General features: G+C 31.8%; 6 protein-coding genes and 1 pseudogene across 6 annotated transcripts; 5 read left to right on the top strand and 2 right to left on the bottom strand.

Moving 5' to 3' along the window:
- The first annotated feature begins 1456 nt into the window (after positions 1-1456).
- Positions 1457-1575, top strand: LOC136987480 (5S ribosomal RNA; annotated as a pseudogene).
- Positions 1576-7149: 5574 nt separating this feature from the next.
- On the top strand, positions 7150-26128 carry ATPsynbeta (ATP synthase, beta subunit). Its single transcript, XM_067285190.1, has 9 exons — positions 7150-7307; positions 16130-16309; positions 20870-21166; positions 21247-21431; positions 23394-23552; positions 23653-23775; positions 25186-25398; positions 25480-25681; positions 25760-26128. Exons 1-9 carry the CDS (start codon positions 7190-7192, stop codon positions 25852-25854), a joined length of 1572 nt encoding a protein of 523 aa, XP_067141291.1. The 5' UTR covers positions 7150-7189; the 3' UTR covers positions 25855-26128.
- Positions 26129-26713: 585 nt separating this feature from the next.
- Positions 26714-68089, top strand: Atg9 (autophagy-related protein 9). Its single transcript, XM_067285175.1, has 22 exons — positions 26714-26824; positions 43411-43559; positions 43639-43682; positions 44104-44168; positions 47111-47263; positions 47349-47484; positions 47570-47672; positions 47748-47847; positions 47931-47980; positions 48053-48137; positions 51647-51850; positions 51994-52068; positions 61948-62098; positions 62175-62309; positions 62723-62902; positions 63006-63089; positions 63155-63221; positions 63296-63384; positions 66526-66719; positions 66829-66958; positions 67195-67376; positions 67460-68089. The coding sequence occupies exons 2-22, from the start codon at positions 43448-43450 to the stop codon at positions 67467-67469; spliced, it is 2349 nt and encodes a 782-aa protein (XP_067141276.1). The 5' UTR covers positions 26714-26824; positions 43411-43447; the 3' UTR covers positions 67470-68089.
- LOC136987460 (uncharacterized) lies at positions 54390-55190 on the top strand. The gene has a single exon (XM_067285195.1). The coding sequence runs from the start codon at positions 54390-54392 to the stop codon at positions 55188-55190; it is 801 nt and encodes a 266-aa protein (XP_067141296.1).
- Positions 68090-80703: 12614 nt separating the features above from the next.
- On the top strand, positions 80704-85256 carry LOC136987435 (patched domain-containing protein 3-like). Its single transcript, XM_067285174.1, has 5 exons — positions 80704-80720; positions 81704-82222; positions 82972-83453; positions 83532-83861; positions 83927-85256. The coding sequence occupies exons 2-5, from the start codon at positions 81711-81713 to the stop codon at positions 85168-85170; spliced, it is 2568 nt and encodes an 855-aa protein (XP_067141275.1). The 5' UTR covers positions 80704-80720; positions 81704-81710; the 3' UTR covers positions 85171-85256.
- A 31082-nt stretch (positions 85257-116338) lies between these two features.
- On the bottom strand, positions 116339-117788 carry LOC136987473 (patched domain-containing protein 3-like). Its single transcript, XM_067285208.1, has 2 exons — positions 117722-117788; positions 116339-117645 (listed from the first exon to the last, which is right to left on the bottom strand). The coding sequence occupies exons 1-2, from the start codon at positions 117786-117788 to the stop codon at positions 116339-116341; spliced, it is 1374 nt and encodes a 457-aa protein (XP_067141309.1).
- On the bottom strand, positions 117480-118881 carry LOC136987450 (patched domain-containing protein 3-like). The gene is made up of 4 exons (XM_067285187.1): positions 118649-118881; positions 118101-118582; positions 117722-118041; positions 117480-117645 (listed from the first exon to the last, which is right to left on the bottom strand). Exons 1-3 carry the CDS (start codon positions 118843-118845, stop codon positions 117881-117883), a joined length of 840 nt encoding a protein of 279 aa, XP_067141288.1. The 5' UTR covers positions 118846-118881; the 3' UTR covers positions 117480-117645; positions 117722-117880.
- Positions 118882-121896: the final 3015 nt, after the last annotated feature.

Below are 121896 nucleotides of genomic sequence, written 5' to 3'. Positions count from 1 at the left end.
GAACTTACCAATACAATAACTGCAAATGATGCAAAACTCAGAAAAACGCTCGAAATCAATTACTTTAAATCTCGCTCACTGAAAATTCGGCCGCTCTCAACAATAAACAACCGCTCGCAACAAATCGTCGCAGTTTTATTGTTTCATCGCCTCGAAATTTATTGTAAAACGTTTGAATTTTTGACCGAATTTCGTGATTTTTCTGCCTCTCTGTGGCTGAAGAGACGGATTATCGCGGATCATTTTTAGCATATACATTCATGTTAACAGTAATATGTATTCGAAAATGTAATATTCTCGTGTTTCGCGTCTATATTTAGACGAATAAAAATTTCGATTTTATGATGATCATTCGAATCAAAAAAAAAAACTTCAAGTCTAGTAACCCCCTTTTATCTATCATATTGTGATTTACTTGAGTGGTTCTCTATATATTCTATTAATAAGATTGAACCTTTGTTAAATTGAAGTGTCTGAATATTACAGACCAAAGCTTATACGTGATAAGGACTACGGAGCGAGTTACCCGTTCTGAAATATACGAAAGATCAAGACATCTATTAAGTGACTAAACATCCCTCTTGAGAACGATTTACTTTTGCATTTATGACGAATTAGAAACTTCATTCTAGATGTGTTAAACTATGCGTTAGACTCTGTTTTCTGTTAAGACTGATTGTAAAATTGGAAAAAAAGTTCGTCAAATGATTATTGCACAAAGCAAATATATACATAATTTCAATACCGTTTATTTTTTCTATAAGTTCAGTACCGTTTTTAGGGGAATTTTGTGATAAGTTTACTGTTTGAGTTTACTGACACCCTCTACTTTACTGTTAAGCTACGTAATTATAATAGGACAAGCAAACTAGACGCTCATTGAGTTGCAATCAGAAAATTCCGCCTGTCTTTTTCTTATCTCGAGAACGGAGTTAGATAGATAAAAGACGAGATCAGATACGGAAATTTAGGGGCAGCAGGAGTCCCGACTATGTACCAAGTATCTACGAACTTCCGATGCAAACCAAAAGTCGCGTTATTTCAATTGAAAAGTTTTTCCCTTAAAGCAGTTAGATAGATGACTCTATTCTTAAAGGTAAAGTATGACGTACAGGGGCAAGCCACTACTGATTTGGTTTGGATATTTTAAATTAAATAAATGAAAAAGTTAACATTCCGACGTTGTGACGAATAAAAGAATTGCTAGTGGGATTTTTAGATTGTTTATTATTTATAATATTACACATATAATGTCTTATTAAGTTAGTAAAATTGACTGATATTGTCAATTTTTAATAAACTTTTTCCCCCATCGATCCTGTCGATGTAATATCGAACGCTTTAAGAAAACCTGGTTTAAAGTGGAATGTGATGGGAAGAAGGACAAAAAGCGATATTCGAGGCGCGAATTGGGTACAAATATGCATAAGTGATGCTGTTCAGGCGGTTTTTTTCGGGCAACGGCCATACCACGCTGAAAATACCGGTTCTCGTCCGATCACCGAAGTTAAGGAGCGTCGGGCCCGCTCAGTACTTGGGGCGGAGACGACCTGGGAGTACCGTGTGCTGCTGTCACTATTCGTTTACTTTCATTCTTCAACCTATCTCTTTTTCTTTCGTCTAATAAAATTTATCACTTGGCGTAGCAATTTTTCTTTAAAGATGCGGGACACAAAGAGCCTGTTTCGTTTTTCGTTGGCATCTCTTGCTTTCGTTTGAGCGGGCTTCAAATATGCAGGGCATAAAAAGTTAGTTTGAGTAAAAATGCCTACGGGAGATTCCATCTCTTTACTCGAGCGGGCCTAAGAGAACGGCGACGCAAAGAGCTTTTTTTGCCTCTCGTACATTACTGAAGTTCACTTAATCGCAATTTTTTTTCGCGAAATCTTATCAAAGAAACGCGGAACTTTCGAACAAGTTTACGTTTAACAATAACCACTCACAGTAGAAAAAGCCAACAATACATTTTAACAATTCGTCGAGTATTGTTAGAATATATTGTTAAGACCGCGTGACGAATTACGATCCGGTCATATTTTTACGTCACGTGTTACATAAAAACATTAATCGGTTTGAAATATGTCAGAAATGATCATTTTATTAAAACAATGTTTATTAGAAACAGGATTACCTACAGTTTTCTAAGTTAAAATAATGCTTTTTTTTTAATACTGTAAATAAAATTATAGAAATGTCGATCATTCATTTATTTTAAAGTAATGTTATCTGTATTTTTGAAAATCCAAAGAGGAATTTGTAATGATTGTAGCATGTTGCATGCCAGGTAATGCTACCAAAATGTCTTAATACACAAATCAGAGAACAATTTTTCGAAGGGCCGATTTAGTAGGATCGTTGCAATTTTTATTATGTGGAAACGTCGGCTTCGACTAAAATTGCTACCAATTGCTACCAAGAAAATCGTGCAGTATTCACTCTCCTTAAGAGTTAACTTAATCTGTTAGAATTACGTGATTTTGTAAATTTCAATTTCTAGTAACTTGTACATTAAACTTTTATTTTTAATTCAAACTCTGGTTTTAGAATACAACCGTCAGTCTGCAGGATAAAAAAGCTAAAATTAAATAATAATAATAATAATAATAATAACAATAATAACAATAACAACTCTCCCGTGGTCACCACCTGGTCGTGGGAGAGCCCAGTAATTTTATTGATCCATAGAGCAATGCAGACTGGAGCACAAGCTCCTAGTAGGGACACCCATGCCAGTAAGGTCTATGGGGAGAAATGAAGCTAAGAGTGACCACACCCACATTCAGTGGAGATATTTATTATGGTGATAACTAGATCAAAGTGTGATACCGGCTCGGACGTCGCCCGGGTTAACAAGGTCCGCGTTCGTGAGTTAGGCAGAGGCTCACGTTCGAAAAATATGCCACAGTCTCCCCTGGTTACCGGTGGCGAAAGCAGCACCGGCCCAAGCATGGCTACTGCAATGCCCTCAACAGATGTGAGGAACCAACCCAGCCTTGGTGTTTCTGTGGCAATGCATCCACAGACCACAAAGGCTAAAAAACCACGCCAACGGATGAAATGGACAGTAGAAATGAACGAGTTTATCATCCGTACTTATTACACGATCACAAAACTCGAAACAAACATGACAGCATACAGACAACAACTACACCATAAATTCACACAACAATATCCTCACCTCACTGTCACTGAACAAAGGGTTGTTGATCAAAAAAGAACAATTATACACAACAACCTTATTCAACAAACAACACTTGAACTTATCAAACAACAGGTTGCTGATCAAATACATCAACAGACAGAAACATCTAACATTAATGAAGATCATGTAACCTGTCAGGATAATCCAGCAACAAGCATTGATAATAACACACATACAACAATTACCACTAATGATACTACAGACACTTCCTCGTCCCTCACTGATAACATAGACATGGATTTAGTAAATACGCTCTCACTTATATTTCAGGAAACACTCACTAAATATACAGGCACAGATCCCACACAACGACCACGAATACCAAAAATCAACACGTCAAAGAAAGTAGGAAAAACACTAAATTATGTAAACACTCACTTAATACCACACTACATTCATTCAATTTCTACACTCGCAGACATTCATACATTAGTTTATGCTGGGGCAGTCACAGTAGTGACACACCATGGACTGAAAGTACAGTCACAGACAAATACACAGAAAACACAATACTATCACAAGCCTGCCTGGCAGAGAAGAATAGAAATACAAATAAATGACATTAGACAGCAATTAGGCAGGCTGACACAATACACTAAAAGCAACATAACACCCAAATTAAGGAAACAGCTCAAAAACATTTTCAAGAAAATAAAAACACATACAAAACATGAACATCACAACACACACATTACAGAATACATTGATACACTAAAACAAAAACTTGCTGCCAAAGCACGTAGACTCAAATGATACAAAACATGTACACTACGAAAACAACAAAATAAATTATTTACAAACAATGAAAAACTCTTTTACAGACAAATTAATAACAAAGCAAACACTGATACACAGCACAGTGGCACACCAACAGAAGAAGAACTCACAACATATTGGTCTTCTCTTTGGTCCAGTGCTGTCACGCACAATGCTGATGCAGGCTGGATCGAGGAGGAGAACAGAAACTTGCACAACATACCAACTATGCCCTGTGCTGAGATAAACATACATGATTTCCAATACACTATTAACAGAACACACAACTGGAAGACACCTGGTGTAGACAACATTCACAATTTCTGGTACAAAAAGTTCACATCACTGCACCAGGAACTAGCTAAACACCTAACACACATCATCATCAATCCACAAGACATGCCAAATTTTCTTACTCAGGGCATCACCTACATGAAACCTAAAAACAACAATACCACAGACCCCACACAATACAGACCAATTACATGTCTTCCAACACTGTACAAATTATTGACATCCTGTATCGCAAACAAAATATACAAACATATTGAAGAACACGACATTCTAACAGAACAACAAAAAGGTTGCCGTAGAAATCACAAGGGATGCAAAGAACAGTTACTCATAGATTCAGTCATTCTACGGCAAGCACACAAACAACACAGAAACATACACATGGCATATATAGACTACAGAAAAGCATTCGACAGCATTCCACACAGTTGGCTGCTACATATTCTACACATGTACAAAATACATCCATCACTCATTGCATTCTTTCAAAACACTATGCAGCACTGGAGAACAACACTACATCTCAGGGTTAGTAACACTTCCATACAAACAAACCAAATTTTTATTAGGCGAGGAATTTTTCAAGGAGATTCCTTGAGTCCTCTCTGGTTCTGCTTAGCTCTGAACCCATTATCCAACATGTTAAACAACACGCAATATGGTTACAATATCAGACATGAAAAAACAACACAGTTTACACTGTCACATCTCATGTACATGGATGACATAAAACTTTATGCATCCACACAAAAACAACTTCATCAACTCCTACAAATCACACATTCATACACCAAGGACATACAAATGGAATTTGGCCTAGATAAATGCAAAACACTTCACATAGAAAAAGGAATCCTGAAGAAAGAAGATTTTGCACTTGGAAATGGAGACGTTATTGAATCCATGGAAGAGGGCGAGTTCTACAAGTATTTAGAATTCCAACAGGCCAAACTAACAGAACATACACAAATAAAGCAAAGATTAATTAAAGAATACCAAAGTAGGTTAAATGCTATTCTCAGAACACAGTTAAATGCAAAACACACAGTCAAAGCAATAAACACATATGTCATTCCAGTACTTACATATTCTTTTGGAGTTATACATTGGACTCACACAGATCTCGAGCAACTCCAAAGGAAAACAAGAACTACACTTACTAAGCATAAACAACACCATCCTAAATCCGCCACAGAAAGACTAACCCTTCTACGTAAAGATGGCGGACGTGGCCTGATTGATATAGTTAACCTTCACTACAAACAAATACAGTCACTGCGAGAGTTTTTCTACATTAAACAAGAAACATCACAATTACATAAAGCAGTAACTCTAGCAGACTCAAATAACACACCATTAAACTTACACTCACATCATATGGACACAACACAACATATAAAAAGCATAGACACCATTAAGCAATCGTGGGCTCGAAAGGCACTCCATGGCAGACATCCTTACGACCTGGCCCAGGATTTTGTTGACAAAACTGCGTCAAACAGCTGGTTAGCTCGGGATGCCTCTTTGGGGAGACGGAAGGATTCATGATCGCCATACAGGATCAGGTCATAAATACTAAAAACTACAGAAAACACATACTCAAAGATGCAACACTCACAAATGACACATGCAGAAAATGTCACGTCATGCCAGAAACTATACAACACATCACCTCTGATTGCAAGCTCTTGGCACAGACAGATTATTTACACAGACATAATCAAGTAGCAAATACAATACACCAAGAGCTTGCAAAGAAACACAAATTAGTAGACATCCACGAACCATACTACAAATACATTCCACAGACAGTATTGGAAAACAACACGCACAAAATGTACTACGAAAGAGCCATAATCACAGATAAAACAATTTACCACAACAGACCAGACATCGCACTCATTGACAAACACAATAAAATCACATACATTATAGACATATCCATTCCAAACACTCACAATATACAAAACGCATGCACTGAAAAAATTAGCAAGTACACAGAACTCGCCCAGGAAATAAGGCATCTGTGGAGGATGGATAGGGTGCTTATTGTACCTGTTGTTCTCTCCTCTACAGGTGTCATACCACACACACTACACAAAAGCCTGGGCACATTAGAATTGAATAGAAACACATACATCACACTACAGAAGGCCACTATATTGAATACATGTCATATTGTGAGAAAATTCCTGAATACAGACACACACACTGATACACTTCTTTAATTTTTGTTTTGGTTACTATGCCTTGACTTTGGTCCGGCATAGTACACAGCCACCGGTGTTAACCGAGTATATCTCACTTAACCCAACATAACTTGGAGTATAATAACGTAAAAACCTTTCTTTTGTACATTTTATTATTGCATGTGAAAATACTAACACTTAACTGATAACGAAAAAAGCTAAAATTAGTTTTTTAATTGAAAAACATGCTTAAAATACTTAATTGATCAATTCAACCTTAGATGGCGCTTACTTGTCCGGTGCTAAAAATAAGTCACCGGAATTACAATTACGTGCACGAAGAACAATCTTGTAGCAGACAATAATAAAATATTAAATAAAAATTTATTAAAATATAAATATATATAAATATAATATTAATCATATAAATCTATCAAAACATAAGAATAGCACGAAGACAATCGTATAAATTAATTTTTTAATTTTTGCATTAAAAATGAATGAGATATACAATTGTTAAAATTATTTTCTATTAAAGATATATAGCAATTTTCAAACGTTTTAATCATCTGCAGTAAAAATTTAAAATAAATAAAACAAATAAAATTAATTCCTTAAAATATATTACAAAAATAAAATAAAATAATAATTTGAAGACTGTAGAGCGCACGCTCAGAAGCGTTACCGTATTTATGGTAAATTACCGGAGCCTGACCTCTCGTCAGGACGACGAGATACGCCGGCAACCATGTTGGGTGTTTTTGGTCGAGTCTGTTCTTCGGTTCTTAAATCCAGTAAACCCGGTTTAAATTTAATAAAATTACAAGATTCATCGTCGAAACTCGTCCCCTGTCTGTATGCCATACGTAAGTTGTGTTGGTAAAGAGCTCAATCTTGCATTTTCTATAAAAGTTTCCGGTTTATCCATAAGGTATTGGCGGCCGCCATTTTGTATTTGGATGAAGGGGAATTTTATTCAAGGATTTAAATCGAAGTATCGATCGAATGCGATTAATAAGTATAAAAATGCTGTTTATGAATCGTGTATATATGTTTGTATTAATTCAAGCTGTAAAATATCTACATGAAAGATTTATGAGTTTTTATATATGTGAATTACGGTATATATCAAGAGCATTTAAGTATTGTAACTAAAATATCATTTGCGGGGAAGTTTTTCCATTATTTTTATAATATGAAAAAACCTTCCATGCTGTTGCTATAATTGTTGTTATATAAATCTATTTTGCATATTTATTGCATTTCTGTGCATATTTTAAAGTTTCTATAGACTTTTTTTTTTAGCACTACTACACTCAAAATAGTTAAAGGAGTATGAAAAATGAAAACAGGTGTACTGTGAGGTGTTTTGAAAATGAACTTCCAGGTCATCTGGTTTAGTTTGTGAAATGATTTTTCTCTGCTAATTTGAGTTAAAACTGGGTTTAAAAAGATTGGTAAAAGTTTTTTTTTAGATTGCTTATTTATATATGTATATACCAGGCATGTTCCAAAATGATTTGTGCTAGGCTTGTGTGAGCATGTTATTTGGTATGTGAATTAATGCACTTGAGATCGTTTGGCGTACTCCCCTGCAAGTTTGGTATGTTACCATTTGTCTGGCAACTTTGTGGTTATGTCGTGGAATAATTCATTTTGGATGTTGCTCTACTACTCATGGAAGCCAATCTAATTTGTTGAGCATTAGGAGTCTATTTCCATTGCAGAACTCCTAAAGCCAGTTATAAACACCCCTGTATGCAGCTGCTTCCTTCCTACAAACTGTTCTTGGATGTTGAATTTCTATAGGTGAGACCTTTTCCTACCACAGGAACCAAATGGTTCACCTTAGTCTGATAATCTCTTTCCATTTATTTTCTTTTGTGTTACTGCATCTGATTATAATCTGACATATCTTGCTCCTGGTACATACTGATTCTACTTGCCCTCTAGAGTTTATATCAGGGATGAGCATACTTTTTTAGCATGTTCCACTATAGTGGTGAAGTGCTTATGTTAGGACTTTTGTGTGTTTATTAGATGTGCATGCACATGCTACGTTCAGCCCATTTATTGCACATGTCCACATGCATTCACAAAAGGAACTGAACATTTTCGTTTATGGTCACTGTAAGCTATAGTAAAAACTACCCAGTTCCTCTGGAATCTAAACCATGTCCATTACTTTATTCGGTGAAAAATTCTTCTGAACAACTACATGATTCCAAGAATTTAAAATTTGTTTTAAAATTAATATTTGATTTGCTTTTGTGGAGTGTGCTATCAGATTGGCTTGACCAAGCTTGTTGGATATTGGCCACAAGTGAACTTTATAGACTTCCAGTGGGTAGCATGCATTTTTTCTTAAGAGTTATAGGCTTTTAACTCTGCTGAGTACAAAACATATTTGATGACTTCATGTACACTAGCTACTCAAATATATGCTGACTTGTAATATATAGTTTATTCTGAGCCTTTTTAATGGTTAAATTTATGAATGTTTTTTGTCATGAATATCAACTTAATTAGGATTGCATAATTGCACAAGACAGAAAACAGGAAAGTAAAACTATGTTGAAGTCATGGAGCTTTAAATTAGAACCTCAAGGGTTCAAGTTGTTCACAATTTGTCTATATAATACTGAGTAATGACTGTGCAAGTAGTTAAACATGCAGGTGGTGCCGTTTTTGCACATGACTACAATGACAACAATAATTTCGGCAATGTCTTCTATATAGAAATGTCTAAAGTTTACTAAACAATTGATATATTACTGTAACTTTGTCTAATCAAACTAAAGTATTTTTGAATGAGAACTTGTTTATTTTAGGAATAATTAGTAAGATAGATTATTTGCTGATTATTTAAATAGTATAAGTGTTTTAAGAAATTTAGATGTATATATGACTATTAAAGTCAATTTGTGGAAATAGTTTTTGAGGGTCAATTATATTCAGGGTTCCTACGCACCTGGAAAGTCAGGGATTTTCATTAGTTTTGGAAAAAGTCATGGAAAGTCAGGGAATTTGTCAAAAATTGTCAAAAAGTCAGGGAATTTGTCTCCTTAACTGCCTTGTTGATTTCGTTTGCTGAATATGGCTGACTAAGCGTAGCCATCTGCAGGCGGAAGAAGTAATGCTGCAATCTTTAATAAGAAAATATACTAGAATACGTTTTGAATCTGAAATGGCTCTTTTCATCGTTCTAAAGCCATATAATTTTACAGTTGTGGATTAATAACAGGATAAACTACTATTATGTAATAGTGTTTAATTTTTAATTTTAATAATTCAGCGATTATAAAAAGATGAATTTGTTAATTAGAATAAAAAATAACTAATTAAAAATTAGTTTACAAATGTTTAAAACTTGAAATCGTAATTTATTAGATTGTTCACTTCAAAATAGTTAAACAGATCAGTAAAAATCCGTGATTTAGTTGTTTTTCACGTTTAAAACATTACTATACAACATAAAAAATTATAAATAGCTATCTGACATTTACAGTAAAATGCTGGTGCCGACTAGTAGTTTTTTACATGTATTGTTACAACTTTCCTTGAAAAGAACTGTACTGCAAGCGTATTTTTCCCCCTCTCCCGTTAATTTCTGCAACTTCGATACATAGTTTAATAATTAGTTTAACAGAAATAATGTTGGGTAACAAATATCCACTGATTTGGCAAATTTAGGCATCATACTTGTAATAGATATACTGTAGTTATCGTTTTGAAAATCATCTAGGTAATCCGATAGTTTAACCAATGTTAACTTGCTTATAATTAATTATAAATTTAAAAAGCTCAATCTTCCTTACACACCGGTGATTCAATCAAAAAATACACTTACGTAAAACCATTCGTATTCGAATTTATTACTACTAAGCCTGAAGAAGAGCCTAGAAGAGGCTACGAAAACGTTTGCGACCCGAATACTAATCACTCCGGTTATCTGGTTTTACGTAAGTGCATTTTTTAATTTAAAAAGCTGGTAAATTTTTAAAAAATTAATTAAATTACTAAAAAATTAAAATAAATTTTATTATCTTTTGTGCGAAACAACAACAAAACAATTTTTATAGTTACCTTGCAAAAGAAAAAGATTTGTAGTTACCATTCTACTGAACTTTTATATTTTATTACCATATAATTGTAAATTCGTTTGATGTTTATTTCTGTACACTCAAACCTGTTTTTGTGCGGTATATGAAAATTTCAATCAAATTGGAACATAATTGACTTCTGTAAAATTTTTTAAAACTCTATTGGATGTTTTCTATGACATCAAGTTTTTTCATTTTTTATTAAGTAAAATTTTTTTCTCTTACCTTTTTTTCTGTCCCCTGGTATTTTAATAGCATCAGAAATATTGTGTTAAATGTAGACTGCAGGTGTGAAATTTCATGCCTTGTTAAATGAAAGAATAACACTTCCTGCAGCTATATTTATCAAATAAAAGTATTTTTTAACTATTTAAACTTTTTATATAGTTTTTCTGTAAAACCACTTTTTGCGGGAATTATTTCTCGGCAAATTTTTTTAATGTTAGATTCGTATTTAAGTGGAAATAATTAATATAAAAAATAAACTTCTTAGAGGAATTTTTCCCCCATCAGAGATTGCAGAAAAAGGCCCAAGGAGTTAAAGAAGCAATTCCTAGTTATTTCGTACGATTTTGAATTATTTTTTAAGTGAGACTTTTTTTATGCGATCCCTATTCACCGCATAAAAAAAAATACTTTTTGTGTTGCGAAAACTATTTTTTATAGCTACTCGTGCGTTTTTTAATGCGTTTTCTTTTATGTGGTCCTTATCCACCACACAAAAACAGGTTTGAGTGCATTTATTTTATTTAAATTCTATACATTTTAAGAATCCTAATTTTCGTAATACTATGACGTCATAGAAATACAAGTCTCACTAAAATAGAAAAACGTAAAAAAATTAAATTATTAGATGAAAAAAAAGGAATGAGTAAAAATTTTTTTATAGAAACTTGAGAAATAGTCAAGACAGTGCAGCTCTCAAGATTGATCATTTGGATTGGAGTTGGATTTTCCATTGTTTGAAAAGACAATGTATACTTCTGTGAACTCGGATTCTTCGATTGACGTAACTAAATCGGAGAATCCATTAGATCCCCCATCATAAAGTGTGGGTGATGGTCCGAAACCAATCCAGGAAACGATTGAGGGCTACCTTTTCCTTCCACAAATTAACAGTTGCCTTTCAAAAGGAGGACTTTTCTAACTCAGGAAAAACACAAGTGATATATGTTAGTGCTAGACATCAAACAGAAATCAAATGAACTTTCCTTTCCGGATTGTTCACTGAACATTGCTCCGGATTCCACTACCACCACTATGAACTTAAGACGAGAAACGAAGACAACTTTAGCTATATTGTAAGCATATTTTTACAATAAACGGGTTAAATGGTAAAGAGGTGTCTTCGTCCGTCTGTACCATGTTTCCCACAACTTATTAGTCCCTCGACTTTCCTGACGTTGCGAGAATTAACTTGATCCCTTTTATTTTCGCAAAGGAAAAGAGTATCATATCTCACAAGTGAAATGTGAAGTTTCAAATCTTATGTTCTAATTGACGTTTGAAATTATGTTAAACCTGAGGAAGGCTATTTAAGATTGCTGAAAACATTAGTTCATTTATTAAAATTTGCTATAAAAGTGAGAAAGATGGTTTGTGATATGATTTGCAATAATTATAAGATTTGTAATTAAGGGTTAAAATAGATAAATTTTGTCTGCATTCTTAAGAAAATTTTATGCAAAGACAAAATTTAATGCGAAATTAAATAATAAATAAAAATTATTAAAAATAATTATTAAAACTCTGGCCTTTACACCAAAACCAAAATCAAAATGGCGGCAACAAAACATTTTTTTTCTTTTAATGAGTTGCCAATTCAGCTAATTTTTTGCTAGATTTAGTGGATTTGTTAGAGAAGCTATAGTAAAAACTTACACCTATCCCTCTTTATATACAATCTATTTTTACACCATTTTGAAATAATGTGGTTGACAAAAGAAAACTATTTCTTTTTTTACATAATCGATTTTTTTATGAGGGAACAAATGCTTTATTTGAAAATTTTTAAATTTAACTTTTTGTTAAAATTATGTTGCTGTTTAAAAAAAGTTACTCTTTTTGTTGAAAGATTTTAAAATTATGTGTTTCTAAGTCAAGAGTTCATTTTAAGTACAGTACAGTACTATTTGTATATCAAAGCATAAAATCAACAAACAGTATTCTATCTTGTATTTACTAGATTTACATACAAATAATATATGATAAAATAAAAAGCTCATGTTTCATTTGTAAATTGCTTATTTTTTCATTACATTGAAGTTGTGGATTCTATCATACATTTTTCTACAGGATGTATGCATACTGTATTTTTTTAATGTGGCAGTCTTTGAAACATACAACTAGGCAAAAAGAGGGATAGATATACTCAATGTTCGCAGTACATAAAATGCTGTTTTATTATGTCGATATTCCATACCGTAAGAAATGTGAGGGTCAGGGAATTTGGACAAAGTTGGTCAGGGAAAGTCGGAATTCAAAACAAAAATTTGAGTAGGAACCCTGTATATTTTAATCTGTACAGATTAGCATTTGAATAATTGCCATTCAGAAATGAAATGCTGAATAACAATTGACTTTCTTGAAGATTGGAAAAATTTGTATCGTCTTTTTCCCTTAAATAATGGAATAACTTTCCAGCATTTTCTCATAACAATAATGAATTTTGAACAATGAACAATAATGAAATAATGAATTTTTGTAGTGTAATGTTTAAATCGTTAGACATCATAATATAGTGTCATGACAATTTCATATATAATGTGAATTCAGGTTTAAGTATACTGTAATTTAATGTTAAAATGTTTTTATTAAATTTATTTTGTCAAATTCAATTGCTATTCAAACAAAATTAATTACAAAAATATTTGAATAAATGATTTTACCATTTTTATGGTTGGGGAAATGTAAACTTTCAAGTAGTATAAATTTACTTATATCGTACTTGAAAGGTCAAAAATGTTTTTTTTTCTTGTATTTAATTTTCAATTTTACTTCAAAGTACAATTTTTTTCCTCTTTCAATTACTAAATTTTCACTCTGTTAATTGTTTTAAAGACTTCTTGTGCCAATGGAGATGTTCTTTGACATCACCATTCATTCAGACTTGTATTCAGTTCTGGATGCCTAGAAGAAGGCTTGGTAACCTAAACTATTAGCATGTTTTTTTTATATTTACAATTTGATTTAAGCATTTGGTTCTCATTTATATTTATTGTGAACTGTTTTGGTTCTTATGTCAATTATTTAAACATTCACTAAAGAATTTTTATTCTTTTGTTGATTAAAAGTTCAGTAAAACATATTTTCAATGAAAAGTTTAACAATCAATAAAATTTGTTCTGAAATTATTTCAAAATGAATAAGGTTGATGAAATATGACTATATCTGGTCATTGATATTTACATAAAGCAAAATTTGTTGCATAAGTTTATATTAAAATTTACATGCTAGCAAATTTGAATATCATGCAAATTCATGCTTTTCTATATTCAAATTGAAAATTGATTTTAAATGAATATTTCTAAGAGTGGTATTACACTATATGATTTTTATGAAAGTTTTTTCTGTACAATAAAATTTCACACAAAACACTCAATTGGAATCTGTTTGGAATTCTATTGTATGATAACTGATGGCTGTTCAATGTCATACAGACACATTTTCTTCTGAACACTAACCAAATACATCATGATTGCTCTCATGTGTTATACAATCAGAAATAACTGTGTGTGTCATGTGATGTAAATTCATGTTAGCAATAGCCTAGAAACTAGTTAGTTTTTCAGTTTGACCTGAACTGTCTTGATAATATATAGAGAAACTGCATTAGTAATGTAACACCATACAGAACCAAATAAAACAACAAAATTAGACTCAATAATCAAGAAATAACATTTTTGGTCATCTTTAATGATCGTCATCAGATTAACATTTAATATTGAATGTTTTAAAAATATATATATTATGGAAATAGAACAAATATGTAAAAGTTGTACAAGATTTAAATTAAAATGTTTAAAGAATATCACTTAAGATTGGTTCAAAATAACTGGCACATAAATACATTGTGATACTTACACTCAAACCTGTTTTTGTGTGACTTTTTATATGTGCAATGTGTTTTGTGCAATTATTTTTGTTCAGTATACCAATTTGATTGAAATTCATATACTGCACACAAAAATTCACACAAAACAAACTGCACAAATAAAAAATCACACAAAAATCGACTGCACAAAAACAGGTTTGAGTGTAATTGGGATCTCAAACCAGAAATGCTATGCCTTTGATGTAGTTTAGTAATTTTTGCTTTATCTCAATTGACCTTGATAAAGGGCTATGCGGCTAAGGTTCAGTCATAATGTAATGATCTTTAAAATTTTAATTTAAATTTTGTTTGATTTTGACATATTTGTTTTATTTCCATTACATATTCTAAAAATGTTCAATGTTAGAATGTTAACTTGAATCATTAAAGATGAATGAAAATGTTAGTTTGTTTTATTAAATTCACTTTTAATGCATTATATGGTTTTGTATGATGTATTGTCTTTTAATGTTAAGCAAGGCTAAGACACCATTTACTATATCCCTCAATTTCTCATTAAATTATAACAGCCATGAGCTTTTTTTGTTTAATTTCTATTTTTTAGTCTAAATACGTCTTTGTTCATTCATAAGTTCATCTGCAGCCAGCATCAAAATGATTTCTTTCTCCATGTTTTGCTTTTCTGTGAATGGCAGTGTTTATTATTATTACCTAATATCTTATTGACCTTGTGTAGGAAAATTTGCATTGTATAATTGGTTTTAATCGAACCAATGTTGCATCAGTTCCAGGTTGCTTATGATAAAATCGTTCAAGACTCATACAGTGTAATATTATCCTAAATGCATTTTCTCTTTACCTGAGAAGAATTTTCATATGGATGTTATAAATATTAAATTAGAACCATTTCTATAACTAAGTATAAATGAAAGCTGTAGCACTATTAGTAAATAATAGTGTTACTGCTAATGCATAACAGATCCTTAGTGCTATAAGAAACTGAGAAGTCAGTGATAATATTAGAAACTCTACTAGTTACAATGCTGCTATAATAAGTAATTTGACTAGAATTTAATTTCAGAAATATAGATCTTATACCATTTTCAATTTGATCTAACACTTTTAATGTTTCCCCATCAGTTAAAAACCTGAGTTATGTACAGAGTTTGAAAAATATTAAAATAAGTTTACAGATAAACTATTAAAAATTATTTTCCAGAAGTTTTTGTGAGATGATTTTATTCTGATATAACAAATTCAGTTTTATTTTAAGAAATGCACATGTGCATTTTTAAAATAGAAAATGGCAATATACTAAGAATGAACTGGAAACCACATTTGAGCAAAAACAAAATAAAATTTATGCATTTTAGTTCTAACACACTTCTGAATTACATATCTATTTGAATTATTTATCATCAGAAAAATTAAATATTTTTCAAGTAATTATAATGCATGAGTTATATAAAAAATAGTTTTTCAAGATCATTAAAATATAAATCATTAATTTGTGGATTGTTATAAATTACAGAAAATAAAAGGTATGCGGCACAGTCTGCTGCAGCCACCAAAGCAAAAAATGGGAAGATAGTAGCTGTAATTGGTGCAGTTGTAGATGTTCAGTTTGAAGATAATTTACCTCCAATTCTAAATGCCTTGGAGGTACAAGGTCGGAAGTCTCGACTCATTTTGGAAGTCGCTCAGCATTTAGGTATTGTTTTTGATTTTATAATTTTTTAAGATAGTTTTTAACTTGCATTAATGTATGTTTTAAACTTTATAGTGTTGAAATTGAGAATTTAAGCATTTTTTAATTATCATTACTAAAATTTTATTTGTAGAGAGTATTTTAAAATACAGGTATCCCTTGTATAACACTGTAGTTACGTTTCGAAAAAGTGTCATGTTATGTAAATCTGTGCTATACAAAACAAAGGACTAATGCAAAATATGGGATTAGGTTTTCTTTTTACAGAGTATTGTCATCATCTGAGCCTCTTTGCTGATCAGAAATATCAGCAGAAATATTCATTTTTTATTTTTATCATAAGTTTTTATGGATGACAAAATAAAAATAGGTTGTTAATTTAAAATTTGTTATAGAGGGTTGTTTGTTCAATCAAGTTTAGACTGAATTATTATTATTTTTTTAGAATTTGTGTTGTAATATTAAATTTTTCAAGTACCAAGATACTGTATTTTGTCATTTTTTTGAATGATTACTTACCTACAGTTAAAAACAGTTTAATAACACTTACCTAAAAATGTTTAAATAAACTTTATTAAATGCAAAGATTAATCTATAAAAACAAAATGTAGTGACGGTCTTAAGGGCTAAAGTCAAAGCAATGATGACGATGTTACCTGGTTGATAGGAAAGCTTGGATGAAGAAGAAAAACATTGTACAATTAGTTTTCATTAAAGTAAACCTGACGAAATGCACAGAACGAATTGAAAATTTCAATATTCTAAAATTTGTTGGCAAATTTGAGAGAACATGCATTTTTACTTGAATAAAAAAAAAAAATATTGAATAGGAGGAAATGTTAATAATCAAATGAAAAAGTCACATTAACATTTCCTTTTTTTCATGATTTGTGCATGCTAGGATTTTAAATTAGAGTTAAAATGCTTTTGTAAGTGTACTCTTGGGGGTCTGGACTGGATCTAATTTACATGATTCTTTATGGAAAAAATTTATCTGTTATTTGAACAGACTTCTGGAATGACTTCTTGAACTTTTTGATTGTATTGAATTTGAATTGAATTTTCAAATTTGTCTCACTGTATTGAATTTGTCAGATATTTGATCAAAGAGTTGATCTTTTTCTTTAGAAACTATTTAGAAAATTAGAATAATGAAAAGAAATTACATCCATTTTGCAATAAAAAGAATTATTTGTGGAATGCTCAAGTTCTAGGGTTTTTGTGTGAGGTGGTATTAAAGTATTTTGTACTTCCTCCCTGCCTTCTTGAATCAAATTGTCCTGTATGCAATATATGATGTGCTTATTTTATGGCATAGAAAGCCTAATATTGGGTGTTTTTGTATTCCATTAATAACAATCTAATGTATAATTACTCAAGTTGGAACAGAAGAGCCACAACAAGGTGCATTTTCTTGGATTTGTGCATTATCCCTAGAGAAGGCTGTATTACTTTTACCATCTGTTTGTTTAGAAAGCTTTAATACTGTTGCATCTGTATTCTGGAAGTCTTGGTTTAATCTGTCTTCTTCATCATCTATCTTCATATCATGTGTCTTTTTTCACTGTTGCAACCTCAGATTCCTACAAAGTTGTAGTGCATTAAAAGAAATTACAAACCAGCAGTATACTCTACACTGCATTGAGCAGTCATTAACAAATACAGGACAAAGGACTAGACATAAGTACAGTCTATGTGCTGACTATATAAAGGTGGTTAAATTAAAATGTCCTTTGTATGCCTCTCAAATTCATCTGCTTTAGAAGGAACTTTCACTGAGTAGAGGCTGTTAATCTTTTCATTGGCAGGTATTGGTTTGTGCTGGTAAAATCTAGATAGGTTAATCATGTTGCAAGGGTTTATCAAGGTTATCAAGCAAAAGAAATTCTTGAGAGTCAATTATACGAAAAACAGCAGGTATGAAAAATTATTATTTGTGCCAGTAAGGCCGAGGCTCCACTAGCGTAAAAACAGGCGTAAAACCCCTCAGCGTAAAAACTTTTAATTATGTGACCTGTTTGTGCTTGGATTGCGGTGGAAGTCCGGCTATTGAAGTTTTTATGGCGACGGTGCTGTTGAAGTTATACCTGTAAGGTTATATACATGATATATCAATATAAAGACAATGATTATATTCTACAAGTTTTTTTTGTATTATAATTACAAATGTAGTAAAAATAATATTTTTACTTTCGTATATTAACTTTTATTACCGTGTTAGTAAGATAATATACAGCACTTATAAGCTTAGCTTTTTTATTATATACTCCTCTAAATTGAAGACTTTTCCTTTGGCCATCCATATTGTGTGTTTTAGGCATCCATTATTATAATCAGGATACCTCTTGTCGTATATACATGAATACTTTCAGATGTTTTCAATAAATCTTTCCAGATCTATTCTAGAGTAGCCACAAGAGAACATACACAAAGCTCATTTTCCGCCATTTTTGCACTGTATCACAATGACCTAGATTTCACTGACTTCTAATTGGTGGATGGTACCGTTTTACGTATTTGTGTCGAAAGTTGAACACTGCTCAACTCGCTTTTATGCTGGTTTTACGACCTGCTCAGGTGTAAAATATCATGGTCATGTGATTGAAAGCTTTTACAGCGAGGGGTTTTATGCCCGTTTTTATGCTAGTGGAGTCTCAGCCTAAGAGTTAAGAAATATAAAGATCAATGAAGACATGCCCTGGATCTCCAGAATCTGCAAAGTGCCACTCTTAATTACTGTTTTGAGATGATTTTAAAATAGATGCCATGTTGCACTCACAAGATTAAAGGGACATGAGTGGATAAAAAAAAAGCATTCTTTAAAACTTCTGTGACAATTTACACCTTTATCAGTGTTTTAATTTGATTTTACAGGTGTCTAAATTGCTTTGTCTTATGTAACCTTTCAGAAATTAAAAGGTCTGGAGCAGTTTGAAATTTACTATTCTAAAATGATTTAATGCATCAATGTTAAGAAAGCACACAGCATTTCCATTGCATGGAAAACTCTATACAAGCTATCCTGATTGGAATGGGCTGTGTTATGGTACACGGTACTATGTAGTATTTATTATTTAAAATGGCTGATGTACTCATTTGGCTCCTTTTTTATAATCATATGTTACATCAGTGTTTTTGAATTTAAATTTGCTTTTATAAATCTGTAATTCTTTACTTTAAGTATTAATAAGTACAAGAATTTGAACAAACATATTTTAAACATTGTTTTTCAAAATTGTGTAAGTTGTACTTCCATTTGCATTGTTTTGCAGTTGTTGTTTGTTTTTGCTGTAATGTAAGGAAGGCCTTTTAATCAAACATTTGCTGTAAAGAAATGTGCTGAAATTTATGGCATTTCATTTGATTTGAAACTCGTTTTTCTCAGGTGTTTATTTTGGATGGAATGTCAATCAGTAGACATTGATTTTTGATTTTAAACAACATGTATTTTGTACTTTGTAAGAATTAATTTTTAATTTAACAATTTAAGAAGGAAAAAATAGAGCTTAAATGCATTTATTATAGATTGATTTTGGAAGGAACTTCTAAATATTGCTTGAGTCTTTTAAATTAGTTTGCATTTTTTTTTCATTATCCAAACCAAAGTTATTTCTCTTAGCAAAGTCAAAGGTTTAATTATCCAGTGTAACCACATTGTGTTGTCCCTGTTACTTTCATTTTCTTATATATATTGCCTGACTTAGTCTCAGAACTAGTTCTATCAATATATGAATAACACTAATTTTTCCTACTTTTGTTGGTTCTTGAACTATTGTTTCTTGTTGATTATTGAAATATCAGTGCTAATTGGTAACATCTCTGGAGATGATGTCACTGACTATATGATAATTCATAGTGCCATCCCATGGATTTTTGTACCAGCCCATCAGAATACTTAATGTTTTTTGTATGCATTAATGTTATGTGTAAATTGTAATTTTTATATTGAATGTGATTACAGTAATAACAATTTAAAATAAATTGCACATGTGATTTTGGTGTATGGACTAATACATGAATGCACAGATCAAAGTGTAGTGTCATCATTTCTTATAGATTTAATCTTTATAAGCTTGAGAAATTGTTATTTAAGTTTTACATGCAATTTTTAGATTTGAATTATAATTCTAATTGAAGGAAAGTAAATAGAATTCCTTTAAAGTATCATTCAAGAAGTAATAAGTAAATTATTTTCTTCTTTAGATTTATTCATTTTGGTTAATTTTGAGAAATTTTGACTTTGGTGTTTTTCAATATTATGCTTTATTGTAACAATATTATGAAAAATACTTTAATATTTTAGAAAAATTTCTTTGGTCACTTTCAAATACACTGATTTGAATTTTTGAATAGCATGTTTTTTCAAATCTGACTCAAACCAACCAGATTATTGCCATAATACTTCTTTTTACTGCAAATTTCTTTAGGACCATTTTAATTCCTCCCAAACTTTGTTTATGCAATTGGACATATTTTTCATGCCTATTTTTTTCCATAAAGTTAATTAAAAACTATTACAACATGGAGCCAAGACAGTTTTCATAATTTTTTTTTAAATTACAGGTGAGAGTACAGTAAGGACCATTGCTATGGATGGAACAGAAGGTTTAGTGCGAGGTCAGGAAGTAGTAGACACAAACTCTCCTATAAAAATACCCGTAGGTCCTGAGACGTTAGGTCGAATCATTAATGTGATTGGTGAACCTATTGATGAGAGAGGTCCAGTTGTTACAGATAAATATTCTGCCATTCATCAGGAAGCCCCTGAATTTATAGAAATGAACGTTGAACAAGAAATTTTGGTAACAGGGATTAAAGTTGTAGATTTACTGGCACCTTATTCCAAAGGTGGAAAAATTGGTAACTATCTCTAATCAATTTTTTTCTGAATAAAAGATACATGCAACAGAGTTAAACAATATCTTATATTTAAATTCCAGGACTTTTTGGAGGTGCTGGTGTAGGTAAAACTGTACTTATCATGGAACTGATTAACAATGTAGCTAAGGCTCATGGAGGTTATTCTGTATTTGCTGGTGTGGGTGAAAGAACAAGAGAAGGTAATGACTTATATCATGAAATGATTGAGTCTGGAGTTATTAGTTTGAAAGACAAAACCTCAAAGGTAACTTTTTGAATTTGATATTTGTTATAAATGATCTTATAGTTAATCTAAATCAACTTAAAAATTAACTACAAAAATGTTTTTAAAAAGTTCTCATAATTGTTGTCCAGCATAGCTTTAATAATGGACAATAAGGCTGTAATGTTGGGCAATATACAGAAGTGCTCATAACACAGTGTAACAACAAAAAAATTTTAATGTTCCTTTTACAAATTTGATGTGCTAACTTCAATGGAGGTTTGGTTTTTTATGTATCATCAAAACTTTTAGTTATTTTAATGTTTTGGTTTTTATTAATTTCCTAAAGAGTTCCTTTATTTTGGAGAAAACATGGTCATTTTGGTTGTGTAATCTATCCCCAGACTTCTGTTATGTTTGTGAATAGTATATTGATCCTAAATGGATCAAAGCACAAAACTACCACAAGGACTAATTTTTTCACTTCATATCAAGCTTGCTTAAATAATGCCTATGGGAAATCAAGGCAAACTGGTCATTGCATTTTTGCTGTGGTAATTGCAGGCCATTTGGGAAGGTTGGCTTTGGGGAAACAAGAAGATCAATGCCATTTGCCATTCCTCAAATTTGAAGGAAACCAAAGTCATTATGATGATTGGTTTTGTATGGTGGATACTTGAGTACAAGAAGTGAACAGACTGAAATGCCATTATATATCACACAATACTGTTATCTATTGACTAATTCCATAATTGAGCACTGAGCTTTATTCCACAACCATTAAAATGTATGGCTAGAGTGGAGGAAGATATCCAACCCAGTGGTAAGTGTTATGAGGAAAAACATGGACTTCCAAGGATCAAAATACAGCAAGCAGCCACATTTTCAAAATCAACAGGAAATAGATGATTTAATGAGACTTGAGGCTAAAGACAAGCAGCTTGTTGAGAATTTAGTAGTCTAATCTGAAAAAGTGGGTACTGTAAGACAAACTTTATTACTTACATTCATGTTTTGATTTTTTTTCAAATAAAATTTGGAAGCAATGCGTGTAGAACACTGAGGTTTCACCAACACATTGTATAAATATAGAAGAAAGATATCAAGGAAGATGGGATGAAGCCATAAAGGGAGACTACTACACCTGAAATTGATGTGCCACAATAGTAGTACTCATAAGAAGCAATGTTAACTTTTAGGATATACGGTAGAGCGTCATTTATCCGAAAGCCGATCAATCGAAATGTCGGTTAACCAAAAGCGTTCCAGTCGGATTATGTCATGCTGAATCGAACATTTTTGATAGATTAACTTCCAAAATATAATTTTTTTGTTTTTATATTTTTCAATATATTTATTTTGTTTGTGCAAAATAAAGAAATAACTTTTAACAATACAATAGCCACTATTATTATTATTATTATTAAAAAATGTACGTTAGGCTTAACATCAATGAAAATTCAACACGTAGCGACATGCAACAGTGAAAAATTTCAACATGGGGATAGGTTAATATATTTTTTCGTACATAATCAGTTATTCCAACAACCCCAGTCCCCATTTGATTCGGATAAACGACGCTCTACTGTATTAATATTTACTTGCTTTTAAGTATTGTCAGTTAATGCTGTCCAAATTTATTTGTATTTGTACTGTTACATTTCCTGTCATTTTGTCCAATGCTTTGTGATAATTAATTGTATATTGCACAAATGTTTAGATTTTGAAGTATTATAGATTGTGGCTACAATATTGGTGTTGTGCAAGAAATAACATTTTTGACATGCTCACATTAAAATTGTTAAATGTTAGAATATTTAAAAACAATTTTATCTAAATATTTGAAACTCTCTGCTACCATGATAACAATAAAAAATTTCATATATATATTTGTATATGGTTTTTCTTTATATTGTAATAACATTTGACAAGCTTTTATAAAACATGTAAATTTAAAATGTGCATTAAGAAAATCTATGGTTAAGTATAAAACATCTTTCACAGGTATCTCTTGTATATGGACAAATGAATGAACCACCCGGTGCCCGTGCTCGTGTAGCACTTACAGGATTGACGGTTGCAGAATACTTCAGAGATCAAGAGGGTCAAGATGTATTGTTGTTTATTGACAATATTTTCCGTTTCACACAAGCTGGTTCTGAAGTAAGTTAATCAGTCTGTTTTTAATATATAAAATATTTTATTCATTTTTTTTATTTAATTATCATTACTATGAGTCTAACAATGCATATAAAAACTACAGGTATCAGCTTTGTTAGGACGTATTCCTTCTGCTGTAGGTTATCAACCTACTTTAGCAACTGATATGGGTACCATGCAGGAAAGGATTACAACAACTAGAAAAGGTTCTATCACATCTGTGCAGGTAGGAATTTATTTCTTATGCAGGGACACTAAAAAACATTTGCTGTCAATGCAAATATTGCAGTTTCAGGGGTGTGTTGTAGCTTCATGAGGTGCTGGCAAATTTGAATTAGGAGGCCTAATGTTGAGTGTTTTCAGACACTTTTAAGGTAATTTTTTGGGGGAAATATTTTCTTATAAAAGATTGGTTGGGAGTCCTCTGTTGGTAGAGGGTCTCAGACAATTGTCCCTTTTTGCCCATACAATAATGTATCACTGAGCAATTTCTAAGATCTATTCTATTTTTAGTATTGTATTCAATCCTAATTTTTTAAGTTTAATTCTTAACTTTTTTGCTTACTAATTATCTCTAGAAAATCATGCACTAACTTGAATTTAACACTTAAAATTTAATAAGAAACACAATTATATTTATAATATTACTATTGTCTTAATCAAATTTGTCATATATTACTAAAATGAATGTATACAATTGGCTTGCTGTATGGTAGATTTCACTGTAAATCTGTCTCTGTAATCCAAAAAATACTTTGGTAGATGTATCTCACAGCAATTTCTGGTTAGCAAATTGGTTTTTATTTACAATTGAACTACATATGCATTTTGGGTTGGTATAATGTACTCCAACCCCTCCTCAGTGATTTCACCATTATGTAAATTACAAAATTTTTCTTAAAATAGGGAGTGGGAGGGCAAACCTTCCTCATCCGTAACAATCATTTAAAATTTTTTACATGGGTATATAACTGTAAAAGTGTTTTATAATAAATATTGACATATGTATGTGGAGGTTTGATACAATATTATTAAAAATATAACAGTAAGTGTATCAGGATTACTAGGCCAAAATTTTTTGTAAATTGTAAATAAAAACCAATTTGCTAACCAGAAATTGCTAAGATACGTCTACCAAAGTGTTTTTTTGGATTACAGAGACTGATTTACATTAAAATGAATGTGTTAGACTTAAATCATTTTGGAAATAATTTGCCATGTATTACAGTATCAATATAAATGAGCCAACTTTACCAAAACATATTTTAGCTACAGCACAAAACTGATTTAAAGAAACTGAACAATAATTATCTGTCATTTTCTTGTCGTTATTTCCATGATTTTCTTCTGTATTTTTTTTGGAGTTACAGTACTTGGATTAAGAGGATGGATGGTGTTTTGTGGGTGCAAAAATTAAGGCAACATTGAGTGACAACTGCTGTCACCAACTGCTTCTTTTGATCTTGACACTTAAAATAGGTGATTCATTGGTTTGAATCTGTTGTTTTAATGTTGCCTTAATTTTACCACTTGTGTGCATTTGCCTGAAATTTTTTAACTACATATAGTTAAGGACATTTTCAATGTTTTTTTTGTAACTGATTTCTGTATTTATGCAATATTTAAAATTATTTAGGCTATTTACGTACCAGCCGACGACTTGACTGATCCCGCACCAGCCACAACATTTGCCCATTTAGACGCAACCACGGTATTATCTCGTGGTATTGCCGAGTTGGGCATCTATCCAGCCGTAGATCCGTTGGATTCCACATCACGTATTATGGATCCTAACGTTGTGGGTAGAGAACATTATGACATTGCTCGTGGTGTGCAGAAGATTTTACAGGTGAATATATATCACTTATTGGAGTAAAAATGTTTTATTGACAGATGATTAAAAAAATATCAATGTGTTTTTGTTTTTTAGGATTATAAATCTTTGCAAGATATCATTGCTATTTTGGGTATGGATGAATTGTCTGAAGAAGACAAACTTACCGTATCTAGAGCTCGTAAGATCCAGAGATTTTTGTCACAACCATTCCAGGTGGCAGAAGTTTTCACAGGGCAATCTGGCAAATTCGTTCCTTTAGCTGAAACAATTAAAGGCTTTCAAATGATTTTAAATGGTGAAGCCTCATTTTTTTAAAAATATAGTTGAAAAAAATGAGAATTAAGTTGTTAAATTATTTGTCTTGTTTTCCCAGGCGAACTGGATCATCTACCTGAAGTTGCTTTTTACATGGTCGGACCCATCGAAGAAGTGGTTGCCAAATCAGAAAAACTTGCAGAAGAATCATAATTTATGCAATCATTTCCAGTTAGTTAAATAAAAATTATTCATTTTTTTTGTTAAGGAAAAGTAGCAGTGCCGATTTGAGCAAATCATTGAACAATCTTGTAAATTTTGTTTGTAGTAAGGACCATAGCTGTGTCTTATGTCAGAGTTCTGGGTATGGGATCAAAAAGTTATATAAGTGACCCATGGAAATAAGATTGAACTATTGTTTTCAGTTTGAAACCAGTTGAAGCTGGAAATGTAGGAACAATTGTTAATAAAGTATTCTTAAGGAAAACTTGTCCTGCCATTTTTTTCATTAAATGGTTATTTTATTTGGATTAACGTGTTCTAATATGACATGATATTAAACTGTTCATGAAGTTAAATGACTCATTTCAACCTTATTAATTATAAAGCCATGAATTTAACGCTTTATTCAGTTACCTGGATGAGATTTTTTAGTTTTTGAACCATGTTCTCTAGATATTTATGGAGTAATGCAAACCGTGGAAGATGCCATTTGAAATCCCTTATTTAATTATAAAAATAAAAATTACAATAATCAGTTGCTCTGCCCGATATTACATACACTTAAAGCACCATTTTCACCTTTAAAGAGCAGAATTTATATATAAAACACTTGGAGCATTCAATATTTCGATACGCACGACTGAAAACTATTGAAAATTGGTTCCGTTACGAATTATAAAAGCGCCAATCGCACGTGCCACTCGCTAATCACTTACCGTGATATACTACTAACTAATAATATAAAATTGGAAGCTACAGACGTAGAAAATTCGATAAATCGGGGTTTTTTCTCCCCTTAAATACGCCGGTCGGGTGGTTAAAAAAAATTTGTTTGATAAGTGGCGATAGGGGCGACACCAAACGCCGAAGCTCGTAATATATCTCAATAACAAGATGGAGGTAGATTGAATGGTCATTGGTATTATTTATGAAAACAACAAGTAATAAAATAGCGAAAGAGGTAAGTTTTTAGTAAGAAACGATTAAAAACGCGACAGATTTTCGTATTAATGCCATATCGGATAAATATAATTCGCCAGGGAGAGATTCCACGTCGTTTTTTGTTACTACGTTACGTCCAAACGATCAGCTGTTTTGAAACAGACGAATCTCTTCGGAAAATTATTGCATAAACTCTTCTTATTTACGTTTTTTACGCATTTTATAAGCCTACGTGGAGTATAAACCATTAAAAAACTCCAATTTATTGTATATACGAGTTATATAAGCCATAAATTGGAGTTTCGGTTTTGGTTTATTTGGAAAAGTTGAAACGAGTCCAAATATGCTTTTTGTTTGTGTTCTCGCTGTTTACGTCGCTTCCCTCGAGATGATGAAGCTTATGAAAGTGATCAGAATCTCGTTTACAGAGAAATTGACATTCTATCATTTATCTACCCGATTTTGGGTTAATTAATGGTAATTTATACATATTAATTTATTAATTTAAAGTAATCATTTAAAAAAATATATATTTATGAAAATTACATAGATTTGAGTTTAAATTTTTTGTTTTATTTTTAATAAAATGAAATGGCCAGGATTTCTGTACACTGTTTTATTCCCAAGGTGTTGAAGAAGGATGAGATAAGAAGACTTCTTTATTTTTATTCCGTATAAGATATAGTCTCGATATATTTATCTAAGAAAGAATTGTTTGTAGTTAGTGGACAAATCACGTCACTAAAACCGATACATTACAAAAATATGAGCCGACTGATGCTGTATGTCGTCGGGCTCGATAACGGCTGTAATACTAATAAATTATGAAACAGTTTAGTACTAGAGGGAGGGGTTAGGTGCCATCTCTTAATAAATTTAATAATTATATTAAATTGTTGTTTGTAGTAAGGACCGAGTAATGGAGCGTTCTGCTCTGTGCCTGCACTATGCTGGAAATCTAAGGTTTCCGGATGTGGCATGGAATTTTAATTTTGATCTTAATATGGTGACGAGTTTATAAAAGATTGATTCAGACCCCTGTTGTTGGGGATGCCAGACAATTGCTGTTTTTACCTGTATGGTAATTTGCCACTGTTTGTAATCTTGTTTTAATAATATATTTTCCACTTAAAAATTCTAAATAACTTAGATATATACGGAATATATACAGGGTGCCCCCTGAATAACTTTTGTTATACAATATACATGTGCAAACCCACATTGACTTTATTACTGATGTGGTTTCCATGGGAGGTCTTTGCATGTTATGCTTGTCACCACATTCAATTTCAGCTATAGTTTGGCATCAATGGACTTCTAATCTTGTGGAAAGAGTAATATACCAATAACTGCAGAAGTTATTCTAGGATACCCTATATATATACAGTTAAACCTCTAATCTCAAATTCTCCTTAAGTTGAACTGGATTGTTTGTCCCTGTAAACACCATATATAATATGTATTTTCTACCCCTTCGGTTGAACAAAATTTTACGTATAATGTTGTCTTTCCTAAGTCAACCTTCACGGGTACTGACCTTCCCAAGTTTATTAAGTTTCATAAATCCTTTTGTTGCATTTCTTGATAAAGTAACTTTGATACAGCCAGACAAGCAAACCAATGATGTCAGAGCTGTCGATTTAGCAGAAAATTTGCAGTCTAGCTTTTGTGTAGCATTGTTAAGTGACTTAAAAGTTATGTTGTCTGTCTGGTATTTTTTTGTCACAGTGGGCTAAAGTTTATTTAGTGTTTTGTTTTATAATTTCCATTGAGGAATACTGATATTTTCATAATTAAAATTTCTATTTTGAGTGGTGTTCTTTGTTTATGGCAGCCATCTTGAATTTTGTCTTCACTTTATGAATTTGCAAAATCTTTTACATTAATAAAGATATATTTGCTAACCATCTAAATTTTCATGTAAATAATTTATGTAATATATTATACAACATTTGATTTTTGAATAAATTCAGTGTAGTGTAGAGAGGTAATTTTGTGATATATCTAAATTCATTATTATAGTTCTAATAATTATTCAAATAAATATCATGGATTTAAATATATTAAAAAATTGCCTCTCTTTCTCTACCACTTTGTACTTTGTGTCTGAAATAACATGACTTTTGGTTTGCATTGGAAGTTTGTATATAGTTAATTGAGTCTCCTGCCCCTAAGGTTTCCATATCTGGTCTCAACCTTCATCTATCTAACTCCATTCTTGAGATTAAGGAAAGACGGACAGACAATAATGGGAATTTATAGGTCTACAATTTTTTCAAACTGCAGCCCAATAAGTAAAATAAATTGACTTCAGTGTTAAAGATGACTTAAAGACACACTTTTTGTTTTACATAAGAGTTTATTCACCAGAAAAAAAAATTAGCATATCTTTTAAGTCATCTTTAACACTGAAGACAGTTTATTTTACTTATTAATATTTTTTTAATTAATTTTTTAAAATTTGATAAATGTAAATTGATAATGATGATAAAGAGGATATCTAGATATAATATTTGTGAAATAAACAGATAATCTAACCATATTAGAAAAAAACTTTATGAAAAAAATACTCTTACACAAAATAACCATATTTATGCTGATTCATACTCATGAATTTTTTTCTGGAATTATGTGTTATGTAAATCTATGAATATAAGTACTATACATTAATAGAATTAAATAGATTATATTAAAACTGTAGCATGTTTATGGGAAATTGAAGATATGTGTAATGAAAAATCATATCCTTTACCAGGAAAACTTTTTAATCTCATTTATCTTAATTAAGAATGATGGCAATGAGTAGTGAAGCCTGCTTGCAAAATGGATGCTGTTAAGCACTTATTATCCATTAGCTGAATAAAAAATATTAGATATAAAATTAATTATTTTAAAGTGCAAAGTTCATGCTATTATCAAATAAGTTTGTATGTAAAGAAATTATAATACTTAATTTTATATAAAATAATGATATGCTATTTACCAAGGTATTTTATTAATGTTCAAATAAGTAAATATTTACTGAACATATTACTTCTCATAGAATAAATTCTGTGTAAAAGAACTGGTGTTGCATGTTTTTTATAAACAGATTTAAATGCTGTATGATTTGAAAACCCACTAGAAACATATTGTACACTTCTGTCACTTATTAGAATTAATTAATACTAAAATTATTTAAAATAGGAAAAAGTATACAGGGAGTTTTCAAATTATGCATCTTTGAAACTTTGATTTTATAATAATGTGATGGAAAAATCAGTATACACTGTTCAAAATATGCTTGTGATTCAGCACAGTTAAGTTCTTTGGCTGTTAATCGTAATGTGTATACATGACACATCATTTGGGTGATACTACATTTTCAACTGTAGAGAGTTAGAGAATTTGTTGCAATGAACACCTTGAAGAACAGTTAAAATCTAAAACTATTTTCTTGATATATTGGCTTCAGAGAAGATCCACATGGATGCTGACAAGTTCACATAGTTTTGTTCAATTAACTTTTATTTGTTATTTACAGTAAGATTTCTAATAACAAATTAAAACTTTTAAATATAGAATTGTTGAAATAAAGCTAAATTAAATGTAAAGATTGTCTCTTTTTGTTTGTTTGAATCATTTCAAACTATTAATTCTTCCACATTTCCAGTTTATACTTTTTCCATCATCTCATATTTCTTGAGAATGTATCAAAAATTAATTATTGTTTGGAATAGCTTTTGTTATTTTCTCCTAATTTCAGCATATCAAAACTATTTTCATTGTATCCATATTAAATGTTATGTATTAAAACTTAAAGTAGAGCAAATAAGTGAATATCTTTATAAAAACAACACAGACAAAAATAAAAAATCCAGCAGAATAATACTATTTCTTGATAAAAACAAACATTTTTGACAATTTTCAGGGGTCATCATCAAGTTGGAACAGAATTATTTTGGAACAGGAATTTGAATATAAATTTCAAAAGGTTGGAACATGTGTTTGGATATGGTAGTAACCTTCATTGCTGCTGTTTATAAATCAAATAATAATTTCAAGTGACTTCAAGAAACTAACTTCATGCTTCTGATAGGGTGTCATTGTTGTCATAGTTTATAGCTGTGTTTTTTCTGATGGCTTTATATATTTCCAGTTTCTCTGAATTTTTAAGATTAACCTTGTCTCTGGCATGGTGTATGTGTGTCTTGTTAAGAGAAACTTGAACTTGTTTGTCAGTTGCAAAGGCTGCTAGTGCCATAGTGGTGAGACCCTATGGCACTAGCATTTATTAGTATAGAACATCCCACCATTCATATCTATAGTGTGTTAGTGGGGTTAAATTCATGCAAGTACTATGCAACCATAGCATTTAAATTAAAATACCATGATATACAGTAAGACCCCACTTAACATGGGGTCTTACTGTATATCATGGTATTTTATATGCGTTCCTAGATTGAAATTTATTCATTTAAAACATTAAATGAATAAATCTCTCTATGTACTAATTAAAAAAATAAAAAGAACCATCGGATGAAGAAATTACTAATTAGTAGTTTTTTAAGCATTGTTAATATAACGAGCAGAATAAAATTAAAGTCTTAAAGCAGCATTATTTTAAAATGACATTCAAAATTATTATTTGAATACTTTAAAAAGTTTAAAAATATAAATTTTAAAGATCGTTTAGATGCTATAAAATTACTGTACTAAAAGTAGACATTGAAGCTGTAACATGGTAAACAAGTAGTAAATTTTACTAGTAAAAATTAATTATAGTTTAATAAGTAAAAACCTCATTAAGAAAATACCAGAGTTTATTGATTGGTATAATTCATACATTTATTTTTTTTATTTGAGTATCAAAATTAGTTTTTTCAGCAATTAATAATAGAATATGTTCATAAACGAGCAGTTATTAATTATTTCAAAAAATTTTCTTTACTGTTTGTTTATAAGGTTGGTTTGATTTTATTTATAAGAAGAAAACTCATATTTATAATAATGAAAAGTTGTTGTTACTGACTATAAATTAATAATTACAATTTTGAGAAATAGTTTATAAGTTAAATTAATAATTTATTTATGTAATAATAATATAAATATTACACTTATTTAATGTAATATAATGTCAGTTTTATTAATATTATTATTATTATTATTTTTTTAATCTTCAGTCTATGATTTCACTATTATGAATCATAAAAATTTTCCATTGTATAGATTAAAATATTTTGTATTTTTGTGTTGTAATTTTAGGTTTATAGTTTGATTGGGAAGTTCTTTGGCATTTTTTAAAATTATTCCTCCTGTTTTTTGTTATTTATGATTTTTAATAAAATTTATTCATTTTTAATAATCAGTGCAGTAGATTAAAGATGACAGCAGTGTTAATTGTGTTGATATGAAAAAATTTACAAAGCTCTGTTAAAATAACAGTTGCTAATGTTGATAATGAAGGATGAGGCATGTAGGGAATCAAAATATTAATTAGAGAAGCAAGTTTATAAAAAGTGATAAATAGAAATAGGTCACACCGTCAAGATTTGTTTATCATTAATAATTCATTATTGTTTTATTAAGCATTATAAACAGGAAGTTTAACCATGGAACATGCTTTTCATAAGTAATTTAATTTAAAAATTTATTATTAGAAGTGATTAATGTTACTTTTAACTATTAATTTTGTTTATGCTGTATCATTTTATTTTTTAGAGGATATGACCTATTTTGTGTTACTGTATTGCTAAAAAAAGTATTGAATTTTTAGCCTTGAATTATATAATATAATCATGTAAATAAATGCTAATAAATTATAAAAAAGATCTGAATTAGTGTGAAGAAAATTGCATTATATAAAATGCAATTTTTTTCACACTAAACTATTTAAAAAGTAATCAGTTTATTCCATAATACAGAGTAAAAGAATAAAACGATTTGTAATTTGATTGTATTTTTCTGTTTTTGTTTTGAAATTTACATGTTTTTACCATTTTAAAAGTAAAAGTATCTGAATTAATTATAATTATGAAATATATAATAATCTAAGCTGCCATAAATTACTTATAAGTACCATACTTGTTCTTTCTCTTCAAGGCAGTCTTTCTCCTTCACTGGAGCAGTTAATATTTTGATTGTTCTCATTGAAATCAATCATAGAATGATCAATTTATAATCATTCTATAATTGTTTTAGTTATAATTATGATCTTGGTTTCTTTATTTTCCTTCTTATTGATGTTGTTACAATAAGATTTATGAAATTGTATATTTTGTGTTGATATTATTGTGCATTTATACATGCTCAATAAGTTTTCCATAGCGTTTGGTTCATTAGTCGCATCTAAATGTGAATGGTTTATATATGGTAACCTATAGATCATCATTTATACAAGATTACATAAAGCTCAAAATTATGTTCAACAGAAAAAATTGATTACTATACTTTCATGTTTAAGAGTACCCTCATCATATACTCATTTGATGTAGCCTTTTAAATGGTTGGAGCAAATTTTAACAAAATTTTGTTCTAAAAAATAACAGCTCACCATTTAGGGTAAATGTCTCATTTATTAGAGTGAGATTTCCAGTACTCTATATAAAGAGAGACCAAGATTAGTGAGAAAAAGTATATAAAAATACTGTTTGAGTTAAAAGTGGTAAATTAAAATATATATATGATTTTGCTTAATTATTCATTATTAGAATGAATTATTAAATAAATGGAGGATGTAAGGGTGTGGATGAATTCCTTTCAAATTAATTGTTAAAGTATTTTTTTAAGATGGTAATTGCAGCTTATTTTACAAAATTCTGATGTAAAATTACAGATGAAATAGCAAAAGTAACACTTGTAATAATTACAACTGCTAAAAAATATCAATTTTGAACAGTTCACCATTTATCTCTCAGAATTTTTCTTTCAAACAGATCAATAAAAATTTGTCATAAAAATGAAGGGTTTTATTGCAGAATCCACATGAATGACTATTTAATTTTAATAGATTTTTATATATTTACATAATATTTTTGCTTGTGTAAAAAAACATTAAGTTCTCCATCTAATAAAAATTGAATGTTATATATAATATTGTAATCATTTGACAAATAAGACTTTTAAGATAGGCATGCTATATCAATTTAATATATATTTATGACAAAATGATTTAATTAGTATTATTAAAGTTATAAGTCTGAATCATAGTGAAACTAGGTACAGTACATAAAAATAGGTATAATAATACATATATATTGTAAATAAATAAAATTTGTTTTATTTCTTGTTTATTAGTTTTGTTGAAACCATGTCTTCTATTTCTTGTTTTGTTTGATGTCATAACTTGGTGAATTTAAAGACACTTGGCAAAATTCATTGATATTTATTTCATAAACTTTACAGAAACGCGTTTTGGGCTTTTGCCCTTCGTCAGTCTGTTACGTTTAATTATGAGAAACTTTAATTATGACTACTCTATGTTTTAGAATAATTATACTTTTTAATCTCAAATTATTTACTGTGTATTTTTTTAATGTAAGCTATAATAGAGCAAATCAATTATCATGTTTACTAATGCATTGAGTAACTGAATTTAAAAATGACTAGATATTCAATATACAGTAGAGCGTCGATAAGTGGAACCAATTGGGGACTGGGGTCCTTCCAGTTAATGATTTGTTCCAGTTTCCGACTTTGTACGAAAAAATACATTAACCTGTCCGATGTTCAAATTTTTCTCCGTTGCGTATCGCTTCGTGTTGAATTTTCGTCGATTTTAAGCCTAACGAAAATTTTTATAATAATCATCGAGGCTATCGTATCGTTAAAAATTATTTCTGCATTTTGTACAAACAAAATAAATATATTAAAGAATATAAAAAACATGAAAATTATACTTTAGAAGTAAATTTAGTATCAAAAACATTCGATTCAGCACGACACAGTCCGACTGAAAATCGTTCCACTTTCCGGCCATTCCACTTACCGACGTTCCACTTATCGACGCTCTACTGTATTCAATTTTATATAAATTGTGTGTTTTGATAACTTTTTTCATGTTGAGATCTTAATTTTTATTCATAACAAAAGAAAAATTGTATGTAAATATTTTATCATTTAAATTATTCAGATATCTTATTGGAATACAACTACCTCTCTAGAAACTGATTTGATATGGATATCATTTATAATGTTCATTGAAACTTTATCTAATGATAACATATTTTATCATTTAGATTCACTATGATATAAAAAAAAATGTTATTGCTATGTATTTCAAGACAGTTACATCAATGTAATTGTATTCAAGTACATATCAACAGCTAGTTTGAGAAACTTATCTAGTTACTTAAAGTTATATATGAACTAGTTGATCTTTTATATAAATGAAAAATTTATAAAATTATTTTTTGTGTTTGTATTGACATAATTCAGTAAACTGATTTTTCAACTTAACTGGCTTTTTTTAGAGTCCTAGGCTTTTAACTCAACCTTTATTGAATGTATATCAAACAGTTTATATGCATTTTGAGCCAAATTTGAGATTTTTTTGGCTTCTCCTCATTGAATACAGTATATTGTTAAAATATAATTTACATTAAAGTTATTTTTACATGTTAAAAGCTGGAATAAAACACAAATAACCATACTTACATTATCATAAAACAATTGTATACATTATAAAAGATAGACTGTTTTGGATCTCACTTTTATGTATTACAAATGGCAACACCATTTGCTCAAATTACTCAAAACCAGTGCTTTTTTTCTAAAAACTTACAGCCAGTATGCATGTCTGGTGACTAAAATAAAGTTCTGTTTTAGGAAAAATGTAACAATAACTAAAGGCTACTACTACAATGCTATAGTATAAATGTGTTTTATAAAGAAAAAACAAATAATTGACTCAATCTCAGCATTTATAGCAAAATATACTAGATACATCCAATACACCTAATTGCTGAGAACATATATTTATTACGTATAACTAACGTTTTCGGCCCACTTTATGGGCCATCCTCAGGTTACAGTTGTTCGATTCTAATACAAAATCGAACACGTTCAAAATTAAACTAAATTAGAACATACATTTTAAAATTAAACAAATAGAACAAGTATAACACCAAATAATAAATAAGAAAATCCAAATAAAACACAAATGTAAATGCAAATAAAATACGGTGACTGGCCGTAAACATTAAGGAAAAATTCCTTATCCTTTAGCCCAGATATCTACTGAGCCTCTGTAGAAGCATTATTATGTGTGTTACTTTTTACCATGTACTTCCATGATGACGGTAACCCCGTCGCATCTTTATAATTTAAACATCTGCCAGACAAACCCGCTCTGTAAATTTCGCATTTCTCCGTTATGGATGACAACGTTGGCGAGTGTACTTTTGCAAGAATTTTGGCATCCTCCCATTGCACAACAGAACCATCGGCTTGCGCAATCCTGGATAACGCTGTTGAACACTTGTTTTTTGCGACATCATACTGGTGCTCTTTAATCCTCACTCTAAGGTTTCTATTGGTGACCCCTACGTAGTCCTTATCAATTCCCAATTGCTCATTTTTGTAGGGAATCGCATAAACTCCTGCCTGCTCTCTATCGCCAATTCTTTCTTTGTCATTTCTAATCAACCTATATACTGTGGGGGCTCTTTTGCATAATATACTGGCGTTTTTGTGTCTCGATATTTGCTTCATAATAGGGAAGAGACATTTATTATACGTAAACTTTGTGAAGTTACCCCCAGCTTCAGGTTTCTTCTTAGAGTTGCTCTTAGGCTTTACGTATGCTGTTATTAAACGCTCTATAGACCTTGTTCCAAACCCTAACTCCTTTGCCACCATTTTTATTCTACCCAGCTCATCCATCGTGTCCATTATATTCGAGCAATACAAAAATGCTCTTCTGATTAGGGCCCTAAATGCGGATAATTTATAAACGGTTGGGTCATTAGAATTTGCCGGAATATACATCGGATCATGTGATCCGATGTATATTCCGGCAAATTCTAATGACCCAACCGTTTATAAATTATCCGCATTTAGGGCCCTAATCAGAAGAGCATTTTTGTATTGCTCGAATATAATGGACACGATGGATGAGCTGGGTAGAATAAAAATGGTGGCAAAGGAGTTAGGGTTTGGAACAAGGTCTATAGAGCGTTTAATAACAGCATACGTAAAGCCTAAGAGCAACTCTAAGAAGAAACCTGAAGCTGGGGGTAACTTCACAAAGTTTACGTATAATAAATGTCTCTTCCCTATTATGAAGCAAATATCGAGACACAAAAACGCCAGTATATTATGCAAAAGAGCCCCCACAGTATATAGGTTGATTAGAAATGACAAAGAAAGAATTGGCGATAGAGAGCAGGCAGGAGTTTATGCGATTCCCTACAAAAATGAGCAATTGGGAATTGATAAGGACTACGTAGGGGTCACCAATAGAAACCTTAGAGTGAGGATTAAAGAGCACCAGTATGATGTCGCAAAAAACAAGTGTTCAACAGCGTTATCCAGGATTGCGCAAGCCGATGGTTCTGTTGTGCAATGGGAGGATGCCAAAATTCTTGCAAAAGTACACTCGCCAACGTTGTCATCCATAACGGAGAAATGCGAAATTTACAGAGCGGGTTTGTCTGGCAGATGTTTAAATTATAAAGATGCGACGGGGTTACCGTCATCATGGAAGTACATGGTAAAAAGTAACACACATAATAATGCTTCTACAGAGGCTCAGTAGATATCTGGGCTAAAGGATAAGGAATTTTTCCTTAATGTTTACGGCCAGTCACCGTATTTTATTTGCATTTACATTTGTGTTTTATTTGGATTTTCTTATTTATTATTTGGTGTTATACTTGTTCTATTTGTTTAATTTTAAAATGTATGTTCTAATTTAGTTTAATTTTGAACGTGTTCGATTTTGTATTAGAATCGAACAACTGTAACCTGAGGATGGCCCATAAAGTGGGCCGAAAACGTTAGTTATACGTAATAAATAACTACAATAGTGTACTATCTACAAGTATAGTGTAAATGTGATTTATTAGGAAAAAACAAATAATTGATTTATTTTATGCTGCAGCATTTATAGCATCAATATTGATATTTTCTAAATTTGTATATCTCCATCTGCACTTTCTACCCTATTTCTTGTTTTGGATTTAGTTTAGTTGCTAAATGGTGCTCTTTTAGCAAGCCTTTCAAACAGACCACATTCTTAGCCTAGAATCTTGGGAAATTTATAAAGCCAACTTGAAAGGAAACTGTATTAACTTTAAAGATTGTGAGATGGTGGCGCATGTGTGGAAGTACCTATATGAGAAATTTGAACAAAGTCAATCAACCGCAGGAATTTGATACATTCAAAGTTTAAAGTCGAGCATCATCATTCTAATGTTCCAATTTTTTGAAGTCAGTTTACTTAAACACCTGAGGCAGGCCTTGATGAAGGCCGAAAACATTCAGAAACTACTTGTGAAAAAGGTTTTGTGATTGTTTATTTACTCATTCCAGTAAGTTTGAGAAGAAGACTGTTATTAGTGCTCTTTTAGTAACAATGTTTTTACCTTTCCATTTGAAAACATCATTAGCACTTCTCTGTACCTTATTTCTTGACAAGAAAGTAGCATGGACAGACAATTAGCAGATAGTATAGTGTGTTCATTGAAAGATGGCCAGTCAACCCACAACATTCACTGTTGCTGATAGAGTGGCCCAGTTCATTTCATTTGAGTCACCAGACTCCTCACCTGAATATATAGAATTTTTCGTACTGAGTGACTGTTAGTACTATGTACTGACTTGATATTCTATGTTATCTGCCAGTGTGGTGTACCTGCACATTCTGGCTGAAAAATAGCCTTGATTAAAACCATTATGATTATCAGTTTATATCAGATGAAACTGATGATTTGTTATTGAAAATTTTAAACAAAACATGTAGCAATCAGCTTACATTTACAAATTAGATAAGGAAAGTTATATCAAAATTCATAAATAAATAGTATATAATTGAAATTGATTATCAAATAAAATTTTTTGTAACTTACAAACAATAATGAACTTTTGAATGTTTTGTTAACCAAATAGCAACAACATTAACAAATTTACTATGACATATTTTAAAATTTATTAAAAGCAAAGTATAGAGGATGATTTTTAAATCAAAGTATATCTATTCAAAGCAATAAGCATAATTTGTAAAAGTTGTATAACAGTATATTTACTGTATATTTATACTTGGCATATATGCTTTTCAGATTATAGGGAAGATATTTTTACTGTAAAAGAGATAGTTCAAGTACTTACAAATAGAAGAAATATGGTTTTGTGTAGCAGGAAAAATTGGTGAAATTTGCTTAGTGTATAAAAAAGATATCAATTTGGTATAACATTGCACTTGTTTATGCATGATGACTTCTTGAAACCTCTGTGATTTATCTCTTTTACGTACAGTACTGTACCACATTAAATATGGAATGAACACAATAAATACATTGATTAACCTTTATATGCTCTTGAGTATGGTTCATTTCCTAATCACATACACATGTACACTTTTCCAGTCACTTTGCTATAATATTTTCTCTTGCATTGTTATGTTTCCTATAATGGTGAATAATTGAATTATTTTTTAAAATCCAAATCACATTTTCATAGTCTTGAAACTATACATATCAAATATGACAATATTTTGCCAACTAGTTTTTCCTGCAGATTGCTCTGAATAGAAATAATTTTATTTGAAATAACTTCCATATAAGCATACTAGCAGGTAGGCCCGGTGTTGCTCGGGCAAAAGTAATGCTAGTGAAGATTAAGATTATTATGTTATAGTTAATCTTATCCGTTTTCACAGAATGCAAGAATTGGGTCCCCCTGTTTCTAGACTAATTAGAGAATTGTTAGATGGGTCTAAAAATATGTTTAATTTCCCACAAAAACGAAAAAATCTGCATCTGCGTCTTGCACGTCGCTTTCTCTTAACAATTTCATTGTTATGTAACACTTCCATTGTTGACACTTCCATTGTTACTTAACACTTCCATTGTTGATGGAAGTGTTAAGACTTAGTTCTGTCCCTCTCCCCAGTGGGGAGGAATTTCGAAAAATCTTTTTTTAGTGTCCATCCTCGTGACGTACCCTAACTGTGTACCAAATTTCAACTTTCAACTCCTTACCGTTTGGGCTCTGCACTGATTATTATTATTATTATTATCATTATTATTATTGCTAAGCAACAGGAGATCACGGTACACTGGGATAGTGCTTCCATCATAAAAGCCACTAGATCTAAACAGGCCGTTAGACACTTGGAGAAATTAGAAATATATAGGGCACAATTAACATCCCATTGCATCAACCACAGGGACGCAGATGGGCTATCGTCTGCTTGGAAATCGTTCATTGGATAACGTAGGATTGTGATATTATATATAGTTTGTCAAGAATCTGCATTTTTTACCGTTTTTTCGGTACATCGTTTTTGCATAGTCTGCGCAATCACGAGAATTCTTTCCATTCTCGTGATTTTGTAAATTTGAATTTGGTTCGTTCTTTTTGTTTTTTTGTTCGAGTAACTGAAGAAGACTGATGAAATCAGTTGAAAACGTTTTTATATAGTTAAACTTTTGCTGGAATTTAAGAAAGGTGTTGTTTTCTTTTTATTATTATTATTATAAACTTGTCTCGATTATATATATAGATATGCATGTATAAGCATATATGCAATATGAACAAATGCCTGGAGTTTCTAAATATATAAATAATTTGTTAAAAGTATGAATTACTTTAATAATTTAATTAAAAGCAGCAAAATTAAGCCAAAAAATCTGCTGTAGTTCCATTTATAAGAAGTTTATTGATATATTTAAAAAAAAAATTTATTACATTATATAAACTATTATCATCATGTTAATATGATTGGTTTAAACAACATAGTTTTAAATTACTAGTAGTTTATACATAGTGTAATTAAAATATAAATTTTGAAACCCAATATATTCTGTATATAGAACTGAAAAAGAATTATATTTTTTGGCATAGTACATTATTTTTAAAATTTAAAATATCAAGTATCATAATTTTAGAGACTATAAAAAGTAACAGATGCATTTGTTTTATTTTATTATTATTTCTACTAAACCATAAAATAATTATATATTTTTGAAATAAATAATTAAACATATACAATTATTTCAAGTACGTTTCAAAATAGATATGATATCTTTAAAATGAAATTAATTATAACCTGATGCAATAAATCTTAAATTTTACATCACTAAGCTGTCTGTTTACTTTGTATTATTTTATAATATTCTAGGAAAGAATAACAACTTAATATACATTCTATATTTATATGAGGCATTGCAAGATAGTTTATAACCAACTGGGTTTTTTCTAGTTTAATTTTTAGCTTTAAAAACGATAGATTTAAGACATAATTATAAAAATGAACTAAATGCAATGATTATGATTATAATATTTAACTGAGATAATTTTAGTTAAACTGCCTTTTCCAATAAGAAATTTATTTGTTATGAAGATGAACTAGCCACTGTGATTACTCAGCTGAATTAGTCAATGTACCTTTAATGGTGGTTGAGGTTTACAGAATGTTAATGACAGCTGAAAGTGGAATCCACTTGCAACTGTCCACACTTGAAGACGGTCCATTAACCGGGTCAAAAACATTAGTGTTTTTTACACTTTTCCCACTGTTAAAGGTGCATTGATTAATTCAGTTATTTCTTATTAAAGGTTTAATGCAAAAACAGAAAGTATTGTTTAATGAAATTTAAAAGAATTAATAATGTATTACTTTTGCTTCATACTTAATCTGCAAATTACTTAGTAATTGCTCATCATGGACCATCCTGGTTCTCAAACTTATTTCGACCACCGCCCACTTTGAGATTAAAAAAATTCCTAGTGCCCCCATATTTTTTAACTTGCCTTTTTACATTACCATCTGTTGCGTATCTTAAAAACAGTTGCAAATATAATGTTTAAACATGCATTATTATATGGATAGGATAGATAGGGTGTGATCTATATCCTATTTCTGAGATCAAAGAATGTTTCAATGAGAGGAAATAAAACTCATACTTAATCATATTTAGAAGTATTTTTATTAACATTAAAAGAAGGCTTTGAATTTAAAACTTATCTAATATGAAGGATGAATCTGATGTATTTCGACCAGTTTGTTAATATCAGGGTCAAATTCACTTAAAATCAGCCGTAAGTCGCCGCGTTCAGTAACTTGCAGCCGATTTCTGTTTTTAGTTAGCAATGTTGCTACAGCACTAAATCCACGTTCACACAAATACGACGATGGGAATGCTATCAGAAATCGTTGAACAACTGACCATAACTCAGGGTATAGTTGAGAGATTTGCTTCTGCAGCCAAAATTCTTGGTAGCCATTCTTGAACTTTCATTTTTAGCATATTTATGCAATAATGTTACTATAATAAGTTCATTCATGCTATAATATAAGTCAACGTGTTAGAAATATTCAGGTTGTGATCTTTAATAAAAATTTAAAAAATATATAGATTGTCAGCATTATATATATATTATAGTCAGATTTTTATAGATAGAATTTGTCTGCCATCGCCCCTCTAGATTTTCTTAATGCCCCCTAATTTCCTTTGAGCCTTCTACTGCCCCCCTGAAAGCCTCCAGTACCCACAAGGGGGCGTTATCGCCCACTTTGAGAAACGCTGTCCTAGACAGATTAATAATTGTCTTTATTTTGTCATGAATTCATTTTGCTTATGTCAATAATTTTAACATAATGTTATAAATTAGCATAATTCTTAATATTTTATTTAATCTATTTTTAAATTATGTTGTAAATCAATAGTTTTCAAATGAATGGATAATTCATTTGAATATTATGGGAGATAATACTTAATTTTTTGTAACATCCTATACATTCTGTTATATCAATTGTATTTGAAGCTTAATTCACAAACAACTTAATATACTTATGTATCATTGAATCAGTTGTAGAAATAAGCTTTGGAATAATATGCAGTTAAATCTGTCTCTGAAGAACAATTAGTAATGTTCAGTTGCTTGCTTAGGGTGAGATTAACTAAGAGCAGTGGTTGATCTAACCTCTGCCTTAGGCTTGACTTGTTTTTGCAATTAGCCTGTTGCCTAATGGTTATTGGAAGTTTGTGTGAAGTAGTATAGTTAGGTATCAAACTTCTACACATGATTTTTTGTAAGTAGGAATTTCTGTCACTATCAAAAGTATATTTAGATGTTATTTAAATTTATGATCTGTTCTGTTTTATACTAATATGATGGAAAATTTGGTCTGTTCATTGTATATATAATAGCTTAATTTTTTTTGTTTAGAAATAGATTAAAAATAAAAAAACTATTACTATTATGTGCTGTAATTAAAATATTTATATTAAATTATTCACAATAATGTTATCTTAAAATAAAGTTCTGAAATTGAGTTTTTAATGGAAGGTATTTTTATTTTTTGATTTCAATTTAAACTACAAAATTAATATTATTGCTCAATAATTGTAATAATCAAAAACAATGTTATTCAATTGTTATTTTCATTATTGAATTTCTTAGTTTGGTCAGGAAGAAATGAGTTGATAGAGCAGTTAATATGACTACATTACAAACTGGATATCAAGCCCTTTTGGCTTATAATGATAATGAGGCAGAAACTCCTCAAGACAGCGGTGTTATGATACATGTGGTGCCTGAAAGTGGAAAATGTAATTATGATTTTCAATTTCAATATTTTTTAAATATTTTGAAAAGTGTATTAAATGTTATTGTGTATTATTTTTCTAGCACGATGGAATCATATAGAAGATCTTGATTCATTTTTTACAAGAATATCCTTTCATGTTACTTATCAATATTTAAAGTTAAATATAAATAAACAATAACATTAATACCTGATTTACATTCTAACCTACACGCCATCAATGCCATAAGATATAGGCTAGATAAAGGCTATAATATTATTTTAATTATAATTAAAATAATATTATAGCCTTTATCTAGCTTAATATCATATGGCATTGATGGCGTGTAGGTTAAAGTTAAATATTTTAGAATGCATTGCCTCGCAGATGTTCTATTATGCATTTAGTTTAAATGAATTTGTATATAATATTAAAAATATAATTTTAATATTAAAGATAATAGATTAATATAGTAGAACTGTTTTAAATTTTGGAACTTATTATGAATAATTTTAATTATTTAATAATTTTATCATGAATAATAAATATTTTTCTGAATTTTTTCCAAGTATATTTATATCATCAAAAAAATGGCTTTGGGAGTATGGTTCTTGATGAAATTTTAATGCTTATGTAAGTATAATAATAACAGTATTGGTTTAAGCAATATATATTTTCCAAGATATTTTTGTAAATGTATTTTCAAACAGAAAAATGCTTTTTGAAAAGATATTTACAAGAAACAGTATTTGTAGAAAACCTCTGTTGTGGCACTCACATTGATATACAAATTATCATCTTGCACTTTTGGACATACAAGTCATCAGGAGTTTTGTTTGAGATTATTAAGCATTTGAAAATTTAAATATTTGACAATGAAGCATTCAGTTTATACTTTTAAGATTTTATTGAGATTATTACGGTTCTTATTCAATTGACTATTAAATTTTTTTGAATAAGCATCATTAAAATTTGTTCTCAAAAATTGTACTGGAATAATTTCTTTGTTATGAAGAAAATTGTAGTTCTAAATTATGCTTAATGAAATTTAAAAAAAGTAGTGCTCAAAAGAAACTTTATCTCTTAGAATCAAAGATACAAATTTTTTGATTGTGTTGAAAAAGGAGAAAAGATATCATTCATTGCAAAAGATTTAAATTTGACAACAATCCACACCATAAATAAAAATAAAAAGTAAATTGGTACTGCAGTACTTTCATTTCTGAAAATTTGGCAGATTTTTGTTAGCTTTTGAAACCTGATTTTCTTTCTCTTACAGATATTTGGTTCTGTATAATATGATTTTACATAAGATTTTATAGAAAACTTTACTACCATGTCATATGAGCTTGTCTGTCTCTAAAGACAGGCAACCTCACAGTATAAAAGTTGTCAGTACAAAATTTGCATAATTTGTGTCTACCATTTTTGCTGATGGAAAGAATTATTTTCATTGAGAAATGATGCAAGGGTAATGTTCCATCTTTCCATCTAGTCAATGTATATTGTGGCAGACAACAATAATTTTTCAAGCCATTATGGTCATTCTGAATTCTTAAAATACAGATTACTTGATTTGTGTTAATTACAACTTTTGCTGCCTGAAGGTGTTGATTTGACTGGAATCACAAATTGAGTGTTAAAGTTCGTTAAAGTGTAATGAGTAATTATTATTTACAATAGAGCAGTTTTTAAACAAGATGAATATTGAACACAATATAAATTTGAAGAGATTACATATTACATGTGACATGTTGATTTGTCTAAAACATTTCTATTACAACCAACTATAATAGGTCTAAAAAACACCATTATTGCATCAAATAGAGCAAAAATATATTACATTATTTTGTTAACCTTCAAAATTTTATACAACTAAGTTCATTTGGGGATTTCATAAAAGGATTTCCAAGCTCTGGATAGATTGTCCTTGTCCTTAATGTTCATTGACCTTTCTGTTTTCTTTGACTTGTAAATTTCTAACACTTCTAGATACTTTGAGTTTGATTAATACAAAATATTGGTTAATTTGTAATACAAAATGTGTCATGATCCCATGAATTCAATAATAATAATATTACATTGTTTAATACACATTGCTTCCAGCTACCTTGAAGTAACACAAGCAAAAGTGGCAACATAACTCACATCATGATCAGGAACATGTTTTTTGACTTTAAAATTGGCCACAATGCTTGTGACCTCAATATTATTGTCATCATTAGTGATGAAGGTTATGTCATACCAGTGACATTTACTCTAACTCAAAAAATTATACTCTTTTTATAGTCTGTGCTTTTTATGCAGTGACAAGGCCAAATGATTAGTTATGACTGCCAACATGAACATTGGAAACTGGAAGTTAATAAAATTAAGACATTTTCAAATAAAAATATGTAATTTTACAAAATAGCTATTTTTTTAAATTACTTTAATAACAGAAATAATGAAACAATTGAATTACACTATTGAATACTAGTAATTAATTTGCAATTTTAAAATTAATAACAGTTTCATTGAAATCCATGTAGATAAATCTTTTTTAAATTTGTAAAGTTTCACATGTTCAGCTCCTGCTAGGTTATATCCAGCAGCTTTAACTGTTGTTCTACCAAATCTCACTAATATTGAAGCATTGATTCTTTCTTCAAACCAGTGAATGATCTAATTAAGTTTATGTTCAGAGTTTGTTTATTTAGTTTAGTTTTAAAATGTATCTAAACAAGATAAAACATAGTGAAATAACTGGGAGAAAATTTTGGTTTTGTCATTTGGTGGTGTCTGTTGATTTTTTGTAAAGTTTCCTTAATATAAACCTTGTTATTACAAACTCCCTTAGACTCTATATTAATGGGGTTTGACTATGTATTTTTCTGTTTCTAGAGTAAGTCTTTCTGTATACAAACTGCAAATTGATAGCAGTCTGATGAATTAAAAAAAATTGTAGTTTTTAACCTGGAAAATGTTAATTCTCAAATTTTTGTAGTTATCCTGAGTACTGACACACTGACAAACTTTTTTTTTTAGCTATGTAGATATAAATCTGAAGATGTTTATTTAAAATGATAATAAGGTTTATTTTTACAATAAGTTAGTTGCTTGTGAATATAGATGTTGACTTCTCTATCTTTACTGGCATTAGTGAAATTTAATAAATGTGGAAAATATATACAATCATTTGCAAAAGTTTGATATGATTTCATCATCAGTTTATGGAGTTATAATAAGACTATAATTTTACAGTATTAATATTCAGTTATTTATGTAATGTAATTTCAACTAATACATTTAATCAGTTTAATTATATTGATTTGAATTACAATTTAAATAGAAGAAATTACTTATATTAATATAATTGAATGCAATATTTATATTTATTGAAACAATAATTAACAATGTATATTTCAAATTTTTAATGTTTAATATTCTTTATATGATGCATACTGTTTTTATTTAATTTTCAATCCATTGCATTAATTTTGAGATTTTTAAGTTTAAAATTTTAATTTGTATTTTTAAAATGTTTATTATTCTAGAAATAAATGCATAACATATAAATATTTTTTTTTGTTCAGTCAATTTATCTTTGCTGTCATATTCACAATCTTCATAACAAGTTGCGTGAACTATCCTGTGCTATTTAAAGACATACCTCCTCAAGGAGTCAATCATACGGAGAAAGTTACTTTAAGGGATGTTGTTATTCCTTTAAATGTTTGTGTATATAGGTTAGTGTATTATATTAGTTTGATATAAATAAAAGTAACATATTTGTTATTAAAAATATAATTATTATTCTCCCTCCATCTCTAGATTACATCCTTTGATTGTATTTTGTTTAATTGTGGCATCTGTTTTCCTTGTATTGAGACTTATTAAGGTAGTATATCAGCTATTTCAGTATAATGAGATTAAAGTATTTTATAGTACAGCATTAAAAATAGCTCCGGTAAGTCAAATGTTTTTAATTTCAAATATTTTCAAATTTATTTTTTTAAAACAGTGAATTTAAATGAAATTTACTATTTTATTAGGATGATCTAGAAAACATGACTTGGCACGAGGTGCAGTGCCGACTTTTGGAAGTGCAGTGCGAACAGCAGATGTGCATACACAAGAGGGAACTTTCAGAATTAGGTAGCAAATTGAAACATTAAATTTAAATTAATTTATTTGTGTATTTTTTAAAAAATGTAATAATATATTTAATAGATATATATCATAGAATACTCAGGTTTAAAAACTATATGGTAGCTATGGTCAACAAGAATATACTTCCCATAAAATTTAATCTTCCTTTTATTGGGGAAATGTAAGGCATTTTTGTAAAAAGTTTTATTTTGACAACAAATAATTTTTATAAATTATTTTTAATCAAAAACTTTTTATTTGTAGAGTATTTTTTTCAAAAGGACTTAAATATAATCTTGAAATGATTTTGTTTTGTAAGTATTTTTTTAAGAAAATTTTTTAATTTATAATAATTGCATGAAATTTATATATATTTTAATTTTTAGGGGGTCCTTGGGCACCATTCGAAAACAGTTGGCACTTAAAAGAAGATTATAAGAAAGTATCAAAAAGAAATCAAATGGCAAAAGAGTATGTTAATTAGAATATTATGTTGATAAAATTGACAATGCTATTAAAATGAATTAATGGGAAATGTCAAAGCGACATTGTAATTTATATAAACTAGATTTATTTCAGGTTTGATGAATGGGAGTGTGCAAGTATATATTATCTGGGGCAAGTGTATCATTAAAATATTTAAAAAATAAATACAATCAAAATATACAATTCTGTTGTTGAATCCAGGCAAGAGCAATCCTACTATAGCTCTTGCCATACTTCTCAAATTAGTCGCAGGTAAATTATATGGCTTATTAATCAATAAATAAACTTTAGATAAAGCTAGATTTTGAAAAGTATGAGGGCTGCTAAGGCTCATATTTGGGAAACAGTAATTGACAATGAATTGGAAATTAGTAAACAAATTGATCTGAAAACAGTTTTTGATGATATGGTTTTACAGTGTTGCCATTACATTCCGCATTTGATGGTCTTATCTATAGGAAGCTTAAGTGTTAATTTGTTATAAAAAATCACACCTAGATTATCCACAGATTGAATATATGTAATATTAGTATCATATAATTTAAATTAGGCAATTGTAGAATATAACCATAAGAAAAAGAAGTCATAACTGTTTGGAAACTGTTTTTCAATATTAGTTTAACATCAGTAAATTAGAGTATAGGTAAATTAATAAAGACCCAGATCTGTTACAAAGATCTGTGTCTTCATTAATTAATTTTATATCATCTGCATATGCAAACATGTTTGTGAGTGCAAATGAAAAAGAATCATTCATGTAAACTATGAAAAACAAATTACTGAGAACAGATCCTTGTAGAATACCATAAACAATAGAAAATCAAAGAAATTGAAGATTACCTATTATAGTTTTATATGTTTGCATAAAAAGATAATTATTTAACCAGCAAATATGTATTTGATGTATTTGAAATTTTTCACTTAATGTCTTTAGTAGATGGTCTGGTAAAACAGAGTCAAAAACTTGGCTATGTCAATATAAATAGTATATACAGGTGATTTTTCTTTTATATAATTCAATATAGTTGCCTGTGCTTATTGACCAGGTACGCTGTGATATTTGTTAAGTAAATATGTTTGTTGCATTCAAATATGTTGGAAACTCAAATAAAATATTTTTTTAACTTAATTATGTTTGTTACACACAAATATAAAAACAAAGAAATGAATTGAGTAAAATGATGAGTGGAGTGATTCACAACATACAAAAAAATTGACCACCATCTCTAACTTCTCCTCCAAATGCATATTTGCAGTTGAGTGTCAACTGTCACATTAGGGAGGTGGATCCTGATTCAGTAAAGTAAAATAAATGTACAGTTTTGATTGCAGTAGAACAAATAACAAACTACATGTTCAAAACTTTGATATCTTAACATACAAAATTCTAACTTCTTAACAGTATTAACAATATTCAGTTGTTTTCCTCAGTACCATCAGACGTCATTAAGCTGCAACCATAAATTTGGAGGTTTAGTGAGGTTTGCAGTCTATCAAAAAAAGTTTGTAACATTTTGATGGAGAAGAAATAAATTAATTTTATATATTACACACTAAACTACAATAAATTAAGTGTGTTGTGAACAGAATAAGATGTACTGAGAAAATGAAAAATGATTTATAACTCCTGAAGGAACTAAAATGTCTTCATATCTCTGCCATGTCCAATCACCAGGAACAAACAGTATTCCTTGCAGAGACAATCTTTTATTAGATGCTACACATCTGCAAAATTATGCAAAATTATGAAAATCAGTTTAAAATGTCCTTTGGTGACAAGCCAGTAATTAAAAAAAAAGTATATTTAATTAAAATGGCTGGTATTTTAAATATTTAAATCTTGTAATTGGATATGGAAGTATAAAGACATTTTTGTTTCTTCCATGAATTTTAAATATGTAAAATATCATCAGACATTTTAATTAAACAATGAAAAATGATTTTTTTTGGGTAATGTGTTACCATTTTCAGTCAAATTGCATAGCCTATGTGTATTGTACACAAGAGAGGAAAAAGTGCATTGTGAATATAGAACATACTTTTTGTATGCTCAGTTCAGATTGTCTACTGCATTATATACTATATAATGCATACTATAACTGCATACTATAAATGTTTCATAAAATGATAACTCATGTTTAGTTGTCCTACTTTTAATTAATTAGACTAAAGAAGTGATCAATTTTTTGCTTTTTCCTCTCACCCTTTCTTTCAGCATGTTGTCTAGTGCAATGATATGGCACATTACACAACCATTGTTGCAATGTTTTTCCAAAAACTTTTGCACTTTCAACAATCCTTCTTTTGCTTCCTTTGTAGTGGTGGTTGTCTCATCTTTTTATCTGACACCATTTTATCCACAGCACAACTGAAAGCCAGAAGTAGACTGAGCTGGCCAAAATTAACATGTGACTGACTTGATAAGTTTGCAAAAGGAATTGCAGTGTGACTTGAAAACTTTTAACGCTCCAACATCAGATGGTACTCTTAACCAGCTTTATCCAAATGTGTGACAATAGGACTTAATGAAGGAATGTTTCCAAGGGCCTTTTAGACAAGAGTTTTCATACTATCAGACAAGAAAGCAACAGAACATGGATCGGCAAAGACATAACAAATTATAGAATATTCACATTATCAGACAGTAATGACACAATGCAACAAAACGATTTGCATTACTTTAGAATTGCTATCTAAACATGTTCAGAAATTTTTCCACCAATGACTTGGCTATAATAGCTGTGTTAGTAGATGTAAATGAACTCCAAGTCAGAAGAAAACATATTTGGGTACACAAAATGTAGAGAAAATACCAGACTTTTAAACCAAAGATTTTCATTTCAATTGTTATTGCTATACATTGGATGAGACATGTTATAAGTTCTGAATAGTGACAGTCCATTTTTTAAAAATGCAAAATATAATGTATCTTTACAGTGTGAAAATGAGGATACCAAATTCACAAATCATTTGCACTATACTGCACTAAAGACATGACAAACATTTTTCTCAGATTGTTGGTCAGTTGTGTCATTGTTGTCTATGCTGATTACAGTGAATGTGAATATGATAATTTAAATTTAATAAAATAATAATTTGTTGTGTCGTTGCCTATCTGTGTCATGTATTTCTGATAGTGAGAATCAACCTTTAAAGTTTTAAGTCAGTAAAAATTATGCTATGTTACATTCTTAGTTTGATTTATTATTACACTTTATGATTTACATGTTTTATACAAAAAGCAGTACTTTTTATAATTTTGCCATTTAAATGAAAATCTGCTTCTAAACTATAGAAACATATTGAATTATGCTTAAATTTTGAATATGATTTATTTGAACAAAATTTATCCTATTTACTGTATATTTAAATAAGCTTTCTGGCAAATGAAATGAGAAAAGCTACATGTTAAACATGAATGAAATATAAATATATTTATTATTAGTTTTGCTATTATACATCATTCTCTAAATTGATTATTGTTTTCATTCTAGTTTATCTACTCGTATTACTTGGATAGGCATTGCAAATGGTCTTCTCTCTCCATTAATTTTGGTTTGGCATCTTCTAATGTTTTTTTATAGCTATGTTGAACAAATCAAAAGAGAACCTAGTGTATTAGGAACTAGAACATGGTCTAACTATGCAAGATTTTATTTACGTCATTTTAATGAATTGGAACATGAATTTGATTCCAGGTAAGTTAGTTATAGAAATATTTCAAAAATATAAAAGTTGTACTGTATAAATGTTTAGTTTCATTACTTTTCATAAGAACATTCAAAATTTTAATTTTTATGTTAAACTTGATTTATTAATAATAATTTTGAATTTCTTTCAGACTGAGCAGAGCCTATAAGCCATCCACAAGTTATATTTCATTGTTTACTTCACACAAAGCAGCAGCTATTGCTCGGTAGGATTTTCTTGTTATATTTATTCTTTATTTGCATATTTTAATTTTTGCCTTTTATACTGTCAATTTTATTAACGTACAATAAATGTGAAAAAACAAGCAGCCTGCTAGTCATTATGATTCTAAAATTTTCAAGCCTGGACAGATGGGAATGAATTCACTTTCATCTGTTCATTGCTGAAGACAATCCATTAACTGGGGTGAAAATGTTTGTGTTCCTTCAACTTTATTAACTATTAAAGTTTCATTGATTAATTCACATATATGACGATTACTGTCATAATAATTACATGAATAGAAGATACTTTTCTGTTTTTACTTTATTTAAATAGAGCATAAACTTTAAAATTCAATAAAATGTTATTAAAAATACAAAAAATTGAGAAATCTTGCCTTACAAATGAAATTCTTAAAATTTTAATTAAAAAATATTTTAGGATGCTTGTTTAATATGAATTGATCTTTACATAATTATTGACAATTTGCTACACATCTAAAAGTTGTAATGCAAATTAACAGCCAACAAAAATAAAATAATGAATATAATATTGTTTGAGAGTAATATAATGTAGACAACCAGAGTTAATATATAAACATATTTTTCTGTAGAATTTATTTTATATAGGGATTGGAAAAGTGGAAAATTATTAAAATTAATACAGTAAGATGTGTGTAGAAAGAAAATATTACAAAACCAAACACTTGTGCTTTAAGAAAATACAAGAAAATTTCATGTATGCATATTGCACAAATAATATAACATTAAAACATACAACATTACTAAGAGTAAAAATTCTGTAAAAAAGTAATTTAAATAGTAATGTGTATATACATTTTTGTCATTTATAGAATTATGTTTATTATGTACTTATTTGACTGAATTGTGTTACTCTACATACCTATACCATAAAAGTTAATAAACAAATGTTTATTAAATAATTAAAAAATAATTTTTTAAGCCCCACTTTTAAAAATCCTGCACATAGGCCTTATGTATACAGCATTGGTTTAGAATGCTATAGGACATATACAACTAAAATTTTATGTTAGATTAATACCAAATTAAAATCTCAAAACAATTATAATAGAATCAAATGTTGAAAAATATAAACAAATGAATATATAATGTAGAACATTGTACATTAAAATATATTTCATATTAAAGATAAAATAGTGAAAAAATATAAATGATATATATATATATATATATATGCACATGGTTACATCTTTTGTAGTTGTGTGCATATATATGTTACTGTAAAAGCCTGTATATTGGTAAATCCTAGGTTTTACTTGTAAATCTTTGGATTTACCAACATGAATTGGTAAATATAAGGATTTTTATAAAGTGAGATGATTTTCTGGGCCTTTACCATTAGAATTTGGTACATTCTAGGTTTTAATAACACAATTAGTAAATGTTGGTTTTGGAAATAAAACTATGAGTATTTTAATAATCATTTATTGCAATTATTATAAACAGTCAATTTACTATGTCTTATTTGTTAATAACTAGTGAAACAGTTTAAAAATACTTTTTTAACATAACAAATATTAAATTATCTTGTCAAAAATAATATAATAGCCTATGTTGGCTATGCTAATCAGTAATCACAATATTTTTTCTAATCATTTGGTATTCATTGTCATTTAATTAAAGGAAAAAAAAGGATTTTACTTGTTACAACATGGAGAGCTATCGTGACATTTAGAATTACAAAGTGTGGCGATAACTTTGATCGTAATTCCAAAGGTCGCCACTCGGTGGAACACTGAACCCAACAAACTGGCAACCTGACCTTCGACCTTTCTTGGCTTGTGACCTCACTTTTGATTTGGACCTCGCTGTGTACACGCGTGTTTTCCATTCTATGTCCGACTTGTATAATCGCGCCATATATCGTATATGTAATAAATTTAAGTTTTTGTATGTAGCCTTGCTTTGCATATCGTAAGTAATTAAGTACAAGCAGTGCTACAAACTGGTGACCCAAACGTAATATATGATTTATGGTGCCCACTATCCGAAGAAGAACTCTACCGTATGACATGAAAACTCAATCCATTTGCATCGGACACAAACGTCGGACATTCATCTTTTTTGGAACTGTGTAATCGTTCATCTAGACCTTCAAAAAGTGTAACCATGGATATTTTTCGTCGACGGTCGACGATTCAATGAAAAGGTATTACCATCATTCTTTGTTCTTGCGCCACGTGCCTTTATGTGCCATCTTTCTTTGTCCTCTTGCCACATGCTGAACTGTGCACACAGCATTTATGGATAACCACCTTCGCACTGCTACAACTACGCTAAAATCATGGCTGAGGCAGAAAATAACGACGATCACCGTCATATAGCACGCGTTGCGATCAGACCTCCACCTTTCTGGAAGAGCAACCCCAGCTTATGGTTCGCACAGTTAGAAGCGCAATTTTCCATTACCAACATAACCGTTGATGACACGAAATTTAAACATGTCGTTGCGGCGGTAGAGCCGGAAATTTTAAATTCTGTGCATGATCTAATCCTCAATCCGCCCGAGCAGAATAAATTCGCCACTCTAAAAGCTCGCCTTATCGACATCTACGCTGAGAGCGAGTCCTCAAAAATCAGAACGCTTCTTCAAGGGTTAGAACTGGGAGATCAACGTCCATCCTTCCTCTTAACACGGATGCGCGACTTGGCCGGTAACCATTTCAGTGAAGATCTCTTGAAATCTCTCTGGCTGTCAAGGTTACCTCACAATATTCAGGCCATTTTAGCTGCATCAAATGAGAAACTCCAACAGTTAGCCGCCATGGCCGACAAAATAATGGAATTAGTTTCCCCCGCACACATCCAAACAGTAGAACATGACTCTGTCACCATTTCCATCCAGGAGAACCAAGTTGCAGAATTAGCCAAACAGGTCAAGAACCTCTCCATGTCCATCAACAACTCGCGCCGCTCCTTTAGACGCTCCAAATACCCTTCTAACAACACGAGGCACCGCAGCAAATCACGTCATAATCAACAACAAAGCACCCCTGAAAATGGCATGTGTTACTATCATGCTACCTTTGGGGTGCAGGCGAAAAAATGCAAAGCCCCTTGCTCCTTTCTACCAGCGGAAAACTGACTGGGTGGGCACGTACGGCCAGAAGTCACAACCGCCACATCGACCGAATCACCATGGCTGACCCTACTATGAAATATAAATTCCTAATAAACACAGGCGCCGACATCTCAGTGATTCCAAAAAGTTCCAACACGTATTTAAACAAACCCGAGAAGCTAGTCCTCTTTGCTGCAAACAGGACACCTATTTCAACTTATGGAACAAAGCTATTAACACTAAATTTTAACTTAAAGCAGAGTTTTTCATGGCCATTTGTAATTGCTGACATGACCCAACCCATCATAGGAATCGACTTTTTAACTAAATTCAACCTACTGGTGGACGTCAAAAACAATCGACTAATCGATGGAGTCACGCAACTTGAGTCTCCTGGCTGCCGGCAGAATTGTCCCACAACTGTCACTAACATCACCGCTGTGACTAATGACTCTCCCTACCACTGCATTTTGGCCGAGTTCACTACCATTACAAATCCGTCGATAACTCCCGAAACCAAAAAACGCCAACCACTTTCCATCACATCGAGACCAAAGGACCACCTGTCTTCTCGAAACCCAGACGGTTACCACCAGATACGCTCCAAGCAACACATGAAGAATTCCAATTCTTAATGTCTCAAGGCATCATCAGGCCATCCAAAAGCCCCTGGGCCAGCCCATTACACATGGTTAAAAAGGCAATTGCCCAGTGGCAACCATGCGGTGACTACCGCCGTTTTTTATGCTATAACCCAGTGTTTCTCAAACTTTTTGGACCGCGACCCCCCTTCTGCACTTAAAAATTTCAAAGGACCCCCCAAGAATAAGTGTGTCAAAAAACATCCCGGAGGGAGGGGGGTAGGCTCGTATTTAAATATTTATATTATTTTTATTATTTATATGTGCAATTTATTTAAGTAAAAATTATTTTATATATTTTTTATTTCTATTATTTCTAAACATGAATCCATAGTAAATTTATAAAATATTTGAAAAAATTGATCTGGCATCAATTTTTCAGCGACCCCCCCCCAAATATTTTTCACGACCCCCACTTTGAGAATCACTGCTATAACCGTTCCCGATTGCTACCCTGTTCCTCATATACAGGACTGTACTCAACTCCTTGAAGGCAAAATCATTTTTCCCACACTGGATCTAACCCGTGCCTATCATCAAATACCAGTCTTCCCCGAGGACATTCCAAAAACTGCCATAACAACCCCATTTGGCTTGTTCGAATATGTCTATATTCCTTTCGGCCTACAAAACGCTGGCCAAACCTTTCAGCAATACATACACCAGGTCCTACTTGGCCTCAACTTCTGCATCCCCTATTTCGACGATATATTGGTCGCGTCCAAGGACGCAGATGAACACAGGGACCATCTCCACCAAACGTTCCTCTGCTTGCAAGACCATGGCTTAAAATTAAACCCATCCAAGTGCATCCTCGGAAAATCTGCAGTTTCATTTCTCGGCTGCATGATCACATCGTCTGGAGTAAAGCCTTTGCCATCAAAAACCAAGGCCATCAACGATTTTCCTCAACCTAAAACTGTCGCTGAGCTTCGTCGCTTCCTAGCCATGCTCAATTTTTATAGACGTTTTTTGCCAAATGCAGCTCAAACTCAAGCCCCACTACTCGAATTTCTCAAGGATTCCAAGAAAAATGATAAACGCATCATCTGCTGGAACGAATCTGCTCTAAACTCCTTCAGTCAAAGTAAAGCAGATCTCACAAATGCAACGACTCTTGCATACTATTCGTCACACGACAATCTTTCTCTAATGGTAGATGCATCTAATGTCGCCATTGGCGCTGTACTCCAAACACACACTGCTGAAGGAACTCGTCCACTAGCCTTCTTTTCGCGGAAGTTAATGCCTACCAAAATAAAATACAGCACTTACGACAGGGAGCTGCTAGCTATATACTTCGTGATCAAACACTTCCGCCATACCTTCGAAGGTTGAAATTTCATCATCTTTACAGACCATCGCCCTCTCACCTTTGAGTTTTGCCAAAAACCAGAAACTTGCTCCCCATGTCAGCTGCAACATCTTGATTACATTGCGCAGTTCAGCACCAACATCAGGCACGTCACTGGCTCGAACAACATTGTGGCAGACACCCTTTCTCGGATCAACGAGATTCGACTTCCCGTGACAGACTTTACTGCCATAGCGGAAGCTCAAGCAAACGACGACGAACTAACTGCACTCCTCACGGACGATAAAACATCACTCTCACTACAGCCACTTTGAATCAGCCCATCACTACAACTATATTGTGACATAAAGGACAGCAAGGTTCGCCCATATATACCTCTCCAATTTCGCTGTCAAATCTTCTCTTCCATGCACAATTTGGCCCATCCAGGAATTCGTGCCATGAGACGTCTAGTCCAAGAACGTTTTGTGTGGCCTTCGATGCAGAAGGACATCGCCAACTGGACCCATTCCTGCGTAAACTGCCAACAGTCAAAAGTGAATCGGCACACCAACAGCCCTCTTCAGAGATTTGACCTTCCATCCAATTGGTTTCACATGTGCATCTTGACCTCGTCGGACCACTTCCACCTTCAGATGGATATACCTACCTACTCACCTGCGTAGATAGATTCACGAGGTGGCCGGAAGCTATTCCCCTCCATGACATCTCTGCTGAAACAGTCGCTCGCACCTTCGTCTCTCACTGGATCTCCAGATTCGGCGTTCCCTCCATCATCACCACCGATCAAGGCCGACAGTTTCAATCTCATCTGTTTGCTTCACTGACAGCTATGTTGGGTATCCAACACATATGTACAACACCATACCACCCATCAGCAAACGGTTTAGTTGAACGATTCCATTGTTCCCTAAAACAAGCTCTCAGATGTCACCAACAACACTGAACAGAATCTCTTCCAATCGTCCTCTCGGCCTCCAATCAGCGTTAAAAGACGACATCAATGGTACTTGTGCTGAGATGCTGTACGGCACAACCCTTTATCTCCCGGCAGAGTTCTTTCATCCTTTGCAGGAACCGTCAGCAGATCCATCATCCTTCCTCCATTGCCTACGGTCCACAATGCAGTCGCTTACGCCAACTCCAACATCTGCACATGTGAAACCTTCACACCTCGTTCATCCAGCACTCGACACCTGCTCCCATGTTTTTGTGTGGAGAGAAGGTCATAGAACTTCCCTGACCTCCCCTTACGACGGCCTCTTCCCAGTTACCACACGGACACCTAAGCATTTCACGATTCTAGTCAATGGAAAAATGACAACAGTTAACATCGACTGACTGAAGCCAGCATTTTTAGACAGCGAGAACGTCAGTACATCGCCAAACTCGTGCAGGACAACACGTCCAAACTCCCCAGAGTGACCAATGGTAAACGCTCTGAGTGACTCTACGCCTACCAACACGACGACGACAACACGTCCGGACTCCCCAGAGCGACCAACGATAAACGCTCTGAGTGACTCTGCACCTACCAACACGATGACGACAACACGATCTGGAAGACGAGTCAGATTTAACCCCCGATACCTTTAACTTCATACCTACGGTACTGGGGGAGTACTGTGGTGATAACTTTGGTCGTAATTCCAAAGGTCGCCACCAGGTGGAACACTGAACCCAACAAACTGGCAACCTGACCTTCGACCTTTCTCGGCTTGTGACCTCACTTTTGATTCGGACCTCGCTGTGTACACGCATGTTTTCCATTATATGTCCGACTTGTATAATCGCACCATATATCGTATATGTAATAAATTTAAGTTTTTGTATGTAGCCTTACTTTGCATATCATAAGTGATTAAGTACAAGCAGTGCTACACAAAGTAATCCTGACGACTTGCAAGCACACTTCTTCGTTACACATTTTTTTTTGGCAGTTTCATTTCTGGAAACCTTGTCCTCCGGTCAAAGACAATTTTGCAACAACTTCTCAAAGACTCACTTCTTTATCTTTAACAACTTCTACCTTGATAAGGTCTTCAAGGCGTGAGGTAAATTGATTTTGTGTATAAAGCTGCTTTAGTACTCCAATTTTGGTACCTAGTTGGTAAAACGCATTGTCCTTTACATCTACTACAACTGCAATAACGCTTTTATGGTCGGTTTTAGCTTTGTCAATTTCAGACACTTTCAGTCTTACATTTTGGCCAATTTTCACAGTTTGATATTTATCAACAGACGTGGCTTTCATTTTTTCAGCTTGTTTCTCCAAACTTAATTTTGCATTGTTTCTTATAGTCACTACAGATTCTATCTTTTTGGTATTGGCTCTATAGTTACAAGAACTTCCTGAGACTCAATCGTGTTTTCTGTCTCTGAATCAGTATCTCTCTGAATTGTTACATTGGAATCATTGGTTATTTGCTTTGCCTTCATCTTCTCAGTAATAATCATTTCATCTTCCTGTGTTTTATCGTTGCTATTGTCTATATCCCCTTTTGACTCATTTCCAACAATGCTTTCTTCCTTGTCCTCTTCGGTTGCATTTTTCACATCATTATTTTGTTCCGTATTGTCATGCAAATGCAACAACTTCTCTAAATTTTTTTCAGATCTTATAACTCTAATCATATTACTAGGGATTGCTGAAGTTGCAAGGCCCATTTTCATTGGACAACCAAACATTGCTTCGTAGGGGGAACATTTGATTTCCTCGTGATATGTTCTATTTTTCATCACCTGGATGAATCTTAAACCCTCTGACCACTTTGATAACTGATTGGTTTCCATCCATGTGCTCAACATATTTTCTATATCTTGATTAGCATGCTCCCCTGATCTTTGGCTATGTCTTGATTAGCATGCTCCACTGATCTTTGGCTACGTCTTGCCTTTTTATGTACGATTTTTATATCTGGCCACATGGAGCATAAACTCTCAATAACTTGGTTAGAGAATTCTCGACCATTATCGGAATGAAGGATGCTCAGTGCTCCAAAAGTGGTGAAAATATCCAAAAGATGGTATGCAACTTCTATGGTGTGTTTATTTTGAAGCGCACGAAGGATCATAAATTTGGTGAGATGGTCTTGGTAAACTAAAATGAATTTATAATTTCCATCTGGGGTAGTTTGTAGATTTATTAAATCAACCTGACAGTGTGAGTTTATTTCACTGTAAAGTATAGGTCTGATGATAATGCCCTTTTTCAAAGTCTTCTGTTTCTTTTGGCCAGGTTGACATAGTTTCAAATATGTCATAGTAGCCTCAACTGTTACATTTTTGTACTTGTGGTTACATTCCTTAAGCATCCGTGTCCTTCCACCGTGGCCAACAGCAACATGCGTTTCTTCAAAAATGTTGAATAAGTCCTCATAACAAATGTAATATCTTATTTCTCCATTCTCCTCCTTCATAGGTGCAATTAGTTTTTCTTTGCCTCCTATAGTCAAAATGTCATAATGCTTTATAAGCCTGTAATGAACAGCTAGGTTCTTTTTCATGTTCTTTGCAGCTTTTACTTCCTTCAAACACTTTGCATATTTATCCGTATTGAGATAAAAGTTATTATCTTTCTTGCTTGCATGAGCTCGTCCATTATTTCATAAAATCTCCATTTCACACCCATCTTGATTCATAAATAACTTTTAGACAGCGAAATCTCAAACAGGATTAGAATTAGCGTGCATGTTCTAATGTGTCAAATGATGGAATGCAGCAAGCAGCGGCACTGTGTGGGTAGCTGGGACTATTTTTTCAACATTTACCATGTCTCTTAGGTAAAACCTAAGATATACCGAGTGAATACTAGTAAAAGTTTGAAATTAACGATGATTGCAGAACATTTCGGACTTCTACCACAAAGATTTGGTAAATATTAGGTTTTACTGGAAGATCTTAGGATTTACCATAGTTCGAGCATTTACAGTAACATATATATATATATTAAATAGTTTCAGTTTAGTTCATAACTTATAAATATAAATAAATAAAAAAAAATGAAAAATTAAAATTAACTCAAATACAGTAGAGCATCAATTAATTATCTGAAATAATTGAGGCATGGCAATTGGATAATTGAGCAGTTTTTTATTGACTAATCACACTTAGTAGGAAAGAATAAAAAGATAAATGAAGTAAAAAAATATCAACTTTAATTTTAGTATAATAGTAAAAAAAGTTATAGCATAAAAGAATTCAATACGTAAGAATTATAAGAAATAATGAAATAAATTTTCTAATTTATTAAAAGCAAGCACTAGGTTCTAATTATCTTCTACAATGTACTGATGAAACTTTTGAATTTAAAGTAGAAAATACATAATAATAAAATTAATATTAGAACTAAAGTATAAGTATTTACATAAAAATTATTTATTACAATTCTTTTATTGAAAAGTCTCTAATTTTACATTGTTTTGCATAATTTTTTCTTTTAACTCTGCTAAATTCCTGGCTTGCTTGATTGTCAAGACAGTTGAAATTTGCTCTGGTTGCATTTCTAACTGTGTCATCACTGTTTTTAATGTATCAAATATTTCACTGTGCTTATGCACACTGAAGTATTTGATGTATTAGCCTGTGACTCATTAATCATGCTTTTCTATTTGTAGTGTAATAAATAAATAAAACTAACACTAGTGATGATGATAAGTTAGTTTAATAGAAGATCGCTGAAAATTATTATATGTAAAAACTTCATAATTTCTAGAATTACTTCTGTGAAGTCAATTTTGGTTAACCAATTTTTGGATAATCGATGCTCTACTTTACTTACAATTAAAATTGTTGTAATTAGTTATTTAAAATTTTATTTTTACAGGTGTATCATTTTTATGGCTGGTGCTGTATTTTCATATTTTCTTGTTTTGACCATTTATGACGAAGATGTAATGACTGTGGAACATATTTTATTTGTTATGACTTTTTGTGGTATAATCTGTGCTGGATGCCAAAGCTTTCTACCTCCAGAAGTATGTCTTATGTCATTTTTCTATTAATATAAGTATTATTTCTCTCTCTATATTTATATATATATTATTTATTTAGAATTTGGTTTGGTGTCCAGAAAAACTTATGACCAATATCTTAGCTCACATCCATTACATTCCCGATCACTGGAGAGGGAAAGCTCATATTTTTAAAGTTAGAAATGAATTTTCACAATTGTTTCAATTAAAAGTTGTAAGTTGGATATCAATGAAACTTTTTGTATAAGATTTCTAATTAAAGATATTGATTTTATTTTTATTATATTTGTCAACTTAGACATAAATTATTAATAGGACTGTTAAACTGGTGTAAGTATTATCGCAAAATTGAGCAAAAGTTCTCAAAGAAAACAGACTTTCTTTATTGAGCCTCGTCACAGGAGGACAGGAGGCTCAATAAAGAAAGTCTGTTTTCTTTGAGAACTTTTGCTCAATTTTGCGATAATACTTACACCAGTTTAACAGTCCTATTATTATATTTGTCAACTTAGACATAAATTATTAAGTATTGAAATAAGGACAATAAGGCAGTAATAATTATATTGATTTTATTGTTTAAAATTAATACTGTTGAATGATAAAAAAGTCATATTGTATTTCGTATAGGTGCATTTTTTGGAAGAGTTAATTAGTCCGATTGTTACACCCATCATTCTTTGCTTTTATCTCCCTCGCCGTTCATTAGATATTGTGGATTTTTTGCGTAACTTTACTGTAGAGGTTGTGGGTGTAGGCGACGTCTGTTCTTTTGCACAAATGGATGTTCGACGTCATGGTAATCCTAATGTATGTAATTTTATGTATTTTATATCTTTTGCTTGAGTTTGATTGAAAGTTTTTGAAAACAAATTTAATATTAGAAATTTTTTATAATTTATTGAATTTATAGTGGATGACTGAAGGTCACACAGAAGCAAATCAATACCAGCAAGCTGAAGATGGGAAAACAGAATTATCACTTATGCATTTCACTGTAAGTGAAGAATTGCTTAAATTAATACTTAAATTATGATTAAAAATCTTTTACTTTAATTACAGTTAACGAATCCGAATTGGATACCTCCAGAAGAATCTTCTGTGTACTTAAATAATTTGCGAGATCAAGGTTGTTTCTTTAATAATGTTTAAGGTTTCAAAGTGTTTATTAGCAATATTAATATACAATTTTTATCTTTGTAGCTGTTAGAGATGTTAGAAAGTTACATATGATGCCAGAGGAAAATGCATTGTATTATTCTCTGAATTCTGTTTCATCATTGGGTGGAGAAGTTAGTATAATTCTAAAATAAATAATAAATAGCCTATTCAATTTAAAATATTTATTAAAATTCTTTTAAGCATTTTTGCATTTAAAAGTTATCATTATCAGTTATTTCACTTTATTATTATAAATTAAATAATATTTTAAAAATATTAGTAATTACATATAATGGACTCTCATTTAATGAGCACACTTGGTTTCACAGAGTTACTCATTAACTGAATCTATTACTTGAATGTAATATCCATTGGTTCCAGCTTACAGTATTCTGTTTAAATTAATTAATGAAAGCATTTTACTGCTTTTTGGAAAATGAGTTATGTTCCATAATGTTAGGAATCTCAGGAGTGAGAGATTTGTTAATTTTCTTGATATTAAGATCTGTTCATACATCATGAGAATAGAAAGGAGAAGAGAAATTGACATTAAACTGATTTAGTTTACAATATTTTTTCTATTACTCATGACATATTTTTGTGGGATATGGAACAGAGAGAAAATAGAACTTTTTTATTTGTCTTTGCTTCACAATCTCCCAATTCTTTGTGTGAGATAAGGAGGGTGCTAAGGGTTGATTCCTTCTGACCACTAAATCTGCATGGGCTGTAAAGACCATGCAGATGTAGTGCATCAGGCTGTAAAGCACGATTTCTGTGTCTGTTGGATGGCTTAGGAGGGCAAAAAGTGAGTGGGGAGTGCGTCGGTAGGTCGACAGGTGTCCTTGTATAGACAGGAGACAGGTTAACATTTTAATAAACAGATAGATTGATACAATTACTCTAAAGTACAAAACAAACGGAGATACAACTAAAACAATAAATGCATTATCGACATGACAATTCTCATTCGGCGCAGGACCATTCATATGTTGACGTTTGGTATACCAATCTAACTTATAACTGAGTGAGAGAGAGTTTACAAAGTGGTCTATGTTAATACCTCTTGAAGTGTACTTGTGGTGTATGGATTCGTGATTATGCGTTGTCATGAAGACATTCACTGATCCAGTGGAGTATTGGCAGTGGACCGTTGTAGACTTGGCAAAGATGATGGCGGCTTCAGGCCGGAGGTATTGGCCGTAGAGTATGGTGGGCCAGAATATCTGGTTGATGTCCGCAGTTGTGTATGGTGGGTCAGGATATCTGGTAGACATCTGATGGAGTCTTCTGTCAATGTCCGCCTGGACGTCTGCGTCCAGCTCCTTTTTATACCCATTTTGGGGGAGCTGACTAATGCATCTTATGATGCAACCCTTTCCTAGTTCGGTCTGTCTCTAGAGTTTCTTTATATTAATTGTCTGAAATCAAATGTTTCGACAAATTTATGACCTCTCTGTCTGGTATTGTTACTCATTCTACCACATAAATTTGATAACAGCTGTCAAATATTCGGAATAAATGGTTATAGGTGACTAAGGTCAGAGTTGGTCTCTCGAACCTTAGTATAACTCATTGCCTTATATGGTCATCTTGATTGGTTTTCTCATCGTTGAAATTGGACGTAATAGGAAGTGTGGGAGTTTGTTTTTCCCTTTTCATTTTACCTCTGGAGATTTTCTACTACATCATAACAAGAATTCTAAATTATTATTTTACATATTAATTCTAATTATTCTCCCTGTCTATCCTCACATTTGCATTGTTACTTATGCTGCTGATAAAACAGAAATATCTATTATACACTTTGGTATTCAAAATGTATTCAATCTGTTCCTGAGATAACCATGCAAAGAAAGCAATGTATGAAAATACTATGCATATCAAAAAATAGAAAATTGACTTCATATCTCAAAAACTAGTAAACATTATGTGATAGACCAATTAAAATAATAGGATGTGTCTAAACAAGCCATATGAAAATGTATATTTAAATATTCATTTGGTTTTTATGCACTTAAATGCATTTTTTATTTCCTAAACTTATAGAATAAATTAACATTTATAAAGAAAGTATATTCATGAACACAAAAATAGGACCAAAAAATTATGACTTATATACACGAATAATAATTAAATTTTATTTTCTTTCACTTTTTGATAATAAATGCATTTATTTGCCTAAGACTGGAAAATTACTTTTATTGCTTGAAATATTTTGGTTTATTGCCTTCATAATTAAAGTGCTGAGATTTTTCTCCGTGGCATCTTGAACAAAGTTAGTACTTTGTTTTCACTGATATTGCAGTTTTATTGGTTCTGACAACAAATTTAGTTATCAATCATTGTGATCTTGCTTTGGCTAGGTCATTGTATACTTTTTTATAACAGACCATGTATAACTTAAGAGCATATTTAAATTACTCAGCTCATTTGACAATAGGATGATATGTAAGAAAATGGTTTCCCAATTAAACCTGCAATGAGTGAAACCTCTTCATTATTATCACCTTTCTTTTGGATTGGAGTCTCAAGGATGACCCATTATTTCCTTATAGGTAAGAGCTTTGTCAACTGGCAGTTTATTGATATCTGCAAATGATAAATCATCGAATCCCTCTCTGTCAACTGTATGTGCTGAAATGATGCTGTTAGAATATTCAGTTATATTTGGAAATACAGTCTTTGTTTTTAATAGATTGTGGCCAGATAGCTTTTGAACGTATGTTTAAAAGTTAAGAATCTTAATTCTTATATTTTTTATACAGTAGTATTTTGTTTTAACAGATTACTTAGGCTGCTGAAAATCATTTGTTGTTTTAAGAGTTTGTTACATCACAAACAATGAATTTCCCACATACCCAGGAAAATATTCACTATTCAAAAAATTTCCATTTTTTAACTTCCTACATATAAGAAATACCTGTATTTGAAATTATTCAGTCCTCTGAGAACTCTATCATTTATTCTATTAGAAACACATATTACAAGATTGTATATTATGCCACGTGTGTACGACAAAGCTGGCAGGAACTGTACTGTACTTATTAATTGAAATTATGTTCATTAAATGAACATCTACTTTATGTGTAATATTAATAATATAAATATTGGATTATATATATAGTTTAATTTTATACTTAATTCACGAGAGTTGAATAAGTAATTTTAAATGTTTTCATTTTTTTTACTCGTTAATAAAATTGTCTCGATTATCACACTGTAATATAATTTAAAACCATTTTAGTTTACGAGAAAATTCTTTTTTTCAGTATAGTGATTTAGTGAAGAGTATTTTGCATACTAATGTCGATCCATCAATTGGTCCTACTAGTATATTGGCTCGATCATTAGCACGGTCTCAACTTCTCTCTCCATCGGCACCTTCTCCAGTACCTGTATTTGTCGGAAACATTGCTCAAAGAGAAGGACCACTTCACATTAATTCGGCCGGTCTTATTTCAAGGTATAACTAGTTTACTTCTTTAAGAGAATTATTTTCTTTTAAAATATAACCAAATTTTTTTATATTGCTTACATCATTATAATGCTTATATTATATATTTTTTTTTTAGTTTACATCATTCCCAATATCAACATCAGAGTGAAAGTCATATTACATCTATTCAACCTTCTTCTGTCACTGATGTACCTTTGGAATTTACCGCTGCTAATATGAGTATAAGTACTTTATATATGCACGGTGTAAGTACCGAGATGATACTTTAATCTATAAATTGTATTTATTTGCAAGAAACATTAATGGAGTAGTAAAACTTCAATAGAAATTAGTAAATTTATACAAATTTAGTGGAATATCATTATAAAAATTTATTATAATTATTGTAGAAAACATTTCTGATTTTCTACAATATATAAAGAATATGTAAAATATTTCAATGTAAGTAGATAGTCATAAAATTATCTTTTTAAAATTTTAGTTGCATTCTAAGTACTTGAAGCAAAGAAGTAGTGCACCAAGAGTTGGCCATCCATCCATTATTTGGCAGCGTCCGTTACAGGACATGCCTGGAATTATGGAATCTCCTCAAGAGGTAATAGGTATTGAGGGAGAAGAAAGAGCCGAACATCAACCACTTCTGCCTGACACAAGAATAACCAGGTTTATTTAAATATTTATAAATTTTCTTTATCAATTAATACATATTTGCATACAAACGTTTAAAATTTGGTATATTTTCTCAGGTCGTCTTGAGTGGGAAACATGTATGAACAGCCGAGATTAAGCTTTTAGTAGTCAGCATTTAACTGCCATTTCTGTTAATGTCTTGCTACAGTATTTAACTGCAATTGAATGCTTTCTACGACAAAATTCTAATGATTAAAAGTATTTTGATCTCTAAGCGAGATTTTAAATTGCATGAGTATTAAAAAAAATGATGTACGGAGTGTCCACGACTACCAATGTACAAATTTTAAAACTTTTACTCGATGTGTGTAAAAAAGTTTTAAGAGAAACGCAGTTAAACATGGACGAGTGAAATGTTTGCATTAATTATTAAAGCAAAATTGCTAAAAGAACCAGAATATTTATCAATCTTCATAATTGTCTTTAAGCAGTAATTTAAATGGGTAGTAAGAAACGTCAGTATTTTATTCAATTTACTTTTATTTGAAGTAGCCGATTGGTTCTTTCGAATTTGTATAAACGCCAACGAAATCCATTTTCAGTAAGAATTTCTATAGGTGACAAGAAACTAATAATTGAAAATTGATCGCACATAATGTAAAATTTAAATCATTTTAGAAGTGTGTATCATAATCATACTACGTAAGCATTGCGATAATTTTTCGTTTTTAAATTTTACATAAAAACTACTAGATGTAATTATCGATTCTTAAAGTAAGATGTGAGTATATGACACATTTTTTAAATCATAGCTCATGCCAATTTTTTCGGTTTCTTTGTCTACAGACTAACTCGTTGCTCCGACGTGTAAATGTGAGTTTGTTTATACACCGAATTTGTAAATTGTGCAATGGATTGTTGTTGCCTGTGATCATTTACACTTTGATAATTATGACGAATTTAAATACACGCTATTTGAAGTTATGAGTCCATTGAATTGTAAGAAGGAAAACAAGAGAAACATGTAAAATTTAAATTCCTGTTATTGGAAAAAGGAAAAAAAAAAGCATAAATATGAATGAGTAAATGACTATTTTATTAATGCTTAGTTTTTCCATTAATGGAAATAGAGTATATATTACTCTGTCCAGTTTATAGTAGCATGCTAATTTGTGAGTGGTGTATATGCTGTGGGATTCTGTCCTGGTATAATTTTGCATAGAGTGCCTTGTAGTTTTCCCCCTTGCAGACGGAGATGGTCCAATTTGTTTGTCATGCCGATAGTTATTTGTATGAGAAAATGGTAAAAAAAAAAAATTTGTTTCCGTGAATTTTTTGTCAAGTACTTCGGCTATTTTAATTCTTGTCCACGCACAAGAAACATTAATATTTTTATCGGCATTTAATGCTAACGAGTATCTTTATTTTATTGAGATGATAATACAGAACGACAACACTGTACAGAACAAAAAATATATATTATTTTAAAGCCAATAATGCAATTTAAACCACGTCGAGCGTCCATCGACCAGACATTTTAGACAAAGCATAAAGCATCACTTCGGAAAGGATTCGGCCCGGAAAGGACAAAGGATCAATAACAGATGATAGTTTCATCTCAATGGATTTGTTTCTCAACATTTTAAAATTCTTCTTAGTGTAGTTTCTTGTTTATTTTTTATAACTTAATATGCAATTGAATTATATTTTCAAAATAATTTAATTTTGAGATGATAATATATTGGATTTTTTTATTATATATATATATTTAAGAGCTGCAATATATTATTTAATGTTATGAATGATGTATGAGTGAAATATTATCTCAAAAAATTAGTTTGTACATAAGGTTTCTATGTCAGAAATGTTGTATAATGCTTTTCTCATGTCCAGATTACATTCTCTTGTACATAGAAGCTATACTCAAAAAATCTGTTAATAATAATAATAATAATAATAATTTTTTGCATGATTTCAGCTTTTTCTATGTGCTTGGATGATTTTTTTTTTATAATCCAAGTATAAGAGTTTAATATTAAATAAAATATTTAAGCTGATGATTATTATTGACATAAGTGTTGTTGGTATTGTTATCTGTAAATATGGAAACATTTTCAACGAATTAACAGAAAAATAAAATTAAAGATATTTCAAATTTTGTAATTAGGACAACTTTTATAAACTCGTGACTTATATAACATGTATAGGATATCACGTAAATATGTATAGGAGATCAAAAGTCAGTTAACACACTGGATTGTAGGGTTGATGGGATATGGCAATGCAACACGCGAATGATTTGCGAGGAGTAGTGCCTTCCGGGAGGAATTTCCTGGCCCATATTTGGGGGTTAGATATGCGAAGAAAAGCCGGAAAACTCCACTTTGTTGATGAGCTGCAAACTAGCCACCGACACTGGTGGACAACACGAAACAGCTGCAAGTTATTTGCGATTATAACGTGTAACTACTTCAAACTAGCTTTAAATCATTAAAAATAAAACTTAATTAACTGACTTTTGCATCACCTGTAGAGTATACATATTAAGCTCAAAGATCGGAACCTCGATGAGCGAGAAAAATGACCAGAACGCCTCCTTTACGGTAAGAATCGTAAGAAGAAATTTGGCAGAATAGCCTTATTGCGTAAAAATTTAAAGCTACAAGCTACATGACTTATAATACACTTACGGAGTGAACAGTATATTGCATATAGGGACTACAGTACGTCATTGTATGCAATGAGCAGGGACTGAGCTTGGAATTAAATGTACGCGAAACCTCTATTGATCAAATCGATTGATCAAATTTATAATAGGGTTGATACAGGGACTATTGTACTCGTGTACAGTTCGAGAAGCCGGAACGGGGTGTGATATAAATTTCCTAAATTCATCTTTAAAATATTTTATAATTGGTATTAATTATAAGAAAAACAAATATTATTTTGTAATTTAATTAAATGCAAGTGAGTTATTTTAATTTAATAAAAGCTGAACCAACTGCCAGATTATCGGGCTATATTAAGACTAATTTTAATAATTAAGTATAAAGTAATTTGATAAGAAGTAGGTGGTTAAGCCGCCATCTCTCGATACATTTAATAATTATAAATTTATTAATTATTAAATGTATCGAGAGATGGCGGCTTAACCACCTACTTCTTATCAAATTACTTTATACTTAATTATTAAAATTAGTCTTAATATATATAGCTCGATAATCCGGTTGTTCGTTTGACTTTAATTAAAGTTCGGGTTATTAAATTGATTATTTATATCTAATTTAATAGTTTTTCCTTATATTTGAAAATTTCTGCAATATGCATACAATTCGAAAAATGTCAAAACCCGATTTTATTACACCAAAAAAAGTACTAGCAAAACCCCTTCGTTAATCCTAGTTTTCAAGATTTCATTGTAGAATTAAGAAAACGTAGTTGGCAATATTAGTATTAAGCTGTACTGCACGCTCTTTATTTTATTAGAAGACATTTTATCGTGGCATTTCGAGGTGGAAAGATTTCTTTGTTTCGTTCTTTGAAGCACTTTATTCTTGCAATGCACTGCGGATGAACCAATCCCTGATCTGTTCCTATTGCTGCATTCTTTGTTGCAATTACCAGCCAAATTTCTCGATGTTATGTCTGCTTTCGAATCAAGAAATCTCGAGATAAACGTCAAATTCGAGTCTGAAAGAACAAACAATTATCTATCAGCTGAATATTTGTTTATTTTTCAGATGATTTATTTCAACTCTATGAGAATTAAGCCAACGTACCCGCAGACATATCCTGTTCAAAACACCATTCTTTTCTCAAACCTGGTGTCACTAGTGGTCGAGTGGATAAAATCGCCGAATAATGATGGCGGGTTTGCGCCTCACTAATCGGGCCGGGTACGTGGAGTTTTCATATTCAATTTTGCGGTTTTTAATGCACTATTCGGTTTAAACTCGAGTAAAGCTTTCATAATTTAAAGTCGTTCGTTACAAAAGTAATAAAAGCACGTTATCGTAAATGGCATTTTCCTTAATTATTTTTTATTGCCAGCAGAAATTTCAAGGGCATTTCCTGACAAACGCCTTGGACAAACGCTTGACAAACATTAATTATATGTCAATCATCATTGAATTAATGGCAAAGTTTTACTTAATTACGTTTCTTTACACCGAACTAATCTTTGAAGATCGACTAATTTATTACAACATCGTCATCAAAATTATAATTGAGGAGGAAATAATTTATATGCAAATTTCCTTATTTAAAATTAACACGTTATTGTATCGTTACCACACCTGAGTAATTATGCCAAGTATCATTTGACAAACAGTTTCGCAAGCTGGACGAAGATTAAAAGTCAAACGATAACTGATTCAAAGAATGTCAACTCACTTGGCACACGAACCAAATGGCTTGGCATTCATTCAGGCAATTATCTCAAAAACATGCGGTATACATTGGGTGATCGGTTAACGAACATAATCCGTTTCAAGCCTTTGTTCGTTTTCCGAACTGTTCGTTAGCCGATCACCCACTGTATGTTTACAGTTTTGGCTATTCGAAATTTCGAAACTTTACACGTTCACTGTATCGAGATCAGATTTAAAAGCCTTTTATTAAAATCAAATTCAAAAATGTGTACAAGTATATAAAGAAGCAAAAATCATCGCGGGTACAAGGGCACATAGCCTGATAAGTAGTTAGGTAGACAGTAATTGAACGAAGACGCGAAAACGCTTTCCGAGGGCCTATGGCCTGCGGAGTATTTACAGAGAGTAGGGTATGTCCCTACGTACCGCGTTCCATGGGCTCGATGCCAGCCTGTAAAATAATATACGTTGAAGGTGTCCGAAGACAGTAGAGAACAAAAGCTAGGGCGACATGGGCAGTAACTAAGAACAAAGTCAGTACCAAAGAGTTCATTGGCGAGGTCGTGATGATTGCGTATTCAAGTGGGATTGTCGATGAGTGGTTTGGGAGAATGGGCGACCAGTGAGGTGATGCATGCAGACTTCCCTGCTGAAGCGGATGTTATCGCTAACCATCAGTTTCTTCATTATTTTGGCGTAATTACGACTGATGGCCAGCCTGCGTAGAGTAGACTCATTTTCAGAGTCTTAGCCTCCCAGGGCTCCCACGACGAAGGCGTCGATGTAGGTGTTATATCCTTTTGCCCGGAAGAAGTTGGCTAGGTCTCGATATTTCTCGATCTTTCCTTGGCGGGCGATTGCGAAGCCCTCTTCCTCGTTCTCAAATGGCGTTGCTACGTCTATTATTGTCGCCGATTTTGATGTGCTGTACAAGTTCGAGAACAACCCAATGTCGTCATACAGCGAACTTGGACGTCATTGGGTTGTTCTCGAACTGTAATATTAACACGTACTTACGTCACAGTGGACGATTGTCGTAAATCGTTATGTATCATTTGTATTGATCGAATTTCTTTAAGGAAAGTTGACACGACATTCGACTTTTCAGTCATTTATCAAACGATAATTTGAATTTCATATCACGCGAGGCGTTTTTTTCCTTGGTATAACCTTGGTGAAATGATCCAGTTCAAAAAATTATATCTCGTACTATATAATTTATATACAGAACAATTTCAATCAATATTTAAATTGTAATAGAAGATAAAAAAATTTTATTTGCAATCGTTTCACACTGCCGTAATTCAACACGAATAGTAGGAGTCGGGACGTCGTATCTCATCCTTTAGCAATGCTCCCATTGAGAGTCAGCCCCCCTCATAATTAACCGAAAACTGTAAACGAGGGGCCTGATTAAATACGCCCTTTTATTGCCCATAGGATGGAAAGAGTTTTAAAAAAATGGTAAAATGCATAGATTATATCCAATTATGATGCTAGGGGAATTATTTGGTGGATAATTGCGATTTGTACGACAATAATTTCGTTTGTGCAAGCAGTAAAATATCGAAAACTACTGCTCGAAAACTCAATTTATCGTTTTTCTCGGAAGATTATTAAAAATTGCCTGAACTTGTATAATGTAAAAAAAAACGTACTTTGTGTAACATTCTCACGTAACAAAGTGCAATTACTATTTATTGACAATTACCATTACCAATTACCATTTTTAAAATAGTGTAATGCAGTTTGAACTCTGTCGAGTTCAAACTGCATTACACTATTTTAAAAATGCCATTAATTAATCTTCTTATGTTTAGTGGCATTGTCATCGATTCGGGAGATATTAAGTGGGTAGGAACCATATCTTCCAAACCCATGGTCCGATTTTCCTAAAAATTTCTAGAAACATTTCCCTCTAATACAGAAACCTTGATATAGAATTTCAGGAATTTTGGACTAAAGTCACAGGCGTTATTAAGATGCAAAGTGGATGAACAAAATTGTGCCCCTCACACTAACGTCCATATATACAGAATAAACCTTTTCTGGAATCGGAGATCCTCGACGTTTCGAGGACCCCCGACTCCAGAAATGTAAAAATTTTGATCATTTTTTTTGGCAAATTGCCATATTTTCCCTCTTATTTAACACCCGGAAAATATTTGGCTGAAGAATTGAGTAAAATTCGACTTAATGTCTATTGTTTTAAGTATACTATTATTATTATTTTTTTTCAAAATGTTAAGTAGAAGCTATAAAAATAATAGCGAGATTGTTTTGTCACGATTTATAAACACCCAAAATCTCGGCTAATGTCTACGGCGTGATATTCCTCAAGGACACGATCTTATCGGGATTCAAAATAGCTTACGACATTCACTCATCCGTGCCGAATTTTCTCGAGATGGTTCGAGCTGCTTCGGGGATTTTTTTTAAAATTCAATGACGTTTGAGTGAATTGACTATTAAATAAATCAGACGGTGAATAAGTTATAAAAAAAAAATACTTTATTTTACAAGGATTCAGTGGGGACTGAACAATGGCTTCGTTCAATACTTCACGATTGCACAATCACGTTTGAATAACACGTAAAGCGAAACATATCTTCGTCCATTGTTTTGTCATAAAGAATCGTTCCGTTCGTAACTTATGCTCATCTTCGTGTTATACGGAGTTATTCCACGTAATAAGTGTTCGGTCCCGTGTGAACCACCATATATAACGTACTGTACATATTTTAATTGTATTTATGTTAAATATTGTACCGTGACTCTTCTATTTGTCGAAATTTTCCAGATATGCTTTCCAGTACATCTGCCTGAAATTAATCTGGAAGAACATGGTTAAAACCAAGCTCGACTGTACGGTACAATACAGTATACTTTCGATTATCCGGGCTAATGACGAGGAGAAGCGCACTAAAAATGGAAAAACACACGGCTAATTAAACACACCTTTCTTAAAAACTTTACTTCCCTAGCACATTTTCTCTCCCAAATAGAATCGTTTTGTTTACATAGAATACTTTCGGGAAAAAGAAAATTTTGTGTGGTCAGTGCCATTTTTATTCGGCCAATTTCGCATGCAGAAAAGGAAAAGGCAATACGACTTTTTCACTTAAAATTCCCGTACTTCCAGTTTTTGTAGCCAGTCCGTGAAATTATTCAAAAAACAGATATCAGCTGTAACCGGTTCTTGACATTCCTCTTTCTTTGAAAATACTCTTGGCATTCTTTATTATTCGATGTATATATTAGTTGATGTATTCTGATCTATTGATAATGTGCCAAGCTGTTTTCACCGCGGTAATTCGAGCCCAAATACTATCCGAAGGACAAATTTCACATTTTGGCATTCTGTATTAATAGGAGACAATAGTTTTAAAGGATATGCCTGATGAATATTTGGCATATCTTTTCTTGACCTCTGTTTTTTATGTTGTAAATTCACGAAGTAAAAGTAATGTATTTTTTATGCCATTACCTTCAATGACATTCACCGAGTGTAATAAATATTTGCAGGTTTTTTTCTTTTAAATAAAATTTATTTTTATTTAAAAATGTAATACATTTAATAAAAAGGAAAAATGTAATAACTCAAACAAATAAGTAATTAAAATATCGAATGATTTTGGTTCGTACGTGTATGTGTCTGTGGATGTGTACGCTTTGGACACACATCCAAGGTGTGTTGCCGTCTATTTCGTTTAATATCTCGGGATGGTGTATAGATTAATAAACGAAATTTGGCACGTTAGCTGGTGTATATAAGGCGACTAACTGTCCTCCTTTAGGGAGGACAGTCCTTTTGTAAGTTCTGTCCTCCCTCGAAAAGTGTTCTCCTACATGTCCTTCTTTTGATATTTGAAGACTAATCTGTAAATCCCCATATTCGATTGATGACGAGCCGAGCCGTTGCACGTAATTTGATGTGAGGTGTTTGTATTTGACATGATGGTTCGTCGAGGCTCGGTACAGTGCAGCGAGACGCGATGATGAAACGCACGTGCTCTGCACGGGAGACCTCGAGAGAGTGCGCTGCGTGCGAGTAGCTTCTTACCGAAATACAGCACGGCACATACGCATGCAATAGTGATTATTATAGTGTATTATTGTTGCAATGAATAAAATGTTTCTTTTATTTACAATATTTTTTCCTTCAATTTATGTGTTTCCTCCTTTTCATTGTAAAAAAAAGTTGGTCAACTTAGTGTATAAGGGGCGTTGATGCTGTTAAATTTTGACGGTTAAAGGTTGACGGGGTGAGGAGATAGAGAATGTCGTGTGTCATATCTCCAGTGTAGCTAATTAATGAAAATTTTCCTCGCTTTTTTACCATTTTAATTTTGTGCTATGCCTTTGTGTTTTTCGCAGGGAAAGTTATGCAACTTATTTCTGGTTTTTTAATATCAAAGTATAGCTTCTGTTTGCAAATGTTTTATTGACATTAACGATGCATGTTTTTTATATAAAGAAAAAATGATATTTCCTTACTTACTTTCCCAAATTATCCCTATTTAGAATTTCCAAAGTTTAATTTTGGATGTTTTAAAATAATTTGGTTGTAAATAAATACGCTTTTCTAATAAACTTCGATATTAAAGTCTGTAAGACAAATGATATAAATGATTTTAACATAACACGGAGTTGCGTGACAAAAAAGTCATTAGACTTTTTGTCACGCAACTCAATGCTAGATGATATCAAGTCTCCACTGTAGCGAATTATACTTACCTTATCCTATATCCGTTACCCTCTAATACAGAGGGAACATTTAATTTAAATTTTCGGGAAGTAATTTTATTTTTATTAGCGAAGCAATTTAGACTAAGATTGGATAGATGGAATAAGGCAACGGATTTTACCAAGGAAAGACTTTTAAATAGAAAACTGGCCCCCAATTTACATGTTAAACAAGGAGAAGACATATCCACGTTCCTCATTAGTGGTACATTGGTATAAGATCCATGCTGTACCATCGATTTCGAAATGATCTGTATCTCTTGCTACCGTAGTATTTTAATACTTATTTAATTCTTATTAGAATAATTTAATATATATTTATATAAAAATAAATACATAAACATATTGAAAAACGAATATTATATTTCAATATGAAAAAGTTGTGTCGTTCTCAATAGGATCTGAATTTCATGTTCGTCCTCTAAAACCTGTTTGCACCTTCTGATTGTAAGATAAATACCTGTTACTCATTCAGTTTATACCAGCGGCGTGAGAAATAAAAATAAATTGTAGGTATAAAGGATAATTTACTGTTAGTAAATGGTTCGAGAAAATACCAATAAAATTTACCTGGAATAAAGAGTATTTTTGTTTAAAATTGAACCATTAAAATATGAAGCAGTTGTCAGGTTTTTTTTTTACCTTCAAACGTGGAACACTTAACAATGTACTGTACAATCTAATGCATTTTATATTTAACAGTCAAACCTGTTTTATGCGGGGATAGGGACCGCATTAAAAAAAACGCATTAAAAAAAATCTCACGAAACTTCACGAATGGCTGTAAATAATAGTTTTCGCAACACAATTAAAAAAATAATTTTTTTATGCGGTCAACACGGACCGCATAAAAAAGTCTCACATAGAAATAACTCTAAACCGTACGTAATGAGAATTTATTGACAACAGATGTCAGCACTTGACTGCATCGTCTGGTCTATCGTCTGTTTTACATATTTTTGTCCAGGTGGTGTTTTGTTTACTTAAAAAGTAAATTATTTCATTTTTCGCATATTCATGCAATAATATTACTATAAGAAGTGCATTTATGCTATAATAAGTTTATTTAGCTATAATAAGTCAACGTGAGACATGACGAATCGCACGAGACTAGTCGCCAACTATACCGCACAAATTAAAATTCGCATTAAAAATGGCACAGGTAAAACTCGCACATAAAAAGAGCGCATAAAAACAGGTTTGACTGTATTTAAATAAAACCCTTAAAATTTCGCAATTTTTTGGATATGAGCCAAGAGAACAAGAAAAGCAACAGAATATTTTACTGCTTGAAAACAAAATGGTATAAAGAAATCAAAGAGGGAAAATTAAAGTTGTGAAATAATTTATATACATAAACTATTTATGAAATAAATGAGCATAAAACCTGTAAGATAAGCACAAATTATGCCTATACTTTTGTATGGGAAAAGTGATGTAAAAATTAATTTCCATCCTTACACAATTGCAATTTTCTCCTATTCTGTGCGATAGTAAAATAGTTTTAGTGTTGCTTTAAAGCTATTTAAATCGATACTATGATTGTTATCATTCTATGCCAATATCCAAACTTTCGGTGGAAATTAACCTTTGTTCAGTCATTATTTTCCTAAACAAATATGTGTTATAAATGACCTAATTTCGCTTTGTAAGTTACGAGATCAAATACAAAAGCCCGGTGGAAATGGCATGGTCAGAATGTAAATCAACTTGTGAAGGAATATATATTAATTTCCATTCCCAAACAGTGTCGTAAGATAGGCCTTTTCAGGGTCGTGTAACAAGAAATTAAAAAGTCAAATTCCTTCTCCCCTGACTATAATCTTTAAAATGTAATAGAATCAATCGGGGGTGCTCATACGTTAAGGCATTTGGAGCATGTGCCCCTTTCTTTAACCACAAAAAGGTCTCAAATTCCATTATTAACAAACAACAGAGAGGGTGTGGACCAAAATTTGAATTTTATTTCTGCACTTAAACAATAGATTCATTATTTCAAACGATACTTACTATATGTTACTAAAAATAGAATTATCTGTCGATTCGCGGAAGAATCCAAAAGAACTCGTCGATTTTGTATTAAAAAAGAACCTGTTCAAAACGGAAACTCGCTAAACCAGAAAAATATCGGTCCGGTTTACACATGTTTCACTGTAGTATGTGTTTGTAATTGTGTAGCGTCAAAATAAATACCGTATTAATAATAAATATAAAAACATTTAAACTGTTATAAAGCTCGTTTAATTTATTTAAACAGTAAATGACTAACCAATTGCTTATTTATTTATTGTTTAATAAAAATGAACGAATAAACTAAAATAATAACTTAATGTTTACATCATTATAAGAATATTTATGAATTATTTATAAAGACTGTCATTTATATCTATGATTCCACATACTTAAATGGTAATGAATGCTAAAGGTTTAAAAGTAAACCCATCTTCTACATAATAAAACGTGGGTTATTTTATTTGTTTTAATATGAAACAAGTTAATAACTTGTTCTTGTATATATAATAATAATTGACTTTAGGGAAATATTTGAGTAGGAAGTAAACATTACTCTAGCGCAGTTTTTTCTTACGATATACTCAAGGTCGCAATATAATATGTTAATTAATTAGAAACATTAATAGAATATTAAAAATGACAAACTAGAAAATTATCAATTGCGTTAGAAGTTGTTTTTCCTACTTGTTTGTTCGTAAAACATATTAATAACAATACTTTCCTCATCATTAGTCGAACAAATTAAAACTAGTTGTAGAGGTTATTTCAGTTATTACTTTAAGTATCCAGTAAAATTTACGATCTCGAATCCAGGGACGGGGAAAAAACTCTTAAAGGTAAGGTAATCTCCTCTCTCTTTCATCTGTCTTTGAATTTATTTCGATAAAAAAAGCTTCCTCCGTATAATTTTCTTTGTTTTCCAGTCGTGGCGTATTTCGAATGTTTTTACCTGTTTAATTGAATACAGCCATTAAACAGTAGCACTTCTTATCTGTTCAAGGAAAGAACCCCTCGACCAACTGCTAGTGTTTAGTGGCTTTCTTCACTTTGTGGCTTTGTTGTAATTTAAAGTTAATATACATTCAAAATATAATATATAATAGAATGTAATATAACACGAGAAATATGTTTTCTTTCATTTTGAACCCCCCATAAATCGTCAAGTAATTTTGCAGGCGATGGCAGCTTTTACCTGCGAAATTGCATAGTGATTATTTAGCCTTACAGCCTGACAGATAATCCGGCTGTTAGTTTGGTATTTGATAAAGATATACTTAAGACAACAGTAACTATAAGATTAACATCTTACAATTAAGTACAGGATATAGTAGTATAACAGCTGTTTGCTTTATTATATAAATAAAAGCGAATTAAGTACGTTCATTAGTAAAAGGGTAGGTTACCGTATCAATTATTATCGGGAATGCACTCGTCATAAAAACAATGCGACATTTTATTAACAGTAGGAAAACACGTGATTTTTTTTTGTACAAAATGATTTTTATCGCTCTCCCGAGATAACCTCAGTACAATTGACACGTCTAGTTTTACTTTGTCGTTTGTTCCAACTCGCAAAATTTAACGATCTAATTAACAAAGTAAGTTTAATTGATTTTGTTATGTATTAAGTATAATTAAATATGCTTCTACAATTAATATTATAAATTACATCCATAAAAAATTTTATATATTATTATTACCTTATAGAATATTTAGAATAGAATATGATTATTGTAGAAGACATTTAATGGCGATATTAAATTGTATTTAATGTGATGTACAGTACAAAAGTTGTAGAATTTGTGGCGAGATCAAAGTCCTGCAAACATAATCTAACACGTGTGATGCTCTCGAATAGTTGGAACATTTCGATAGTTTCATAGATATAAAACGTTCTGTGTTGAAAAACTCTGTTTACAACGGAAATCTGTGAAAAGCGGAACCGTGCGATTCCGGTTTATACAGGTTTTACTGTAATTAAACTTACAAAATTATTTTACAGAAAGGTGATATTTGTAAAATACTCTTCAGCACATTACATTACTTAATAAAACAGTAGTTAGAAAAAGTAGAGACCGGTTTCAAGATAACATTTCATGGCTACATTATTATGTAGGATTATAAATATATAAGATGTAGAATACTAGTGTCATTCAAAAAGGACAGGCGATACTCCTGTCAACGCATATAAGCCAAGACCTGTCTCATACGAATACCTCTGTTAATACCACCCAACGAATGCTAACAAGTAAACTTACTACTTTATTATTAATATTGCTGTTAATTATTATAGTAGTATACCGGAATATATTTAAAACGGTCATTTTTATAAATATAGGCTATATATTTTTAATTATTTTCATTGTTTAAGAGTGAAGAGAGAGACGTTTATTATTTCATTTGTTTCACTTAAGAGTACAAGTTTTGACGGTATCGCTATTGACCTACGCATTGTTTTTTTGTAATTACAATTTAGAAACCGGTTTTATCTCCATTAATAAAATTCCGTGTTGCAGAGACTATCGACGTCTTGTTACGGCTTTACAATACTCGACGGTTTTTATTAAATGTAATAAAATATTCACTTATTCTTTCCCTTTCTTGCTTGAGAATTTAGTGTTGAATTGATTCGAATGAAACACAGTTTTACTTTCGTACTCTTTTCTATTTGATTATCATCATAAAACAATAACCTGACACAAAAATAACTGTTTGAACAGTTAGAATGAAGATAAAGTGTATACTATAGAAAATTGTTTACACTTTATCTTCAATTTAAAGTATTAGTTCGCGTAAGTTATTAGAGAAATAATCAATAATATTATATGTAAATTGATTAATCTTGATTACGAAATTTCAGTCTCTTCTGATGACCTCACACTATAAGAAATTCTTTATTTAAACTAGGATAAATAATTATTGTATTGCAACATACTCGAATTTCACAGATGGGAATAAACTAGTGTTTATAATTAGCAAGAAGAATACTTAATATTTTCAAAATATGCCATTAAATAGTAAACATTTTATACTTATTAACTTATTTACTGAGAAATTGCGTGACAGACGACGGAAAATGAAGTACGGGTGTACGCGAATCATTTACTATTGGTCAGATGCCGAAGGACGAAGGTGTTTACTTTTTTTTTAAACAACAAACAACGAGGACATCGAAAATCACTCTTATGCTTCGGGAAGACCTTTTAGTAAAGAAACTTTTATACATTTCAGATTAAATATGAAGTACGATTGCGTTAAGCGAGGGCTTTCATCTGTATTTGCTAGAATTGGATATCAAATTGGACGTCACCCGTTGCCATTTGTTATAGTTCCATTAATACTATCCCTGTGCTTGGTAATAGGATTTATAAATATTGCATTTGTGATCGATATAGAGTATCTTTTCATACCGGATGATGCGAGATCGAGAACCGACAGGGATACACTGGAGACGTTGTTTCCTCCCGATTCGTCTGATGATTTCGATCTTCTGAAAGTTACCAGGTTTGGAAGAATGGCATCGGTTATTGTTACGCCGAAACGTAACGAATCGATGTTAGACGAAACGATAGTCGAGGAATTGATAAAGCTCGATCGAGTGATTAGAAACGTGAGTATTAACTGGAATAGCAGGACCATAAACTACGAGGAGTTATGCGCCAAGAATTTATATAAAGAATGCTACGAAAATTTTGCATTAACTCTCAGAGGAAAGGAATACGAAATCAAGAACGGACTATACAATATCAAGTGAGTATTTTAGTATATTCTATTCATAATCTACAAAAATATAGTTTAATTTATTGTAAATATCACGAATATTTAAATGGAATTTGTTTAGAATTAACGACTAATTATTAAGTAAAATTTTCCGACATTGAAGGATTATATATTGTTATTACTTGAAAAAAATTGGATAGGCTGTATAACTTGTATATTAGTTAAGGTCGAATAAAAGTCACCATTACGAAAATGTCGCTATACCGAATTTCTATTATCTTATTTATTTATATTTACGACTAAATTAAATATAATGATTAAAGTATGCGAGAGACTTTAATATACGTGCGTTACATAATTGAAAGTATCACACCGGAACAAAGAGTTTAGCTTAGAGAATCTTCAAATTTAGGCGCTATGCCAACATCTCTGGTTCCTATACTCAAGGTCAAAATTAATGATTTAAGCAGGTAAAATAAAAATTATAGGTAGGACGGGTCGAGAATAATCATTTCCTTACATTTTTGAATAGAAATGACGAAATCGGTAAAATTGTAGTGAATTTTATTTATAATAAGAAATTTTTATATCATTTATATTATTATAAAATGGCAAAAAGCTTAATTTTGAAGGTACAGTTTAGCTGTAAATGCTAATAATGATTAAAATATTCATTTAGTCCGACTCCACTCGAGATCTGACACATGACCTCTTGTGTTTACCCATCTTTTCGACCTTTAAACGTAATAACATGATTAAAATGGTTATTCCTCTTGTAGGTATCCTATACAAAAAACCGAAGGAGAGCCGATAATACCAGCCGTAAATTTAGGCATCGTACAACTGGACGAAAATAATTACCTGAGAGATTTCGGGGCAGTCAGGCTGTTTTATCCATTAAACGATACTACAGAAGAGAGGGCAAGGATGGCTTTGAAGTGGGAAAACGAGTTCTTAATCGCCATGTCCGATATTACTTTTCGACACATCGACGTTTCGCTGTTCGTCGCTAAAGCATTCGACGAAGAATTAAGTAAAATTACCAAAATGGCATTACCATTATTGGGCATAATGATCCCTGTGATATTATTATTTGCCTCAATATCGACGATTTCTACGGATTTATCGAGCAGTAAACCATGGATAGGTGTTGCCGGTTGCGCTTCTGCAGCACTATCCACAATTACGGCATTCGGGCTATTGCTGTTATGCGGTATGCAATACGTTGATCTGAATCTTTCTATTGTGTTTCTTATGCTAGGTGAGTCCTATATTTAGGCAATTTAAAAAATATGTGTTTTCTATTAAAAATTAAATTTTAATTTTAACTTTTATTCAGGTATAGGAATCGATGATTCTTTCGTTTTTTTGGCTTCTTGGAGGCGCACGAACAGAAACGATAAGGTAGAGAAAAGGCTGAGTGAAGCGTATTCTGAAGGTGCAGTTTCTGTCACGTTGACGTCTCTAACTAATTTTCTATCCTTTTGTATGGGTCTCACCGTGCCTTACAGAGTAATACGAATATTCAGTGTATATAGCGCATTATCGGTGTTGCTCGATTATATTTACCAAATATTTTTTTTCGGTGGATTAATGGCACTAGAAGGTTATAGAGAAGAGAATAATCTTCATCCGCTTTTGTGTTTCAGTATCAAATCAAATTCTACAGGTAAGGAAACGGTTTCTTATAGTCAATTTACTTAAGAACATTTTTTAAAACATTCGATATTTCAGAGCACGCAAGGAACTTCAAGAGGAACGAATTGAAGCCCGAAGAAAATTTCATAATGGTGCTTTTTCGGGACGACCTGGCGAAATATTTACAAAAAACTTACGTTAAAATAATAGTATATGTGGCATTCATATGTTACTTAGGGGGAGGTATATACTGCATGAGATTCATAAAAGAAGGGTTAGACTACAATAACATATTCCCTTCATCATCTTACATCGTAAATTACATGGTAAACCATTATAAATTCTTCACTGTATATCCTCATAGAATACATCTTGTTTTTAACCAGACGTTGGATTATTCTAATCCGGAAGTTCAAAAAGATATCGAAAATCTTCTAAATACTTATGAGTCTAGTCCATTTATGGGTGATCGTTTCACCACCGAATGTTGGTTAAGGGAATTTCTCGATTTCGCCAACGAACCTTACGCCAAAATTTCATTTCGTGGCTACAATTTGAGTAATTCAGAAGAATTTATCGAGGCGGTCAAGAACGTGTATCTGAAATTCAAAAGTGCTCGAAGATTCGGGAAGGATATTTTCTTTAATAGCGAAGGAACTCAGATAGTGGCCTCCAGGTGTTTTATTCAGAGTTACAAAGTAAGCGACTCAACTGCCGAAAGGATTATGATGGAAAATGTACGAAGAATATCCGACAACAGCAAATATCGGACATTTGTATATAATGTATGGTTCATTTTATACGATCAATATCTGAATGTGTCGTCGACGTGCATTCAAACTATATGCATAACTGCTCTATTGATATCAGTGGTATTTGTGTTTTTCATACCAAATTTCAAGTGCGCAGCTTGTGTCACCTTAACAATAGCTTCCATAGAAGCGGGAGTGATTGGATACATGTCGTTATGGAATGTAAATATCGATGCCGTATCGCTGATTATTTTAGTGATGTCTACGGGATTTTGTGTGGATTATTCCGCTCATATATCTTACGCGTACGTCTGTTGCAAAGAGAAGGATCCGAATGAGAGGATGAAATTTTCGTTATATGCTGCCGGATATCCGATATTACAAGGGTGTGTTACAACTATTTTAGGAGTCTCCGTATTGTATTTCGGTCCTAGTTATTTATTTGTCATATTTTTTAAAATGATATGTTTAGTGATGACTTTAGCTTGTTTCCACGGTTTAATTTTGTTACCAGTCGTTCTCAATACTGGAGATTTTATTTGGAATTTCGTTTCTGAACGTATTCGTAAGAGGAAAGAATTCTCATAAATGAATCTCTGTACACTTTAAACCGCGATTACTATATTACAGAAATAACTTCAAAATAAATAATCAATCTTTCTCGAAAAGCGAAACTTCTATGTGTATTTAAAAAAATAATTTAATAAACCACACGTTTTATTAATCAACACTTTATCTAATAAATAACTTAAATGATTATACTGTGATTTATAAAAGCTGGAAATGCAAATTACACTGCCGAACAAATAAAAAACGCAATCAAGGTGGAAACTGGATTTCTAGATTGCATTGCCAGATATTTCTAGTAATGTTTGAAAATATATCTACAGTGGCTAGATATATATGTTATGGACAAAGTGATTAATCGGGTATTATTCATAATGACCAAAAAGGGCGGGCAGTGTAATAAATGTTGATTAATTTATCAAATTTACCGGTCATTATGAATACTGCTATCACCTAGTCGGGCAGAGTGATAATAATGAGTTGAGGAATGATCATCCGACATACGCTAGCTAATCGGCACTCAGTCGCGTGTGCGTATCGTGTTTAGTATCGAATTAAAAATTTGATTAAAAAAACCTCCACTTATTTCATTTAGAAATATTTATTTTTTGTGAATTATTTCAAAGTATTTTAAAAAGAACATGTAATCTTTTAAAACTAAGTACTATTAACTATATTAATTAAATGGCAAAATTTTATCTATGTGCACCATCTTGGCGGTGGTCGCGACTGTTTGTGCTCTCGACGGATTTCTCCGGAGGGGAGCCGCCGGCAGGCCGCCGATTGATTAACGTTACTAGATATTGATACATACTAGTTATTGATACGTGTGTTCAAGAACTACCGTGATTAAATAACTAGTGACTTTAAACAATCGGCGGCCTGCCGGCGGCTCCCCTCCGAGGGGAATCTGTCGAGAGCATAAACAGTCGTGACTGCCGCCAAATTCGGTACTAAACGCAATACGCACGCGCAACTGAGTGCCGATTGGCTAGCGTATGTCGTATGATCACTCCTCAACTTATTATTATCACTTTGCCGGACTAGGTGATAGCGGTATTCATAATGACCGGTTAATTTGATAAATTATTGAAATTTATTACTATGACCGCTTTTGTTGGTCTTTATTGATAATGTCTGTATTAATCACTTTGTCCATAACATATACACTGTGACCATGACTTGATCGTTTCTGACTGGCTTTGCCATATTACTTCCAGTTTCGTATTGTGTGCGTATGTACTTATCTGCTTGTATGTGTTAAAATTGATTCACTAATTCGTTTTGTGCATTAATTAATGACAAATAGCTATTGATACTGTTATTTAATTTATCTTAAGCAAAAGGCTATTTTTCAGGGTAGAGATGAATTTTATTAAAAAAAACTTGTAAATGCTAATAACGTGTAAAGTCGTCATTAAGTCCGACCCTGCTCGAGATACAACATACGACCCGTTTATCTCCCACCCCTTCGACCTTTAACTACCAAAATTTAATAGCATCAATCCCATAGCATCAAAGAATTCGATTTTTGACTTTTTAAATCGAAAAGCTTTTCAGAGACAAAAGACTTTCCATTAGATCGTCATTCACAGAAATCCGAAATAGAAGGAATATGGAGGACGTACGTTGCATGGCCACACTATATTTCTAACCGCTGTAAATATTTCAATCTATAAGCACCCTCTGTCGATTATCACATTGCCATTCTATGTATTGTTATTTCACACGATGCCAAGTTGTGATCCTTTGTGTACTTTGTTTACAAACACGTTATTATTCTTACATATTTAGGTACTTTTATATCTAGATCTGATGGTATATCTAAAGTTTACCCAAAGTCTCTTTTTCCATAATTTCTCTTTTATATGCAAATGTAACACCAAACAACATACACATCTTCAAAATAATGTAGAACTCGATGGTTACTTCTCCACCATGAACCTATCTTCTAATTCAAAAACCATACTATTTTCTTCACCGTCTAATCTAATCTAGACTTCGGTGTTCTGATATTAATATTAATGTTGTACCACTTCTTTTGTCTTTTGCATTAAAGACCCCGTTAGATAATTTTAGACATTTACTACTTAATCCATGAAAGACGTTAGTTAGAGGACCGGCACGACTCTATTGTTGAAGGAAAAGTATGATGTACAGGGGGCAAGCCATTACTAATTTGAGGTGGAGAGAATATATTTTAAATTAAATAAATTCAAAATATAGTTAACGAGCAACTATGTTATTGTGTCATCGTCACAATACCGAGCTGCAATTTTTAATCATATTTTTTAGTTATTTAATTTAAAATATATTCTCTCCACCTGAAATTAGTAGTGGTAGATTAAGATGATGTTATTTTGCGTATCGTAATTTCCGTTGTACGTTAATTTGAAACCTTTACTGAGAGGACCAGGAGGATCTTTCATTTCATCATAATAATATCCGAAAAGATACCGAGCCATTTATTTAATTTAAAAATTTGATAGTTTTAAAGGTCTTGTTGTACTGTACATATTCATAATTTCTTTTTGACTAAAAGGAAATAAAATCTATACGATATAGCGGGTGTCCCAGTTGCCGAAAAAATTCAACTTTAAGATTATCAACGTTATTGTACGCCGGATAATTCTAAACATCGAAATGAATTACAGGATAGAGTCTTCCATAAGTCGTATAACTGACTGAACATTCAGACTCTGTATTATTAGTGTTTTATTCTTCCGTAAGAAATCAGAATATGTCGAATAATCCAATGATAGACAGGTTCAATGACTGGAAAGTCTATCCAGCTCATGACCCTGGCTATCGCTTCAAAGCTGGTATTATCATCAGGAACAAAAACATTACTGCCTGTCTCCCAACACACCACAGAAAACATTACCACCGTCTGTATTAAGACAATAACGCTCACCTTTACATACGTTTTGTCTACATTCCAGACACCACAAACATTGAGACGGCTATTGAAGACAATCATCACCTCCTGAACTCATACAAAGATAAATCTATTCTAATAGGAAGAGACTTTAATTCCAAGTCTGCGACCTGGCATAGTCCAAAAGATAACCCTAGGGCAGCGATTCTCAACCTTCTTAGCTCCGCGACCCCCAAATAGTAAATATAAATAAAATTAATATTTCGCGATCCCCCACCCAAAGGAATAATAACAGTAAGCCTTACTATTACTAATTGAATTTTGATTGTAATTGTAAATGTAAATTTTTTAAAAAATATTATATAATCACATTGCACTAATTTTATACATTAAGAAAATAGATCCACGCATGGAGAGAATTTTAAATGAAAAACAAATGCAACCATCACATTAATTTCTTTTCTTTACATGTGTACTTATTGTAAGTGAAACGTTTATAAGTTTATAATAAATGATTTTTTCTCATAAAATGATTTCATTACTGTTTCGCGACCCCCTTTAATATCACCGCGATCCCCAGGTTGAGAAACGCTGCCCTAGAGTAACGTAGTTAACGAAACCATGGCCCAACACAACCTTACTCACTTGAACACCAGCACCCTTCCAACCTACTCCTTTACCACGGGAGAAAGTTGGATTGACCTAACGTTAGGAAATAACCGGCCGGATGGCCGAGCGGTAAAGGTGGCAGCCTACCGCTCTGGGGGACCCGGGATCGAATCCGAACGGGTCGAATAATCCCCAGGAATTTTTCGGGGGGTGGTCCGTTCGGATATGTCGGGCCCCGTCCCTCACCACCCGGTCGCCCCATTGTGGGCCTGGCCGAACCCATAATGGGCCTACTAAATGAGGCCCTCTTAGTGCCCACAGGGCGGAAAGAGTTAAAAAAAAAACGTTAGGAAATAGTCACATCATCCCTAGAGTCGCCACTGTTACACTACTGACATAGATTCTGTCAGTGACCATAGGTATATCTTCACCCAACTGAACACTTATTAATACCAATAATCATAGTTTTCACTATATTCGAACTAACTGGCAATTATTCCGCGACACCTTCAATAACATTTGAGCTGGTACCCCTCACCACAGGACACATAAGACAATCTTGTCATCAGGCTTACAAATACGATCACTAACTCTTAGGTTATTGTCTCTGAGGTCAAACGTAAACAGAAAAACGTTCCTTGGTAGACCACTGAGCTAGAAAACAAGAAAAAAGTAGTTAGGAGATTAAGGAGGCAATTTAGGAATGAACAGGACCCGAACATTAAAGTCACACTTAGAGACCAGTACAGGCATGAACGCTTACAAAACCCTTATAAATAAAACAAGGACTAACACTTGGAAGGATTTTTGTACCAACACTTGCGGTCGCAACCCGTGGTCTGAACCGTACAACTTAGTTGTAAGGAAAAACGCCATCTTCATACCCCTCCACTATCCAGCTCCCCGATGGTCGCTACACCAACAACACAGTAGAAACTATCACGCACATAGGGATAGGCATTAGGCATAGGAAAGACAAAAGACACAACTTATACTATCGCATTTATTCTGACAGTAGGGTAGCTTTACACAGGATTGCGAAGTCTGATAGCCTCTTAAAACTCGTCCATCTCATACACCACATTAGAACACTTAGACAACAACATTAGAATAGATTTCCAATGGGTCCCGGGTCATGCGGGAGTCCCTGCAGCATAGCATCTTTTTGTGCACTAAATACAAACACGAAAGACGAATTTTAGCGAGCACTCTGTATGACCATAGTTTTCACTGGCCATGCCAGTTGAAAGCCTTTTTCACCAGTCAAAAGACTCTACAGGCTCTTGAAACTTTCATCAGAGTAACGGACATTCTAAAGTATAACAGCTAGGCGGTACATACACATTTGCTTTGGCCCCATGGCAAGACAGCTGTTGGAGGCCTCTTCTCATATACTGGCTGTATTGTACACACACTTTTTTTTGTTACCTCCAAAGCCATGGAGGCCTTCTCTTGTGTACACACGCAACTGTATTAATTTATTTTATTTTATTTTATTATGTTAGCTCCTAAGCCATGGAGGGCTTTGTCTGTTTTCCCTCCAAAGGGGCTGTTCATACGCGTTTTGTGTTGAGCACCAAGGCAAGTTAGCCGTTATGGGGCTCCTAATGCCTCAAGTTGTAGAGGCAGTCATTCTGTACACAAAATGTTTGTAATTTGTATTCATTGATGTAATACAATTGGCTCTCGGGTGGCACACTGTAGTCTCATATTTCACACTTTCCTGTCATTCTTTTCTTTTCTTCATTCTTCTAACTTCTATAACTCTTCATATTTCTTTTTCAAGGCTATACATATTGGTGGAGGCCTTCTAATCCTTTTGTAAATGTAAAATGACTGTCTTGACAAACAAGCTGCAAAGTCTTCAGTCACTACTACTTACATTCTTACCTCGTACATCAACAATCACGTAAAGAAGCAAATCTTCATTTTCTGGCAAGACAGCTGAGACCGTGACACCACTGGTAGGCTCACCTACACTTTCATCTCCAAGCTTGACACTAGATTTAACCTTCGGGACAATCCACAATGCGATTGTGGTATTCAGGAGGACCAAACACCATTTCACTTAGTTTTTCGCTGCCATAGGTACAATCACATTATGGATAGTTTAATGAGAGCTGCTATTGTTGAAGGGTACAACTGGCCTTTCAATCCGCACCAACTCATTCACACACGTACTGTACAATGTTCCGTCATCTGCTCACATTTATATCTCTTAGTGGGGCTCTGAGAGCATTCACTCCAGGCACGGATGGCAATTAGCTTTTCCTTGCTTTTTGTCAGCATTTTGCTGCCTTTGTATTTTAATTCTTTTTTCTGTCTAATTTTAAATCTAAATTCGGTTAGTCCTAATTGTTAGTTAGAGTAGGAACTCAGCTTGGTTTCTAATTAGGACATGATAGGTTAGGTTAAATTAGATTAGGGTTTGTTAGCTTTAGTCCTCGAATTAGGTTGGTTCTAGGATATGGTAGGTTAGTTTAGTTAGTGAGTAAGTTAATGTTTAAAAATAAAATAATAATAATAAAAAAATGGGGTCTTGCCCGTTTGTCGCTGTCGGTCCGTTCGTTTTGTCTAGTTCCTCATTGTGTTCGTTTCTTTTTCGCGCTGTCTGTCTAGCTGTTAAGTAGTATTAAGATTCGCAATCGCGTTCAGATTTATTAGTATTAAGTATATATAAGTCTTCCTACTAACAACCACTTGGCACTAACTTCTATACTTAGCTATTCGTGGCGGCACTCAGTTATTGGTGTTCGCTACACTCAGGTTTTCTTTTAGACCCTTTGGGTTACTACGGCCTTGCAGCATAAAAACTGCACGCCAACATCAAACATAGAGGGTACTGTAGCCATATGTACGCCGTTCAGAGGGATCCTACCTTTCTCTACTGTCTATCTCCTCTCCCTTCTTCTTGCTCTCCCCTTTCTCTTACCCTGTTTTCTGCTGGCTAAACACTTCGTGTACGGCCGATGTCTTTCTTGTATGTATGTATGTATGTAGTGTCTGCTTGGATTTTTTTTTTATTAATAGGACTTATTATACTAGTAAAGTTCTGATTTGCAAAGAGAGGAAATCTTAAAAGTCAAAACAAAATATCTTTATTTTCACCTGATATCTTGTCACAACAGGAGCCATTTACCGGGTATAAGAAATACTCGAGAGCCGCATTCTATGTTGGAACAATATTTTATATATAATCTATATAATATATATACAATAAGCACACAGAATTTAGTGCTATTCCTCTAAGAATAACACCAAAGTCAGACCATTATTCATGAGTAATACAGGTAGATCTCCGACTTTAGAGTAGGGATCAGATATACTAGAACTACAATAAGGATCTAAAAGAGCCGCAATTTGTTTGGTCATCGTAGGTATATATTATTTAAATAAATAAAATGTTTTTAAACCGTTTTATAAAAGGATTTACAAGTTAAACATTTTTTACAAGAGCTTTCAGTCGACAATACAAAGATTCAACAACAAAGCAGAAAATAGATACGATATAACCGAAGATAAGAAGACCCAATGGACCGAGAAAATCGTCAATTTTTAGAGGCTGAATTTCCACAATATCCGTGTTCTTTATATCTGAGAGGTCTCGATGATTATTAATCAATCCAGCCTGTAACAAACGAGATATTCTGAAAATATAAAATAGTTTCATAACTACATAATGGAAGATAATAGCTTAATTTTACTTGCTTATTGACTTACATTTTATCTACATTGGTTTTGTAAGAGAAAGATTTTCTCATGGCATACGCTGTTGAAAATGTGACAAACGAATCATGCGACACTCGAAATTTTTCTCTGCCACGCTTAGCAATTAAATTAGATATCTCGTGATCAGCCGAAATATATGCAAAATTTCCTTTTAAGACTCGTTCAACAACTTCGTCAAATTGAAAAACGTTTCCGGAATTCTTAATATTGTTTGCTATTATTTTGCTTCCTTCCGATTGCGAATTCTAGAAAGAAGAAGTATTATAAACAATAGTCCGTATGAATAAAAACGAAAGAAATGCTAAGAAACGTAAGGTAGAAGTAAAAGTAAATGCTTCCAGCAAAAGGTAGAAGCAAAAGCATTTCCTGTGTTTGGTATGAATAATGATTACGTTATACTTCCGAGCAAATGCTTTTGGTAAACGAGTTAAAAATTTTCAATGTACACGTTATGGTATGTTTAAATAACGCCTTGAAATCACCGACTTCTGTAGAGGTATGAAGTTTATGATATTTAACCCTCCTTAGATTAACTACTTCAGTCATGGTTAATCATTAACAGAAAATAAACCTAAATAAAAGCAACAACAAACCATACTTCTTGTAGTTCAGGCTAGGTATGACTAGATACATGTATTTTGAAGGATACACTTGGAGGATCTCTTGCGTTACGCTGGTGTGTTTGGTTATGTATATAACCTTCCCTATTAATGTAGGACAAATACACGTATTATAAATTAACACAAGATAAACCACGAAAAAAGTTCTCAGAACTTCACAGCTTATTTGCATCGGGAACAAATAAGTTGTTTGAAACTTTTTTCTCGGACACAATATTCATGGTACGGTGCTACACTTTTGGCAAGAGATCCAGTCTCTTTTTATTATTTTTAGAGCAAACACTGTCGCATTTTCCCTGGCAGAACCGTCTTTCTGTATAAGGATTTGGATGTTTCTTCTGCAAGTGAATTTTCTAGTTCACTGTAGAATGACCAACAGAGTAGGCTACGTTTTGTGGTAAAAGATGACAAATTCCTAAATTATTTTATTTTTTTTAGATATCGGCTGTATAAACTTGTGAATAGCACTGCAAACGTTTTACTGGATTCCAGTATAGATGTTTCCTTGATTATTGCTTCAACCGCCTACTTCCAAGACTCCTCGTGTAACTCGATTGGCCACTATTTCTTTTATAATATCTCGCCATATGAAATAGATCAAAGAATAGCACCTCTATTTTACCTCTATTCAAACAGTTTTAATTTTAGACATTGAAATAGTCCCATTTTCAATTCGATTAGCCTTGCGTTGCATGATGCCATAATTAACTAAAAAATACTGAGATTGTCACTATCTGTCACAAATGTATCGTATGAAAGTCACATTATTATGTCTAAATGCAGTTCGATGCTCTTGAATCATAACTAACAACAAACCTTAAACTTTATAAATTCTATAATGCTGTAGATAAACTAATTATTACCTCCCGTACGTTATTAAAGTGTGAAGTCACAAACCCAAATAAAATTTTTTATTAAACGTCATTCACTCACAAATTGGTTTTACGTGAATGTTTATGCCGTATCTCATGCACAATACTCAGAATTTTTCAAACAGCCTCTCAATTCGCCAATTGCTGCAGTATCCGGATTATATATGAGATACAAATTGCAACGGGGAAATTGCCATTACAGTAGAGCGTCGATAACTGGAACCAATTGGGGACTGGGATCGTTCCAAGTAGTGATTTTTCCAATTTCCGATTATGTACGAAAAAATTATATTAACCTGTCCGATGTTCAAATTTTTCTCCGTTGCGTGTCGCTTCGTGTTGAATTTTCGTCGATTTTAAGCCTAACGAAAATTTTTATAATAATCATCGAGGCTATCGTATCGTTAAAAATTATTTCTTTATTTTGTACAAACAAAATAAATATATTGAAGAATATAAAAACATGAAAATTATACTTTAGAAGTAAATTTAGTATCAAAAACGTTCGATTCAGCACGACACAGTCCGACTGAAAATCGTTCCAGTTTCCGGCCATTTCAATTACCGACGTTCCAATTTTCGAAGCTCTACTGTATAACATTCATATTATTCTAACAATTGAATTCTAATTACATTATATTTGGTAACATACGAATTTAGAGTGATACACTGCTTAGTACTCACAAGAGTTTTGGATGCGAGTTATGTAACAAATTCACTTACCAAAATATAATTGGTTAAAGCACTTCCTTTAAGAATTCCACACGAATAAGTTCCATCCGATACTGCTTTAGCTAGTTGAGTAATCGTTCGCGGTACAGGTTCGAATACGGGAGAAGTCATATACGACATCAATATTCCACTATAAGCCAACACCAGTATCATAGTACTTAAGAACCAAGAACCTAGCATTATTCTCGAAGAATCGTTCTTTGTATTGTTCAAGTCGCCCCCTTAAAAGATGTGTAAAGAAAATGTAAACGTTACACAATAACAATTATTATGCCTTTGTGTCCTTTATCATAACTTAAATTTATCTTTGTATACTAGTACATTTATCAATTAACAGGACTTATTTGCATCCATAATTTTCCACTATAATAAGTCCTGTTAATTGATAAATGTACTAGTATACAAAGATAAATTTAAGTTTACACAATAACAGTTCAGTTAAATTTTAAATAGATAATTACCTTGATCTGTGAAAGTACCGAACAATAACCATAGGATTTTAGTTTTTGTCCAATACTGAACATCACTGTTTGTTGTGAAATTTCTCTTCAGTACTTGGTAGGAAATAAATCCAAATGCAGCGGTAACAGTAAAAATTGATATCCAGGTCTGTTATAAATAAATATAAATTTGTTTAATAATATTAATAATACTTTGAAGAATTTGATGTAAAAAAATGAAAACATACTCGATAAGAAAATGGCTTAATAAGGGATTGCCAGTTCGAAACTTGTACGGGAGCTCTGACCACAAATGAGATGATAAGAAAATCAATTGGCGAAGAGAACCAAACACGTTTATATCGGTCTTCACTTATAATACAAGGAATCGCGCTTATATCAGCCTCCTAATTATAACGTATAGAAATATTAGTTATTCCAGATACATAACAATGTGATGAAATATGCTCGAGTTTTATACAGAAATATTCTTTGGTATAAATATAATTAATTATATAAAACATTTTTCACATTAAACACATTCCCACTAAGAAATATTTGACAATATTTAATTCTTTTAGAGTTGTTATTAAATACTTTCATACAATATTTGATCTCTCGAAGATTTATAGGAATAAGAATCTTCCCTGAGTTTTGATTTACATTTTTCTATTGTTTTCTTTGGTTTTTTCTAATAACAATTTTTAAAAGTAACAGTGTCTTTGTAAGAGTAAATTTATATTACGAGTAATTAAAAGTCGATACACTAAAGCAATCGTAATCTGAGCACGACGAGGTGGCTCCTGTAGTTTTCCTTTAAGCCGTATGTATTTACATGACAGTACGGTTTATAGTGTAGATGGAATTTTTTCTTGTTTTTCCATGTGTTTAAAACTAATTATATGATTATCTGATGATAATCAAAAGATAATATAAATAGAAATATGTTGTTTGTCCACAGAATATTATTTTAGTGAAGTGATTGGTTAGGAAGTGATATATCTCAAAAAGATTTCAAGTCATGAAATTTTTTTATAATTAATAATATAAAAGTTAGTTTTTAAATTAAATTTCATAACAAATGTTCTACACAATTTCATAACAAATGTTCTACATAACTTTGCTAATATGTTTTTTAAATATAAATATTTTCCGCAATATTAAGCACCTCGTTGCTGCTTGTTTTAAATAGATAATGTCTTTAACAAATTAACTGTTGGGTGAAAGATAACGGAAAGAATTAGATAGCAATACAGCCAAACCTGTTTTTGTGTGGGGGGATAGGGACCGCATAAAAGAAAATGCATAAAAAAAATCGCGCGAAACTTCACGAGTGGCTATAAAAAATAGTTTTCGCAACACAATTAAAAAATATTTTTTTATGCGGTGAATAGGGACCGCATAAAAAAAGTCTCACGTAGAAAATAACTCGAAACCGTACGAAATAACTAGGAATTGCTTTTTTAACTCCTTGGGCCTTTTTCTGCAACACCTAATGGGGAAAAAATTCTCTAAGAATTTTAATTTTTATATTAATTAATTATTTCCACTTAAATACGAATCTAACATTAAAAAGTTAAAAATAATCGTTAAATAATGATTTTATTTGATAAATATAGCTGCAGGAAGTGTTATTTCATTTAACAAGGCATGAAATTTTACACCTGCAGTCTAAAGCTGGAGGGGAGCTAACTTACCGCATCTGTTCAAATATAACATAATATTTATGGTTTTTATGCTATTAAAATAAGAGGGGACCGAAATAAACGTATGAGAAAAAAATTTTTCTGAATAAAAAATGAAAAAACCTGCTGATGTCATAGAAAACAACCAATAGAGTTTTTAAAAATTTTACAGGAGTCAACTATGTTCCAATTTGATTGAAATTTTCATATACCGCACAAAAAAAATCGCACAAAACAAATCGCACAAATAAAAATCGCACAGAAAAAGACCGCACAAAAACAGGTTTGACTGTATTTTGTAAAATACAATACATAATTGGGACTGCAGTTAATTTAGGACATATTTTGATTTAATTCATAAACGAAAACAAAAGATATAATTTGAGGCAAATTTACTAATTTATTTCACTTATTATCGGGACAACTTACATAGAAAAGAAAAGTTCGTGTTAACGGGCCAATGTTAAAACTCAAATCAGAAGAGATGGCTACAAAGACGAAATGGAGTCGCAGGAATTTCAAAGCTACAGATGGGTGGTTATTGAGATGAAAACCAAATAAATAACAAAATTGAAGAGGGTACATTATAAAAAACAGTCCTGATCAAATTTACAATGCTGATGAAATAGGGCTGTTTGTAGTTTCCTGAGTTATAAACACGACGTATTCTGAGTTATACATGAAGCATTTGTCTGAAACTTTTTCCGTCTGGAAAATTTTTTGCACGGATGACTTCCGATATTTTTTGAAATGTCTTATGAGTTGGATGCAGAACTGTAGGAAAAGTCAAGAACAGTTGTGCTATTGTTGGACAACTTTGCTACTCATCCTGATGTAGCGTCAAAAGTATTCATTTAGAGTTCCTTCCGGCTAATACCACATTCTTCATACAACGATTGAATATTGGTATCGTAAAAATCTGAAAGTTTAGAAAGCTGGTACTGTACAATACATCTTTGAAGCAACCGAAGGAAATATATCATCATCTAGAAAGGCACGAAATTAGTTCCAAGCTTACTATTTTACAAGAAATACGATATGCGACTGTTAGTTAAAGAAAAGTAAGCTGTATCACAATTAAAAAGTGTTTTCTCATTGCGGTTTTAGACTTCGCAACAGGAAATGCCAGGTATAACCCATAACGCGAATTAACTACAAAATATTAGAAATATTTTTGTATGAGTACATTTGATAACAACCTTCTATGTTATCGTTTTTATGTAAAATATATTTATACATATTTTATAATGGCAAAATGTCATCAAAACATATTTTTTTATTAAATTATTTTTAAAGTTATTATTTATTAAAACAAAAATATTCTATAACATAACTTGCATTATTTATAATCTGCCCAATCATCCCGAACCAGCTTCCGTTTTTCAATACTCCGGAAAACGTATTAGGAATCGGTTTAACAAGTTTGTACCTAAAAAGTGAAAGTAAAATTTCATTATATTGTTTTAATTTAATTATAATTTATATATATGAAATTCTTAATTTAACACAACGTGAAAAAGAATCATCGACTTGTTTATGGTAACGTCCTTCTCTGCAGAAATATTTCAAAAATAAATGCATAAAAAATGATTTGATTTCAATAACTCACGAGTAGTTTTCCGGGTTTATTTATTTATCGTCGACTTTTAATTGTCTGTGAAACTAAAAAGTGGAAGAATGTACGAATTTCATTTTAAAATAAAATTTAAACCAATTTATGTTTCTATAATGAAAGCTGCTATTCTAAAGAATGAGGAGTTTACAACAATCTCTTATGGGTAACGATTAATTAACACATAAATACTACAACGCATAGCTGTCAATTATTTTTTACTAGCGGGTGGGCCAGGAGTTGCTCGGGCAAAATTAACAATAGTGAAGATTAAGATTATTACATTATAGTCAACCTTATTCGTTTTCACAGAATGCAAGAATTGGGATCCCCCGTTTCCAGACTAATTAAAAAATTTTTAGATGGGTCTAAAAATATGTTCGATTTCCCGCAAAAAGGAAAAAAACTGCATCTGCGTCTTGCACGTCGCTTTCTCTTAACAATTCCATTGTAACGTAACACTTCCATTGTTGAAAATTCCATTGTTACGTAACACTTTTATCGTTGACAATCCCATTGTGACGTAACACTTCCATTGTTACTTTACACTTCCATCAACAACGGAAGTGTTAAGCCTTATTCCTGTCCCTCTCCACCGTGGGGAGGAATTTCGAAAAAGTTCTTCTTAGTGTGCGTTCTCGTGACGTACTCTAACTGGGTACCAAATTTCAACTTTCAACTGCTAACCATTTGGGCTCTGCGCTGATTATTGTTATTATGTTGGGTTAAGTGAGATATACTCGGTTAACACCGGTGGCTGTGTACTATGCCGGACCAAAGTCAAGGCATAGTAACCAAAACAGAAATTAAAGAAGTGTATCAGTGTGTGTGTCTGTATTCAGGAATTATCTCACAATATAACATGTGCTCAATATAGTGGCCTTCTGTAGTGTGATGTATGTGTTTATATTTTTCACTTCTCATATATTCATCTCATATAAATGTAAGACTTTTTCACTTACCATACTTTTTTAATGCACTCATGAAGACGGCACCATAGTTGCTAGTACTGCCATCTTGCGGTAAAGTCTGCAAACCATGACGTCGGACTACGGTCATCTCCCGGAGGGTTAAACACGCGATACGAGAGCGGAGAGAGCGACGCGACTTCCGATCATCGCGCGATCGCCATTTCGGTTATGGCAGCGAACATGGCGGCCCGACTGACCTCTCGTATGGGCGCCACCACACGCCGCCATGCGCTAAACTAGTGATCGATTCACGGTAGTTCTTGAACGAAGTAAAAAGGGGGGAAAACCTCTACTAAAGGCAATGTTAACGGCAAGCGACGGGACTCCCGATCGCGATAGCGAAGCCGACTTAGCGGAGAGCGACGCGACTCCTTATCATCGCGCGATCGCCGAAAAAAGTATGATAACTTTTTTATTTTTCGTCTCCGGTCCAAAAATAGGGTACCGTTGAACTCGTCTCGGTCCCCTGAGTTTCATTATATAATCAAAGTTCTGAAATTCCATAGGGAGTAATCTATAGTACACCCCAATTTAATCCTAAAAGTTAGAGAACCAAGTAATCAGAAATTAAGGAAAAACCGTGTTTTTTTCCTCTCCTTACCTCCCCGCGTTTAGTTTATTGCCAATTGTTCGATAATGACTAGTTTTGCCGATTTGAGTTGCAACGACGAATTTTGGTCGAGATGCACTTCCCGTGATTTCTAAAAGTAAATGGAAGACGACTTTTCGGAGCTAGGTTTGCCTCCCCGTATCGATAACGCATCGAATTTTGCTGTAAAATTAAGCATACAGCCGACCGAGTCCGTTTGTATTCATTGCGATGAAGATAAGAAATGCTTCATATGTCAGGTGAACGACAGATCAGAAAACACTGTGAATTGGATCGTTTGTAAATACGTGAATTCCGGCAGTACGATAATAACGGACGAATGGAAAGGATATATGCACATTGACGACATAGAAGGAGTAGCGGTCGAACATAGAACAGTCAACCATTCGAAAAATTCCGTCGACCCCCAAACAGGAAATCATACTCAGAATATCGAACAATCGAAAAGTGAGTAAAAAAACTCCTCCTTTTGTTGTTTTTTATTGTTTATTTTGGTTAAAAAATCCGTGGAGTCTGCAGAGAAATCCAAGATGGCGGCCGGAACCGCGGCCATCTTGAATGCAGGGGAAAATTATATCCCCGTCGCAGTTTCCAACGTAGGGAAAAATTTTCCTGGCCGCCATTTTGGATCCTAAGGTAACATTAACCGAATTATTTATCTATTTCTAGAAGACGAGTAACTAATATATAATTTATTTTATATATAAAGCAAAGAATGAGCATTTTTCATTATATACAAAAGATAACATTTGAAATCATGTTAATTTTTAAAATATTGACAAAAACAATAGCAACAAAATATCACAAAACTTTACAAATAGAAACTCCCCAATAATATATTTGAACTGTTCCACAACTGGGGAAAAACTAGACCATATTATGTCACGACTAAAGTATATCCTTAGGGTACTATTCAGTCTACAAATACGTAGTAAAAACAAAATTTTAGTGTTTAATTAAAGAGTTAAAATGATCGATTGCAAATAAAATAACTTATAAGTTATAACTTACATCTAAATACCAACAACTGCCGAATCATAGCGGGCTATTTACGGCTATTACATAAATTATAAACCAATTTGGCACTAGAGATAGACGTTAGGCTCCATCTCATATTAACTTTAATAATTATACTTTAATTAATTAATTTAAATAATTTAGACCTAATGGAAGAAAAAATCGTAGTGACAGCGGGACAATAGAGAACACGGTGCGCGATCTTTGCCATAATGCGGTTTGCGCGCCAATTTTCGTTCGTGCGTTAATCAAGCCGAATAGTTTGGCCGAATATTCGGCCATTCGGCAACGCTCCTGGCCGAATATTCGTTATTCGGTTGAGCCCGAATATACTATTCGTTACATCACTAATACGAATACATTCGGTATTCACCCCCCCATTTTTGGCTTTTCTATGGAGATTTTGAATCGGATTTTAAGATTTATATGAATTACTCAATCTACAGAGAAAAACTATAATTTTTTTAAACAAAAAAAATCGGGTTCAGTTAGAAAAAAAAAAGAAATGTAATGTGTATAGTAGAGAACAGTGACCTTTGTTATATGTTACGCGACACCTCGTGCAACTCGAGAACTACGAGCGCGTGCTATCAGTTCTTTGTCGGATGCCGAGTGGATCTCTTTAAAAGGGTAACCGTTCGCGAGGCCTCAGACCTACAGTTAAAACCAAGGAAGAATGATGTTGAAAAGACCAAAGTCAAGGGAAACGTGGTTAGAGAGGAATTGGGTTTAGTCGTGATTCCCGTGCCCTCCAACAGGTTTCGAATTGTCACCAGGTGACGATGAGAAACCAATGGAAAGGCCATTTTGGGTGAAAAACTGATAAATACCCGCGATTCGAGGACGTGACGTTCTTGGTTCTTGGTGCTCCATTTCGGAATTTTTGCGATCCTGCAGATTTGTTGACTCCTGGAACTTACCGTCGTTCTCCCGTGACGTTTTGCTTCGCCCAGATTCGTCCTTCTCCGGAGACTTTCGCCCGAAGCTGTGCCGCACGCCTTAGAGCCGTCGATCGCAACGTACAGTACTGTACAATATCGAATGACTGAAAGGAGAACTTCCAACCGAATGTCGGACTCTTGAGTGGACATTTAATTTGCTCCCCGAACTGTGTTACGTCACAACTTTGCAAAACGTTGTAAGAAACTTTTTGTAACAATATAAACGGGTTAAAAGATGGAAAGCTTGTCTCAGAGAGTTATTGTCACTCCCGCACGCAACCTTACATTTTAATCCCCTCCCAGTTATGGGGGTTTTTAATACAGTGGAACTTCGCTTAACGAGCACATATCATAACGAGCAAAGCAAATTGTTAAAAGTGCCTCGCTTAACGAACGACCTTTTGCATAACGAGTGACGAAGAGAGGGGAAGTCCCGGATGTGCGCATGTTACGTTCGTCTGTGTTTAGCACTCGTTCCGCTAGCATCTTAGTGTCGCTTATGATCACACATTTTTCCAAACTTGTGTTCAGACACATTACACATAAACATCAACAACTATGGCCCGTTATATAATAAACACGCAAAACGACATGTCAAATTCTTGGGCTATGTAAAGACTAATTACATATTAGGAAATACTGTATATACTAGAAAAAAAAGATGAACATGATTCACGCTCTTTAACAGTGTATATTACTAATAGTGGTTTGGGCCATACTGATCACAAATCTTAATCAAATTAATTTTATTTTAACGATAGGTTTAATATACTTCTTTTAATTATCGAATTTACTATTACAAAATTACGTTGTGTTAATTTTCAATAATTTTTAAAACAAAAATTTGTAACGAGTGTTTCGCTTTACGCGTAACACTCTGGAACGAATTATGTGCGTTAAGAGAGATTTCAATGTACTGTATACAAATAAATTAATAATAATTAATAACGAACACGCAAAGTTGCTTCCAACGTCGTAAATTGAAAAATACTTACGAAAATTTCAGCTTTTTCTTCAAGATTTTTAACGTTGGAACATGAAATCCTTCTAAAATTTCTTCCTGATTTTTATCAAATTTCATCAATACCTTATTCTGTAAATATTAAAAAAAGGAAATTAGTAAACGTAGTTAGTTTTTAGACATTATAAACACAAATTCAACGATTGATTTGCAGGAACGGATCAAAGAGACGATTCATGGCAATGCTTCTCGAAGTGGAAAATGTAAACAATATAAAAAAGAATAGTAGAAACTTAAACTATAAAAAAACACAATTAAAATAATTACATTATTTGCAATTTTTGTTTGAATCAAGTGAAGATAAATGCGTGTTTTTAAAACATTACTTTTTAAAACAAATTCTAAATTAAAATTTAATTTATTATAATATTTTCATTATCGCGAGATAGCGGCCTAATCTTACCTCTAGTGAAATTATTTTATATATAATTATTAAATTAGCCCAATAATACGGCAGATCGGCAAAATCTGACTATGGATTTATTTTTTACGTAGTTATATATTAGTTGCAGTTTTTAATTGCACGAATTGTTTATAGGGACTCATTCTCCAATACAATGAATAATAAACAAAGATAAACATTCCCAAATTAAAATAAAAACAGACGTATCCGTGTTGATTAAAATTATACAAAGAAGCGAAATAATTTCTAAGGTTTTAATTAAAGTTTTGTTTATAGCTAAATCATTATTTAAGTATCAATATCAATAATTACAGACTGTCACAACTTTTACTGAAAGTATAGATTTTTAAAGTATTCGAGTTATTTGTAATTATAGTAATTAATTATAATAAATAATAAATTCTAATATATCGATATTATTACCTGCAACCCAGCTATTCTCCATACACGTTTGTCAGTAGTATTTTCTGTAAAAAGTGACAAAGAGTAAAATTGAATAAGTTTCATCAAATTATAAGTTATTAAATAAAACTAGCAGTGGAGCCCGGCGTTGCTCGGGCAAGTAAGTTAACTCTCATTATAACGGTGAATTAACTTAGGCCTACTTGATAATAACCTTGGTACACAGGATACGCCATGAGGACGCAGACAGAGAAGGAATTTTTGGAAATTCCTTCTTTGTCTGCATCTTAAGGATTACCCTGAAGAACTCGGATTCCACTGTACTATTTTAGATGCGGTGCTTTGCGACCTATCTAAAAATTCTTTAATTAGGGTGAATCTAATTCTTTGCACTCGGTGAAAACGGGTAAGATCGACTGTAATCTAATAGTTTTAATCTTTGCTATTTTTACGTTTTGCCCGAGCAACGTCGGGCTCATTTGCTAGTTATAATATATTTCGTATATTTCGTGTGTAGATATAATGGGCTTTATCATAGTTCTTGCTTTTTATTCACTCCAAATAACGTTTCTGCCTATTGTTTAATGCTAGAGATAGACCTATTATTCTTATTATAACTTTCAGCATGCCCAAAAATTTTGATCAGGAGTCGCCCCTGGATAAGCCTTAATCCTTTCCCTCTCCCCCGGCGAAGGGGCTTTCGAAAAATCCCTTCTTAGTGTACATTCTCGTGACGTACCTTAACTGTGTTCCAAATTTCAACTCCCTATCGTGTGGGTTCTGTACTTATTATTATCATTATTATCAACCCATCTCGATTATATTATAAAAGAATTTTGCCTATTGCTACTCCTCACTTCATTCTCGAATTTTACTACTGATGAAATGTAAAGCACAAAAAATACCCATTAATGCCGCTGATTTAAATATAAGTTTCAACGACATACTATTCTGGATTTCAAAGGTATTTTATTGTAAAATAAGCGCGTCACTTGCGAATAATTGGCGAATAATATTAGGACTTAGGCTTAAACCATTTATAATAGCTAATTTTTATCACAAATTTCCCTGTTAACTTTCTTATAAAGTGTTTCTCTGTAACTGGGAAATTAATTTAATGGGCTTATTTAATGGTTACATTGACATCAAGCATTTAACGTGATTAGATGTACTATCTAATTACGTATTGTAGCAGAAATTACGTTAATTATAACTGTAAAGTATTAAATTTGCGCGATAAGTAACTAAAAACGTTTCGTGTCGAAGTACTTACCGTCGGCACGAACGACAGACAACAACGTAATCCATACAAATAGAAAATAAGTAAATTCATTCATTTCGAACGTAGGAAAACGTCTGAAAGTGAAAAATGTATACATAAATAAAAGTTTAATCTTCAAAATTCAAAATGTTATATATATAGAGCGTGATTAAAATGGAAACCTTTGTATTTGGTTTTCGTTACCATTGCTACATCGATCCTTTCAAACTAAAAATGCTTGAAAAAATAATAATTTTACGCAAATGGTTTTAAAAATACACACGATATTTTTCAGAGTAAACAGCTTTTCGAGTGAACATTATTTCCTGTGTCAATATAAACATTATTTCAAATGTACTTTCGAGTTAAACAGCTCAAAATTAAATCAAATTTTATTGGGCGGAGCGTTAGCTCTTTTATATGACTTACAGAAATGTGTTTACACAAAAAATTTGATTGATCGATTTTGATTAAACTTTGTCAGTTTTCATTAATTGAGATGAGGAATTCGAAAATATAATAAAAAATGGGGTCCATAACTTCGTTTCCGAAGTACAATATGGTCAAACTGACAATGTCCACTTAATTATTATGCCTTTGTGTCCTTTATCTTAACTTAAACTTATGTCGTTTGCTGGTACTTATCAATTAACAGTACTTATTATACTGGATTTATGGATGCAGAAATTAAGTCTTACAGATCAGAAATAATATTGTTTATTTAATTCACCTGTACGCATACATCTTAACATTGTGTTTTGGACAAAAAACGCAGAATAAGGTTAAAAATTATAAGAGAAATTTAAATAATGTTAAAACATTTTTAATTAATAATAATATGGAAATACTTCAAGGTGATAAAACCAAACAAATAATAATTATGAAAACAGAAAAGAAAATCGAAGTTATGAAGGAATTGATCCAAGAAGGAAGTTACAAACAACTTAACAAAGATCCAGTTAACAGTCTAATAAAATCTTTAGATACGGAACTAAAACATTTGAAAATACAACAACATATAACAGATGAAGATATCAAATACATAAAAAGAGAAGACAACAGAACACCGAAATTTAATATAAGGGTAAAAACACAAAATTCCTATTAACTATAGACCTCTAATAGATGTCAGAAATTACATATATTACAATTTTTAAAAAATATTTAAAAAATAAATTAAATTCATTAGATGTATCTAGGTATAGTATAAAGAATGTAGATTAATTATTAAAAAGATTAAAAAATATTTAATATCACTAGATGTTGTAAATATGTACCATAGCATTACAATAGAAGATATAGCAAATTATTTAATAAGAATAAAAGCACCAAATTGAGTAATTAAATAATGTTTAATTATAATCAAAACCAACTATTTTCAGTTTGATAAAAAATTCTACACCCAAACAGAAGGAATACCTATGGGTACATGCATAGGTCCAAAACTGGCTGAAATATCAATGATACAAACAGACGAACAGATTAGAAATATAGAAAGTATTTAATTCTACAACAGGTATGTGGACGATTGTATAATAATCTTTGATAAAAGAAAAAACAAATAAAAATATAATTATAAAAAAAGGCTAACAAGATAAAAGAGAATTTGTTTTATGAAACCGTGTCTTGTTCTATAATTTAGACTTGATAAACACTAATGTTGTGTGTTTTTTCTTCAAAGACACTTGGCAAGTTTTCTATCAGATATCTTTATTCATTCTCGTTCAACGAGAATAATAATAAAGATATCTGATAGAAAACTTGCCAAGTGTCTTTGAAGAAAAAACACACAACATTAGTGTTTATCAAGTCTATAAAAGAGAATATTAAATTTGAATTAGAAAAAGAAAAACAGAACAGCATAAACTATCTAGATCTAACAATTGAAAGAAAAAAACGATAGATTTATTTATAAAAATACGTTAAACCCATACAAATTCCTAAAATAATTAATTATAAATCTGTTATCCCGATTAGTATGAAATATAACATATTTAAAATGTATATGAATAAAATAAGACAAAGAACAACGAAAAGGAAACACAGGGAAAAAAGAAGAAGAAATAATTAAAATGTTTATTTTAATTATCATTAAACCGAATAAACTTGTTAATTTAATTTGATTATTTATGCTTAAAAAAAAAACAGGAATTCGTATGGAATTGTGGTTAATATTGACTTTGAATATGCTCGGAATTATGGTGTTTTTAAATCCAGAATTTGTAAGAATTTTATTGTATTATTGTCGGGAAAATTTATGTTTGTTTATGATTGTAACAAAAATTTATTTTTAAATTAATTGTAGAAAATGTCTTTTAAATGCCTGCTGATGAGGGACAGACAGGTCCTAAACACAATGTTAAGATGTATGTGTACAGGTGAATTAAATAAACAATATTATTTCTGATCTGTAAGACTTAATTTCTGCATCCATAAATCCAGTATAATAAGTACTGTTAATTAATAAAGTGACAATGTCCATGTTTTTCAACGCGATTAAGTGTGTCCAAAGGAATTTAGGGGCAAAAATTTCAACGTTGCGCGCGCTTAACGGAAAATGGTGGGGGCGAAAACGAACAGAAGCAATTGACTTCCAGCGAATGTAAGGACCCCATCTTCTACCTCTCTATGGCCGTCAAGTACAAGGACTTCTCGTGTCTCTAACAACTTTTTTGTTCTGATGACATATACATACACGCGCACTTTCTGACACACACACCCCTTATGTACACATTTAAACACGTGACAGCGGTCTGATTAGATGGAGCAAAAGATAATTTATGTCCTAATACTAATTAAAATATTTTTAATGACAAAAATGCGAAAATTCACACCGCCTCGCTTGTATCGCGATACAACAAAGTTAGGCGGTGTCTCAAGTAACTCTAAAACTTCATTTTATCGATTAAAATTAGGCTTAACAATTCATGCCTTGTATCAGAAAGCTGGATCTAGTAAATACAGGTATATATGTAGAATGTCCGGCTAAAATCAGGTAAATAATTACTATGAATTAAGCAATAAAATGTTTTTGCACTCAATCGAAATTATACGATTATCGTGCCATCGCTTTTATAATAAAAATTATATTATATCATAGAAATTATTTAATACTGTGATAATAAAATTTAAGATAGGCCACATGCGTAAAGTGTATGTGAAGACTTAAGTATAATCTAACTACTGTATTTAGTAGATTAAGTAGCTTTACGGTACATAATTTATTATTTTTAAGCTATTAAATTGCGACTTGAGAATGTGTACAATAAAGCAGCTTTAAATAATTTTACAGCTCATCGGTAACTTAAATACACAAGTCAGTAAATTAAAACTTAAAAAGATTAATAAGTGTGAAAATAATTCGAAAATTGAATCGTAACTTCTCACCTGATCTGGTATCGTCTTAAACGAAATGCATTCAAAGTGGACTGAATTGATTGACTTGTTAAAATCGTGGAAGTGTCCTCTTTTTACGGGTGACACGCAATACTTGTAAAAAAAATAAATCATTCTGATAGGTCTGATGGGCGTGCGTGCACGCAGGCGGCCAATAGTGCACTTTAGAATATAAAATTCAAATATAATTTAATATTATTTTAGTATAGTGGTCGACGATAAAATAGATTGATGTTTGCCTGACATCTGATAATATAAAGTTATTATAGCGGTCCAGTTTATGGATATAAATAACCCCTAAGTATGTGAAGTGTTTTTTATCAGAAAACTTAATTCAAGCAACAGGTGATGGAGGATTTATCCATTGAAGCAGAGAAAAATTCATTAGTAGTTGAAAAATTCATTCTATTGTAATTTGTATTTATGTGTTTTATATTCATTTACGGGATGGTTATAATTAAAGTTGCCCTACTCAGACCTGTACAGAGCCCGTTCTCATGGACGTATTTTTATGAAACTTGGTATACATCTTATATGGACCATGGGGAAAAGGAAAAATGCAAAAAAATATTTAGTACGAATTTTTACCACTAGGTGAAAAATGGCGCACGAAGAACAAGAAACACAAAATGGAAACACGCAAAAGGTTTTTATTCAGAACATTTGTTCAATGTGCAACCATTTGCATTAATTACATGTTCAAAACGCCTTACAATGCTGTAAGGCGTTTGGAATATGTGACTGATGCAATTGGATTGCATTGTAAAGCGTTTTTCACATGTAATTGATGCAGATGGACTGCACATTGAACATGAATAGGGCAACTTTAATTATATAACCACCCTGTATTTTGAAAGCGTAATGGATTATGATCATAAATAAGTATACAGCGTATTTTTATATAAATCGGTTATTATCGAAAACTTATTTATAATAGGGATTGTTTTCTTTTGTTATTTCTATAGAAACAATATAATATTATACAAATTATGCGTATCTATAGTTTAAATTATATACTATAACTATAATTTGAAAAAAAGTTTAATACTTGATGAGTGGAAAAAAATTAAATTGCTATTTAAATTACGCTGAAAATCCACAAAACATATCTAGAACTCTCTTGGATCACTTAATATCAGTAACGTGACATTAAATAACGTTTAAATTTGCCCTAAATACATAAATAAAAATTAAAATTACTGTAATTAAAAACATAAATTAAATTAAATTTCCTCTGTAACGATTTTAGAAAAGTTAAATTGTTTTTAAATGTTTCCCAAAACATAATAATATTAACTTCACAAGAAACACTAGAAGTGATGTTAATTGCCATGCGAAATTTTAATCAAACTCTCGATTTTTGTAGCGTTTTACTTCTATACCTGATAGCAATCAAGTCATGTCGGCCATCTTCTAACTCCGTTCTCGAGATTAACGAATAACAGACAGACACACAAAAGACAAGGGAATGTAGAGGTCTGCAATTTGAAAATTGCAGCCCAATTAGAAATAATAGGTGTCTGACATCAGTTGTACTCGAAATCCAAATAAAGAAAAGATACCCGAACAATACACATCGAATTCAATTGATCTGTAATAAAATAGCAATTCTAATTTTTAAATTATTATATGTAAATTAAATTATTTTTATGACTTATAACACGTTTGAAATTTAAATTCAAGAAAATTACAATTTGAATATTTCATTGTCCTGTCTTGGCTGTCACCTCCATTTAAGAGGTTGACTATCATTAGCCTCAAGTAGTTTCTATCCTGAGCCTCTCTGTTCAATCTTCATAATTGAGATGCGCCCATTTCTCAATATTCTTGAAGCAGCTTGTCCTGAGTCTTCGCACACCATGATAATTTTGGAATCCTTACTTCCCACACTTTAAATGCATTTAATTTCCCTACCAGGCTTTCGGCGAATTTCTTTCTGCAGGGTAGGGATATCACAGTATATCAGAGTATCGCCATATATAGCATTAGCTTACTCTACTCTTTGTATTTATAGTTACCTGTCTTAATATAAACTTAGAGATCTTTAATGCTGTTGAAATTGAATTTAATTTCCTTATCTGCTAGGTAGCATCTGTGATTACGTGTTCCAGATAAATATTCTCTTTAACTGGTTCTAACATTTTAAATGTTAGAACTAATTTAGTGTTTCTGAACCGAATTTTGATCCTTGTGTGTTTATTCTTTTTGGATTGTGTTGGATTGAGTGAAGAGATGAAACAACACAACACATGAACGGTTTGCCAAAGTGCTTAGAATGCTTCCCGGAAGGATCTTCTAAGAAAAACTTGTTCCTATTCAAAGGTTATGCACGTGAAGAAAATTTGGAAAACTCCACATGGCCAGCATCTTTTTGAAAATCTGCATAATTATTGTTTTCTTGAAATTGACGGTAATTCCAAACGATTTTTCTATAAGTTGAAGGCTCTTCTCGTCTTCTGCCAGGAATTGTGTCATTTGCATATAGAAAATAATTAATGTTGTTTTTTTCGATATTTACACCTTCCAGTTAGTTTATTTTCTGAAATATCTTTTCTGAGCGTCACTTGTATTCAAGTTTAATTCTCTTTAGTTTTTTTTTAATAAAATAACGTACTGAGTTTTTGTTACGTGGCTTATCAGGTTCACTATTCTGTAATCTCCGCAGTTAACGGAACCATTTTTAAGTAAGGGAATGAAAATTAAAAACTTGAGCAATTTAGGTATCAATTCGGTGTTGTAAGGCATGGGAAGCAAAACTCCTCAATATCTTTATACATTCTGTTGTTATATCATAATACTGGTTTCACCTATTTTTTTATGTTATTAATTGCTTTCTTTTACTTTTACTGTAAAAATGTATGAAGTTTATCATTGATTGGTTTAAGTAAAATACAAAAATTTACATTGTATAAGTCTTTGATTTGTTCTATTTATATCAATTTTCTTGCAAGACTTTTCTACAATTTTTCTCTTATATAGTGGCAAGTACCGTAACATAATAAAGCTGTATAAAAACCGATCTATAATTTTTTTAATGACAGATTTGGCTTTTTTACTGATAGGTAAACGTCAGAAAGCAAAATCTTTTCCACAGCAAATTCTGGTCCACAGAAGATTCTCTTATGGACGAATTTTCATTATTTTCAAAATTATTTATGCAATATCAGAATTACAGTATTGTTAGCACGAAGCAAACGAAATTTGGAAACAAGTTTTCCGAATACAAATGTTACACTTCGCATTTACTTATGAATTTTGGGGATGGTTACAGAAGGAGAACGGGCATTTTTCAAAATCAAATCGTGTACAAAATCATACGCGATATAGTTTAACTTGGTCAAAATAATTATCTTTATCAGTACTTTCTATAAAAAACTGAAATATTAAAACAACCGCTTGTTGGCAAAATTATCAAAAAAAAATATGCAAATGTAAATGTTACAAAGTAAATAGGCCTATATCTTCATAACCAATTTTTTATGTTCAATGTGACTTTTATATAACAAATGTGATACACTATAGTTTACGTTTTCAATAATTTTTATTTAATAAACCTATTTCTATTTATAACTTTCGGGAGTCAAAATATAAAATATCGAAGTACAGTCAAACCTGTTTTTATGCGGGAAATAGGGACCGCATAAAAGAAAATGCATAAAAAATCGCGCGAAACTTCATGAGTGGCTATAAAAAATAGTTTTCGCAACACAATTAAAAAAACATTTTTTTTATGCGGTGAATAGGGACCGCATAAAAAAGTCTCACGTAGAAAATAACTCGAAACCGTACGAAATAACTAGGAATTGCTTTTTTAACTCCTTGGGCCTTTTTCTGCAACACCTAATGGGGAAAAAATCCTCTAAGAATTTTAATTTTTATATTAATTAATTATTTCCACTTAAATACGAATCTAACATTAAAAAGTTAAAAATAATCGTTAAATAATGATTTTATTTGATAAATATAGCTGCAGGAAGTGTTATTTCATTTAACAAGGCGTGAAATTTCACACCTGCAGTCTAAAGCTGGAGGGGAGCTAACTTACCGCATCTGTTCAAATATAACATAATATTTATGGTTTTTATGCTATTAAAATAAGAGGGGACCGAAATAAGCGTATGAGAAAAAAATTTTACTGAATAAAAAATGAAAAAACCTGCTGATGTCATAGAAAACAACCAATAGAGTTTTTAAAAATTTTACAGGAGTCAATTATGTTCCAATTTGATTGAAATTTTCATATACCGCACAAAAAAAATCGCACAAAAAAAATCGCACAGAAAAAGACCGCACAAAAACAGTTTGACTGTATATATATTTTTACGAAGTGTTGTATAATAATTTCGCTCATCATAATTAGTATTTTTGGTAAATGTCTGTAAATGTCTTAAATTTCAGACCTCATATTATACTATAATTGTCAAGAGTGAACGTTTTTAATAGGATATTTTATTTGTTTTTACATCTTTTTTGTGTCAGAGTTGCCACATATCCTGGTTTCTCAGAATTGACCCAGAATTTTTTGGCTGCCTTCTAGCGACAATAGAACTTCATTCTAAAAGCTGTCTTACAATGAAGTATTTTTTCTTTTTCCACATTTAAATGTATTTCTGTCACTAGAGAGCCGGATTAAGCCTCTAGCGGGCCTTAGACAAAATTTAAATCGGGGCCCCATTTAAATAAGTTGCTTCTAAACAAATCTTATATAATGTGACATTAGCGTAACTAGCGTGGGTGACACCCGGTGCGGATATCGTGGTGTAACCTTTTTAACTCTTTTTAACTCTTTTATAAAACACTATCGAATTGTAATATCTTCGCACTCGAGCAACTCGAACGCTATACCGAATATGCGATGTCGCGACGTATAAGTTTAGATTTAGAAAAGATCTCGTGGCGTACAGTACATTACTTCTGACGCACGGGTGACCGTTGACCTTTTTTTTAGGCAACGGCTAGTCGAGCGGAGCTTACAAGGGGAGGGCACGACCTGGGAAATTCACTTTGGGATGAGACTTGGTATATAGGTAGTACTCCTTTGGGATGCTCAATCCTCAAAACAAGAAAGCGCAATGGCCAGCCAATTTTAAGAAAAAGGCCTTTAAAAATTCGAGCTCAGCTTATGCACTAATAAGTTTCGCTAGGTCGGCAGCTTCTGAGCAGCTCGGTTGACATCGTTCTTAGCTACCGCCAAGTCATTCAGGGTTCAAATCTCTGTCTCGATTAGTATTTTTTTTTTCTTTCTAAACATTTTTTAAAATAAGTATTTTGAATATATATAAATATTAAAATTTTATTATAATAAATAATTTCATTTAAAAAAATGTTTAACACATATTACATGTCATTTTAATTATAATAATACAAAATAATTAATAAAAATAGTTATAAATAATTAGTTATGAAACAATAGTTTTCATTTATTATTCTATTGTATCAAATTTTTCAAAGGTTACTACTCTTATTAATTCTCACCACTTAAAAATAAAAAGTATAAAACATGTCTTTTATATTCATTCTTTACTTCCATTTTAACAAAAATAAACAACTAGAATGTTTCCAATTCCAACAGTATTATATATATGAGATCCAATTTAACACTTCAGTGTGAAAAGTATCACATTAGACTGACATTTTCAACAGCAAAACAAGATTTTTCTCGAGGTCATAAAAATGCGCATGGACTTATGGACTAACCTGATATTTGGAGTGTCAGTTTACTTTTGGATTTCGAAGAGATCATAGTGTTCCGTAATATATCACACCATAATACAAATAGTTTCAATATTTTACAGTAAAATGTCTGTGAATGAAGATACTATGTTTACCAACAGTTGATGATGATGATTATTAATATACTTATTAATTATTTTGTATTATTATAATTAAAATGACACGTAATATGTGTTAAACATTTTTTAAATGGAATTATTTATTATAATAAAATTTTAATATTTATATATATTCAAAATACTTTTTAAAAAAATCTTTAAAAAGAAAAAAAAAATACTAATCGAGACAGAGATTTGAACCCTGAATGACTTGGCGGTAGCCGAGAACGATGTCGACTGAGCTGCTCGGCAGCTACTAACCTAGCGAAACTTAGTAGTACTGTACATAAGCTGAGCTCAAATTTTTAAAGGCCTTTTTCTTAAAATTGGCTGGCCATTGCGCTTTCTTGTTTTGAGGATTGAACATCCCAAAGGAGTACTACCTATATACCAAGTCTCATCCCAAAGTGAATTTCCCAGGTCGTGCCCTCCCCTTGTTAGTAGGAATTGTTAAATACAGCCTTTTCTGTCCTATCGAATTTCTTACATAATTTTTAACTCGTTTTGAAACAGAAATCTTCTGCACTGAAGCCGGGCCCCTCCGAATTACGGGCCCTAGACATTTGCCTACTTTGCCTATTCGATAATCCGGCCCTGTTTCTGTCCACTAGAAGAGTAACGATACACATCTACTGATGTACCGGAATTGAAGCATCCTATTAATTTCGAACAAACGTAGTAAGAATGGATAATCAATACGAAAATTGATTTACTTTCTACTGAAATTTGTATTTATGTGTTTTATATTCATGTATTTTGAAATAGTAATGGATTACGATTATAAATGAGTGTGTATCTCAAAAATGCAAATCAAAATTTTTATTTTGTTAAGTGTTGTATGAGTGTTAAGCTCGAAATGCATCATTAATTAAAAATTACTTTTTATGAATTGTCTCCTGAGTAACCAGTCTTGTGTTAAATTCGGCCTGACCGATCCATACCCTCCTGTATCTTGCATATACATTAATGAAAATTATTTTAGGTTTAGTAATTAACTGCTATTTTATTAATGATACAACGAAGAAATAAATAAGTATTTATTATTACCTTTTATTTATTTAAAAAACTTCTTTCGTGTTAATAGTTTAGTTGTAAAGTACAATATAAAATAACAATTCTCAAATAAAACTCGATTTAAGTGTTTAAGAATATTTACATGAAAATGCCGAATATGAATGGTAAGGTAACTGAAATTATACATGAAAGGTAGAAACATATTTCTACTGCACACGAAATGCGCCAATACGTTGTCCTATTGTAGAAATCAGACACGTTTCTGTGCAGAAAATAAAAGATAGAGTTAGATAACGGTTTCGCGAAAGATGTATTTGAAAATACAGTTCAAAATATGAATTAGAAGATTGAAGTAAAACGACAAAAGAATGTTTTAACTAAACTTTAACGTCGCCGCATCTTGTGGTAACGAGCCCACTCGAATTGAACCGTAGCAAAGTGGCATTGAGTTTTAAGGTCATATCAGTTGATGTTTTATATTAAATACGGCAAGGTAGTACCAAAGTCATTCGGAACAAGGCATTTATGAACCATCCAAATTGCCACGATCGCAATCGGTGTTGGCAATGGCCTGAGAATGTATAGGAACCCGAGGAATTGGGCAAGTACATTTCTGTGATTATATCGTAGATGCTGATGAGTAATTAGCTAAATCTACGTTATTACGAATTCTTCGAACTCATCCCAAGTATTTTTCATCACGATCAAGCCACGCTCCGTTTTCCAAGGAAAACTAAGAAACGGTTAAGACAAACAAATAAAAGTGTTCCAGTGGCCTACTTGCAGCTCCTATAAAAAATTACTAGCGCACCTTAGGAGAAAGTGTCATAAAGCAAGTCTCAAACCCTGTAACAATTAAAACGGATTTTATCCGAGGGATGGAACAATCTGAAAACGATTTGGTTGGATGCAGAAACTTCTTGCAGAAACATAATATGTATTAGCAACATATTATATTTATGTTTACTCTGAATTTCAAAAATGACGTTTTGATTCAATAGATTTTTATTTATTTTATGTAGATATACATAAGTAGGCTTTCAAACATAAACTTTCAAAAAAGCTTGTCTTAACAATACGAAGAAATATTTTTTCTTTCCTATAAGATAAATTTAAAAACAAGAATTAAGTGGATGATAATGAATTTATTCTTCATCTATAAACGGAATTTGGTGTTTTCTTTCTAACGATATAAACCTTTTCATCTGAACTACTTCGTTGTTATTATTGAAATTTGTTTTTCTTTTCTTAGAAAACGTATAATCTAAAACACTAAGAACGACAGGCAATAGAATTAAACCGTGAAAAGCTGCAAAAAGCATAACTAAAAATATAACTTTAAAGAAAATAACAAACAGATACGATTCTCCAAAGTACAATACGAAAACACCTAAAATAGTGGAAAAGCATCCTTGCAAAATTGGATAACCCACGGCATATAAAGAGAGTCTTAGCTTTTCATTCGAATCGTATTGTAGACAATTTACGTACGCGTAACAAATGTGGGAAGAATAATCGACACAAAAACCCGTACTCATGACTAAAATAAGCATTGTTACCGAATCGACGTTGACATTCCACACCGACATAAAACCAACGACTCCTACTTGTATACTTATTACCGTTACCATAACTGCTAAGGTACAGAATAAGTTTGGAATGAATATAGTAAATATTATGCATACAATTACTGCGGTAATACCCACTGTTTGCACACACGTCGATATGACATCTAAATATTGATCGTACATAACGAACCATAAATTGCATACAGAAACATTATACTTGCTATTATCTGCAATTCTTCGAATATTTTCTAATAGATATTTTTCTGCGGAGGAATTTCTTACATTGTGACTTTGTATAAAGAATCTGGAAGCTATTATCTTGTCGCCTCGACTATTAAAAAGAACGTCTTTTCTAAATCTCCTTGCTCGTTTGATATTCAAAAAAACATTTTTGAATCCATCCAGAAAATCCTTTGAATCGCTCAAATTGTAACCTCTCAGAGAAATCTGCGAAATAGGTTCATTGATGAACGAAAGATATTCTCTCATCCAGCACTCAGATTTCGAGGAATCGCTCATAAATGGAGCCGTCTCGAAAGAGTTTAAGAGCTCATCTATTCCCTTTTGTACAGCGGAATCAGAATAGTCCAGTGTCTGATTAATAACGACGTGTATCCTGTGAGGAAATTCAGTGAAATATCGATAATGTAGTAGCATGTAATTAACAACGTAGGAATGAAATGGGAATATGTTAATGTAATCTAATCCTTCCTTTATCCATTTCATAAAATATATACCGCACCCTAAATAAGAGACGAACAAAATAATAGCCATTACTTTAATCAGTTTGTTTTGCAGGACTTTCCCTAGAATATCTTTAAAAAATACCATCATAAAGTTGTCTTTTTCCTTCCGAACGTTCATTTCTTCTTCAATAACGTCTCCTTTAAAAGTTTAGAAACTTAATTTAACAATAACATAAATTTTTAAAAAATTGAACATATTTTATTATGTACTTACTTGAATTAACTTTAGTAAAAAAAACACAATGCCTGTGCTTTTCTTCCCTGTATCCTTCTAAAGCCATTAATCCTCCGAACAAAAATATCTGGTAGAGGTAATCAAATAAAATGGACAAAGAACTATAAATGCTGAAAATATGAATAATTCTGAACGGTGTTAAAAGTCCCATGCAGAAAGAAAAAAAATTTGTGGTGGAGTTATGGTTACTGATACTGCGGCTTCCGAATACGCATCACTCATCCTTTTCATCACCGTGTCTTTGCAGTTAGTACGTCTCCAAGATGCCAATAAAACGAAAGAATCGTCAAGTCCGATGCCTAAAACACAACTTCTTAGTATTTAAATTGCGAATAGGCTTATATAAATGTGTACTTACCGAGCATAAGAAAGAAAATAGCCAAGTTCAAATCGACATATCGCACGTTAAAATACAACAATAAGCCAAATGCAGAACTAGTTGCTAAGAACGAAGACAGGCAGCTAGCAACACCCAACCACGGTTTGCTGGTTACGACATCCGACGACATGCAAGATATCGCTGCAAATATCAACATAACGGGAATGGCAATTAATAAAAGGGGTAAGGCCATATCTGTAAGTCGATTGAGTTCGTCGTCGAAAGTCTTTCCGACAAATTTGTAGAAATCGATATTTTTCAGTTTTAAATTAGATAATTGCTTCAAAAATTCACTTTCCCATTTCAGTGCCATTTCATTTTTTTCTTCTGTGCTGTAATCTAACGGATAGAACAAACGAACAATTTGAAAATCTTCCAGTTCTTTTCGTGCATTTACACGCACCCCTCCTACGTTAATTGCAGAAACCTTTAGTTCGCCTATAGTTTTATAGATGGGATATCTGCGTAAACAAATAATATTTATATATCGATAAAACTCAAAGATATTAGTTTATTAAAATACTTACTTTATTACATGCTTTCCATTCTTGATTTCATTTATTTTTCCCGCAAACGTCAAGATAATATTTTCGAAGCACTCGTTACGAGTAGTTTTACAGCAAAGATTTTCGTATTTTACGGAAGAATTATTCCAGACGAAGCTAATATTTTTGATAAAACGATCCAATTCTATTATATCTCTCATTATTGGTTCATTTAGCATAAAATCGTTAACTTTTGATACCGCAAGAATTGAACCGAGTCGTCCAAACTTCGTGATTCTCAAGAAATCGTAATCGGAAGATAAATTTGGAGGAAACAAAGATTCGACAATTCTTCTTTCTGTTAAGGATCTTCCGTTGATAGGTGTGTAAAGATATTCAATATCCGTTACTAATTTTGCGTTCTTTAATCCAACAGCAAGAATTCCTGACACAATAATTGGCGTTACGGTATAAAATATGGGATGGCACCCTATACGATATCCAATTTGTGAGAATAATGGAGACAGTTTTTTTTTAATGCAGTCGCAAGTCATCTTTCGGCTGTAAGTACGAATAATGTGATGATTTTTATGCATTCATGACATCAAAGAACTACTTAGTTAATACTATTATTAAGATATTCTTTTATTATAATAATATGCAATGTAAATGAGTAAAGAAAAGAAAAACAACTTATTGACAATTAAGGATAAGAGCACAGTTAGTAAAATTTGACATTTAAATTGAAAAAAATTTATAAAATACAATGGAATTGAAACAAACAATAATTAATTGTTAACAGTAAACTGCAAAGAACATAATAATAGTCAAAATATTCATATAGTACGTACAGTAGCATAAAGCTGGACGCACATTGGTGCAGCTAAAACTTCATTACTCAAAACGTTTTACTATAAGTAAAACGAGATAGCTCACATCGAATAAGTAAAAATGTCGTTGGATAAAATGTCATGCACTTCTACATTCGTTTACGCTCGTGTGCAGCGAGCAGCTGTTGCAATTTCAATAATATATCTCCTAGTTTTTCAATTGTAGGACATTTTCCGCATGTGAGTAGGAGGATTAAGTCTGGAACCATAGGCATTATGTTCTTCTTTGTTAATTCTTTTATAAATAAAGCATGGCGATGAGTAAGGGGGAAACGAATTCAAATTATTTTCACGATAGGAGCAAGCAGTCAGCGAGCGTAAAGTCGTCGAAGAGTTTCCAGGCTGCATCCAAACTCTCCACTAATCACACGTAATTCTGGATGCATTGTGTTAAAAGTTTTGGTGACGTCAAGTTAACTCCGGACTTCCACCATCAAAATACCTCGAATTCGTTTCCTCAGCGCCATGTTTTATGTGTAAATACACATAATAACTCCAATAATTCCAGACCTGCGTGACACGTCGTATCGAGTTGTAAAAATGATTAAAACAATTATATTAACTTGAAACGTAATGATGTTAAGTCTTTCTATCTAAGAAAGGTTAATTAAGGTTAAGATAACAGTATTTAATGAGAAAGAAAGTTAAAAAAAGTGAATTTTACGCTTAATTAAACACTAAATTAATAAAATAAAGTACGATAAAATCAAAACTTTTTTTGACATATTAACTGAATGATTCTATAGAAATTGTAAGTATTAATTAAAAACTGATTAGTACAAAATGACATTGAAAAACTTATCGCTAGAAAATACTTATAACGCTTTATTAAACTCTTTTTTTGTGTTGTATTAAACAATACAGAAAAATTTTGTAACAATGAAAACTTTATATTGGAATATCATGTGACGAAATTTGCTAGAAGGTAAATTTTATCGGCTTATAAAAAATGTTTTGTAGTATAATAGCTAAAACTTTCAAAGAATACGACGTTTATCATTCTTCAGTTGTCATTTTTTTTTTTTTTTTTAAATAGCAGGAAAATATTCGAAAACTAATTAGTTTGACTTATAACTCTTCATTTCACAATGGTAATTTAAACAAACTTTAAACAAATGAACATGTTTCAATATATTTATTATAAATTAAATACAAAAGTTAATTAATTAAAAAACCAATACCCTTAAAAACTACTTGAAAATTGTATGATACAGAGCAATTTACAAGAAATTTTTCACATAAAATAAAAAATTCTGCTGACAGATTTTTATTATTATTATTATTTATATCACAGATTGAAAATAGTTTTGGTGTATGTATTTATGTGTGTGTAAGAAAAACTCTGTAAAAATATGAATATTTTACATTACAAGAAAATATATTAATTTTTTCATACGTAACCAAACTTGATTATGTATTAGGTTAAAATCTTTGAGTAACTTACATTAGTTAGTTAAATAAATCGATAAACATGAATGAAAAATAAATCATGTTCGATTCTCATTCGACAGAGGCCAGAAAAATATTTTTTAAACGTCGAAAATCGTGTATTAATTAGGAAATAAAGCTCTATTCGAAACGTATTTTAATTAATTTTTATGAAAAATTTATGCGTCAAACAAAAATATACATAATTAGAATGCTTATAGTTATGTTCAATACATATTAAAAAACTGTCATTTAACAATTGAAGTTAATTGCGTATTAGTATTTATTAGTTTAGTAATCCGTAATTATGTTTATATAAATCTAATCGTGATTAATTTTAATAAAATGTAAGAAAATAAAGAACTTACCCGGTGTGAGGATCCGGAATGTTTAGTATTCGTTAACGTAATGCGAACGAAGGTAAGAAAAGGAAACTTGACAAACTCGCCTCACTTCCAACTGTCCTTGAGAATAAATTACTACATATTCAAGATTTAAATATATGTTTTTCAAGGTATTGTTTTACTGTGCATACATACATTTCTATCAAATATTAAATTCTTTATTAAAATATTGCTTTACCTGGCAATTATGAATGTAAATGTATAAATGTACGTAATTTTACGTAAATTTTACGTAATAAGTATGAATTATGATAATTATGACATGGTAAATAAAACTAGTTGTAAGTATAGTGTAGAATAATGCGGAGGCAACCAAAGGGGACTTAAATATAAGAAATATATGCGCTAAAACGAGGTAGTAGTCCGAAAAGTTCGGGAAACGATGCTGCAGAAAAACATTAATTTCGTTAAATGCCGGTTCAATTTTCAATTTTTTTTTATAAAAACCAAACAATCTAATAAATTTTTAGTATTAAATTTATCTCAAATACTTTATATCTTATGCAGATTAAGCCTTCAGAGTCCAAAGTTTAGGTTTATTGAAAAAACTTCACATTGTTCTAAAATA

Source organism: Centruroides vittatus, unplaced genomic scaffold (genome assembly GCF_030686945.1).
Source record: "Centruroides vittatus isolate TY-2023 unplaced genomic scaffold, ASM3068694v2 scaffold_211, whole genome shotgun sequence".
In the NCBI taxonomy this organism is placed as follows: domain Eukaryota; kingdom Metazoa; phylum Arthropoda; class Arachnida; order Scorpiones; family Buthidae; genus Centruroides; species Centruroides vittatus.
The sequence above is the reverse complement of the archived record's forward strand: the minus strand, read 5'-3'. Positions and strand labels throughout refer to the sequence as shown.

Coding starts and splice junctions, on each gene's coding strand:
- LOC136987450 (XM_067285187.1), bottom strand. CDS start 118,845: ATGCTAAATGAACCAATAATGAGAGATATAATAGAATTGGATCGTTTT. Junction 118,583..118,648: donor AATGGAAAGCATGTAATAAA/GTAAGTATTTTA, acceptor TTGTTTACGCAG/ATATCCCATCTATAAAACTA. Junction 118,042..118,100: donor TATTTTCTTTCTTATGCTCG/GTAAGTACACAT, acceptor GTTGTGTTTTAG/GCATCGGACTTGACGATTCT.
- LOC136987435 (XM_067285174.1), top strand. CDS start 81,711: ATGAAGTACGATTGCGTTAAGCGAGGGCTTTCATCTGTATTTGCTAGA. Junction 82,223..82,971: donor AACGGACTATACAATATCAA/GTGAGTATTTTA, acceptor TTCCTCTTGTAG/GTATCCTATACAAAAAACCG. Junction 83,862..83,926: donor TATCAAATCAAATTCTACAG/GTAAGGAAACGG, acceptor TCGATATTTCAG/AGCACGCAAGGAACTTCAAG.
- LOC136987473 (XM_067285208.1), bottom strand. CDS start 117,788: ATGGCTTTAGAAGGATACAGGGAAGAAAAGCACAGGCATTGTGTTTTT. Junction 117,646..117,721: donor TTTTACTAAAGTTAATTCAA/GTAAGTACATAA, acceptor AAACTTTTAAAG/GAGACGTTATTGAAGAAGAA.
- ATPsynbeta (XM_067285190.1), top strand. CDS start 7,190: ATGTTGGGTGTTTTTGGTCGAGTCTGTTCTTCGGTTCTTAAATCCAGT. Junction 16,310..20,869: donor GGAAGTCGCTCAGCATTTAG/GTATTGTTTTTG, acceptor TTTAAATTACAG/GTGAGAGTACAGTAAGGACC. Junction 21,167..21,246: donor TTCCAAAGGTGGAAAAATTG/GTAACTATCTCT, acceptor TTTAAATTCCAG/GACTTTTTGGAGGTGCTGGT.
- LOC136987460 (XM_067285195.1), top strand. CDS start 54,390: ATGGCTGAGGCAGAAAATAACGACGATCACCGTCATATAGCACGCGTT.
- Atg9 (XM_067285175.1), top strand. CDS start 43,448: ATGACTACATTACAAACTGGATATCAAGCCCTTTTGGCTTATAATGAT. Junction 47,981..48,052: donor TCTTGAAATGATTTTGTTTT/GTAAGTATTTTT, acceptor TTTAATTTTTAG/GGGGTCCTTGGGCACCATTC. Junction 63,385..66,525: donor TTTCATCATTGGGTGGAGAA/GTTAGTATAATT, acceptor TCTTTTTTTCAG/TATAGTGATTTAGTGAAGAG.